General features: G+C 45.8%; 3 protein-coding genes across 6 annotated transcripts; 2 read left to right on the plus strand and 1 right to left on the minus strand.

Moving 5' to 3' along the window:
- Nucleotides 1–1,237: 1,237 nt before the first annotated feature.
- DYRK4 (dual specificity tyrosine phosphorylation regulated kinase 4) lies at nucleotides 1,238–47,553 on the plus strand. Of its 3 annotated transcripts, none has more exons than XM_084765583.1 (16): nucleotides 1,238–1,470; nucleotides 5,878–5,971; nucleotides 11,823–11,852; nucleotides 21,361–21,441; nucleotides 22,176–22,292; nucleotides 25,245–25,383; nucleotides 27,236–27,399; nucleotides 29,936–30,072; nucleotides 30,394–30,534; nucleotides 31,984–32,122; nucleotides 35,022–35,103; nucleotides 37,604–37,776; nucleotides 38,865–38,925; nucleotides 42,305–42,434; nucleotides 45,242–45,420; nucleotides 46,746–47,553. In XM_084765583.1, the coding sequence occupies exons 1-16, from the start codon at nucleotides 1,283–1,285 to the stop codon at nucleotides 46,973–46,975; spliced, it is 2,085 nt and encodes a 694-aa protein (XP_084621709.1). In that variant the 5' UTR covers nucleotides 1,238–1,282; the 3' UTR covers nucleotides 46,976–47,553. The 3 variants fall into 3 exon arrangements, with proteins under 3 accessions (XP_084621709.1, XP_084621710.1, XP_084621708.1); XM_084765584.1 differs by having other exon boundaries at nucleotides 42,305–42,425; nucleotides 46,743–47,553; XM_084765582.1 differs by having other exon boundaries at nucleotides 46,743–47,551.
- A 1,124-nt stretch (nucleotides 47,554–48,677) lies between these two features.
- AKAP3 (A-kinase anchoring protein 3) lies at nucleotides 48,678–71,833 on the minus strand. Of its 2 annotated transcripts, XM_084765580.1 has the most exons (6): nucleotides 71,696–71,833; nucleotides 68,986–69,091; nucleotides 68,128–68,239; nucleotides 66,401–66,496; nucleotides 59,836–62,148; nucleotides 48,678–49,049 (listed from the first exon to the last, which is right to left on the minus strand). In XM_084765580.1, exons 4-6 carry the CDS (start codon nucleotides 66,494–66,496, stop codon nucleotides 48,894–48,896), a joined length of 2,565 nt encoding a protein of 854 aa, XP_084621706.1. In that variant the 5' UTR covers nucleotides 68,128–68,239; nucleotides 68,986–69,091; nucleotides 71,696–71,833; the 3' UTR covers nucleotides 48,678–48,893. The 2 variants fall into 2 exon arrangements, with proteins under 2 accessions (XP_084621706.1, XP_084621707.1); XM_084765581.1 differs by lacking the exon at nucleotides 68,986–69,091.
- A 3,610-nt stretch (nucleotides 71,834–75,443) lies between these two features.
- On the plus strand, nucleotides 75,444–104,691 carry NDUFA9 (NADH:ubiquinone oxidoreductase subunit A9). The gene is made up of 11 exons (XM_084765591.1): nucleotides 75,444–75,576; nucleotides 78,452–78,622; nucleotides 78,967–79,064; nucleotides 81,741–81,832; nucleotides 83,233–83,374; nucleotides 89,893–89,995; nucleotides 91,675–91,742; nucleotides 93,623–93,699; nucleotides 98,474–98,569; nucleotides 101,215–101,281; nucleotides 104,441–104,691. Exons 1-11 carry the CDS (start codon nucleotides 75,528–75,530, stop codon nucleotides 104,609–104,611), a joined length of 1,134 nt encoding a protein of 377 aa, XP_084621717.1. The 5' UTR covers nucleotides 75,444–75,527; the 3' UTR covers nucleotides 104,612–104,691.
- The last annotated feature ends 13,858 nt before the right edge of the window (nucleotides 104,692–118,549 follow it).

The following is a 118,549-nucleotide window of genomic DNA, read 5'->3' on the forward strand; positions in this document are numbered from 1 at the left end:
GGAACCACTGCTCTGGCTCTGTCAGTCCCTGTGGCCAGCCTAACGCCTTTCCTTTTCTCCCATTAGTTTGTCTTTTACTTTTAAAATAAGCTTACAGAGTGATAGGTTTCCATCGGTGAGTTTTATTCATATTTTATTTCAGTTGATCTTCCCCCCTTTTTCTCTGTTCTCAGTATCCTCCCACCCCCTTCATATTTACTCTATTGTCTTTTTTTTTTCCCTCCAATCTCATGGGCCTCTTCCTTCCTGGTCTTCACCCATATTTTCTCTCCCTACTGGAGACATAGGATCCTCACAAGAAAACATGCTATTTGAGCTCCCTTATTTAAAATAGTTTTCCAGCTCCGTCCATTGTCCCGCAAATTTCACGATTTCCTTTTTCTTTAGTGCTGAATAAGCTTCCAGTGTGTCTGTATATTCACTCATCTGCTGATGGACACTGCTAGCTTTATTTCCTTGCTGCTGTGACAAGAGTAAGGAACACGGCTTTCTGTTAGTTACCTGCACCACCATTGGCACAGGTGCCCAGTACAAAACTAGGATTTATGGTACATTCTCTCACCTTCACATCCGGTCATCAACCATATTTCTCAAAGCTGCTCTTCTGTCTGCTCTCTTCCTCCGACACATCGTGTACTACTGTCTGGTGGCCCCGCCCCTACTCTTCACTCCCTTGTTTATCCATACTGTTACTGATACAGCAGCCCTAAAATAAAATCAGCCATGAAAAGGACGTGGGTGGCACACGCCTAATCCCAGCAGAGGAGGGCGGATCTCTACCCATTCAAGGTCAGCCTGGTCTACACAGTGGGTTCCAGACCAACCAGGGCTACAGATTGAAACTGTCTCAATGCGTAAATGATGCTTACAGGCCACACAAACACACTGCATACTGTCGCACTTCACAGACTAAGGTACTCGCTAAATGGCTAAGGACTTGAACACTCAAAACTCAACTCTGATTCTCAGTGACTCCCCTCCTTGCAACAGAGCCCTTCAGGACAAGCCACTATCACGTCTAATTCCATATGGTGCTTTCTGAAACTTGGTAGAGACTAAATACTCATGACGTGTACATCACATGAGGAAATTCTATCCAGAACTTTTAACTGCTTCCACATTACTGTGTTTGAAGGAGCTTAGAGAGTTTCCAGGCTGCCTGGTCCAACCAACTTTAACCTCAGGGTTCTGGAATTTCATCCGTACCTTGGCCGATCCATGAATTGGCGCAAGAGAAAACGTGGGCATTGGAGGAGATGTATTCTTTTGGTTTAGGTGAAAGATGGTTTGGGCCTTGCCTGGAGTAAGCCTATTCAGCTCAGAGTCACAAAAAGGGCCCGAGCCGTTTCTACAGCAACAGAAGGAGGGCGTGGCCCTCCCTGGGCTAAGGGCTCAACCTATAGCTGCAGCGGTTCCTGTCTGTGACAGCTTGATGCAGCTCCTCCCACTTCCTGCCCTCACCTGGACAGAGTAAGCTACAGGGAGAAGAGGCTTGTGATGGGCCCAAACCCTGAGCCAGCTAGGGCTGGGTCCTCATGGGGCAAGTGGAAAGGGAGAAGGGAAGTAAGAGCGATGGCTGGGCCGGGTGCGTGAATGAGAGGAGTTTTAGGCTTTACCAGCTGCAGGCTCATTGGCATTCTGGACTCCAGCTGAGTGCCGGAAGGGAGGGGGTGGGGTCCTGATTCCAGCAACTTGGGGCATGAAGCCATTTTTTCCCCACAGTCACTGTCACTGAACATGGGTGTCAGTGCAGTGTAGCATGTACACACACACACACACACACACACACACACACACACACACACACACACAGCAGGCATACAACAACACAGAAACATACTCAGCTCAGCCCTTTGACACAAGACTGTCCTGAGGAGTGTATGGCTCACAAACCCAGATCAACTTTCCTCACTGTTGTTGCTTGCTTGCTCTGCAGGAAAATCCCCAATACTGGCAATATTGTTTATTTGAAAGGCGGTGGTGGTTACACACCCTTTGAGCATTTACCGTTGGAAATACCCAGGCTACATGCAGCTTAGGAAACTTGGTTCTTTCAGACATATTTTGAAAACAAACACCCCACCAGTTTCCCAAGTCTTAACTCACAGTTTGGATGGAAGATTCAAAAGTGGAGACATCTCTTGTTTTCAGGCTCAAGTCCTTTGTCTTGATTAAAGGGTGACAAAGGGGGGGGGGTAGCTGAATTCTAAGGAATCTTCAAGCATGGCCCTTGCCTGTAATCTCAGAATCAAGAAGCCCAAAGGCAGGGGGATGGGTGTTAAATTTGAGGCCAGCCTGGCCAATGACAGCAACATAGCATGTGTCAGGACAGCCTGGACTATGGAGTGAGATTCTGGACCATGCCTTCCTGGCTCTGGGGTTTAAGCCTTCTCTGTTTCAGTCTTTACCCAGGAGAAGATGGGACCCTTGAAGGCATACATATGCCAACCACTGCCCTGATTTTGCCCTCTCCAACTCCATATTGTCTCCACCTGAGCTAAAATGCATGCTTCTCCCATGTGGAGGATCCTGGGGCAGGGAATAATAGTGTTAGCTGACCCTAGCCCCTGTGTAAGTCTGGTGAGACTAGTGTAGGCTGTATTCATCAACTCACCAGGAGCACCAAGGGATGCAGCAGGCACATTGCCTGACTTAGAGATGACAGCAGGAGCACAATACTCCTAGAGGCGGTAGCCATGTTAGGAGAGATCACTAGGAGAAAATAGAGTGGCTGGGTTGGAGTAGGCACAAGGGAGAAAATCAAGTTTTTCTGCGTTTTGAAAACTCAGAAATCCTTAAACAGAAAGGTGGATAGATTTGTTCTTTGTGCTTTTCTGAAGATGGCAAGGAGAAATGGGGAGAACATCTTATGCAGCCAATCACCCTCCCTATAAATATTTGCCAAAAGCCCATGTCAATTAACAGCTGAGTATCAAGTGGATGAGAGGGTTTCCCAAAACCTTTAGCCCTTATGATATAGTCACTGGATCGTGACGGAGTCAAGGAGGCATGCAGAGGAACGGCTGAGGAACTGAATTTGCTTTGTCAGGAGTGTCGCTGAAGACAATCATGTTCCGTTTTGAAGAAACGCAAGGAGAGTAGTCACTCCGACCCTAACTACTAACACCCTGTATCTGTCACCCTAACTCTAGTCTACTACCATATCTGCCCTGAAGACAACCCCAAGGTCGTAAAGATCAAGGCACTGTTGACTGCAGTAAAAATAGTGAAAGCACAACAGGTAACCCTAACAGACATAGTTTCCTTTAGGACAGTAGTGTCCTGTATACACAGATGCATATGTTTGCAATACCACCCAACAGGATTTTAGTAGCAGTAATGCTGACATCTCTGTGGCTTGCAGATTCCAAACTTGTTGAGAACAAGGCACGCATTTGGCTTACCTTTTCTCCTTCATGCTTAGCACAGCGCTTAGTACTTGGCTGGTGCTCTAAGCTCTTTGATGAATTCATCTAAACTCTCTTATCTTTCTCTTCAAGCAAATTTGTATGAGAGTTTTCAATAGAGATGCATCACCATGCACAACCTTATGAGGCATTTTTAAAAAGTAAAAACCAGCTCCCCACTCATATTTCCACGAGGCTCAGGGTCCAAGTGTCCCCTCTGTCCCTGTCTTGGCTGAATCCCTCTCTATCCATAAATAAGTTCACAGAATGGCTTTCTAACCAAGTCCCTCCAAGCTGTGCCCCATGGCGTTGCCATGAGATAGCTCTAAAACACAGAGCTATCATGCCAGCTGTGGAAAGACAACACAGGCCACAAGACTAACCTGGGCTATGTGATTCTTCACCTCTCTAGCCCTGCAGAATGTCTCAGGGCTACTTGCAATTCCTGGAAAAGCCAGCAAATGTTCCTTCATACTTTCTTCTCTGTGTGCCTTGCCCATCTGGCCCTGACTCTGTCTTCAATGCTCCTCCTTCAAGGACATTCTACTGGAAGGCTGCCTCATCTTTCCAGGCTGGACCTCTCACCAAGAGAGTGCTGTATGTGTTCTGCACACACTGCTGACATTATTTATCCCCTGTCTCCTCGGCTGCACCATGAGTATGCCTTACGGGCAGAGACTATGGCTAGAGAACTGCCTCAGCAAATGTTTCTACAAAATGTAGAAGAAAAAAGAAAACTCAAGATAACAAAGAAGAATTTTTTTTTGCTGACTTTCACATAGTTTATTATTGCTGTTCTTGTTGTCATTGGTGTGTGTGTGTGTGTGTGTGTGTGTGTGTGTGTGTGTCCTGCAGCTGAGTCTAGGATACCTGTGCTATGTGATGAGACTCCTAACATCTTTTTCTGAAAGAGAGTACCTCTATGTAGTCAAGGTTTGCTTCAGACTTACCAACTTTCTAGCCTACCACTCAAGTGCTGAGATAACAGACATGTATAGCATGATGCTCAGCAAAGATGACATACCTTTAAAAAAAACCTATTCTCAACTCTCCATCTCTATCCTTAGAAGGAGGTTTTTGCTTTTCTTTGTTTTGCTTTATTTTTTAACACTTCTCTCTTTCTAGATTGTTGTAGATGTCTGTATGGAAATTCTAGCACTGTGCATTTTATTAGATAAGCATGGTACCCTATTGCATATTGTTCTGCTGGCTTTACTCAGTTTGCCATGGGCATAATAAGACTAACTTCATTTTAAATTATATTTCACAAAGCACATATGTCATATTTTTAACTTCTCATTGGATAGGGAAAAGCAAGATTTTTGTTGTTGTTGTTGTTTGTTTGGTTTTTGTTTGGTTTTTCGAGACAGGATTTCTCTGTGTAGCTTTGGCTGTCCTGGATTCACATTGTAGACCAGGCTGGCCTCAAACCCACAGCAATCTGCCTGCCTCTGCCTCCCAAGTGCTGGGATTAAAGGCGTGCGCCACCACTACCTGGCTTAGATTTTGTTTTTAAATATTTAATTCCCCAATAAATGTGTGCCTGACTTGTCTTCAATTCTGTGAATAATTGAAAAACCATGGTGTGGCCATTGGCCATACCATTGGCAAAAGCTAAACACTAGAGAGAGTTTTCACTGAACCCCATTCTGGCCCCATTTCTTGAATATTTCAAATTCCATTTGTTCTTGTCAGAGCTGGGGCTTTAGAAGGGCTTCATGGGACAAACAGAACTTCAACAGTACTCCATAACTAACAAGAACTGAGAGTCCCCTAAGGCTGGTCTTCCACTTCTATAGCACAACTCCATAACCATATACAAGTTTTCTTTCTCATCTTGCATCAAGTTAATTATTCATTGAGTTTTACTCTGGATGAGGAAGACCCACAAAAATAAGTGGTGACAGGACATCCGCTCTCCTTCTTTCTTTTTGTATACATTAAACCAGTTAACTCATTGTATGTATGATGCATCCAACTGTGTGTGCTGAGAGAATGAGGTTGGCTTTGCAGGTAGCTAGAAAAATGGACCCCAAGCTAGCTGTTGTAACTGTGGCCACCTAACTTTGTTTTCTTGCTCCTTGGCTCCCGCCTCTCTCGCTATACTCCTGTCTTTCCTGAACCCATGAAGGGACGCAAGAGAAGCAGAGCTTGCCCTTGCTGTATGCAGGCATGTGCTTTTCTCTAAGTTCTTCTGTTTTCGTCCATCCCCAAGTATGTTGGCCTTTATTTGTATTTTATCCATATTTCTACCTTGCTTTTGTTGTATTATCACCACCATCATCACCATCATCACCACCACCACAACCTCCACCATCATGCTTGAGACAAGGTCTTCTTTCTATGTAGCTCAAGGATGGCTTGAACTTGAGATCCTCCCTCCTCAGATCTAGTGCTGGTATTATAGGCATACACTTCTGTGCCTAGAGCCTAGAGCCAACTTTATTTATTTGTTCTCTCTCTCCTGTAGGACTCCAATGGATATGAACAAGCAAAGGAAACGCAGTTTGACATCCTTCCCAATTTTGAAAGCAAGGAAGAAGCAAAGTTTCACCTCTGTGAAGGTAAGCATCATTGAGTCCCAGGAGAGGAACAGAGGTATCTCCAGGAAGATGTAGAGATCCCTAGACCCAGCAAGATTCTCCCACCAAAGCACCTTGAGGACAGGACTGGGGTGAAGGGGTGGGTGACCCAGATCATGGGTGGAGGTAGTGCTGACTTTCCTTGTCGCTGTGGCAAAATATTGGGGGAAAAAAGCAACTTGAGGGGAAGAGGCTTTGCTTTGGCTTACAGTTGGAAGGTGCAGTGCAGTGCATCATGATGAAGAAGACGTGATGACAGGAGCAGGAGGTGCCTGGTCACATTGCATCTGAAGTCAGAAAAGAGAGATGAATGTTGGCGTTCTCCTCGCTCCTTCTTCTCTACTCAGTCCAGGACTGCAACCCGTGGGGTGAGGCCGCCCACATTCAGAGGGGGTCTTGCCAGTGGAAGCTCTCCAGGGGCACCCTCCCAGGCACATACAGAGATGTGTCTGTGGTTCTGAATCCCATCAGGTTACAGTCAGGATCACCCACCATGGTGGACTCAAAGGGAAACACAGCCAGGCTTGTGAGGCCTCCATTAAACAGGTGGCTTGCATTAGAGGAGCTGCCACACCAAGGACTTATCCACAGTTGCTGCACCTCCCTTCTGTCTACCTGGGACTACCTCAGAACATTCCATCTTAGTTCACAATCAGTATTCAAGATCATTTCCAGAAAATATGTTCCTTTTCCTGACAAAGGCGTGATTTCTTTTTTTCCTCAGCCTCAAAATCCAATGAAAGGCACGGTATAGAAGTTAGGCCAGGGTGTAGTACCGTGTTTGCCATCTGTGAAGAAAGTGAAGCGGGGAACTTTCAATCCAGTACCACTTAGTGTGTTTAAATTATTATGTTGTCAAGCTGGGCGAGGTGGTGCACGCCTTTAATCCCAGCACTCAGGAGACAGAGGCAGGTGGACCACAGTGAGTTCAAGGTCAGCCTGGTCTACAAAGTGAGTCCAGGACAGGCAAGGCTAACACAGAGAGACCCTGTCTCAAAAAAAAATTAAAATTAAAATTATTACATTGTCAGCCTGGTCTACAAAGTGGAGGCCAGGACAGCCAGGCTACACAAAGAAACCCTGTCTCAAGAACATATGTATATAGCATTGTTTAAGATATTTTCTCAGAATATTTTGCAGAAAACGTAGACCCAAGTCATTCAGGTGAGCAGACCGGAAGTGCACCCCTGCAGCCATGGTAGGAGGCTCCAGGGATGGCAGCCTCTGTGATGACTCCAATGATACCTTGCCATCTCCACAAACCTAGGATTCCGTGTCACCTCCTCTGAGCAGTGTTCCTGATTGACCTCCCCAGAACCCCAGGATTTTAACTCACAAAATGGCTCCATCCCAGCTTGGCTGCACAAATCTGTATGTCCAGTGACTGGGAGGAAGCAACTTAGAGCTTTGATTTCTGAACAGTGTTGAGACTGTTAGGACTTGGGGAAGGTTCGTGGCAATGGACTGAGTGCATTTTGCATTATTAGACAAGAATGAGCAATTGAAGAGCAGGGGCAATTTGAGGAGACATGTGAGTATCAAATCAATGTGAGATAGGCTTATCCTAAGTAATATCATTGCCACTTAACTTGGTTTAAGAAAGTCACAGTAGTGTGAGCACATCTGTGAGGGATCCCAGTGAGAATTAACTAAGGTGGGAAACCACTTCCTGAACGTGTATGGCCCCATCCCGCAGACTAGGTGCCAGCCGCGATCAAAGGAAAGAGATGGAGAAAGCTTTCCTCTCTTCAGGCTCTCTGAGCCCCCTTCTTGGCAGCCATCGTGTGGCTTGCTCTGCTGTGTCCTCCATGCCGTGTGTACTAAAGCCTCTGAACCTGTGAGCTAAGCAAGCATATTTCCCTTTAAGTCATGCCAGGCTCGCTACGAGAAAAACAATGAGTCCAACGAGCTTGGCCGCTCGAGTTGTTTGAAATTTCTTGAGCTTTGCCTTTGCCCATGAGATGATGATTCTTACATGAACCCAAAATTCCAGTGTTCTCCTCCTAATTTACATATGGGAAAACCAGTAACAAGCAAGCTCGTAGGGGAAAGTCAGGGAGTGTGGCGCAGAAGTCAAGCGCATATTTCTAATCTCAGTGTTCTTTGTCCTTGAGCTAAGAGGCATCTGTTAAAAGATGCTTTTTTTTTTTTTTAAATAAATTCCCTTATGCAAGGAAAACAATGTAACGAGCAGGGCATGGTGGTGCTTGCTTAGAGGCAGAAGCAGGAGGATCGGAAGTTCAAGGCCATCTTGAGCTACACTGTGACTTCTAAGCCAACCTGCACTATATAAAATCTTGTCTCAGAGAAACAAACGATAAATAATTACATCTCAAGGGAAGTGAATTACGTAGCAGTTATTCCAAGAAGCTTTTGAGAAAAAAAAAAGCGGCAGTTTCTTCATGCTACACTCTGCAGTAACTTTTGGCGAGTGGAAGGATATTAAAGACACTTGACGTTGAACTCTTGACATGGTCTCCACATGTACACTCATGAGCATGCACATACACACACACACACAGATACACACACACACACACACACACACACACACACACATTAAAAATACAAAACCAAACCAAAGGGCTAGAGAGATGAGTCACTGGTCAAGAGCGAATAATACTGCCCTTCGTGGGGGACTTGAGTTCAGTTCCCAGAACCCTTGTCAAGTGGGTCACAACTGCCTATAATCACAGTTCCAAGAAGATTTGATGCCACCGACCTCTACAGGCATATGCATACATGTACTTACCCCACTCCCATATACATACAGTTAATGTAAAAATAAATCTCTAAAAACAACTTTAAATGTGATATTAAGAAATTGAGTCCAGGACAGCCAAGGCTACACAGAGAAACCCTGTTTCAAAAAAAACAAAACCAAAACCAAAACAAAAAAACAAAAAAACAAAAAAACAAAAAACCCAAAAAACAAAAACAAAAACAAAACAAAACAAAACAAAAAACCCCACAAAAAACAGGAAAGAAAAAAGAAAAGGAAAATTGCCCCGAGTGTGGGTAGAGATGGTGCAGCAATTAATCACACTGGCTTCTCTTCCAGGATACCCAGGTTTGATTCCTAGCACCTGTGTAGCAGCTCATATAGCCTGTACGTCTAGATCCAGGGCCCTCAGCCCCTCTGCTGGCTTCCATAGGTACTGCATGCACATAATGCGTAGACATAAACATGCAGGCAAAACGCCCATATAAATGAAAATAAAATAATAAAACAAAATTTTTAATACTGTGATTGGAGTGAGAGGGTGTTTTTAAAAAATTGACTGGGCTTCTTGGCACATGCTCGTGATCTCGGCGCTCATGGAGTGAAGGCAGAAGGACCAGCCTACGAGGAACAGCCTCGGCTACATCCTGAGGTTGGGGCCAGGGATCCTATCTCAGAAAAAAATATTGTTTTGATTTCACTTGTCTTGAGACAGCATTCTGGTTGGTTCTCAAGCAAGAAGGGATTCCACAGAATCTTCATTCTTTACTAAAATTATCACAAACCATTAGGGCCACCTATCTGCCACTGAGGAAGCTTTCTGTGTTTGATGGCAGTGGAGGTCCCAGGCTTCCTGCTGAGTTGGAGCCTCAAAGAACTCACAGAGTGACCATCCACGCGTTTCCAGAAAAACGTTCCGCGTGAGTTTATCTAGAATGCAGGCCAAGGGAATGCATGCTCGCTGATGTCATTCCTGTGGGCTGGAAGCTGGAGTTTGTCTGGCTTTTCTGAGTCTTTAGTGTAGCTGGTTTTTGAGACTTGCAGAGCTCCAAGGCCCCAAAGGGTCATGCTAGACCTTATCAGGAAGGAGAGCAGCCTGAGCAAGGATGATGTCAACTTACAACATGATTTTAGACCCTCCCTGGCGGCCCATATGTAGATGTGATGAAGTACAGCTAGAATTGTGCTAAACAAACAATTTCTGTTTGCAGCATCAGAAACACAGGTAGGTATTTGTTGGGTTGCTGCTTTTCTTACATCCCTCAAACCGTTCGGTTATTGGCTCTTCCTTAGGCCTTCCCTCCCCGTCCTTGTTTGTTTGTTTACTATCTGCCTCACTCTTTAAAATGGGACTGCCCAATATGGCACTACTGGCCACCTGAGAGGCCTTGGAGCTCTTGCCCTGGTTAACCTGTATGGAGATGTGAAATACATTGCCAGTCTCAAAGGCCTGGTCACCCTTAAAAAAGGAGCATAAAATATTATTTTTTTAAATTAGATAGATTTTATAGCATTTTAATGAAAGCATCAAGATAAGTCGTAAGAACAAAACAAAACAGAACAAAACCCGGGTATGGTGGCGCACACCTTTAATCCCAGCACTTGGGAGGCAGAGGCAGGTGGATCACTGTGAGTTCGAGTACAGCCTTGTCTCCAAAGCGAGTTCAGGAGAGCCAGGGCTACGCAGAAAGACCCTGTTTTGAAAAAAGAAAAGAAAAGTTGTAAGATCATTTTATGTTGGTTCATTTAAAATAATAGTGCTTCTCGCTACTTTAAAACATGTGGCTATTTAGAAAGTATTGTGCTTCCTTGTTCTATTTGTTTCACACAATGGACACTTGGCAGGCAACAGATTTCCTCTGTCAGAATGAACCAGTGTTGCATGAATGAATGAATGAATGAATGAATGAACGAACGAACGAACGAACAAATGAACCAGGACACTCGTTGTCACAGACTAGCACCTGGAGTATATTTGTTCACTCATGTCCTCTATAGCTACTCATATCTGACATCGGTCTAAGGGTTGGGTGGATTTTTAAAAGGCGCATGTTCTGCCTTGTGCCTATGATCCCAGCACTCTGGAGGCTGGGTCAGGAGGACAGCCTCAATTTTGAGGCCAGCTTGGACTACATAGTGAGTTCCAGGCCAGCATAGGCTACAGACTAAGACGCCCTCAAAAAACAACAGAAGCCACAGTCTACAGGACAATACAGACCAGCAAGCCCTTATTTTTTAAAACCATGACCCTTCAGATGAAGACAAAGGGCGTGGTAAAGCTAAACACTGAGAGTGGCAGAGAAGACCCAGAAGTGGACAGATGCATGTGCCACACAGCAAAGCTAGACTTAAATGCCGGGTACGGTGGCTCACACCTGTAATTCTAACACTTGGTAGGTGGGGACAAGAGGGTCAGGAGTTCAAGGTCATACTCAGCTACCAAGAGAGTTCAAAGCCAGCCTGGGCTGCATGACACCCTGTCTCAAAAACAACAAGCAAACAAACAGATCAATACATGTTACCCATGAGTCATTAACTGTTTCTTGTAATACTGACTCAGAGTATTAATGAGTGATCTTAATGAATTAACAAGGTATTGATGAGAACACGAACTCTCTGGCTGGCAGATCCTGAACACAAGCTCCTGATTTCTTCCCTCTCTGTTTAATAGAACACAGTTCTTCCTGAAAGACAGGGCCCGAGTTTCACACAGTGGAAGTAGCCAGGGCCATCTGTTTTTGTCTCACGTCTGTGGCTTGTCAGCATCCCACATCCAAAAAGCCCAAGGGGAAACCACCAAGCCAACCATTGGTTGCTGCAAAGAGTTAGAAATCCTAGTAAAACTGATGAAGCACAAAGCACAGGTCTCACTTGTCAGCTGACCCTCACTTCGTTGCTGAACACCTAGGGTGATCCACTCCTAGTTTAACTGCACAAAAGGGTTCATGGGAAAGAGCTTGTTGTGGTCACAGAACATTTAAAACAAAAGCATCTGCTAGAGTGGGCAGGGAGGGAAAGCCAGGCATAGTCAGCTACCCAGTGGTACCTCTGGAGGAGACTTTGCATCCTGAAGGAAAACATTTACATCTTTTTTTTCCCACTCTCCCCCAGGGCCCCACTCTTCCTCCTGAGATCTACATGGTGAGTACCAGTTCCTCTGCCTTCATCCCCTCAGCTGCCCTACTTTGGAGGGAGGAGAAGAAAGGTTTCAGATTACCATCAATTGCTGTGGGAAGGATGCTAGCTGGAGCTGGCACACGAGAGAGTGCCCCTCTGCCTGCTGGCATTCAGCAGAGTGAATCCATGCTTCAGAGACCTCATCTCTAGATTGTGAGACAGCATGTTCACCAGGAGGGTGATGGGACATTAGAGACACACCACTCGCTTTTCACGTTTTTCTCTTTACATTTACCTATTCCCCCATTTCACAGAGGAGGGGACTGAGACCTCCTCAAAAATTAAACAAGGTATCTAAGGCTGCAATCAGGACTCAGGATTTATTCTTTAATTCATGAATGCCTTTTTTTTTAAAGCCACACTCATAAGGCACATTGAAATCTATTCTAAAAATATGGGTAAACTATAAAGAACACTATACAGTGATCCTCCCATAGATCCAGCACAGTGTAAGACGTCCCTCCCTGTTTCATTTCGTCCCGTTCACTGTCCCCTTTGCAATCATCATTCTCTTGAGTTTTGCATCAATTATCCAACTGCTCTCCTGTGTGTGTTGCCATGAGCATGCTCACGTTTGTCTCCTGTCACAGATATGGTCGCGTTTCTAGACTTTTTTTTTAAAAGCCAAATGGGCATCTTGGGTGATGAGACTTGAGGACTCTGAACTGAAGCGGATACTGCAAAATTGCCTCCCAGCTCTGGTCTCACTACCTGGCACTGTACACAAGCATCATCCCCTCACCATGCTGGTCCGTTTCTACCCTGCAGGTGTTTCAACTGCATACTTGGTAGCTAAGGGACAATTTGATTGTTCTTGACTTGCACGTGGATGACTGCATTAATGAGGATGAACCTCCTCTCATCTGTTCACTGACCATTTGTGTCCTCTCCTGGAAAAAATGTTGTCTTGTGCCCTTATTCCTTAAAGGTTTTTCTGGAGTGTCACCTTTTCCTTGTCAAGGATAGACTTATTTTATATGTTCTGTCTACTAGGCCTTTGCCAGTTGTAAATGGCCTTTCCAAGTTTGTTGGCTTGAGTGTCTTCACAGTTTTAGATCCATTTAAAAAAATGGAGGAGAAAGGCTCCCCAGTACCTGTCAACGACTTCCTATTATTGGCATCTATGATAGAGTGTAGTTATTACAATCGATGAAGTAATATTAGTAAGTTATCATCAACCAAGAGCCATAGTTTATACGTGAGTTTGCCCTCTGCATTGTGCAAAACCTCTTGACAGTGCGTAATGCCATGTGTTTATAATCCAAATACAACACAGGGAAGATCCACTGGCTTAAAAAGCTCCCGTCACCACCTGTTCATCTGCATTGCCCCTCCCCATCACCCCCTGTTCATCTGCATTGCCCCTCCCCATCACCACCTGTTCATCTGCATTGCCCCTCCCCATCACCCCCTGTTCATCTGCATTGCCCCTCCCCATCACCACCTGTTCATCTGCATTGCCCCTCCCCATCACCACCTGTTCATCTGCATTGCCCCTCCCCGTCACCACCTGTTCATCTGCATTGCCCCTCCCCATCACCCCCTGTTCATCTGCATTGCCCCTCCCCATCACCACCTGTTCATCTGCATTGCCCCTCCCCATCACCACCTGTTCATCTGCATTGCCCCTCCCCATCACCACCTGTTCATCTGCATTGCCCCTCCCCATCACCACCTGTTCATCTGCATTGCCCCTCCCCATCACCCCCTGTTCATCTGCATTGCCCCTCCCCATCACCCCCTGTTCATCTGCATTGCCCCTCCCCGTCACCACCTGTTCATCTACATTGCCCCTCCCCGTCACCACCTGTTCACCTGCATTGCCCCTCCCCGTCACCACCTGTTCATCTGCATTGCCCCTCCCCGTCACCACCTGTTCATCTGCATTGCCCCTCCCCATCACCACCTGTTCATCTGCATTGCCCCTCCCCGTCACCACCTGTTCATCTGCATTGCCCCTCCCCATCACCCTCTGTTCATCTGCATTGCCCCTCCCCATCACCCCCTGTTCATCTGCATTGCCCCTCCCCATCACCACCTGTTCATCTGCATTGCCCCTCCCCGTCACCACCTGTTTATCTGCATTGCCCCTCCCCATCACCACCTGTTCATCTGCATTGCCCCTCCCCATCACCACCTGTTCATCTGCATTGCCCCTCCCCGTCACCCCCTGTTCATCTGCATTGCCCCTCCCCATCACCCCCTGTTCATCTGCATTGCCCCTCCCCATCACCACCTGTTCACCTGCTTTGCCCCTCCCCATCACCACCTGTTCACCTGCATTGCCCCTCCCCATCACCACCTGTTCACCTGCTTTGCCCCTCCCCATCACCACCTGTTCACCTGCATTGCCCCTCCCCGTCACCACCTGTTCATCTGCATTGCCCCTCCCCGTCACCACCTGTTCATCTGCATTGCCCCTCCCCATCACCCTCTGTTCATCTACATTGCCCCTCCCCATCACCACCTGTTCATCCTCATTGCCCCTCCTATGACATCCCTACCCGCCACTATTCTTATGCCAGTTGTTTTACCTTTTCTAGAATATCACTGAGTTAGGATCCTAACGTGCAGCCTCTTCAAATAGATTCTTCAGTTAGCAGTCAAAGTGCTTTCCACTGTTTGTCGCTTGGTATCAGTTCCTTTTATTATTAACTAATACAGCAGTATGTGGATATGACAGCTTGCTTATTCACCAAGTAAGGGCATTTTGGTTACATTTTATTTTCCAGCAGTTAGTAATAGTGTTGCTGTGGAACATTCTTATGCAATTTTTAGTGTGTACAGAAGTTTCAGTTCATTTGCGTAAATACTCAGAATATGGGTGCTGGATTGTAAGTTAAGGCTACCATTAGCTGTTTTCAAAAGCAGCCAGTCTTCTGGAGCAGCCATGTTGCCTTTCCAGAGGTAATGAATAAAAATTGCTGTAGTGTCACCTCCTTCTTGACATTTGATATTGTCAATGCTTGGGACTATAGTCACCCTAAAATGTGTATAGTACTAACACATTTACATTCATAACTGACTAATGAATTATGGTGCCAAGCATCTTTACCTATTTATTTGATATCTGTATATTTTTTATTTTGAGATGGACTTCAAAGTCTACGTATTATCCTTCTCTAGTCTTATTCCTTGAATTTTTATTTAATTGTATATGCATGTTACTGTGTGTGTGTGTGTGTGTGTGTGTGTGTGTGTGTGTGTGTGTGTGTGTGTTGGGGGATGAGTGAGTTTGTTCCAACACATGTGTGAAGGTAAGAGAACAGTTTGGAGGAGTCAGTTTTCTCCTCCATCCATGATGTGGGTACTAGGGTTCAAACTCAGGTCATCAGACTTGACTGAAAGGACCTTAACCACTGAGCCATCTTGCCAGGCATATGTTACAAATCCTTAAAGACCAGTCACTGACGGATATTTTTAGAAATCATCCTGCCAGAGCAAGAGCTGTTCTCAGTGCTGTGAGACAGAATGGAGCCCTTCTGGCCCAGACTGCACAGTAGAACTGGGTACAAAGATGCAAAGAGAAGGGAACAGCAAGGCACAAAGCTCTCACTGAAGTAAAAAGCAAGTTTCTCTGGCACCTCAGAGACCTCCTTCTTAAGCTACTGTCCAGGCATCCCACCATGTTGCTCTGATGTAGAAGCCAGCCATAACATCACCATACAGTGTAGAAGTTGGGCTTGTTCAGATTTGCTTCTGTGTGATAATGCCCCCTGGAGTTGCCCAGGGAGGCTGCGTGTAAGGTGGAGGGGAGCATTTCATGCAGAAGTAGCATAAGCAAAGTCCTGGCATAAGCTCACATCAACAGAGCACAATGGACTTCCATGGTACACATATTGTTATGTTGTAGAAACTGTTTCATGCAGTGATTCCCAGATAATTGCTTTCTACAAGCATGTCCAGATATCATCAGAATAAAACCATGAACTCATCTGTATTTATTCAGTTAAAGATTTATTTTTATTTTACGTGTACAAATGTTTGCTTGTATGTACATCTGTGTACCGTGTGTATATCTGACGCCCAAGGAGGCCAGAAAAGTGTGTCTGGAGCTGGAACTGGAGCTACAGATGGTTGTTAAGTGGTCATGTGGCTGAGAATCCAAAGCCGGGCTTTCTGAAAGTGGTTTGACCTGCTTCAGCCTCCTGAATTTCATTTTAATTTGAGAGTTTCAGAGAGGGGAGGTATTTTGTATTTCGTTGGCACTTGGTTTTCTAACGGACCATAAGGAGGTCAAAAGTAGCAGCATGGCTTTGTAAAGAGGTTTGTAAAGAGGTATTTGAGGGCTTAGGTTCCAGACTCAATTTGCTAGAGTCCTGTGTGTGTGTGTGTGTGTGTGTGTGTGTGTGTGTGTGTGTGTGTGTGTGTTAGGGGATTACCTTAGACACCTTATTTGGATAATCTCGGCTTCTCTTTCTCCATGTGTAAAACTAGAACATTCTGCAACATATTCCCTAAGACTAGCCCCCCCTCCCCCCCACACACACATCATGCAGATCTGAGCTCCATTAATGAAGTCAAAAGAAGTTGTGTCTCTCTCAATGCCAGGCACTAAAAGAAGTAGGAAATGACTTCAGGTGTCTGAGCTTCCAGGCCTGGGTTCCCGCTCTTTCAAGTATGTCCAGGAGCTAGTAGGCAAGTCCCCTGGGAGGACACTGCATCCACGGCATCCCCTGTGAATGGTCACGTTCATCCCACTAATGGGTCTCCAGAGTCCAGCCTTGCCAGTGGGAGGACCCCAGAGGCAGTTCCTTCCTGCCTAGGCTTCTTGGGCTTCCTCATGCACAGCTAAAGGCCTTTCAGCTTAGACTCTGAGGTAGAAGTGGTAGACAGACAGAAACCTTGATTAGGCAGCGTCTACAGCTACTAATGTAGCTCAGTCCCTCAACTAGGCTGCAGGGTCCAGGTACTCTCCCCTTTCCCAGCTCTTTGGATGGCTGGGGTGGGCCTAGCTATACATTTAAATTGTGTTCTGTATCAATTCCCTTATGATTTTTCTTCTCTCATCGTGTCACACTCTCTCCTTACATTAAGCATTTGTTGTGGACTCTTGGTTTTTCTGGCCTCTGGGAGAGAATCATGGAGCCTGCAGGGAGGAAGCTGTGAGCTGATGGCAGAGAACTTGAGCCTCACCCGCCTGCCAGGCCCATCCAATCTCTAGGGAGTTGGGGGTGGGGAGCGCGGGTGGGAGGAGGAGCCAATTAAGAAAACAGGGGACTTGCCTTTGAGAAATGACTAAGGCAGGGTTGTTTGATGGTGGCCTTCTGAACAAGCTAAGGTGGCTTAGGGGCAGGGGACCAGAGGACCTGATGCCTGCCTAGTGCTTTCTTCCCTGGACTTCACAGATGAGGACATCCAAAGCCCAGTCCAAGGTAATAAGACCAGGAGACCATCTTGGGACACTGTTTGGATTAGTTGTAAATGAAGAAGAGAGCCATTGTCCTTCAGATCTTAGAGCGAGGGCGTAGAACACAGGTTCCCCTGCAGCCCTTGTAAACTGCACAGAGCTTTTCATCTGAGGTGTTGGGGGAGGGGGGGGGAGCGTGTGCGTGCTCACTTGGGACCTAGTGTGATGAACATGTAAACCAGAAGGGAAAAGACAGAATGGGGCTGGTAGGGGACACTGAAGTAGAACTGAGACTCTCACTCTTCTGTGTGCCCTGTGTGGTTCTGGTGATTCCGTTCTTCTACACCCCTCCTTTGTTCTGACAAAGAGGTCACATGATTGGGCCAGTGTGACTCGCATGGGAATGGATAAAGCAGCGAGAGACCAATGGACAATGCTTATTTTTATGTATGTGAGTGCTCTATCTGTATATAGAGCCAGCATGCCAGAAGAGACTGTTAATCTCATTAAAGATGGTTGTGAGCCACCATGTGGGTGCTGGGAATTGAACTCAGGACCTCTGGAAGAGCAGCCAGTGAGTGCTCTTAACCACTGAGCCATTTTTCTAGTCCCTAGCAATGCTTATTTCTACTTGGATGTTATTTCTCTTAAGTTCTCTCAGGAATAGAGGAAGTGTGTGTGTGTGTGTGTGTGTGTGTGTGTGTGTGCGCACTAATCTAGGTACCTACACCTATACAGAAGTAATTGTGTAACCATCTGTATGTATGTTAAGTTAAACATGAGTTTAATTTCCATATCTAGTCCTAGTCAATTACAATGTGATGGTGATGGTAACGGACCCCAACAATAAGAAACCTTCCATCTTCCTCCTGTCACCACTTTCAGGGCCAGTGCAGGTGTTTGTCAGAATCTGGTTTGTTACCTCCCAGGAGTTTTGTTTTGTCTTATTCTTTTCTCTGGTTAAACATTATGGTCCTTTACGTTTCTGGCCACATATCTCGTCCATCATCCATCAAGTCTGCTTTCTTAGCTTTTCCAGTGTCAGGGGAAATGAATGCTGTCACCCTGGGCTCTCTCCAGCTAAGGGAAAGGAATTCCAGTCAGCAGTCTCACTGTGTGCAAGGCACCAGTGTTGGCATGTTACACATATTACTGCATTTCTCACCGCAGCCCTGTGAGGACTTTCCTGATCCTGTCCTCGCATTACACGAGGAATGACTAATAACTGTGCAAGTTCAGTGACTAGTGGAGTTGTTGAATTAAAAACTGTCACCAAGCATGTTCATGAATGCCTGTAATCCTAGCATAAAAATAAGAAAAAGGGAGGGGGACAGAGAGGTGATTTCCAAGACTTCAAGTCTGTAAGCATTATTTTATTCCATGCCTCTGCTAAAGAGGTCTCTCTGAGACTCTGCACATATTGTACAAAATGGGCAAATACCAAGTTTCTTAGCTTAGCTTTCAGTGCTCTCAATGATCAGGCCGGGCTACAGATTACCCCTATGGACAGTACAGACTCCTGGTGTGTGCCAGATATGACTGCTTTATCCCATAATGTATTCTCTCTCTCTCCTATTTCTCAACCCCCATGTCTTCCTACTCTTCCTACTCCCAGGCTTGTAGCCTTACACCGACATCTCCCTTGATGTCGGCACTCATTACCCACACTCCTTGTCTGATAGTCTGAGTTGCATATAGTTAATATAATTAACCATCAATCTGTCAGTCTCTTCATTGCGTTCTCAAGGCTAGCTTGTTGATATTGGTGGTCATTTGTGAGTGTTAATCCCCTGAAATATATACTTCATAGGATTCTTTGATATTTCAAATTAGTTTTCAGTGTTTCTCCAGATACCAGGGCCCATCCAACGGACAGGCAAATGCTGAATGTGGCACACATTAGCAAATTAATACATGTGATCTGAGACCAAAGCCATTCTGCATGTGCTCCCCCTTCCTTCAGTCCTCTTCCAAAGTCTAGGCGCTCACTGTTGACTATTGAAACAGTCTCCATCACCACAGCCCTGAGGAGGCCCTAACTAGAGGACACTGCATTCAGGTACCATAACCAATTGCCAAATTTTACAGAGGTGGCTCTGTCTCTACTATTTTATTTTTTCTTAGCTTTTAATCCTATTCCTTATAATAACAACTACAAAACTGAGGTTCACTGTAATAGTATGGGCTTTCTATGCCTGCCCTAGCTCCCTAACAATGACACAGAGATCTATTTTGATTAAAACTTCAATCACTGTAGCAAGGGAGATACTGAGCTGTTCTAACCCAACTATGCTGGCCTGGCCTACTTCTCAGCCACATGGCCTGTTACCCACCTCCTTGTTCATCGTGTCCCCATGGCAACTCCCCTAGTCCCCACCTAAGACACCCTCTATGGGTTCAGAAGTCCTACCGTATCCTCTCCTGCCTAGCTATTGGCTGTTCAGCTCTTTATTTAACCAATAAGAAGGTGATGAGGAACAATGTTTACAATGTACCAAGACTGGAGATGCTTCATAATAATGACAATGCTGAAGTCCAGACTGCAACCAAATCCCTGGGTACAGAAATCAGCATTTGAATATTCAGTGCACAGAAACATCCCCCAGCAGGTCACTGTTCTACTAATAGTTTCTCCAGTGGATCACGGCATAAACGTCCAGCCACCTGGCCACCTCTTATTTGTGTCTAGCATACACTGAGGCTGCCTACCTCCATGGTGGACTTTCTCGACCCACTGGTGCACTCTATTCCAGGATTTGATTGTCCTTTTCCTCCTCAACACTTTCTAGACGTGAACTCCTTCTAGTCAGATCACTAGCATTAAGACTTGTTACGTAGATTCTGGAAGGTTCCATTAAGGTTCCTTTCAACACGTTGATGGTAAAGACAGTTCTGGGCAAAGCTATAAGTGTTTTATTGCCTGGTGAGCAAGAACAGCTTGGATTTTATTCCAAGGATTCTAGATAATAGTTTGTTGATGAAAAAGTTATACTGACTGCTTGAAGAAGTGCCACACAAACTACCACTCAGACACCGGGCTCAGCTAGATGTTGCCTAGCATGCCTTTTTCAAGCTGATGGATCAGGGCCACAGCAAGGACTGAGGTGCCTAACTGTGACATGGACTTGTTCTCACACAGGGTTTTCATAAAAAGAACCAAACGCAAAAGACATAGGGAAGGCAGTAACACATGTTGGCTAGCTATACAAAGCAATATTACGTTTCTTGGTTACCTAGACAAAGTATTATAAGCTAACCTTTAAGCCAATTGGTTCTAGGTGAGACAAGTGAGGGTCTTTCAAAGGGCAACTCGAGTGCAACCAGGTGTGTAGATAACAAGAGTGCAAAACAGAGTGTAGCCAAGTGTATATATACCAAAGTATGAGTTATGACACTATTGAATCATCGTCAAATATAAGGTCAGTTTGCCCCTTTGGTAGGATCTGTTGGTACGGTGGTATAGGTTAACTTGGCTCTTTGGCAGGATTTGCTACTGTCAGGTATGAATAACTACTTGTAGGAGCAAGGTTAGAAGCTAGAAAAAATTTTGAACTTAAAAAATTTCACCTTAGAAACAAAATGGAAGCTGACGATGCTGAATACAAAAATGGCTGCAGCTATGTCTCTAGCAGACTTCAACATTCCAGGGTTCAACAGTGCTTTGTTTTTGAGAGAAGATCTTGCTTTATAGTCAGACTGTCCTGGGACTTACAACTCCCCTGTCTCAGTTATTCCAGTGTTGGAACTACAGGCAGGCATCCCCCCACTTTGCTCTACATTGTATTATTATTATTATTATTATTATTATTATTATTATTATTATTATTATTATTATTATTATTATTATAGTGTGGCAATCATAGGATAAGTCAGTTCTGGAGGAGCATGTGTTTGGGTAACATTTCACTCATGTGTTCATTGAGTACTTTTTTTTAGCTTCTCTTGACTTTTTGGAACTTTAAAGTTAGAAGAATTGGCTTCAAGGGCACTTTGTCATAATGAAAAAAGAAAAGAAAGAAAGAAAGAAAGAAAGAAAGAAAGAAAGAAAGAAAGAAAGAAATGCCCTGGTGGCTTGGGATAACACAGCCAAGTTCCATTGTGATTCTCTCCCGCCTGACCCAGGTTGAGAGTAAGCCTTTGGTTCAAGTTCAGAAGCCGTGCTCCAACATCAAGAAGCTAAGAATGACCCGATATTCACATAAGGTAGGGCTGATGACTAGTGCCCTTCCTCTAGGAGACAGTGCAGGCAAGTGGATGGTCGGGGTAGAGTTTAGCAAGACAGTTTGTTTAACAGTGGCCACACTCTAAATATGGCTGTGTATTGACAGACGGACTCTCTCCCAATCAGTCCATAAACCAACAGTGCAGGGTAATAGGGATCAGATTATCATGCAGCCATCGAGAAGATTGGGGTTGGTATTGCAAGTATAGCGGGAGGAACGTCTCCATATTTGAACACATTTTCAGAGCATTGTATCAAAGTCATGCAAATATTTCCTTTGGGAGACACATAGAAACATACTGTTTCTTAACTGAAAAAGATTCCTGCCTGGAGATGGATTTTATTTTTTGGAGGGGGGAGGTGGGGAGGTCTCCGACATTACAATAATACTGACCAGCACTTTTAGAGCACTCTACATATATTTCCTCATAAAAGTCTTATGAAGTGGGTCTCATCTTTGTCACTATGGTAGTCATTAAATAAACAAGGCTTAGAAAGTCAGTGCGACCTCCTGGAGGCTTATAGTACGCTAGTGGCAGAGGTAGGATTCAAATCCCCAGCCCACCTGATATGTTATTCTGCTCTCTGGAATCTACTTTTCCTCCTGGCGTTAGGTTAGGTGCCACATCCCTGTTGAGGTAAGGATAGAAAAGATAACCCAGAATTCACTTCCTTTTCTGGGATCTCATAACCTATTTGCATTCTCCTTCTGTAGAATCCAAACCCTGGCATCCCTGTGCTCCCTTCTGTGGACACAAAGGGGAAGAGGAACACAGTTAACTTCCCCCACATTGGCAACAAAGTTCTATCAAAGCCACTCGTGCTGTATCCGGTGAGTAAGACAATGGTCCTGCGCTTGGGCAAGCAGACTCATGGCCTTGAGTTCAGTGCAGTAGCGGGTCTAGGGAGGTCTGGGTTCTAGCCCTCTCCTCACTCCCTATAATGGGTGAAAACATGAACAAATGTGCCTTGACTTTCTTTTACATATAAAATGGGTTCTGTGTGGTATCATCATTCATCAAGGAAAGGAGAAATGAAATTCCTGCTGTGTAAATGCTAGAGCCATTCAAATATTTTCTTCCAATGTTCTCTACTGAAAAAAAAAAGTAACAGTGTGTAATGTGTGTGGATGTGTGCACATGAATATCGGTGTTTATAGAGTCTAGAAAAGCAGGTCCCAGGGCCCCTGGAGTTGGGGTCCTAGGCAGTTGTGGGTGCAGAGAATGAGACTTGGATCCTTTGCAAGAGTAGGAGCAATTGGCACTCCAAGCCCCTTCTCCAGCCTGTGCTTTCCTGTGCGTGGACCAAGTGAGATCCTATGAGTTGAACGGATGATAGTCTCGCCTAAGCTGAAGCTTCGGGGATCTAGTAAGTTACTTAGCTTACTTGGAAGTGGTCTGCTTTAGTTACTCTTCTCATTGTTGTGATCCCCTGAGAGGAAGCAGCTTGAGGGAGGAGGAACTTCTTCTAGGCTCACTGTTTAAGGCCATTACGTTCTTCATGGTAGGAAAGCCACTGCAGCTGGGGCATGAGGCAGCTGCTTACCTTATGTCTTTGGGCAAGAAACAGAGGGATGCACCAGAGTTCGTATGAAAGTCAGTCCCCACTCTCCACTTAACGGGTGGAGAATGTCCTGTCCATTGGCTAGATCTGGGTGGGGGTTTGATGTTTACTGCATATATTGTCCTTGGTTGGTGCCATAGTTTGAGCAGAAACCCTGGGCCCAGATCCGCCCGTCATAGTGTTCTTCTTGTAGGTTTCTAGGACCCTCTGGATCCTTCTATTTCCCCATTCTCCAATACTTCTCTCACCTAGAGTCCCAATAGGATGTCCTCACCTCTATCCCACTTTCCTGGTAGGTGAAGACTTTCATGGGACATGCCCCTTGGGCTAGTGTCCAGATATAAGTGAGCATATACCATTTGACTCTTTCTGCTTCTGGGTGAACTCACTCATTATGATCATTTCTAGTTCAATCCATTTGTCCACAAATTTTGGAAATTCCTTGTTTTTAATAGCTGAGTAGTGTTCCATAGTGTAAGTGTACCACAGTTTCTTTATCCATTCTTCTACTGAGGGACACGTAGGTTATTTCCATGTTCTGACTATTATGAATAAGGCTGCTGAACAAAGAGCATATGTCCCTGTTGTGTACTGGAGCATCTTCTGGATATATTCCAAGGAGTGGAATAGCTGGGTCTTGAGGAAGCCCTATTCCCTGTTTTCTGAGATAGCACCAGATAGATTTCCAAAGTGGTTATACTAGTTTGCATTCATTCCCACCAGCAATGAAAGAGTGTTCCTCTCTCTCCACATCCCCACCAGCATGTGGTGTCGCTTAAATTTTTTATCTTAGCCATTCTGATGGGTGTAAGATGGAATCTCAGAGTTGTTTTGATTTGCATTTCCCTGATGACTAAGGAGGTTGAGCATTTCTTTAAGTTTTCTCAGCCATTTGATATTCCTCTGTTGAGAATTCTCTGTTTAATTCTGAACCCTATTTCTCAATTGGGTTATTTGTTTTGGTGGTGTTTAATTTCTTGAGTTCTTTATATATTTTGGATGTTAGACCTTTGTCAGATGTAGAGTTGGTGAAGATCTTTTCCCAGTTGGTAGGCTGTTGCTTTGTTCTGTTGTGCCACATATTTGACCACATCCCCTTGATGGGGAGGCCCAGTGGCACTCAGAGGAAGGATAGCAGGCTATCAAGAAGAGACTTGATACCCTAGGATCATGTACAGGGGGAGGAGGTCCCCCTCAGTAACAGTCATAGAGGAGGGGAATAAGGTGAAAGCAGGAGGTAAGGATGAATGGGAGGGATGGGCTAACAATTGAGATGTAATATGAATTAATTAATAAAAAAAGAAAAGTGATGGATAATTTATTAAATCAAATTTGTATAAATTAAATATGAATTGCTGCACTTTGAACAATATTCAAAGCTATCATAGGTATCCAGCACTCATATTGGTTTGGTTCCAACTTTCACTAAAATTCAGTTGCATGGACAGGGAAATATAAGCTATTAATGTCATTTAAAAATAGAAATTACATAGTATGCTTTAGAAAGTCAATAAATAATTAATAGTGTAATCATGCAACTAACCTATACACATATTAAAATATTCAAAGAACAAAGACAGCAGAACATTTCAAAGTAGTATCTGTTTCCCCATGACACAGATACCCACTGTTAGTTTGTATTGCTCTTGTATTGTTGAAATGCTAAGTATACTCAACTATCAATTTCTACACTGTCATTATAAAAAAAGAAAGAAGAAACAGAGAGATGGATGCTGATGATCAGTGTAGTTTCTCTTTCTTTTCAGTCTGAGACAACCCCCAACCCTTCACTAATGATGGTTCCCACACACAATGTGGGTCTTCATTCATCAGTTCTGGAAACCTCTTAGAGACAATTCAAGAGATGTGTTTCCATGGTGACTGTAAAACCCAGCCAAGTTGACAATGAAAATTAACCCACCCTCATGGCCTCCTCAAGAGCAGCAGTGAAAACTGTTGCATCTTTCTCACCAGTGATATGCCACTGGGTCATCAACTGTATGATGTAACACAGTAGGCCTTCCAGGCCATCATCTGAGAGTCAGAAACTCTCTCTTAGGAGAAGGGTTGAGAGACCTACTATCTCTTAACTCATAATTCTTTTCTCCCAGGAGGGGTAGGAAAAGATCCTGGCTGGCGGTAGGTCTATTGGGTCAACTGGATGACCTATGACCCATCAAGAGACTACAGTTCTTTATTATAAACTTGTTTCCCTGGACAGGAAAGTCAAATTCACAACCAAGTGCTATCCTCTGAGCTCAAGACGTCAGAAGCACCTTTCAACTTTAACCCTAAACCCCAAGACACCAAGCCACATCCGGAACTTCCCAAGAGGCACAAGGTCCCTCTGACAGCAGCAGGTATGACTTGGGGACAGTAGCAAGGTAGAGGGGTAGGGGAAACACAGCTCTGGATGGCCAAAGTGTTGAGCATTGAGCTGAGCTATGGTGATCCAAGTTTCCATGTGCTGGAGTCACTGGTTAAGGCAAAGAACCAGAAAGAGCAAAGTTAACCCTGAGACCTCTCGCTATGGCTGGCTAAGCACTCACCTGAGCAGGAGTGAGCCGCAGCTCTCTGTGGTCAGTTCCCCGTGTGGAACTGCACTAGGTCAAGGTCAGCTGCCTCAGTGTAGACAGAGGGCACTGCCTCGCTGGTATATGGACTCAGCGTAAAAAGAACGAGAGTTAGAATTAAGGGTGAAAAGCACTGAACTGTCCCAGTCAGGTGTTTTGAAGCTTCCTCTATCTCAGTCAGGGCCAGGTAGAGGGCTCCAAAGGATTCAACCTGGAGGTGCATAAGAACACAGCCCGACAGGGGAGCTTGATCCTGTAGCTCTAGCGGGAGACAGCCAAGTGTGTGAAGTGCACTGAGTCATGAGGGAAGAGCCCCTGCGATGCCCGCCAAGCAAAGCTTAAGTCATTGTGCATAATGGAGCCAGAAAAACCAGAAGCCAGACTCTTCCCAAAGTTCAGACTTGTGCCTTCCTTCTTAAGACTCAAAGCAAGAGAACCAAGTCTGCTGAATGCTTCCATGTGTCTGCCTGTCCCCTTCTGCAGCTCTTTGGCCACCAGGCTCAGTTGAAACTGGTCATCATAGTCCTTCTTCACCCATCCCAGGAATGACCACCCCTCCCCCTTGAGGAGACAGTTTCTGTTGTGAGCTGGTTCTGCCTTTACTGGGAGTGATATCTGCTCCCTTGCTGCCTCAAGCCTTGCTTGGTTCCACCTCTGGGTGGAGAACATACTGATTCAGCCTCTAGCTTTGTTACATGTAAGAAGGGAAGTCAGAGACAGCCTTGTGCCTCAGTTTCCCCCTCCCAGTACTTCCTTCTATAACTCTTCAGCAAACAGTTTCCAAAACAACTAGGTGCCCCTCACCAACCCTCTCTTCTGAGAAACCCCCCATATATTAAAGTTGACATCACTGGGGGCTGAAGAGAATGCTCTGAGGTGAAATGCCTGGCACATCTTCCAGCCAACGCAGGTTTGACTCCCAGCACCCACTAACATGCCAGTTTATAAGCATCTTTTTACTCCAGTTCCAGGGGATCTGATGCCCTCATCTGACCTCTGCAGTCACACATGTGGTACACAGGCATATATGCAAGCAAAGTATACATAAAAATTTTTGATTATTAGAGTTGACCATCACTCACAATATCCCACCCCTGCTTTAATACACACACACACACACACACACACACACACACACACACACACGCACACACACATGCACACACACACACCTGCTGAGATCTGACCTATCTAGAAGAGGCTCGTTTTTCCCTGTGCCCTGAGGTGCTGCCTGGGCTGACTCAGCACAGATCCGAGTGGGAAGACCTGCCAGGGCAGATGCTAGATTAAAATTGTGCTTACACTACCAGTCTAGCTCCAGTAAACATCATCAGTTTCAAAGCCTCCCTCTGTGTAGCGTGATTCCACATAAACTTGGACAAACGGCACCTTAAGCTCATACTGTTGCTGATGTAGAGTTAGTTCCTCCGGCTTTCATCCACGCTGCGGCAGCCCATGGTCTCTGGCTGGCAAATTCTTCTTGGCACTTATCCCTGTTGCATTTCCATGGGATGAGAGATGCAGTCTGTGGTCCTTAGGAAGCTTGCTGAGAAAATGCCCCCCGAACTGGGAAGGATCTGTGCCTGGGGACAAGATGCCTATGTGACTCACCTGAGCTGATGATGTTTCTCACATACAGAGGCCCTGAAGTTTTTTAAGAATCAGCTGTCCCCCTATGAGCAAAGCGAAATCCTGGGCTACACAGAGCTGTGGTTCCTGGGGCTCGAAGCCAACAAGCTCAAGGTGGTTCCGGAGAAGTTCAGCAAGATAAGCTTTGATGACGAGCATGGCTCCTATATGAAGGTGCTGGGTTATGGGGACATCATGAGCACTTCGGGGGGAGGGGGCAGTGTATCAAGAGAAACCATGGGGACTTGGGGGTGGGGATTCTATCAAGAGGAAAACAGAGAAGGAATAGTTTGCAGTACTTTATACTGATGTACTATGGGGTAGGTTTCCCAAAGAATTCTAGTGGGTTCTAAAAGAAATGCCATATTTTTAAAAAGCAGGAAAACATGTGATTTTTTTTGTATAAACCACCTTGTTATTGGAATGCCAGTGTTCTCCACAAATGCTGGGGCAACAGATTTATATGCTGGGTGAACTACCACAGGTTCCTCTCAATAACCCTGGACCCATTAAGAAAGGAGTAAGACATCATTCTAGTGTTTTCCTTCTCATTCTGTTTCATACAAATCCCATCTGACTCTTTCTACTTCATAGTATGAGTCATTTTCACATCTGAAAAACAAAAACAAAAACAAAAAAACAAACACTTTTGTTGTTGTGGTCTCGGGTGTATAGTACTTAACTTCATTTTGTTTTCTGAATATTGATCTCATCAGTTCTTCTCCCATCTCTCTTAATGGTCCTCTGGCGTCCCAGGGGCAAAGCCTTCTCCCAGGTTGATGGTAGAATGAGGCCAGTGATCCTTACTTCCGCTACTGTGTGAGGTGATGCTTCATCAGCCGGGCTGCGGATGTGGAGAGTGTCTTCTTTGGGCCTCTCATTGTAACTTGGTCTTAGAAGATACTCTTGGATGCCTTCTTAGAAGCAATAGGTTTTCTTAATCACACACAAGTTCTGCTTCTCACACCACTGGGCACACGAATCAACTGAGGATCATGTTAAAGTACTGAGTCTTACCCAGTAAGATGCGATGGATAAGGAATTTCACATTTATAAGTGATACCCAAGCCACCAGGCCGACTGCATGTTGTCTCTGCTACAGACTCCATGAGAGGCCGGCTTCTCAGCAATTTTAAGTCAAGTATCCTTCTGGAAGTCTGATGGATGCTATGGGTCCTCATGCTCCAGCCCCCAAAGTAATCTGCAAGTCACAAAGTTACAGGGGACTAATGGGTCCTTGGTTATGAATCATCAGTATTAGTTCCCCTCCCCCCCCCCAGACTTCATCACCCACTTCTTCCCGGATCTTTCCATCTCCCTAAGTGGGCACTAGCCATGACTTTAAGTGAAACCACTGGACCTCAGCCAAATCTTAGAGATCCTATTTTAAAATGTGGCAGTAGGGAGGGAGTTATTAATGTGTGTCTCTATAAGCTGCAATCTGCATCTTCATTTCATCTTACACCCAAACCTATCATGCACATAATCAAATACCCAAATAAGCTGCACAATTACAGTCTTACACTCACTCTGCCAGCACATGTTGTTTGTTTGCCTACTTATTTATCCCCTGTTACAAGCCTGTACATCTTCTAGACTCCGCAAATAGATAGAGAAAAATCTACCATACACAAGCATACTGTGGTTATTCAGGTAACTACAACTAATGTCAAAATGGGACATGTAAGCAGGCGACAGACAACCCAACCCAAGGGTATGAAGAAGATAATACAAAGCAAAACACCAGGAAACCACCCAAGCACTTTTATATGAGCACAACTGTAGATTCTGCCCCATTCTATCACAGACCTTCCCTCAGGAGATGAGCCCTTTCCCATGTTGGTGAAATTGTGCATGCTCATACTTATGGTGCTGACTCATTCTGTATGAACAGTTTCACCAACACGTCCACGTCCACAAGCGTATCATGAAATCGTCTACATAAGCACTCGTCCTTTGTCCCGCCAGGCTCAAGAGTTCAATGCTAGGAATCAGAGATTCACCCGGCTAGAGAGCCTTAGATACCATCTCATTCTGAATCCCATGCCTGAGTTTATAGATCAGGGCAGTGTGGCTCACAGCGGACAACTGGCTGGCCTGAAGCCATTGAGCTCAAGTCCTCGACCAACACTTCACGTGGCTTTTACTGAATGCCTGGTCCCTGCTTTCCTACAGAGACTTGGATGATGCTTCTGTTTCTTCGAACGTACTTTTATTCTTAACCAAAAACAAAGCAAAACAAGCAAACAAACAAACAAAGGCCCCCGTTCTGTACTACTTTCTCGGGCTAGAATTAAATGTATGTACATAGAGGAGGAGGTGTCTGGCCAAGAAACGGCAAAGCAGACACCAAGCTTTCTCCTAAGGACTGAAAGCATAGCAAGGGGGTGGAGTGGAGTGAATCTTTTTGTGTTGTGGATCCTAATCATATAGAAATGTAAGTCTCCCCCCTCCCCCCCAAAGAGCATCCCATCTCCTTACATTATTAGACATGGAGTAAGCTTTGGAGGACATTTCCTGCTTCCACATATGTGGTCTGAGATCCAAACCACCCACTCATTTATGAGGTGATAACTTGAGAGCAGGAGTTGAGAACCACTCCCCTCCCAAGAGTGATTCAGGATCTGGGTCATGGGATCCAGTGGTCCTGGGGTAGTGTGAGTCCAAGAGCTCATGGTTCTGGCCCTCACTGCTGGCCTCACTTCTGCAGGTCCTCCATGATCACATTGCCTACAGATATGAGGTTCTGGACCTGATCGGGAAAGGGTCCTTTGGACAGGTGGTCAAATGCTTGGATCACAAAAACAATGAGTTGGTGGCCCTGAAGATCATCAGGAACAAAAAGAGGTGTGGCTCGATGGGTAACATAGGACACAGACACTGGACTGTGGGACTCTAGCTGCTTCAAAAGCCAACTGTCTCTGTTACTGCTCTTCTCCCTCCTCCCTGGCTTTTCTTGCTTCTCTCTCTACCTGCCTGATATCACAACGGGGCAAGAAGAAGCACAAATGGAGTTTTGGATGCAATCTGACATCCTAGATATTCCTAGGATGCTGATGGAGAGGGGTGGGGTGGGTGAGGGATTCTGGGCTGTCCCCCACATTGTGACATGATGCCTGTTTTCTGTCCTCATTGCCCACCACCTTGGTCACTCCCCAATCACCTCAGATTTCACCATCAGGCTCTGGTGGAGCTGAAGATCCTGGAAGCCCTCAGGAAGAAAGACAAAGACAACAGCCACAATGTGGTCCACATGAAGGAGTTCTTTTACTTCCGGAATCACCTCTGCATCACCTTTGAACTCCTGGGGTCAGATGCTTTTTCTTTGTTACATTATAAAGGGTTGTGTAAGTGACAGAAGAGAAACACTGAGGTCAGAATACTAGATTTTTCTGGATGTGGTACTTAATGACTAAAGTGGACATGGCAGCCCCTTGGAATAGAAAGGAGGCTGAGATAGAAAACTGACATCTCACCCCAGGCCTCAGTAAAGCCTGTCACCTGCTTGCATACATATGATGAGCTTCCTGAATGCTGAGTATTGGAGTAGGTGACATAGAATAGCCTCTGCCTTCAAAATCGAAGTGGAAACATCCTGAAAAGGACATCGCTTTGCTTTCATAACCCCATGTGTTGGTTTTCCAATCCTGTGGTGCAGGCATTAGAACATAGAGCCACGGGCAACTGGCTACTTAGAATAGGCAAAGGACTTTGATTTTGAGTGAAGGCAAGAACAGATTTTTTTTATAAGATAACAGGGCCCTGGTTTATGTAGATTGGCAGCCAATGGCTGAGTATGATAAAAGGGAGCATCCACTGGTCAGATGTTCCTGGGTCACTGACTTAGCAGCTTGATACTTTCATGACACTGTCATGGGACCTACTCCACTCAATGGGAGAGTGGACAGTCTCTTCACCTCTTCAGCATGCAAAATGCAGTCACTCTCCAATATGCACACATGACTTATCTTCCCTGTGGTAAAATAAGCAGGAGGGACTGACTCTATTAGCCATTTATTACAGAGCCCAGGGATGGCGTCACTATACTTAAAAGAGCTATGAGAGAAACCCAGCTATGTTGGGGAGTTGCTCAGGGTCAAAGGTCATGGTGTCCAGTGCCAGCTCTCCTATCTGCACTGCATCCCCAAGATCGAATGGTTTCCTAAATGCTGCCATGGACAGATATTCTCAGAAGTAAAAGACCGGAAGGAAGTGGCCATGTGTTAACACATGCCCTTTTCTTCCTGTCTCCACCTTGACGTCTGTACAGAAGACAAAAGCCGTTGCTCAGACCGTGTGTTTCTTTTAAAAGTGCTTAGCATGCTGACTTGTAAGTCAGCCGATTTCATGCAGTACAGCACGGCCTTGTGGAATGTTGCAGAATTCCGCTGCTATAGAGAACTGAGGGGGGGGGGGGACAGGGAGAACCAGCTTTCGTTCCTGCAAGACCACAGCCGAGTAGCCACACTTCACCTCTGGCAGAGTGGGGTCTCCCTGGTTTGCCTGAGCTTCCGTTGGCTCATTCTCATTCTCCACACATGAGTGATGTAGGCTGGGGCAGGAATGACTGAGAGGTTATGGGTTCCCTGGGTCATATGCAAGGGCTGGCGGAACCATGGCTGTCCAGCCTTGCCTCCTGGCATGAGATCTGTCTGACATAAGAGGGAAACCAGGGGACACAGGTTCTACACGTATGTCCAAGCTGAGTGTGATGTTTTGACAGCCACCTACATCGCCCTCCCTCTCTCTTTGTCCCAGAATCAACCTGTACGAGTTGATGAAGAACAATTGCTTTCAAGGCTTCAGTCTGTCCATAGTTCGGCGCTTCACACTTTCTGTTTTGAAGTGCTTACAGATGCTCTATGTGGAGAAAATTATCCACTGTGATCTCAAGCCGGTGAGTACAAACTGTGTCCAGATGGGGGCGCTCGCTGCCATCACTGTTTTCCAGGGTGGAAGCCAGGCAGTGTTCCTTTACAGGTGGAGATACAGTGAGGGCCGAGGTATATACATACTAGGGAGATAAAGAGGAAGGTAACATATTGAGGGCTCTAGGAACAGGAAGTCCTGAGCTTTCCTCCAGAAGTGGAGGTGTGGCTGCTGTCTTGAGCATGAAGGCACGCGGTAAGAAGCCCCGGAAGTCTGGATTTACTACTGCTATTTAGATTATCAGCTACTGCATCCCCTAAGAGAGTTCTTGTCGGTCAGGTATGGTGGTAAATCAGGAGTTCAAAATCATCCTCAGATACATAGAGTGTTCAAGACCAGCCTGAGATACATGGTACCCTGCCTTAGTCTCCCCACCTCCGTATTTATTACTGAATAAATTGGAAAGAATTGGAAATTACTCTATAACTGTGCCTCCACAAACAAAGGCAGTAAAGTCTTAAAGGAGAAAGTCATGCATAGTCGTATTGGAAAGACCCACCATGACACGGAGAGGTAAACACATCCCTATTGATACCATACTTGGCATATTCAAAACTGGTAGACACCTGGGCATGGCACACAGGCAGGCAATGGTCTCCACTCAATTCCCATCCTTACTGGCATTGTATACAAAGCTCTAAACTGTGCTGATTGTTTTATTCGGTAATTGGTTCTTTGGGAGGATGGTTTGGTTTGGTTTTTTCTTGAGACAGGGTTTCATATAACTCAAGCTGGCCTCGAGCAGCATATCTACCTGAGGTTGGGCTTGAACTCCTGATCTTCTTGCTTCTACCTCCTCATATGCTGGAACTGCGAGCATGCACCACCGTGCCTGGCTAGGAAGTCCTTCTTAGATCCGTGTCACTCACTGGACTAAAAGCTCCTCCCAAAAGCAGGGTCCACTTCTCACCATTATACTCTCGGGACCTAACACAGAACCTCGTACCAGAAATAAAAGGCAACCAAAGACTGTGGAATGAGTAGTGACTGTCAATTCAGAGCAGTGGAAGAAGTGTATAAAGAGATGGTTCAAAAACAAGGCTAACTCACAGATAGACAACCATCCTTAACGTGTCCTTACACTCTTCTTTTCGTCTATAATCATGGCTAATTTCTTTTTGAAACCTGTAAATCCTGGGGTTAAGGTTTTGTGAGTAAAGATTTTCAAGATAGGGAGATGCCGTCATGCCTGGAGCCTCATAAAGATGGAAATATATTCATTTTTTTCATCACACCCAGTTCCAAATCCTCAGCTTTCCAGCTTCAAAGGGTCCCATAGTACCATAATATGGTCTTTAGATTTAGAGGGCTGAACCCCACTAAGGAAACTGACCAAAATTTTACCAGCTAATCAGGTAACATGTTTCTTTGGGAAATATGGCAAGTGGGCTCAGTAAGTGTATTGCTTTGGGGAGTTAAACACAAACCAGGAAAGCATTTAGTGACTATGTGCTAAAAAAGCATGGACGTGTTTTTGTGCCTTCCTTGTTTATGGTGCACAAGTCCTGAAGTCCCATAGTGTTGCTCCCTTCTCAGAGAATTTTTTTCCCAGTAAGAATGAGAGGGGGAAGGTGTGTCTGTCAGTCTTCCGTTGCTGTGAAAAAACACTTATGGAAATCAGCTTCAAAGGAGGAGGAAAGGCTTTGGGGTTTTCTTTGTTTGGTGTTTGGGCTGATGGCTTCAACCCAAGGTTGCTTGGAACTGTGGCAAAGCAGAACATCATAATTGAATGCTTGAAGAGTGCTGCTATTCATTTCATGGTGGCCAGGAAGAAAGAGAGTTTTGTGTGTGTGTGTGTGTGTGTGTGTGTGTGTGTGTGTGTGTGTGTGTGCATGCACACTAGTTCTCAGTGCCCTTCCACTGCCAGGCCCCAGTGAGCTAACTTCCTCACATTAGACCCCATCTCCTATAGTCCCCACCACCTCCCCATAGTTGCAAGCCAGGAACTAAATTTGTAGCACACAAGCTGGTGGGATATATAAAACCCAACGTATAGCCTAGGGCCGGTCCCATCTAGTGATGGAGCCTCTCCTTTGGGCTAGAGACACACAAGACATTCTTGCTCTTTTAAGGCTTCGGTTGCCTACCCTCCCTGGCCTAACAGAGATTTGAGGAGTACTGATGGAGAGAAATATGCTTTGTTTGAGGTTCTAGAGGTTTCAGAGGGGGCTCTGCTGTGCCCTATCTACCTGCCAAGAGCTCCACAAGCAATCTTCTGACAGGGAGACCCTTGAGGTACATTAGAACATTATTCTTCCAGCCTTGGCCAGCACAGTGTCACACCGAGACAAGAAACCAAAACATTGCCTTAATCCATGACTTGAATAAACACGTACCCCACCCAGAATCAGCATGAGAGCCATACAGGCCCCATAAAAATCTGTCTGTCTGTCTGTCTGTCTGTCTATCTATCTACCTTTACATCTATCTGTTATCTTTTTATCTATCCATCCGTCAGTTCTTTACTATCATGGCAGAGTGTCAACAATCGCACTTCTTATAAGCATTACATATATTCAGCCAATGGCATTTGTAAGGCCTTATTCAGGCCAAGCAGAGAACTAGGTACTAAAGAACATGTAAACCAACCCGTGAGCATCAGGAGCTTTTGCACAACCCATGGGGGGAAAGACAAACAAAAAATGCACAGTAGTAAATACTGGGTCCAAGTCAGATAAAGACCACAAGTCAATGGGAAGTCCCAGGAGGAGGAGGACAACAGGATGCGGAGAAGATGTGAAAAGAGGATCTTTGAGGTGGGTTGTATTTGAACAGGACCATCCATGCACAGGAGTGACATATAGGTAAGGGGAGAGCCTAGGCAATAGTAATTTAAATAAATTTAACATACGTCTTCTTCTCTCCAGGAAAACATCGTGCTGTACCAGCGGGGCCAAGTCACTGTTAAAGTTATTGACTTTGGGTCAAGCTGTTATGAACACCAGAAAGGTAGGCCCTTTGCCTAACCCCTCTGTCAAAGTTGTGCTATTACATGGTTCTTTTTCTTTGAGTACCAGGCTATCTGGGTGCTAGCCTGGGCTCAGCCATCACAACTGCCAAGCACACATTTGAGCAGGTGCTTCACATCTCTGAGACCAAGTTTTTCATTTATAAAAGGGGAGGGTTGCATCCAAAGAGGGTACAAAGAAGTTCTCACAGTCTGTAGCTATGCACCTGACTAGATGCACTTAGAATCTCACTCCAGGGCTCTGGGACATTATAATTCCCAGGTGCTCACCTTAGATGAGTCAAATCCAAATTTCAGGCACTTAGAAGTTTACACTTTAGAAAAGAATCACTCTACAGTTTAGATTTCTCTGCCCTTGAGTCATCTTCTGGACCTTGTACTTTTTTCAAGCTAGAACCTAGCTTGCATACCAACCTGCACTGAAGTTAACTTTCACCATCTGCCTCTTTGCCTTTTCCAAGTCTGACTTAGAGAACATGTCCCAGCTATATGTCATTCATCTGTCTAGGCAAACAAACCAAACCAAAACAACAAACCAGAGAACCCAAATCCCCAATACTGTCTCAGAAAAGTGAGATAGCCAATGGATCAAATAACTGGAATGAGCTAATGGTGATGGAGCTATCACATATAAATGCAGCTGTATTGGAAGTAGCACGGGAGGGGGAGGGGAAGGGAGAGCACACTCTGGGGGTGAGGGGTAGAGAAGGAGAGAGGGCATGGAGGTGGGGAAAAGGGCAAGGGTGCTGTAGAACCAAAATGTCTAGTTTACATAGTGAAGGTCTCTGGGAGAGAGGAAGCCCCGCCCCCCACCCCCACCCCCGGTAGAGGGCAGGGCATGCCAGCCATTCCCTGAATCAGGGAATGTATCCTAGGCTGGCCTGGAACCAGAGCTCTTCCTGCCTCTACATCTCAGGTGCTAGAATCACAGACGTGTGCCGCCACACCCAGTTAAACTCCTGTTTTGAAATGCCTTGTGTAAGCCTGGGGAATATAGCTCAGTTGGTAGAGCTGCTAGGTACCTAGGAATAAGTGGGCCTAATTCCAGCATCACATAAACCAGGTGTGATGGTACACATATGAAATCCTGGCACTGGGGAGGTAGAGGCAGGAGGATGGGAAACTCTAGGTCAGTGGTTCTCAAGCTGTGCGTCATGACCCCTTTGGCAAACCTCTGTCTCCAAATATATTTACAGTACAATTCATAACAGTAGCAAAATTACGGTTATGAAGTAGCAACAAAAATAATTTTGTGGCTGGAGGGTCACTAAAATATGAGGAACTGTATTAAAGGGTCACAACAGTAGGAAGATTGAGAACCACTGATCTAGGTAATATTCAATGCTACATTGTGAGTTGAGGCCAGCTTGGGCTACATGAGACCCTGCTTATAAACAAACACAAACAAAACAAAATGAAATATAGATGTATATGTGTTTGTGAGAGAGGTACAAATCAATCTTACAAGCAAGTAGAGAAGAATAACCCACACAAAAGTACACAATTTTTAAATATTCAAATCTTTAAGTAGTGGAATTATTACATCTTCCTTTGGCCGACTTTAACAACAGAGAAGTGATTACAAGACCACTGCCTCTCTTGGTACCCACCAATAATCAGAAGTCATGGTTATGTGGAAATAACCATAAAGCTCCATCTCTCTGCCTCCAACCTTCTCCCCTGTAAAATCTAGGCTTCCTGCAGCACCACTGTCTGTCTCCTGAGCCCTCCTGAGACGTTGTCTTTATGCCTCGTTTTACACACTAGTCATATATAATACATCAATATTCAATTTAGGATTTTTGTTTTGAAACAAGATCTTAATATGTAGTCCAGGCTGGCCTGGAATTCACAACTCTTGACTCAGACTTGTGAGTATATAGGCTCCCTGGCCTGGCTCTAAATTTAAATCATGCATTTTGCAGGTTTCCCAACTTCCTTGTCAAATAGCAACACTCTCAGAAGGGCATCTATCCAAACTTTGAAAACGTAGTTTATATTAGCTTTATGGCTTGCTTTTCCTGTTATTGGTTTTTTTACAGTTTATTTTTGAGACAAGGTCTTTCTATGAAACCCAGTATAGTCTTGAATTAAACAAGTAGCCCAGGCTAGCCTTGAACTTTCATCCATCTGCCTTTATCTCCTAAATGCTAGGAATATATGTATCTAGAACCACACAGAGCTTGCAGGTTTGTGTGGGGGTGGATGGAGGTTGTTGTTTTCCTTCCTTCCTTCCTTCCTTCCTTCCTTCCTTCCTTCCTTCCTTCCCTTAGAATTGCTCCTTTGGAGTTGCTGGGAGGATTAGATTATTAATAGATAATGGGATGGGACCTACACTTCCTTCTTCCTGAGAATCCCATGTGGTGGGGTGGGGTGGGGTGCCTTGGTGGTGCTATGAGGGTGGGGCTCTGAACCAGTTACCGCAGGGGCATCTGGAGAAAGCTTTGTGGCCAGCTTTCTTTCCTTCCCCGCCCCCCATAGTGTACACGTACATCCAGAGTCGGTTCTACCGGTCCCCCGAGGTGATTCTGGGCCACCCCTACAACATGGCCATTGATATGTGGAGCCTGGGCTGCATCATGGCTGAGCTGTACACTGGATACCCACTGTTTCCTGGGGAGAACGAGGTGGAGCAGCTGGCTTGCATTATGGAGGTGAGGGGAGGGCAGGCCTACCAGCATGGTTGACATCCTGGGATAGTGTCCATCCTCAGACTCTGAGTTTCATCACACCCAGCAAGGACAGTGCCATGCACTTCTCCCTTTCTGAATGCAGTTTTGACATGATATGCCTCTTGTATCTTGCTGACCCAAAAGCTAACCTTTTTCATCGTGATTTAAATAGTTGCCAATGATGCCCTTTCTGTCACTGTAAATATTGACATTTTAAAATAAAATTGTGATGCTAGTCTTTCAAATACATAGCCATAATGATGATGATGATGATACCGAAGCCAGTGTGGTCTGGTACCCTCATCTCTCTAAAACTCAGGTGACTGTGTTCTTACACAAGAGCACCCTTCCTCTTCTTTGCTCTCCTCTGTCCTTCAGATAATCAGATAGATAAAAATAGCTGGAAATGATGGTTAATGTGGAATGAGCACCACTCTGGGAGTTAGCAAGCCTGAGGTTTGGCCTTGGATTTATGTTTATGGGATGTCCCATTGCTTTCCATGGACTGTCCAAAATAAGGGTCAGGGTGGACATTGCTAAGGTTGAAGTACCCCAAACCATCCCTGCTTCCAATACCTGAGAGACTGTGGGGTGTATGAGCTGTGGTCCCTGCTTCTTCAGCCCCCTGGAGGGCTGCAGAACCTGAGGATGGGGTTATGTTTAGGTCATGTCTGCCAATCAGGGCTGAGGGTGAGCTGGCTAAGTTCTCTTTGTCTTTTATACCTGTAAGTTTCAGAGGAACAAGTCAGTGCTAAATTGTCTCCCCCAAGAATGTTCTTTTGTCTTCTAAGGGGTCTCTGCTTATCTCCTTTCTCCCTTCTCAACCCAGTGCTCCATCCTAGGAGAGTTCACTGAGGTCTGAATGAACTGACAGTGTCTTACCAAGGCAGCCTGGAGTAGGCTCGCGAGACCTAGTCTCTGGGTCTGCTGGGCCATTGAGTGTTGTTACTTTAAATCTCTTAGTCCTTAAGGGTAAAAGACAAAACTTGGCCAAAGTCACACCTAGATCTTGACAGCCTTTGAACTTGTGACTCCACAATAGTGACACAGCCACACTGTACTTGTTGAAGGTGCTGGGCCTGCCACCTGCCCACCTCGTCCAGACGGCTTCCAGGAGACAGGTATTCTTTGGTAAGTCCCATGGTCTTACTCTCTTTGTCCCATTGTGTCCAATGAGGTGTCATTGAAGACACTATCATACCCTAGACAGATAGACAAAAAGATGGATGGATGGATGGATGCATAGGTAGATAGATGGATAGATGGATGATATATTTTTCCTTTCTCCCATCATATATCAAAGGGTGATGAGGAGCTGAAGAGATAGTGCCTAGTGCCTATTAGTAGGACAGATGGCGTCTCCCAGTAGGGAAGGGGTCTTAGCAATATAGTGCCCAGGAACATGGAAGACCCTGTTCCTCAGATCTGTCATCTAGTACTGCAACCATGGAAGATTAAAACCATACTTCCTCCTAGAGGTGCTCCCCAGACAACTTGGCCTATCTTGCTTTGCACTGTGCAGGGAAATCAGGGCAGAAATTTCTGGCATAGTGGAAAATTCTACTGTTACAGTTTATCATTAATGGATAATAATAATAATAATAATAATAATAATAATAATAATAATAATAATACAAACTATTATTATATTTTGTTTGCATATGTAGCACTGGTGTGTGTGTGTGTGTGTGTGTGTGTGTGTGTGTGTGTACATGTGTATACACAGGGATGACAGAATTCAGTATTATCAGGTACTGTTGTGTGACACTATCCCTGGAATGCTGTGAACAAACATCTACTCGCCCCAGATAGGGAACTGATGATGGACTATAATCAAAATAGCAACAATGTCCAATTGGTGAACCAATGCAATGCGCTTTACTGTGGTTACTTACAGGAGTCTGGGTGAGGGGTTACAGAGGCAATCATGACTTAAACAGAGATGCTTCACAAAGGCCCAGAATGGGTGACCGCTTGGGAAAGCTACGAATCTGAAGCTCACTGCACAACCTGCAGGCAGCTCAACATGTTGCACAATGTCTCTATTAGGCAGCCCAAGTGGTCTGGGCCTCTTTCAGGTAGCTCAGCTGATCTTTTCTTCTTCCAGGCAAGAGAGTTATCTCTAGATAGTTCTTACAACTTTTATAGGTTTAAGAGGGAAGGAAATCTGTTTCAGGAACTTCCTGAAGCTTTTGAGTTGCCTTCTGGGACTACCATATTTTTTAGACTATAAGACTCACCTGAGCATCATAAGACGTGTCCAGTTTTTAGAGCAGTAAAACAAGAAAAACAGTAAAAACAGCAATCAGACCATAAGGCACACCCTAATTCCCCTCCCCACTTTTGAGAGGGTGAGGGCATCTTATGGTCCAATAAATATGGTAATAAGCTTTGCTGTACACCCTGAGTCTTCAGGGGCTCTCTGTAAGATGGAGGTTATCTTAGAGGGAGTTGCTACACAGTGGGTATATTCTTCTGCCACTCTCTACCAATTTTTTGAGACACACCCCTCTCGCTGAAGCCATCACCTACATTTTGGGCTATACTAGTTGGTCAGCAAGCTCCTCGGGTCTTCGTGTCTCCATTCCCTAGTGTTGGAGTGACAGGTGCTGTCATATCTGTCTTCCCCATGGGAGCTGGAGAGCAGAACTCAGATTCTCATGCCTTGCACAGCGAGCACATTACAAACTCAGCTTCTGAAGGTTGCCCAAGTAGAGGGAAGTCAGACACGAAAGGGCAGAGGACAGACAGGGGCCATTGCTAACCAGCCAGTTGCCATGCTAGCTGCCAGGCTCACATCAGTTATGCAGTCTGGTTGTCTTAGCTCTGATTCTTGACTGGGAATAACTTCAGAAACAGTAGGCACATCACACATCACTCTGAGCCTTCCCTATCAGCAGGGGAGTTGAAAGTACTCCCAAAGGGAGCCAATAAGACAAAATGGTTTCAGTCCTGCTTAGCCAGCATGTATTGTATTGGTTTTCCCTCTGCTCCATTCAGTAACAAGTTTCAGACTTCTTGGCTCCTCCCTCAGGTTCCCTTGGACTTTCCATGATCTAGAAACTAGAAATTAAAGGCCCAGCAAGCATACAAGCTCCAATATGATTGGTCTGTCCCATGCTGTTCCAGTTGTCCAATCTCTCAAGTGTCACCTCATATTCCTGGCTGGAAATGTGAAGACCTTACCTTTGGACAGAGGCAGCATCCATGTTCCCTTAGCACACTAATCCCATGCTTACCTTTCCTTCTTTGGGCGTGGTGTCTATGCCTTTAATCCCAGCACTCAGGAAACAGAGGCAGGGGGATCTGTGTGAGTTCAAGGACGGTGTGGTTTTCATAGTGAGTTCCAGACAATCCTGGGCCACGGAGTGAAACCAGGGAAGACAAAGTAACAGAAGAACTTCATTATTTGACATTTACGATGCCTATCACACAAATGCCACTAAATTCTGAGAACACTGTGAAGTCCATAGACTGAGAAAATACACACATTTGCTCCCACACTTTACAAATTGTGAAGGGAAGTGGCCAACTCATCTGAGCATCATACAGGAACCTCAATGTGCAGTTGAATGGTTTCACCTTCAAAGGATTTCACAAAACATCCTCAGGCAATCTTTAGAAACTTCTGGACTTCACACTTAGGACAAGGGCCTTTTTCAGCAGAAAGAGGCAAAGAAACGCCATTCCAAGCCATGCCTTCCAGAGCCAGGCAAGCCCAAACACTCAGTTGGTGACGTTTTGGTGTGACCCTAAAGAATTAAGGGAGCCCATCACTGTCTGTGCTTTATAAATGAGCTCTGAGAACATTTAAAAATGTCTTACTTTGTTCTGCCACATGAATGGCATTTTTTTCTTTTTCTCTTTCTTTCTTTTTTATTTTTATTTATTTATTTTTTTTGGTTTTTTGAGACAGGGTTTCTCTGTGTAGCCTTGGCTGTCCTGGACTCAGTTTGCAGAGCAGGCTGACCTCAAACTCACAGCGATCCACCTGCCTCTGCCTCCTGAGTGCTGGGATTAAAGGCGTGCGCCACCACGCCTGGCTTTCATTTTTTACTTTACTGGCTAGTGAGGAAGGAGCAAGGGCATAGATAACCCAAGAAGATACGACTTCTTCCCAGAGGTGGCTACTTTAACCATTTGGAATTTGTTTTTATCATTAGCATCCCTCATATCATCTACCATGGGTCAGGGGCAAGTGACTTAAACCATTTTCTTGATATGGGAAGCATGCAATGGGGAAGAGACCCAGTACATACAGGATGGTCAGAAAAATTGTTTTTGGCCTCAGCTGTAGTTACTATATATGTGGACGACTTCAGTGTGGCTGATGCTGTGATGTGTTTGTATGGGTGGAGAAGGGTGGGGTGGAGTGGGGCTGGCACATCAGACCAGGGGCAAAAGAGGTGCAGAGAGGCCTTCAGGAAGCAGCGTGGTTGAGTGGACAGCTGTGAAGTGACTGGTGACTATTTTTGCCTGGAACTAAATACAGAATGTTGTTTCTCTGAAGATGCCAAAGGGGTTCCCAAAAATATAACCAACAACAGAGGGGAAAAAAGATACCCGGACTCCAAGGATCTCACGATGGTGCTGAAAACCTATGACTCCAGCTTCCTAGACTTTGTCAAGAGGTGTTTGGTGTGAGTTTGTTGGGGTGTCTTTGCTGGTGGGTTTCCTAACTTCTAAGTACTCTGCTTTTCCCACGTGTTTGCTGGGGAGAGTCTAAGGCTGGGAGGTAGGTATAAAAAAGTCAGGACAGTGCTCTCATGGTGAAGCTTTGAAGTATTCAAGTGTGTGTGTGTGTGTGTGTGTGTGGTCAGACAGCACTCTCTCTACAGCCTAAGCTCAGAGATTCAGCCATTTTCTCTGAACTGTTAGCGTGCGTGCGTGCGTGCGTGCATGTGCGTGTGTGTGTGTAGACTGTCACCTTCTTAGTCTCAAGCTGCCTGACAGAGAGATTGTAGGTCCTAATGTCTGGCACTTCATGGACTACAGCCAAGCTCTTCAGTGGGCCTGTTTTACTGTCTGCAAAGCTATGCAGTGTGTATGAGCTCCAGGGCACTGTGTATACCCCCTGGATTTAGGATCCAGACTTCCACATACTGGACAGTTATGGGTAATGGGAGCTGTAGATTATTAAGGTGTTTAGAAAGCTTAAGAGGACTTGCCTGCCTGTGTCTGTTGAGTCTAAGTAGACTGGCCATGGGCTTTTTATTTAGCAAGTCATTTCTCTTTGGGCCCATTTCCTCTTCTTTAAAATGAGGTATTACTAAGGTACCTTCCACCCCACCAGCCCCACACTGTTTAGTGTTTTCAGAATAGTGTGTCTATATCATGGCTCATTCTTCTGGAGGGATGCAGTGATGTTGGCAAGCGCTCTGGACACTCATGCATTCCAGAGCTCGAGCACTAGCCCAGAAGGTGATCCAGTATTGCTAGAAGAAGCCTCTCCTCTATGGGGTGGAATCATGCTATTTTCTACCTGAAACCAAAGAGAAGGCTCCTGTACCTCATCTTTAACCCCACCTCATATCACTCCAACCTCTGGCTGAGGCTATAGAGTGAATGTTTCTTAAAAAATGAAAGGAACCAGCACTGAGACTGGATTGGAGATAGAGATTACCCAGAACCCCATTCATCCAGAACACAGCTCAGGAGCAAAACATATAGATCTATCTATCTATCTATCTATCTATCTATCTATCTATCTAGTGCATAGGATCAACTCAGTTCATACAACGCAGTTATGTAGACAGTGCCTGTTCCTCAACCTGAAATCTCTAAGTAGCAAAGCTTTGGAATGACAGGCTAGAGGTTCTGAGCCAAAGCCCATGGGGTTAGATGGAGCACTTTCAACCCTGCATCTCAGACTTAGAGGCTATGCAGAAACTCAGGAGAGGGGAGATACAGCTCAAAGGTTCATTTGATAAATGTGCATGTGTAGTGGATGACTTTGGTGAGCACAGACTGTTCCTACTGCCTTCCTCTAGTTGGAAGCTCTGCCTAGCGTGACGGATAAGAGCTAGAAGGTGGGCAGATGACAGAACCACAGCATACAGCCAGTAAACAGTAGGGACTGCTAAGGCTTGGTGTTTTCAGAAGAGCATGTCTTTCTTGTTCTTTTGGAGAAACAGTGACTTTAGCGATCATTTTTGGGTAGTTGAAAGGTGTAGAAGCTAAAAGAAGGGTCAGTTTATCCCATATGAATGCCCACGGGTAGAAGTCAGATGTGGGTGAAAGTGGAAGGGCAATAAGCCAACCTTGGCTCAATAAAATTGAACATGAAAACCTTTTGAAGATCAGAGGTGTTCAGCTGAGAGATGGCAAATTATATAAGCCTAGCTCTTTGGGAGGCTGAAACAGGAAAATTTCAGCCTGGGCTAAATAAGATCCTTTTGCAAAGTAAAATTGGGAAGTACTAGAGTGTTGCTCGCTGGTAAAAAAAATAAATGCTTTCTGAGAGTGTGCGAGGCCCTGTCTTTGATCTCCAGCATGGGAAAACAAACAGAAATTTCAAGATTGAACTCTGTGCCAGTGCTAGCTCCTAAGGTTAGTTTAGAATGTAGAATGATTTATGTTGGAAGTTTCTGGAAAATGCATGCTGTTACTATAATAGAAGTTTCCTTGGCTTGCAACTCTTAGGAATCTTTAGTTTTAGTTTAGTTTGGTTTTGTTTTTGTTTTGTTACACAAGCTAAGCCTTGTGTGAGACCTTGAGCTCCTGACTCTCTTGCCTCCACTACCCGAGAGCTGGGGTTAGGTATTGTCCTTATGTCTCGTGCCCTTATGAATTGACTATTCTATAATTTTTTTCCCCTTACCCCTGGAGGTCCAGATCCCATAGTTTGAGAACTAAAAGTAAATATCTTGCTATTTCTATCTTCTTAACTTGCCAAATCCTAAATTTCATTTGCTAGCATTTCCCCCCCCTTCACCCCCCCCCAGACAAGGCTATGCAGAGAAACCCAGCATAGCCTTGGCTGTCCTGGACTCCCTTTGTAGACCAGGCTGGCCTCGAACTCACAGCGATCCACCTGCCTCTGCCTCCCGAGTGCTGGGATTAAGGCCTGCACCACCACAGCCCACAGCCGGCTTGCTAGCACTTTTTAAAGTAACATTTCATTCTTTGTTGTGGTCTGGGGACTGATGCTCAGGGACTCACAGCTACTAGGCAGGTACTCATCACTGTGATATATCCCAGCCCTAAACAATATTTCTTGTAAGAGAATTTCTAGGGATCCAAGACCTGGTTCATTATGAAACTTTCTTTAAAAACTACCAAGAGTTGTTTGCAGAAACTTTAAAATTATATCATCTCTGTTCTTTGGTACCTTTGAGATACAACACAGTTAAAATGAAAAAACATCTTGATTAGGTTTAAAAATATACTACAGTGAAAAGGGGGAGTCAGTAGTAACCAACTCGTGTTGGGCTGTTTCGCTGTCCAGATGGGAGCCTTCTCTGCGCATGACCCCTGACCAGGCCCTCAAGCATTCCTGGATTCACGAGCCACGGAAACTCAAAATGCGGCCCAGGCCACAGATCCTAAGGAAGTCCAGTGTCTGTATTCCCTCCGAGGTGAGCAAGGACAAGGCTGAAGAGCATCACAGCGGCAAAAGCAAGAAAGGTACAGTCTAAGGAGTCAGGGCGGATGACTAAGTCCTCATGTCTGCACCGGCCACGTAGCTCAGCTCTGTGGACACCGGCTTGGGCTTACCGTCTCCTGGCTTTCTAAGCCTCCTCTTTCATGAGACTTAGGGTTTTGTTTGTTTTTGCTTTTGTTTTGTTTTGTTTTTGAGACAGGGTTTCTCTGTGTAGCCTTGGCTGTCCTGGACTCGCTTTGTAGACCAGGCTGGCCTCGAACTCATAATGATCCACCTGCCTCTGCCTCCTGAGTGCTGGGTTTAAAGTTTTGCCAGATTCCTCCTTTTGGCCTCTTGTCATTAGGATTTTCCATTATTCTATATTCAATTTCCATCTCCTTCTTTTCTTTCCTTATGCTTACTCCTTGTTTGGTTTTGTTTTTTGTTGCTTTGTTTTGCTTTTTCGAGACAGGGTCTCTCTGTGTTAGCCTTGCCTGTCCTGTACTTCACTTTGTAGCCTGGGCTGGCCTCGAACTCACAGAGATCTGCCTGTCTCTGCCTCCTTGAGTACTGAGATTACAGGTGTGCATCACCATGTCCAGCTTACTCCTTATGTACTATTATTACCTTTTATGTTTTTAAAAACTATTTTATTTGTGAGTGTGTGTGCACATGTGTGCCAGTGTCCACAGAGGCCAGAAGAGGGTGGCAGATCCCTTGGAGCTGGAGGTACAGCAGTTGTAACCCTGCATGTGGGTGCTGGGAATTGAGCTCTGGTCCTCTGGCAGAGCAGCAAGTGCTCTTAACTGAGGAGCCATCACTCCAACCTCCTTTACATTATTGTAATGACTTATAATGGCATGAGGCAAATATTTTTTAAAAGACTTATTATGTATACAGTGCTCTAGCTGCACGTACACCTGCAGGCCAGAAGAGGGCATCAGGTCACATTGTAGTTGGTTGTGAGCCACCATGTGGTTGCTGGGAATTCAACTCAGGACCTCTGGAGGAGTAGCCAGTGCTCTTAACTTCTGAGCCATCTCTCCAGCCCGGGCAAAGATTCTTTATAGTGTAGTCTAACAGTGCAGGTCACTGAACTCGAGGTAAGCATGGCATTCTGCTTCCTCAGAACCAAGTGTGACTCTTAGGCTGTTCACCTCTCTGTGTATCAGCCTATATGTGTATGACAGTGGGAGTATTGCTTACTCTGTGGGCTTAGGAAAGGAGCAAGTGGATTAGTGCTTAGAATCATGCTGGTTATGGAATGTTCAATTTCCCCAAAACAATGGAGAGCCTAATGGCAGAGTGAGACCACACATAGCAGCTAGCACTTGAAGGCGTACTCTTTGTCTCTTCCTTCCTTTAGCAGATGAGACCACCAAAGAAACCACAGACAAATTAAAAGACGATGCTGAGACCCACCTTCAGAATTCCAGCAAACAGCAGAACTCTCTCCAGCAGGCAGGAGACACAGTCCAGCTGCCCCATCTAGCAGAAGCTTCTGGAAAGGCAGAGACTGTTGCTGGGTCAGAGGTGTCCACAGAACCTGCAGGCACCTCCTCCCCTAAGGGCATAAATGTCTTACCACCCATCATGTGACCCTTGTGGAGGGTGTGTCCTGCTCCCTTCCACCATCAATTTGTATCAGAGAAGGCGCTTCGATTGTACAATACGTCACATTGCTTTTTTAATGCATAAAAGTTTGTAAGAAAAATACTGTTCACATGGTGCATTGGCATGATTCCTCCAGAGAAGGCTGGAGGGGGGGCAGCTTTTACCTGAACTCACTTTTTTAGGGAGTGTATGTGTGCGTAGTGAGCAGTGCTGAATGCTACAGCCCCATTAATGGAACTCTAAATAAAATGAGATCTTTTCTTGTCTGTGACTTTTAATCTATGTCAATCAGGATTCTGTTGTTTTATAGTGTGTGTGTGTGTGTGTGTGTGTGTGTGTGTGTAAGTGCACACATGAGTAGATGCACATGGTGGCTAGAAGATAACCTCAGGGGCCATTCTTATTGTCCACCTGGTTTTCTGGGACACTCTGTCACTAGCCTGAAACTTTCCAAGTAGGTTGGGTTGGCTGGCCACTGAGCAGGGATCTGTCTCCACCTCCTCAGTGCTGGGATTACAAGTGTGCACCACCATGCCAGGCTTAAAAAACAAAACTTATTTTTATCACTGTGTGTGTGTGTGTGTGTGTGTGTGTGTGTGTGTGTGTGTGTGTTATGTGAGCAGGTGCTTAAGGAGTCCAGTAGAGGGCATCAGATTCCCTGGAGCTGGAGTTACAGGTGCTTGTGACCTGCCTGATGTGGGTGCTGGGAACCGCACTCTGGTCCTCTTGAAGAACAAGCTGGTACTCTTCATGACCGAGCCATCTCTGTAGCTCCATGTGTGTCTTTTCCATTGGTCCTGGGTATTGAACTCAGGCCCTCATGTTTGTGCCTCATGTGGCAAACTTTTTACCAGCCGAGCTATGTCCTTGGCCCAACATTCTTTTTTAAAAATGATGGCTGATGTCATCCCAGGTATTGGTAGACCAGATTCCCCATTCCTCTATTAGCTTTTCCTCTTGGCTCCCTCCACTTCGCGGGTTCTGTCTGATGACAGGCTCAGCCTGGAAGTTAAGGGATTACTCACATCATCCTTGAAAAAGCAGTCTTGGGGTGGCGGGGGATACATCTCGGTTGGCAAAGTGCTTGCTACATAAGCAGGAGGCCTTGAGTGTGGTCCCTTCCACCCCAGGGAGAAGCTGGGTGCAACAGTGTCTCAATTGGCTGGAACTCAGCCAGCTCTGGGAGAGCTCGGCTACTTTTGACCCCTCCTCACAACAAGAAACATTAGCTGCATCTTCTAAAATAAATCAACAAACATGTTTTTTTTTTTTTTAAATCTTGGGCTAGCAAGATGGCTGAGTGGGTAAAAATGATTGCTGCCAAACTTGATATGATTTTCATCCTTGCCAAGGAATAAGAAAATTGATTTCCCACAAGTTGACCAAGGATCAGCATTGCAGGTCTCAGCTTTGAGACTTAGTTTTTCTTTTTCTTTCTTTCTTTCTCTTCCTTCCTCTTTCCTTCCTTTCTCTCTTTCTTTTCTTCCTTCCTTCTCTCTTTCTTTATCCTCCTCCCTCTCTCTCTCTCTCTCTCCTTCCTTGTGCCACTGGGATATTACTGGCTATATCTGCCACATCCACAACCCCTGAGGCTGCTTCAACTCTACCTTGAACTGTAGGTATTTTTGGAGGTGGACAATGGTGCCTCACAACGTGAATGTTGAGGCTGCGTCCTTACCTTTAGAACAAAAGTAATCCAAACTCTTGTAGCCCTTTAATTGTAATCTTTTAATGTATGTCCTTGCTTGCATGGACAAGAAAAATCTGCAAAATCCAGTGAGTATCTTTAGATGGTGCATCTGGTATGGGTGGTCTGAAGGGAACTTTAGGGCTCTGTGCAGCAGGGAGGGGAGCTGAGGGAATGGGGACATGGCCCACTGCTGGAACACCGGGTGGACCCCAATCACAGGTTTGCCATCAGCCAGTCCAGCAGCTGCAGCCGCGTGACGTTTCCCACCGCCTCATCCAGCTGTCGCTCCTTCTCATACCTCAGCACCGACTGGAGAACCTCGCCCACGCTGCGGCCTTTCTCCACAGCAGCGGCTGAGAGCTGAAGCAGCTGTGGAGAGCAGAGAGAAAGGTGATGGAGGGGAGAGCATCCCAAGGCAGGCCAGGCTGGAACCAAGAGATCGCCCGACCTGGGGAACCTGACGGAGGAGGAACCGGGTTGAGGACAGATTTGTGTTCATGCGACTCAGGCTGGCCTCGAACTGTTGATCCTGCTCCTTCCTCCCAGGAACTGAGATTAGAGGCTTGCACCCCCTTCCGCCAAACACATGGATTTTAATTTTTATGGTACATGGACTAGAGCTAGGGCCTTGTGCACACTTAGCATGTAACCCCAGGCCAAGGAGACTAAGTACAGCTGCTGTTGAAAAGGAAGTTGGTCTCATCACCCACAACACAAACAAGTGTTAATACACCCCTGTTCGTGGTACTGAACGTGATCTTTCACTGAGCAAATCTTCCCATCTTCCCCTGGAAGATGGTGCTTCAAAGCGAGCATTTGCCAACACTGCTCTTGTGCCCCAGTAGTTCTAAGATGCTATGCTCACCCTAACATAAAAGTCTCCATGTGTGATGCTTTTGGTTGCTTGCCAACTAGACAAGATGTAGAGCCACTTTGAAATCAGCCCTCTGGGTGTGGCGAGGGGTTTTCTGGTCTAGGTTAACTGAGGGGTGAGGATCTGCCCTGAATGTGGGTGGCGCTACTCCATGGGCCAGAGTCGCAGACAGCACATGAAGAAGAAAGGTAGCTGAAGATAGCACAAGCATTCATCCCTCTGCCTCATCACTGTGGAGGCCTCATGACAGCCCACACGCTGCTGCTGCTGCTGTGACTTCCTCATCGTGGAGGGTTGCACTCCAGAACCAGAGGCCAAAATAAGCCCTCCCTTCCTAAATCACATTGTCAGGCCAGGAGGGCAAGTCAGTAGCACACTTCTGTTGTCTTAAGACCAATATGGGTGACAGCAGATGGGGACTGTACCCCATAAACCTCAGAACCCTACAACACTAGAGCTGGAGGTGCACCAGGATTGATCCTGTCCTCAGGAGATGTTACCCCGAAACACAACAGAGCAAAACTCACCTCCAGGTCTCAGGTCACAAGCTTAGTCCCCTTCCCAAGCAGACTACGAGGGAAATGGGTGGAAGCAGCCACTCAACCACGTACACAGAGCACTGCCGTTCACCCTCAGGGCACTAACTGCCTCAGGTGAGGTATAAGCTTTTTTTTTTTACACCCTGTTCTTACTCCAGCAAAGTATAGAATGTATAATGTGCATGGCCCCAATCCATGAACTTTTTCAAAAGAAAAATTTCCACAACAGAAATTGAAGCAAGTATTCTTTAAATGAAGAAGAGAAAGTTTTGTTGGCTGTGACAATGCTTGCTTGGAACCCCAAGCAAGATTGGGGATGTAGAGGCAGGAGAGTTTCTTAAGTTTGAGGCAGCCTGTTCTATAAAGTGAGATCCCACTTTAGTCAAGGCAACACACTTTCAAAAGACAAAGAACAAAACAGGCCAGCTGATGGCACAGGCCTGTCATCTCAGGACTTTTGCAAGGTCAAAACCAGCCTGGCTATGAGGGAGTGAGAAGCCAGCCTGGGTAACTCATGCTGGGCATGGGATGGGTACATGGCCCTGTTGATTTCCAGTTCAGATGCAAGGCAAAGTTTTGCAAAGAAATAAAAGGTATAAAGGAAAACCAAGAGGAAATTTTAGGGCTAAAAATTATACTAAACCCAAGTAGGCATCAGATGAAAGAAACCGCAGAAGGTAATGGAGTAAAATAATTATCCAAGCCATGTGATAAGCAGAAGTCAAGGCTATGAGCATAACTCAAAAGTTTAACATTCTCACCCTTAGGACCCCAGAAGAGAGGAGGAGAGGAGGGGAGGCGTGGAAGAGTGTCTGAAGGAATACGGCCAACGGCTTCCTCAGCTTACCCCAAGTCAGAAGCTCAGCACACTTAGAAAAGAATACACACACACACACACACACACACACACACACACACACACACCCCAAGACCTATTACAGAGTTTTCAAAACCAGCTTTGTTTTTATAAGACAGTGTTTTATCTGTTGCCCAGGCTGGCTTCGAACTTGTGGCAGTCCTCCCAAGAACTGGGATTATGGGCACACCCCCCACCCCTCAGCCTTTAAAAAGCAAGTTTGGGGTGTGTAGGCTGCTGCTCTTCCAGAGGACCTGCATTCAGTTCCCAGCACCACGCCAGGCAGCTCACAACTGCCTGTAACGCTGGTTCCAGGGTATCTGATGACCTATTCTAGCTTCCACAGGCATGCACACACATATATGCACACACATACATGCACACACATACATGCACACACATATATGCACACACATAGAAGCACATACATTTATGATACTTTTTTTTAAAATCACTTTTTACAAGGCATTTGAAAATACATTTTGAAATGGTGATTGGACTGGGGGCCTGGCACTAGGCAAACACCACCACTGATGATGAGCAACATTCCCAGATCAGAGAGCAGGCTGAAGGCAGCCAGAGGGACCCACAGTTCAGATGGCATTGCATCTGAGAGGTCAGAAGGGAAGGTCATAGACGAGAAATCCTGATAGGCATTGGGATTGGTGAGACAGCTCAAAGGCTAAAGCATTTACACTGTAAGCAAGAGGACTAGAGTTTGGGTCCCCCTCATAAATGCTCCATGGCTGTGATGGCCTGCCTGCAAGTCCAGCCTCAGAAGCCTGGGGCAGGGTGTTTGAACCAGCTAGCTCTGACAGTGTCTCAGCAAGCTCTGCGCTTGACTCAGAGACCCTACCTCCAAAAATAAAATGGAAGAGCAATCAAGAAAGGATTCCAACACTAACATCCACAGACATGTACACCCACATGTGTTAACTCATATACATACATATGGGGGAAAAAGAAAGACCATGCTGACAGGAGCGAAAGGCCAAACCAGAATTCTTGGTCCAGCAGAAATACACCTGATGACTGAAGATCAAATAAAAAACACTTCCATACAGTACCTGCTGAGTGTGTCCCATACCCTGGCCTTGATCTCAGGTTATGGAGACTAAGAGAATGTGTTCTCAGAGAACCACCAGAGGACCTGTTAGCCAAGGGCAACTGGAGCCAAGTAAGAGAAGCAGTGGCTCCTAGTGCAAATGGGTGACTGTCCTTTAACTCCTCAAGATAGGAGTTAACACATATCTGGGCCACATAGTAACACATCTTAAAGAAAGCAAGACAATCAAGAAATATCACAAATGAGAAATTAAAACGGAACATTGAAAAATGTCCAAATAAGCCAAAAGGAGGCAGAAAAAGAAAAACAAGGACAACCACGATTAGAACAAGCTTGATTCTAGCGCCATGGTCAGCTGACCTCTTAGTGAAGGGGCTGGAAAATTCATAGGGGTCCGATACCCACAGGTCTTTCAAGAGTAAGTCAGAAACACCCGCATATCCTGTGCAAAGGAATAATTTTAGTTCCCTTTGTGACAGATATGCAAAAGCTAACTCAAACCAGACCACTTACAAGGGAGCTGGAGCTCGGAGGTAGGGTACCTGCCTAGCATGTGTGGGCCTGTGCACTTAATCCTCACCAACAAGAAAACGAGCACACACAAAGAGTGAGAGTGTGCAAGCTAACATCAAGACACAAGATGCACACAGACATGTTCGAGCCAACACCAGCACACATAAGAACACAGACACAAGAGCTTCACGCCAACATCAGCACACATAAGAACACACACACAAGAGCTTCAAGCCAACATCAGCACACATAAGAACACACACACAAGAGCTTCAAGCCAACATCAGCACACATAAGAACACAGACACAGACACAAGAGCTTCAAGCCAACATCAGCACACATAAGAACACAGACACAAGAGCTTCAAGCCAACATCAGCACACATAAGAACACAGACACAAGAGCTTCACGCCAACATCAGCACACATAAGTACACACACAGACACAAGAGCTTCATGACAACATCAGCACACGTAAGAACACACACACACACACACAGACACAAGAGCTTCACGCCAACATCAGCACACGTAAGAACACACACACAGACACAAGAGCTTCGAGCCAACATCAGCACATGTAAGAACACACACACAGACACAAGAGCTTCGAGCCAACATCAGCACATGTAAGAACACACACACAGACACAAGAGCTTCACGCCAACATCAGCACATGTAAGAACACACACACACACACACACACACAGACACAAGAGCTTCAAGCCAACATCAGCACACGTAAGAACACACACACAGACACAAGAGCTTCAAGCCAACATCAGCACATGTAAGAACACACACACAGACACAAGAGCTTCAAGCCAACATCAGCACATGTAAGAATACAGACACAAGAGCGTGAGCGCAAACATTAACAGGCACAAGTGAACAAGGAGAAAAGCCCATGTTACCTTGGGATGGGCCAGTCAGTCATTGTGCTCCCTTCACAAGTTCGCAGTTCTTTGCCGTGAAGCTGCCTGAACTTCCCAGGTGCTAATTAGGTGCTTGGCCTTCTGCCCCGCTAGCAACTGGCTTCCCTATTCCAACAGTCAAATGTCTCCAGGCTGCAGTTAAGCTGCACAAAGCTGCAGTCAAGAACCACTGAAAAGGGTCAGGGTAGAATACCTTGCCTAGCATGTGAGGCCCTGGGTTCAATTCAAGTATGACAAAGACAAGAAACACTAGTTGGGCAGAAATTGTTCATATTGTTTGATAGGACACAAAAAGCCTGAGGTGGAGGCAGGATCAGAAGTCCAAAGTCATCCTTAGCTACATATGTAATGAAGCTAATATGGAGAAGAGGAGCACACAACAAAGGCAAAAAAAAAAAAAAATCAGGTAATTTATTAGAAAACAGTATTTGCTCTTGAAAAGATGCTTCAGCTGATAGAGTGTTTGCCTACCATGCACAAAGCTTGAGTTCAGTCCCTAGCACCACATAAACTGGGCATGGTGCCACATACCTGTAATCCAAACATTGGACCCTAACACATGCTAGGCAGGAAGATCCGATGTTCAAGGTCATCCTCATCTACAGAGGGAAAGGGCAGCCTGGGCTACATGAGACTGTCTTAAAACCAGGCAACCAAATCTCTTTCAATTCTAAGCAAGAAGAAAACAACTTAGTCTGAATGTGGGCAAGGTATCTGCACAGACATGCAGGCAATTGATGGTACCAAGGAATCTACACAAATGGATGAGGGAGTATGTAGAATCATGTTCAACATCTTTTGTCATTTTAGTTTATGTTTATCAAATCAATCCACAAGGATCCATCTTATGACTCCTATAATAAATGAAAGACATGTCGAGGAGAAGGGAGTGGTTTAGAGTCAGCCATTGGTATAAGAATAGACAGATGGACAATTCAGTGGTACAGAAGAGAAAGGTCAGAAAGAATCCCGCAGAAGCCAGTGTGGGGGCTGGGGAGAAGAGAAATGACAAAACCCTGCTTCCCTACCTTCCACATTACACATGAATGTATGTAAAATAAAAAAATCAAAGTCTTAAATGTTTTAAAATATCTAAAGTACCCAAAACAAAACCAAGAAAATCAGAAAAAGAAAACCTATCTTAGATTAAACATATCTTAAATTCTATATGGTGAAATCAAACAAAAACCCAAAAGACCAACACATAAACTAACGACACTGGGCATGGTGGGTGCACCAGCCTGTAATCATAGCACACAGGAGGCTGAGGCACGAGGCTCTCCAGTTTGAGACTGGTTTGGGCTACACAGTAAGTCTAAGCCCAGCTTAAGCTACATAGCAAGACCCTGTCTCAACAAACAAATTGGGAAACAAAACATAAACAAAATTATAAAACATCTATGTTGTAGAGTATGTACCTTCACATATATGCATCTTAGTTATACATATGTGTGCATGGATATTCTATCATATATATGTACATATATGTTCTATCATGTGTGTGAGTGCATGTATATATTACATGGATGTGTGTATCTAAATATCACATATGTGCTTCTCTTATATGTATGTGTGCATATAAATTATATCATATGTATGCATGCAAATTATACATGTATATATGCATGTAAATCATATAAATTATGTGTTGCATGTATATTTTGTTATTTATATGTGCATGTAACCAGTTGTGATTAAAAAAACATAAGTATACATTAGCTCTACATGTGCATGAGTATGTGTTTCTGGAAGAACGCACCAGGAATAGATGAGCTTGGCTTTTCTGCAGGGATGGCAAGAGAGAGGTGATTTGATGAGAAGACACCCTTTATTTTCAGTGTCCACCCTTTTCAAGTTTTGGGTTTTGATCTAGCACCAATACAACTTGTTAAAAACAAATTCTATAGTGTTGAAAGCACCTGGGTTCCTGGGTACACCAGTCTTAGGTTCAGGGAGCTGCATTAGCATGATGAAACTTGCATATGTCAGTCTCTTTCCAAAAAAAAAATTCACTTCAGATAGTTTCTTTGTTGTAAACATCATCAACTGTTCTAACATGGAGCAGGCAAACTGCTAACCATCCCTCCCATTCTCCCTTCAACAAAGTAATAGGATATATTTTTCTTCAGAATTAACAAAGCTGTATGAAGGGTCTACAAGTTATTTCCTGTTTAGATGAATACATTACAGAATTCTAGTTAGAAACCCATGAGCAGAATGTACCGTGCATGATGTGTGTGGTGGGTTTGACAGATGGCTACAGAACAGAAGCCTCTTCACACGATGCACATGGAGGCCTTGTATGCTTTTAGTGTGTTTATTCATCCAAAATCATCTCCCTTCCTCTTGCTAATCACTATGAACCAAAATAATTGTGCTGTACAGACTGAAAACAATGAAGGACAGAGGGATGGCCAGTGTCCCCGAGGAACAGATTAGCATCTGAGCACGAAGATGGCAGATGACTGACTGACTGACTGCATCTGCCTGGCTATTAGCCAGACCTTGTAACCCGGTTACAGCACATATCAACCTGGTATATTGCTAGAGATGAAGACTGTCCAGGTAGGCTAGAAAGGAGGCTTATGTATGTCTAGTGGACTCCCAGAGGCCACCAGTGAGGTGTGCATTGACACCCATTGACTACCCACTGTAGTCTTGATAAGACTGGAAGTAAAGTTCAGTCAAGCTCAAACAGTTCCTTGCTTAGGACAGGTGCAATCTCATGTGCATGCTATATAATTCTGTGTCTTCCTAGTCATTAGATAAACCCGTTTCAGGGATTATTAGTCCAATTTATTAAAAGAGAAAGCCTTTTCACTCCATGTGTTCTGGTTTCTAAGAGGATATTTTTTTGTTTGATATTGGATATTGAACCCCTCAACCTCCCCTCTGTCTCCCCTAGGCCACAACAACAACAACAACAACAACAACATCCAGGATGATCAGAACATCTACCCCTTGTCTCTGCAGGTTGCCACCAAAGTGTTAGAAGCTCTGGTTTGTGAGCCACTTGCTTGGATATAAAAATGCCACATGGTCCTTCCTGTGCCACTGATTCTCCACTCTAGAGAATCTAGTGCTTGTCATTCTCCTAGGACCATCACTGGAAGTTTGCCTTCAACTTTTGTGGACTCCTTGCAACACCGTAGCCTCAAGAGTTTAGGATAAGCTTGATCCTGAGATCTAAAGAAAACAAGGCTAATATGTTACTGTAATGTTGCTTGGCCTCTATCCATATATGTTGGAACACAGGGCCCAGAGCATGTACCTTCTCCTACTCCACGGGCTTCCACTCCACACCTACATTTCCCCAAGTCACCAGACAGAAGGAAGCCAGCCCTACAAAGCATAGTAAGAGGGAAGAGTTCTTTTAGCATCTTCCCTCATACATACACCTCTCCCCTTAAAGCAAGAGCCTGGCCCCATGGGGATAGATAATCCACATCTACATCCTGTTTTTAATTATGGACCTCCAACAATTCGAGGAGCAGCTTTGGAAGGACCCTCACAGATTTTGCAGTAACTTTCAGACTTTAACTTAAGTCCTGAATTTTGACTCCCTGTTATGCCCCTGGGGGGGGGGGGCGGAAACAAAGGCTCTGGGAAAAAGCTACAAATCAGGCAGACTTCCATTAGAGTTAACATGCTAATGCCCAACAGCCCCAGCATGCAGGCTGTTCTAGATCAAGAACTTCGCTGACTATAACAAGCTGGCAGAGAGCCAAAGGTATAGAATAATGATTTTTTAAAGCCCTATTACGTGTATAAAAATGCATTTAAAAACTATTGATTGTGACAGTATATCAGAGAGGCCACTAAGGAAATGAGAACACCCTGCCTTACTTCTCAATAGGCTAATGGAAGCTCTCAGGAAGTCCATAAAATGATCTCTCGTTTCCTAAAAGGCAAAGCATTTTGGTCAACATCTTATTAGCCTGACAGCTACTGGGATTTCTAGAAAGCTTCAGAAACTGCAGCTCAGTTCTTAGCACCTTAACAGAGACAGCCAACTGGAACAGTCCTTTAATCAGATATAAAGTGGGCTCTCACAGAAGCCCCTGAGTGCTGGACAAGCCCTATTTTCTAAATGTTCTTGTTATCTGTGGCAAACAGCAAGGCTTTGCTGTTGCAGTGTTTCTCAGTGCCTAGGGACAGAATGGGAGGTCTGTAGCCTTTCAAAGAAATCAGCTGTAGCATCAGGGTGCCCCTGTCTCACAGCTGAGACAGCCACAGGCTTCTGGTGCAAAAGTTTCTAGAATATTTGGGGGCAACCATAGAAGCCCTTAAGTATCATCAGGTAAAGGTCATACTAATTATAGGTAATGTGTTGTTAATTGGAAGTAGACAAATGAAACACCAGATAATCCTCTTAGACAGCCCAGAGGGAATGGTTAAGACATGTGGTACCTAAATCCTGCCTCACATCAGTGGAAATGTTCTCTGATCAGGAATACTGGATACTGAGACTTCTCCACCAGTGACCACGCCCTGGATCATGCAGAGGAGGGTTCAGTATGCTGAAGGGAGCAGTTATGTCCTAAATGGAGAACGTCAGACTCCAGCAGAGAGCAGTAACCTAACCTTCCTCATTACTCCCTTCTACCTTGGCCCCAAAGGCCAAACTAATAGCTCTAACAAGGGGACTCGCTTTAGAAAAGGATTAATATCTCCAATGATCTGAAGAATGCCTTTGTGGTCTATGTGCCCATGCAGCCATCTGGAAAGAGCAAAGACTACTGATGTACAACGACTTACCTGTAATCTATAACAGGTCTATGAGAAGCTCTCCAACTCTAAATGCCTCCCTGTACAATTTCACTGCAGCACGTGTGTGCATGTGTGTGTGTGTGTGCATGCGTGTGTGAGTGTTTACACCGGGAACTGAAAAGTGATAAGGATTCAGGTATAAATTCTGTAACCTAACTTTCCCTGTGTGCTAGAGCAAAAAGATGTCTGTCTAAATATACTCACAGTGAGCATTTTGCATCTGCCTTATTAGTCAATGGTACTAAGAATAAGCCTTTTGCAGTACTCTGTGAGAGTAATGGCTTTTTGCTAGCATCCAGTCACACAACAGGCTTCCATGCCATTTTCTGCAATTCAGTCTTCTCATCCTTGTCTCCAGCACGTGGCCTGCCAAGATCCCCATAGTAACTACTCCTCTCTGCCAGTATGTACAGAGGATAATTTCCTTGGTAATCATTGCTCTTCTGTTGGCCCTCAGGGAACACATGATCAAAACTTCAACATATCTACATCTTATAAATCTATTTGGATCCAAGCGTCAACTACTGCTGTAAGATTACAGGACAGTGAACACTTCTTATGCAGAACAAGAGGATTTCTAGCCTGCTCCATGATGCTGAGGTTGACTGACGGTTGCATCTACCTTCCCAGACCTAACAGCATTCCCCTCATAGAGCCCAACAACTTGAAGTCTTATCTCCAGACCTTTCTATCATATCCTCCTTATGAAAATGGTAGAGAAATGGCCCCGGGCTTACCAAATATTCTTGAGTTTGGTGATCCAGTATTAGACGCATTAGGAGTGGGTGGGGTACACCAAGAGGTTTATTCCCAGTTTCAGGAGCTTTAAACTTAGAAAAGTCAATCCAAAGCCTTGACATACATGGCAGGTCACTGCAGTTGCTACTGAGGACAATGAGAAAGCCTTGACTCTAATGTATGGTCACACAAGGGAATCTCGGGCTTAGAGAAACGATCTCTTTACCTGATAGCACTCAAGTGTCTGTTTCGCTGCAGAAGCATGAGAACCTGGGAGTTCCAGCTGTTGCTCTCCAGATGCAAATCCACCCCCACCATGGTACTATTTGTTGAATCCACCAAATCTCCAGTGCCGCTTAGACAACAAGCCGAGAGAGACTGGAGACAGGTTCAACTGCCCACCCGGCAGGCTTGTGAGATGACTCGGTGGTAGAGGTGTCTGGCTGCCAAATCAATGCTCTGAGCTTGACCCTCAGAACCCACATAACGTAAAGCCGATTCCCACTGACTGTCTTCTGGCCTCCACCACATCCTTCACATAGGCCTACAACCGCACTCATGAAACCCATGTGTGCGTGAATTTGCTGTATTTCTACACCAAGTCTCCTGGAACGTTTATGTTCCTGGCACCACTAAATACAGAAAATGAAAAAACACCATTTCTCCTTCTTGCCTCTTTTGGTGTGTTCCTGATTGTTCATGATCTAATCTCCGTTTGCCCTTACCTCTGCGGTGAGGCACAATCTTCAGATTCTTTTTGCCAGCTTCTTCCCCTTCCAGTAGCTGTACTCCCATTCCGAAAAACCCATAGACTGTCGCACCTGAGCTCACCCACAGGAAAACTTTCTGGTCTTCTTTTCTTACCTTCTCCTGAATCCCTTCGTCGTCACCGGCAAAGTACAATATAGGGACGTTGAGCTCGGAGGCAGCCACCCACTGCAGAACAGCTTGCAGCTGCTTGTTCTGAACGGTGTCAGCCAGGTTGTGGTTGCTGACAATCACCTTGGGGACCTCACAGCCCTCGGGCGGCTGTCCTGACAAACCTCTCAGCTCATTGTGGATGGCTTGATAGGCGGTCTGCAGGAGGGCCTCGGCCGCCCCCGTGCCCTTGAACGGTAAGCACTCATATAAGTTATCTGGGAAAGCAGAACTTGGCCGGCTGGCATCCCCACACTTTTCATCACCCAGCTCTGCCAAGGGAGAGTCACAGGACTTGGCGATGATGAGGCATAACTTCATCACGGAATCCATCAGGTGCTCTACCATCTGCCCATTCATACAGCCATCCAGCTGGTTGGCGACCATCTTGGTTAGGCCAGAGAAGGTACCACTGCTGGGGGGGGTGGCCTCCTCCTCCTCCTCCTCACAGAATGTCTGGACAGGAGGGGTCACAGGCCTTTCACACGGATTGATCTCTTCTTCCTTGATGTTCTGCTCATGCCCCTTGGACTCACAGTTACGGCTACTCTTGAATATGGTCTCGCTGAGTAAGTTCCGGATGAAATTGAAGATGACGCTCATCAGGTCCTTCTTCTCTGTTTGTTCTTGGTCGCAAATCTTATGGGGAGACTTAAGTCTGGATTCATCGTGAACGACGGGAGGCTTGGAGGCAGGGAAGTTGGTGCTGGCAGCAGCCTCCAGGAAGCTCTGCGCATCCATTCGTCCTCCCTGGGCCAGGTGGTACTGAATCAGCAGCAAGGCTGATACAATCAGGTCTTTGGCCCAGGAGTCTGATTCACACATAAAGTTTTGGAATTCGGGTTGCTGTGGAGGAGGGCTTGAGTCACAGGGATCCGGAGACTCAAAGGAAACCTCTGGCGGAATGCTCCCCGGTTTTGCGGTGTGGTCTAAGCCGGGAGATTTGCAGTCCTTCTGGTGGGTTTTGTGCCATATGGTCAATCCCTCCTTAATAATATGCTCGCCCAGAGTCTCAGCACATGACTTCTCCTTCTCTTGTTTGTATGCAGAGAACAAATTTTCTCTCATTTTTGATTCTGATTTCATCGCAAAGTTCATGTTCGGGTGCCGAGGGTCAGCACCCCGTGACTTCATGGAGATAAGGGAGTAAGTCTCAGACTTGTCCCTGGCCTTCCTGATGTTCTCTGGGAATTTCTTGGAAAACATCACATTATACAGCTTACCCAGCATGGCGTCCATGATGTCCGTGGCCTTTTGGCTTCCGTGAGAGAATAAACTTCGTTTCACGGCCGAAACGAAGTCTGTGTCAGTCATGAGGCACCCTGTGACGTTGTGGAGGTTCTTCATGAAGGAGTCGATGAGGTCGGAGACCACCTCCTTTGCGTGCTTCATCAGCACCTTCTTCAGCAGAATGGTGGCAATGGTTGTGTCTTTGACCTGGATCCTCAGGGTCTTCATGATGGAGACCATCATGTCCGACACTACGCTGTTGGCATAGGTCATGATCCCTTGACTGACAGAGTTTGTGAAGTCATCAGGCCTGTCCTGGCCTCTGAAGAGCTTTCTCTCTGCAGGCAAGCCTCTCCCGCCCTCCTTGGCATCCCCTGCGTTCCGAGATTCAAACACTTCCTTATAGAAGAAAGACTTCTTAGAACTCGGCTTGTCATCTGGGCACCTGCCGTCCTTGGTGCTCTCCTTGATCTTCAAAGTGCTCTTGTACCGTAGACCCGTGTTCTGTGCTGACCCCAAGGCTCGGTCCCCAGAGCCCGGAGCTTTGTCACCAGTGATGTTCTTGGAACACGCAGAGACTGTATCATTCACCAGCTCGGAGGCTACTGTACTCAAGCTTTTGTGGGGGGTGGGCTCGTCCCCCATATACAGTGACTGATGGATACATTTGTTTTCTGCGCCGTGGATCTTCTCGTTGATCTCCTTTCGGGCCATGGCTATCACTAGGTTTGTGAGGCGGTTGGCGTAGAAGGAAACTTCATCTATGGAACCCCCACTAACTTGGGCGATGGGGCCCTGGCAAGGGTTCTCCTTGTGAGTCACCTCAAAATGCAATCTCCCTGGACTGCCCTTGCTGGTGGTATTATAGTAGTCGACACAAAAGCCTTTGCGGTGGTCTCCCGGGAGAGGCCCTTCCTCCCCGAATGATGACTCTCCCGGCTTGAACCTTGAGTCCTGAAACCCTGCAGTACTTTTCTCCAGGTCTCTGCGGAGCCAGCTGAGCACTCGGACAGGATCCGTTGATGCATCCTGAAAAGCAGACATGGTTTCACCTAGTTGTAGCACAGCAAATATAACCGGGGCGTACGGGAGAAACACAAAAGTCAGCCTCTCAAGCTGGCCAGCATCACAGTAAAGGGAACTCACACTTATTGAGTACTCATTATATATCAGAGACAGGATTTTAAGGCTATTATCCCATTTAAATTATTTTCATTAAAAAAAAAAACCCTAAGTATTAGTTCTCTTGCTTTCTTCATTTTACAAGGGGGAGAATCAAAGAACTGAAAGAGTAAGTTAGCCATTTGAAATTGTGACACTGGTTAGCAATGAGGCTGGAATTCCAGCATTACCAATGCTGACAGTTAACGGCCATCTCCACCCAAGCTCAAGCTCTCAGCTACACTGTTCCTTGCTGCTTCCTCTGCTCTGATAGCGACACCCTGATGATCAGGCAGGTGTTCATCTCTGAAATGAGCTGCTATTTCCACTCATCATTGCCTTCTAGAGAGCTATCTGTTGGTGTTTTCTTTTTTTTTGAGGGGGAAAGGTGTTCTTGTTTTCTTTTTTTCCAAGGCAGGGTTTCTCTGTGTAGCCCTGGCTGCCCTCAAACTCACAAAGATCTGATCTGCTTGTCTCTGCCTCCTGAGTGCTGGGGTTAACAGCATGATGCTACCCTCACCCAAGATATCAGTTGTTCTTAAATTTTGTCTCTTATTATAAGTATAGTTTCAGAAAAAAAAGGGAAACTTGTACCTAATTATTTAATACATCAAAATCTTGACATACAAAGTGCCCCCCCATGACTAATGAACATTAAGGAATTGTTTTATAATTGGGGGTAAATAACTGTAGGCAATTAGTTCTGTGCAGACTCTCTGATAGCCATGAGTGCATATGTGCACACACGCGTGCGCGCGCGCGCGCGCGCACACACACACACACACACACACACACACACACACACGTGCATAAGGATGCCTACAGAAGCCTGAAGAGGTGTCAGATCTAACTGTGCTTAGGGCTGCTGCAGATGGTTTCTCAGTCTTCACTTCTTCCTCTCAGAATGGCAAATATACAGGCCTTTTTAAGTGTAATATGAGCTTCCTCATGAGAACTCCCAGCCAAGCTAATGTATGTAAGCAGGCAGCCACATACATTATCACATGACAAGATATGACCAGCCTCCTGCCCTCCTGCTACAATCAGAAAAATTCTTACTTTGAGGTTGCTATTATTATTTTTTATTAATTTATTCATATTACATCTCAGTTAGCCCATCCTTTGTATCCTCCCATTCTTCCCTCCCTCCCACTTCCCCCCTACTCCCCTCCCCTATGTCTGTGACTGAGGGGGACCTCCTCCCCCGTGTATGCTCATAGGGTATCGAGTCTCTTCTTGGTGACCTGTTATCCTTCCTCTGAGTGCCACCAGGCCTTCCCATCAAGGGGACATGGTCAGAAATGGGGCCCCAGAGCTATTATTATTTTTCATCCAAGTGGAATGAAAGAGACTTGTGAAAAAAATCTTGTCCCTTACTATGAAACTATAGATTGTCTATAATCTATGTCCAAATGCAAAGCATTCTCTATAGCCTTCCATGCTATCTGATTTTGATTCTTGGGATGCTTTTGTTGTTGTTTTGATTTTTCGACATAGGGTTTCTGTGTATAGCCCTGGCTGTCCTGACTTATTTTGTAGACCAGGTTGGCTTTGACCTCAGTGATCTGCCTGCCTCTGCCTCCCAAGTGCTGGGACCAAAGGTGTGTATCACCACGCCTAGCTGAGATGCTATTTTATAACTTTGTAGGCTACAAGAATTGAGGGAAATACACAACAATCTATGAGTGCTCTCATGTCTCTTCTGTCAGGGTCTGCTGCCCCCCTCCACCCACCTTCTTGGTAGTACTGGGCTGTGTGGCTGGAGAATGCCAAACCGATCTTTCCCCTTTCAAAGCCAATAAAGTTTCGGCTCAAGAGGGCGAGCACCAGAACATTAATGGCTTTAGTTTTCTCTGCCTGGAGAGCTCATGCATCCGCAGCTTAGTTTAACTAACTGTCAACTTTGCAGCTCTCTGTTTCTTCTCCATATCTAGTCCATTAAACAGATGTAACTCAGGTTTTTCCCCCATCTCCACCTCCCGAGTGTTGGAGTCACAAGGTATGTCACCATGCCCTGCTTGAAATGGCCCGTTATTTAAGCACATGCAACTATTATTGTTCAGAAAACCCGCGTGCCAAGTGATCCTGAACTGCTTTTGTATTAATGTCCAACTGTTACTTGCATAACTTCAAATGCCAGACTGATATCAAATTATGCACACATCTTAAATTCTATTTAGGGCTTACAGTGTGATTCTGTTTTCCCAAGGGCGGTAAGGTTTACCACAGCAGAATGCATTTTTGTTTCTGCATCTCCTAGGGTACTTCTTGCTTAGTGAAAGGTGATGGGGTTTTGGTTTGTTGGTTTAACCGAATCTGCTGTGCATTTTATTTCTCTACATGAGAGGGCAGAGGTGGAAAAAACATCCAGTGGAGGCAGTCTGAGGGTTTCACCTCAGCAATTTGATCTGACTGTCTGTATGTCTTGTGAAGATTCTCAGGGGTTTAGCTCCTATGGGTAAGAAAATAATAGATTTGGTGCAAACACAGGATGGGTCACTTAACCTTACATGTTAGTATTCAGAGTCAGGATATAGTAGTGAATGTATTGGATCATGCACTTTTAAATTTTGTGTTACAGTGTGCATGCATGCTTGTGTGTGTGCACATGCATGCGAGTGTGTGCACCTGTGTGCACAGATGGAGGGGGACAACCTGCAGGAGTCAGTTCTTTTCCCCTTTTAGCATGTGGTTCTGGGACATGGACTCAGGTCATCAGGCTTGGTGGCAAGCATCTATACCCTCTGAGCCATCTCACTGGGCCTGAGATCTTCAAAAAGAGAATTCTCCCCAATGCATGTGAATGCTTTCGTGCTATAGTCTACCGTCCATGCAGGTCAGTTTATGGCCATTCACTTGAAACTCATCTTGCTTTGTAATTCTGGGCCTGACTCTTTCCAGCATCTCTCTCTTTGGGCAGTGGCCTTCATTGGTAGAGGGCACTGCATGGCTACCAGAGGGAGAAGAGAGCTGTGCCATGGCCCATCTCTGTCCGTACAGCCTTGATTGAGGGCTTTGGTGAGGTTCAGCCTAATAGCTCCTGCCCACATTTACCTCTAGAATCCTCAAATCTTTCCCTTGTATCTTTCAATAGTGCGATACCTTCCCCCAGGGAACATTTTCAAATGTTAAACCATGGCTGTGGCTTCTATCTTCTTATTGGACACTGATGGATACAAACCCCCGACCTCATTTGTTAAGCATTTAATAAATGCTCACTTGATGCCCAATACACAGTGGCATCCTTACTGAGAGTGTAAACATCTCATGAGTTTAATCCATCCTGAATTTCAGGAATTATTTCTAATGTACCCTGGAGACATTTATTTATAGTTTTTGCCCTGACTGATTGATTGAGAGCCAGGTTTAATCCACATTTGTGTGGAGGTCAGGGAGCAATTTTCCCTCTGGAGTTCATTCTCTCCTCCCACCAGAGATCGAATTCAGACCACCCAGCTTGATGGTGAGCACTGTACCCACAGGGTCATCTCAGCAGCCCAGGTGGTGAACACTGTACCCACAGGGTCATCTCAGCAGCCCAGACGGTGAGCACTGGACCCACAGGGTCATCTCAGCAGCCCAGATGGTGAGCACTGGACCCACAGGGTCATCTCAGCAGTCCAGGTGGTGAGCACTGGACCCACAAAGTCATCTCAGCAGCCCAGAGACATGGACTTCTAATCTGGAGTTGTTTAAAACTTAAAATTGTCATTATAATATATGCTTTTTATTAATCATAGCATATTTCTCCCACTAAATATCAGACTCAGGCTCGGCAGTTAGGAGCACAGACTGCTCTTGCAGAGGACAACAGTTCCCCGCACTGACACAGAATCTCACAACCGCCTGTAGCTCCAGTTTCCAGGGAATCACACACCTGCTCTGGTCTCTGGGGTGCCTGCACTTACATGCATAAGTCATGCCCCCAGGAACACATAATTAAAAGCAAAATATCAAATATCATAAACTGCAGAGTTTTGTGTGTGTATGTGTGTGTGTGTAAATTGGGAAACTTTTGTTCTACAGGAGCTCATTTTAGCCACTTTCAAAATGAAGGGAAGAATAAGCTGAGGACAGTCCAAGTGTCCCTAACGAGTGTTGCTGGGGAAGGAGACCTTACCATTTTCCAGTCTTGAGGATGGTAGTCTCCAGGTGAATAGACATCAACTTTGCATACGCCATTTTGGCTTTGTAACCAGTCAACTCTATCTGCCATCTGGTAGCATTTAAAAAAAAAAAGAGAGAGAGAGAGAAAGAAAAGTGACCAAAATGTTACATGAACAGGAGGAAGAATAACAGAAAAGGAAGATGTAAGAAGCAGGAGCCATGCTTTCCAGAGACATGTCCAATGAGCTTAAGCCCCACTCCAGCTTTCGCCGGCAACATGATTTCCCAAACATGTTGATCTCTCTAGGGATAAGGCTGACGCCCAGTATGTGTTGTGCATGCTTACTGTATGAGCCTAGTCAGCCGTGTCTTGCTCTGTTCCCTAACGACCCTCCCCAACCTCTGATCCTCAGTAGACACCTAAAACTAAATGTGACCAAATGATTAATTTACTTTTTCCTTGATTTGGTCTACATGAGCTAATTTTTAAAAAATGGAAACTCTGTTTTCCATACATTTCTAGGGCACTAACTTATGCTAGCAGATCTTCCTTATGATCAGTCTCTCTCCAATAAGCCAAGGATGCTAGGGGATCTCAGTCTCCACAGTTCAGGAGCCAGAAGACAGTGGGGACTTGGCTACTATGTTCTTCCATGGCCCTCTTAACACTTTGCTCTGGTCTCTACTTTTAGTAGTGGTGCCACCAGCCACCTGATTCTCTGGGCTAGAAAGCTGAGACTCACTTTGGCTGGCATCCTCTTTACAAGGCCGCACCTGCCCTCACCACCTACTAATTCTTCTAGATGCTTCCTCTTGCACTTTAATTGCTCCCCCTCAGAACCCGAATCCAAGTCCTCTTTTGGCCTTTGTCTAGTCTAATCCATTCTTCAAAACCTTGCATTCTACTTTGTGGTCTTTAAAGATTTGGCCAAGTGGCATCATGACTCAAGTACGCGGCTGCCAACCTGAGGCAGCAAGAAGGCTCTGTTTACCCTCACTTCCTCGCCCTATTCTCAACTTCCCCTTCCAGGTGCCACTCTCAAAGTCCCCTAGCTCATTACACACTTCACTCCCAAACACGCCTCTCAATGGGGGAAAAAAGATGAAATAAGATGCACAACTTTCCCCAACGTTCTGACATCCTCATGAAACAGACATCCGTCTCTACAACTGGATTCCGGCAGAATACTTACTGGTTTGCAAATCTATCACATTAAAGCTCAACATCCTGAAATTGTGCTCATGAACTACAGATTGAAAGGCATGACGGAAGTTATTAGGGGCGAACATCTGATTAACTGGAAATACTTGTTTTATGGGACTTTGGCTAAAGTGGGAGCAGGTACCAACTTTTTTTTGTGTGTGTGGTGGTGGTAGTGGTAGTGTCATTGATGGAGTCCAGGGTTCCTGGCATGCTAGGCAAGTGCTGTACTCCTGAATCATACCTCTATATAAATATTCTTAAGCTTGTGCTGTGGTCAGGAAGCAAAAGAGTTAGAGTACTGCTATTGGCCAAAAAAGGCAAGATTTAGCAACAGCTTGACCTAGAATTTTGGCAGAATAAGATCCATGAATAGTGTCTTTTCATCTCCAGGTTATATTTCATCCAGGTGAGTTGCTTCTGGTAGAGAACAGCTAAATCAGGACAATCTGCTGCATGATCCAGGGTAACTACACACTATAATTAAAACCAATGCAAATTATGCATAAAGGAAGGAAGGAAATGATGTGGTCACTTACTCTTATTGAGGATGGGTTCTGAGATCCAAGGAAGACTCTGGATGAGCTTTGTTGGTGTCTTCACAATCCCTAAGTCTACCCACCCCCTCCTGCCATGTAATATATAAGGACTCTGCAGAGAAAGACAGAGAAAAAATGACTAAATTTACATATGGACTCTGCTGTTCTTATTACTGAATGGTAACTTTGATGTTTACATACAAGTGAAGGGCACAAGGCACCATGGGCACTTCTGGAGCGTTCTCAGGTAACAAATCATTCTACGTTTGGCCAATGATTTCTTAAGTGACCACTGTTAGTCACTGCTCTTAAATGAGTGGCTTAACAACGGAAACAATTAGCTAATCTCAAACACACTTCACTGGGAAGGTGGAAGATAAGCAGGTGGGATGGGGATTAAGTTCCTTGAATTTTCAGATCTCAAAACATTTTGTAACCTCTTTAGTTTAGGGTGTCTCCAGAGAAATGTGTATCTGCATAAAGGTGCTATGGCGCCAGTTCAACTACCTTTCTTGGCCCATCTCTTCTAGACTCCACTAGAGGCATTAGTGCACTTTACTCTGTTCTTGGACTATCTACCCAGCATTAACTGCACATATGCTTCTAAGACGTTTCACTAAACCCCATCCTTACTTGAGCCACAGCAACAGTTATCCTAGCCTTGACACATTTCTTAAGTTCCTACTTGAACGTCATTGGTCCATTTTCAAAGTCTCCAACATAGTTCATTTCACCTGTACATCCTACCTAATATGTCGCTCTGCACATGTATTCTCTCTATTGGATGGCTTCATGAAGACAAAGCAGTTTTGTTTTGTTTTGTTAACACATTTTGGTATCCCTCATAATAGCTAGTACCTTTAAGTGGGAGCTTAGTAATTTTCTGTTGAAAGAGTGAATATAAAAGTCCTGCCCATTTGTAATTCCAGGCAGCTCATTTTTCTCTTTCTTAAAATAGGAGAACCTGGAAACAAAAAAGAAATGGCTTGCTCAAGTGAGTTATGATGGTAAGCTATATATTTTGATCTTGTAAAATCCAATATTTTTGCAAGAAATTTATCACAGAAAGTTACTTCATGGTTATATCTTTCTCTTCCAGTAATGCAAAGAAAAGAAAAAAAAACCCCAAATGGTCAGAATTATTTTCACAGAAAATGTTTTCATGAGCTTAGCATATCTGGCAAACTTTTAGCTTACATATATTCTAATATTTTTAGCCCATTTTGTGTGTCTGCAAAGAGAAAGCTTGTTTTAGTCTGCTAGAACTCCCCACGTTGTCTGGAGGATAGCATTTATACACAGGCATGTACACGCTTTCTTGCTTTTTTGTTGTTGAGGGAGTGACTCATTATAGTTCATGGTGACCTCAGCTCACAGTAAAACCGAGGATGGCTCTCAACTCCAGATCGTGTTGCCTGCCTCCCAAGTGCTGCTGTAACAGGCACGATCCATAAGGCTGTCCAGATCATGGCATTAATGTACACATTTTCCACAGTAAAGAAGGGAAGATCTAAAAAGGTTAAGGGAGTCAAGTTATAAATGCACTTATAAGTTGAAGATTGGAGCTAGGTGTGCTGGCCCATGCCTTTAGTCCAAGCACTCAAGAGGCTGAAGCAGGAGGATGGCCCTGATCATGGAAGTCACATTAGCTAGTCTAGCCCACCCTGGTGATAGAGTGAAACCTTGTCACAAACAAACAAAATCAAAACATAAAGACATGCCGGAGTCAGAGCTCTGTTATCCATTAAATTGAGAGGCAAAAGTCAATACGTAAAAGTAACTGCTATTTACCTTTCAACTCATTCACGCTCTCACCTTACAGACTGGGAAACCAAAGCACAGAAGAATATCAGAAACAATGGGCTTCTTTAGAAATTCTAGCTCTTCAGCCTGGAAGATTTGACATTTTCTGTGACTGACTTAAAATGTTCCTTGAAAAATTCCAGTGTGAGGCTGGGGAAATGCCCTAGTAAGCATACGTGCTGACAGCAAGCATCAAGGTGTGAGTTTGAATCTCCTGCACCCAACTCAGAAAGCCTACTGTGGCTGTCAACCCCGGGGTGTGGGCGGAGACAGGATCCTGGGGCTGGATAGCTTGCTGGCTACCAGCCTAGGTGCAGGCTCAGTGAGCGACTACACCTCTGTGCAAGGAGGCATAGAGCGATTAAGCAGCAGATGTTCCTCTGGCCTCTGAGCATGTGAGCATGGGTGCCCAAGCCTGCACATACCACACACACACACACACACACACACACACACACACACACACACACACGCCAATGCTAGGAATCTAGGGAGATGGCTCAGTCACTAAAATGCCATACAACCTTACAACCACAACAACCTGAACTCCATCTCTAGCACCTACCTAACAAGATGTGTGGTGGTTCACATCTGTAACCCCACCACTGGGGGGCTGGGTACCTAGCCAAACTGGTAAGCTCCAGTGTCAGTGAGAGACTCTGATTCAAAAAACAAAGTGGAGCAATTGATGCACGTTTCCCTCCACCCAGCCCCCCTCTCTCAGACACACACACACGTACAAATGTATACACAAATGCCAATGAGGCAGCTGAATGTCATGGCTCACGCTTATAATCTCAGCACTTGGGACCCTGGGACGCGGTGGCTGCAAGTTTGACACTAGCTTGGACTACACAGTGAGTTCTAAAGAATCCCGAGACACAGTTATGAGGGGGGTAAGTATATTACATATAAGCAAAAACAAGACCAAAAGATGCCAGTGTGCCAAGATGGGAGAGGGATGCTGAGGTGATTATTACCTCAAACTGAAGAGGGGTGCAAACCATGAATGCTGGCAGGGAGCCGAGTGAAGCAGGCATGGCTGGGCCTGCTCTATCTACGCCAGGTGTACCCGAAGACATCCCCTGCCCTCATTTCCTAATTTCCCAAGATTATTAAACTCATAAAAAAGCTAAATTGTAGACAGTATAAGTGAGGCTTTTATGGGGTTTCTTTCACATCTGGTACTGTTTTGAAGCTCATTCAACCAAACTTTAGAATTCCTTTTAATATGGAGGAACGTGCTAGTTGCCGGTATCCTATCACCCCCCCAAACACCCCCCAGGCCCCTTATTTTGCTTCTGGAATACCGTAGAAACCCAACAAATCTTGTTGATATTTGACAGTTCAACTCCACTTGGCTACAGATAGCGTAGCCACTCTCAGTGCTCTGCTGCCGAACCAAAGCTTCAGCTTAAAAGCTATGAGGTGTCAAGTGGCCAAGAGTCAGACCCAGCTCACCCAGCATGATTTTACTCAGAGCACTGGGGAGAAAGGAACATGTAGAATTAGCCAGACAATACAGTTGGGAAAACCAGCAGGAAAAACCACCATCCCTCAGCCCCCAACAGGATGGGCTGGGCTGTCAGGTCCAACCTGTAAGTAACTCAGAACTTGAGGGGAAAGGATGGTGGATGGATGCTGCTGAGGAAGCCCACTTATTTCCACAGGATTCAAAGCGGAAACTAAAATTGGCTGGGCAGAAGCACGAGGCTGAGCTGAAAATTTTTAAAAGGCTGTTTTACCAACCATTGGGCTTTCCTACCTCTGTAGCTCTGGAACAGTGACCCACAGAAGACTCCAGAATATACTTTGAAAGTCAATGAAGATGCTGGGATGTTCTTGCTCAGCTGAAGATCTTGTTTCCTCCCCCAGCCTTCCATGCACCTCCTCCTTGTTGGGACTAGGGAGTGACGTCAGAATTGCAACTAGTGACATCACCATCTCTATAGCAACCATGTGAAGCTGCCTGAGATTGAGTACTCAAAAGGCTAAGAGGAGGGGTGGGAATAGAGTTTGTGGCCCTGACATTTAGTTAGAAGGACTGGCCTTGCTTTTCGCTATTAATCCTGAGAGTGTGTGAGTGAGGTGGGAGCGTATGGGAAGGGAAGACTCTCCTGGTGGATTTCATTTAAAACAGCGGAGGATTACCAACAAATTCAGATGGCAGCACAGGAGAGGATCCTGTTTCACACTGGCTCATCCTGAAATTCTGTGTGTGTGTGTGTGTGTGTGTGTGTGTGTGTGCGCGCGCGCACGTGCATGTGTGTGTGTGTGTGCGCGCGCGCGTGCGCAAGCTGTGACATGAAGGAACTATGGGGCTGTGTCTCTACCACTATTGCTGCCACCATGCTTGGCAGAAAAAAAATCTAACCGAGGGAAAAAAGTTCCAACGAAGGACAAACACACACACACACACACACACACACACACACACACACACACACACAGAGAGAGAGAGAGAGAGAGAGAGAGAGAGAGAGAGAGAAAGAGAGAACCCAAACCTAAACGACCAAAAATAAAAAAATAAAAAAGCCCAAGAAAACCCTAACAGATTCAAAAGCAGCTGGTTATTAGCATCCTTCAATAAAGCTGTTTGTCAACTATCACTTTATTTTAATTGTTGATATTTTTCATCTTAAATGTAGGCTTTGCCACAGACTTATGGAAGGGGAATAGGGTGAAAGCAGGAGGGAGGAATGGGTGAACACAGTGAGGGGAAAACAATTGAGATGTAATCTGAATAAATTAAAATTTTTTTTAAAAAAGTAGGCTTGTGAGCTTTTGCAGAGCTTTTTCAACTCAAGCACTCTGAATCTGGGTACTTCCCTGGAGTTGAACAGGCACACACACGCTGACAGCCCTTTGCAGGCGACAAAGGTCCTATATATCATTAAGTCACCTGAGCCTATGAGTAATCTGGGGCAAGAAGCACGCATCCATTTCCCAGGTAGGCACTGAACTGTGAAATGAATAAAATAATCTGGGTATTAAACTTACTCTTAGTGCTCTTTCAACTACCTGATGACACCTTGAAACCAAAAGTGCTTGACTCAGAGATGTTAAGTAGCACAGTTACTACCTGGATTAGGAGGCAGCTGCAAAACGGGGGTGGCGTCTGTCGATTCATCAGAACTAGGAAAGTCTGTTAATCAATCTCAGAATCAAGGGTTAGCAAATTGTGAGTCAAGGAAGAATGAGGCTAAGAAATGCAAGGTGATTGGGCATCACCGAGCTTCAGAGTAAAAGAGTTTCTTTTCCAATTCAATTTGGTAAATGACACTTTTCAGAAACAGGATGAGCTGGGTCAGGAGGTGTATGCCCCTAATCAGAGTCTCAGCTACTCTGGAGAACTGATGTTTAAGGTCAGCCTCGGCAACTTAGTGAGACACTGTCCCAAAATAAAAAGGGGACCGAGACACTTGCCTCACATGTCTCATGCCGAATTCAATGCCAGGTCTTACAGTTTTAGTCCTAAGCAGTCCCTGCTCACTACTACCCAGCTGCCTTCCTCAGCAACATACTTTCTTCCCAGAGATGAACAATGAACACTTCTGCCACAGAGCACTGAATGACCAAGTCTACAACGACCCCCCCAAACTAGGCCATTTATTGATAAGCCCAAGGTACTCTTTCACAGGGTTACGCCCCTCAAAGGGGAAAAGAGGTCGTTTATGATGGTGTCCAATATGAATGACCAAATCTAGGTTGCCCCAAATTCCACGGTCCAACAATGAAAGTTCTAGTAGTAACAGAACAAAGTTACAAATGAACAAATGAGATGGGCAGGTTATAGGAAAACAGGAACCCGCTGATATGTGGATGGCCCTCGGATGCTGTCTGATGACATTCCCAGCTTCCGGGTTAGTGGCAGCGAATGGACCTCTAATACATCCCAGAAGGTTTCAGGTGATGGTCACAAAGATGTTAGGGCACACAGGAAGGTGGGCAATAAATAGCCATTTAGAGAGCTAAGGATAGTGCAGGATAATCCGGCTTTGGGTCTGCAACATCCCATCCTCTGTACTCTCATTAGAATTCTAATCAATTAAGCAGCCTTTCTAGAATGTTCAGAACGTGCAGCTTCTTTCTGGCAACATTAATTCACAAGTGCTTGTCTTTTACTCAGGTATATCAAGAGGTTGACGGGAATAAAATTTTTAATTTAAAATCTGAGACAAGGTCCAGGCTGGCCTGGAACACCCTGTCCTCTAGTCTCTGCCTCAGGGGAGTTAGGATTACAGGTATGCATCACCACACCCTGAAAAAGATTTTAAAATGCAAGTGCTTTAATTTTTTTCAGAATGCCCTCAGGCTCCAGGTGTCTCTTTCTAGAACAATACAGATTTCCAAAGAGGACCACTTTTAAAAACAAACTGCACTCGGTAAAACCACCAGCAGTTTTTCCATAGGGGGAAAAATATGAATGTCAAGCATGACATGCAATTTTCTATCACATTTTTAGGAGACTCACGTTTCAAATCCACCTATGAATTCCAGGATCAGCCCAGGGTGGTGGCAACTCATGCCCGAAGCAGAGGCATTGAGTATCACAAGTTCAAAGCCAACCAGGGCTTCATAGGGATCCCCTGTCTCAAACTTCCAAAACAAAAACAAACCAAAACCAAAAACACCTCCAGTTTCATAGATAAATTGGTGATTACTGTGCTTCCTTAGGTAAAACTCAAAACCGAATGCAAAACCCCCAGCCAATCAAAATGCACAATACGGAGCCACATTACCACGTTGGAAAAGGTGGCCTGAAGTCCCTGCAGAGATAACCTATGCGCAGAATTGAATTGTTATAGACATGTAAGTAAGCATTCTATGAAAAGGGACAGTGAACACTAACATCCCCAAAGAAAGGATGTTCTTGCTGGGCGTGGTGGCGTACGCCTTTAATCCTAGCACTTGGGAGGCAGAAGCAGGCGGATCACTGTGAGTTCGAGGCCAGCTTGGTCTACAAAAGCAAGTCCGGGACAGCCAGGACTGTTACAGAGAAACTCTGTCTCGAAAAACCTAAAACAAACAAACAAACAAACAAACAAACAAACCAGAATGGGTGTTCTTGACTGTGTCCACGTGCACTCATTTTGACAGCGAGGGGGTACCTCTGAGTTTCTATTTTTCTCCCCGACTGGTAAACTGTGCGCAGACGCTTTTTTACAGTTTTGCCTCCCTACAGCTTCTTGAGTGCAGGGCCACGTCTCCTCCTTACCCCGCAGAGCTGTCTGACACTTTCTCTTAAAAGCCCAGAGTGGGGGGTGGAGGGTAAGCCTTGGAAGGCTGGCCATTTTAAATGCCTTTGAGTCAGTCCCTGGTTGACTCCGAACTGCAGGCTCCCCAACAGTAGCAGATGATCTTCACAGCCCATTCCAAGCTCAGGATTCTGTTTACCCCTTCCTTCTCCCCTCTTTTCTCTTTCTCGCCTCCTGCCGGCTTTTACTCCCAGACTCCTCTCAACACAACCTGCGATCCCTCCTCCCCACTTCCGTTCCCAGTTGGCGCCTGCGCAGAGACGGCCGTGAGAGATCATTTGTCCCCGCGTGGTTGCCGTAGTTGGCGGAAGCATCGGCCGTGAGGCATTGTGGGAGAAGATGGCGACCGCCGTCCGCTCTCGGGGTGTCAGAGCACTGCCAATGTCACGTAAGTGTCACCGGGCACCGCGGCTCGAGGCCGATTCTGCAACGGGAACATAACCTTTTTTCCTCATACTCTTGTGTGAAACTGGGTCCTCGAGAGAGGGACGGAGAGCTGGAGTCGCTGGGAGGGACGAGGAGAACCCGGGCACCTAAAGGCTCGAGATAGTGCGGAGATTGGTGGGAAGGTTGAGGTCAAGGGAAATACTTATTCAGGGAGGAAGAGCGGCTCGGACAGCAGCACATCGACTGACTTCATGGCAGTAATCGCAGTGGAAACTATGAGCCGTGCCACAGATAAAGACTGTGTCAGCTTGTGGCGTTACAGTCTGCAGCACAGAGAGATGCTTGTGGAGAAAGGATTGGGAGCTGGGTGGAAAGAAAAGCTTTCTATAGTTTTCTCACAGTGTAGTTTACTCATTACCGAATGTCATTCCTTCCCAAAATTGCTTCATGCCAGAATCACTTAGAAGAGCTCCCCCCCCCACCCCTTCCTTTTGCTCAGGGTAGTTGGAGCAGAAGGAAAAAAAATCCACTAGCTGCTAGCTAAGTAGGTCGGATGTCCTTGTGCCACTGCCCCTGTCATCACCACCTCTTTGTCATTTCTACTGCTTCTTTCTTTATATTACCAACTTAGCCCACACTACTGAAAGCAGACAAAAAAAAAAAAAAAGACTACTCCCAAGAAGCTTTTTATTAGGCCCCCTGCTACACTACTGGGAAAAACAGCACAGAAAAGTGTCACCCAGGAGACTCACCAGATGAGCCACTCTGGATAGGCAGAGAAGGGATGTTTGGAGCAAACAGAGCCTTATCCTCTTTAGTCCCAGTCACAGCAGTCTCTCTGTGCTTGTACTCTGGCCTCAGTGGAATTGATGGTTGTAGGGTCATCTAGAATTAGGCTGTGATAGCATGCAACTCTGGTACGAACTGTTTCAAGTAGTCTGGCTTTCAAGGAGTCAAGCTGGTCAGCTTTGGGCATGCCCTTTGCCCCAAGGCATCCATGAGATCTGCTGCCATGAGGGTAGGTCAGTTGGCTCTTTGGTTGATAGTCTTTTTGCTCAGGTAATAAAAGAGCAAGAGAAAGTCAAACAGCTGCTAATCAGGGAGTCAGATGTCCCTGTCCCTAGTCTTTTCTCATTTCCCATAAATGAACATCAAAGGAACACGTAGAGTAGGAATAGAAAACAAGGGCATGGCGGCCCACACCCTGGAATCTCAGGACTTGAGAAGCTGAGGCAGGAGGATCATTGTTGATTCAAAGGCAGCTATAGGGTAATTTGGGTTACAGGATGATACCCCATCTCAAAAACCTTAAGTTTTTTATTTAAAAAAGAAAAGTTGTTTTTTTTTTAAACAGTAGATAACAGCAGCGCAGTGTCAGAGGCCCTTGTGGGTACCCTGCTTTTGTCTTAGTTTCACTAGTCTACCTTCTCACCAACCAGGGGTTTTTACATCTGAACTGCACTCCTTTTGCTTATTTTCTTGTTTTCTGTATGTGTATTTATTTGGGGCAAGAGAGTATATATGTCCAGATTTGTGTGTAGGGACATGTGACTAGGTGTGCATGTGACTATGTGTGCATGCGACTAGGTGTGCATGTGACTAGGTGTGCATGTGACTAGGTGTGCATGCGACTAGGTGTGCATGCGACTAGGTGTGCATGCGACTAGGTGTGCATGCGACTAGGTGTGCATGCGACTAGGTGTGCATGCGACTAGGTGTGCATGCGACTAGGTGTGCATGCGACTATGTGTGCATGTGACTGTGTGCATGTGACTGTGTGCATGCGACTAGGTGTGCGTGCGACTAGGTGTGCGTGTGACTAGGTGTGCATGTGACTAGGTGTGCATGCGACTAGGTGTGCATATGAAGGACAGAGGTCAGTATCTGATGGTTTCCTTAATCAATCTCCACCTTATTATGCATGCATGTATGTATGTCTGTATGTTTGTATGTGCGTATCTGTCTGTCTGTCTGTCTGTCTATCTATCTACCGCTTATCTATTATTTATTTAATTGAGACAGAATCCCTCATTGAACTTGGAAGCCACTGACTTGGCCACGCTGCCTTGTAGGTCGGCTTGACCGCGAGCTCTATGGATCCACCCACCACTGGGATTATAAATGAGTGCCACGTGCTTGTCTGGATTATAAATGAGTGTCACGTGCTTGTCTGGTTTTCTTTTCTTTTTTTATGTGAGTGTCAGGAAATCAAACTCAATCTTCATGCCTTCATAGCAAACACCTTAACAGCCAAGCCAGCTACCTGACTTTCTTTCTTTTTCTTTCTTCCTTTCTTTTTCCTTTTGAGATGCCAATAGTCTTCTGCCTCCAGCCACAGCATTACCTTAGCTTTTCACTTGCCATCCAGTGTCAGTCAGGTCCGGACAGTCTTCTGCTGTCAGGGCACTGCAGTCCCACTCATTCCCACTTTGACTTGGTTGTGTATGCTGTGTGTTTCTCACGGGATGGGTTTTTTTTTTTTTGTAATTCATTTTATAACCTGCTTGTAACCTTCTTCCCCCCTCTCCTCCCAGGCCCACGCTCACACTGCTTCCCGTTCCCTGATCTCCTTCCCCTCAGAGAAAGGGATCTCTCCCCCACCTCCAGTATTTTAAGTCACAGCAGGATTAGGCCATCCTCTCCTACTGAGGCCAGACAAGGTAGCCCAGCTATGGAAATGGGATCCTCTCATGGAATTCTGTTCTTGGTTATTCCTCTTTAAAAGCTTTCTCAAAACGCTTTACCCAGATATCCTTTCTCTTGATAGTATGTTATATATCCCATAGGACATGATATTTGCTTTCTAATTTTATGTATTTTCTGTGGATTTTATGCTAATGTGTGCCATGTTTGCTGGCTCTGGTGTTTTCCTGAAGGTCTGGCCATTCCTGCAGCAGCGACCTCTGTGTTTCGTGACCCTTCCCATCGCCAGCTTCATCATGCTGTCATACCTCATGGGAAAGGTGGCCGCTCATCTGTCAGCGGAGTTGTGGCCACTGTGTTCGGAGCAACAGGATTCCTGGGTCGATACGTTGTCAACCATCTTGGTAAGACAAATTCTTTTAGTTCCATGTGCTCTGTGGCCCTGAACTAGGATTTAGGATTACCCACTTGAGACTGCTTGTTTTAATAGTATTACAAATTACTTCTTTCTTAGATTTATATAAGTTTTATCTGCCTTGGCAATGAGAGAACATCCATGCTTCCTCTATTGGACATTCTTAGAATAAAGGACCCTGAGAAGTTATGGCATTTTAGTATGCCAGAATATACTCTTTACTAAGCATTAAATCAATCCGTCCATCATTGGAATGTGCTATTTTCTAAGTCACGGCTGTGTGACATGTCCGTACTATGTTGATGTTGATCCTTGTTTTGCTCCATATTTTAGGACGAATGGGGTCACAAGTGATCATACCTTACCGGTGCGACACATACGACATAATGCATCTTCGTCCCATGGGTGACCTGGGCCAGCTTACCTTTCTGGTAAGACTTGGTGATGGGCATCGGGGTTGCTAATGTAGTTTCTGAGGTCGTTGTTGCGGGTCGGAGGCGGTGTAAAGCCGTAGTATTACCCCGGGTGGACCAGCTGCGTTGCCCATTCTGCTAGGATCCTGCGCCTCTTGTTTTAGCGTGTGAACTCTAGTCTGGTCGTCAGCAAACCTTTTTTGTGAGACACCAGATAGTGGTTATTTATACTTTGCAGATGATAGAATCTTTATCAGAGCTGCAGAAGATGGACACATTAGCAAGTTAGGGCTTACTTAGGCAAGGTAGCTCAGTAGGAATTATTAGAAGCGGATGGCATGGGATGGAGGCTGGGAGATATTGGAAGGTCGTTTAGGGGATTGATATCTGCCCTGCCCCAGGTGAATCAAGGCTGTTTTAAAATACAGTAGGTGTCTGTGTCTTTTATTAATAGTGGGTTAGAAAATGCCACTGTGATAACTATAGCGTAATATTGAACATTAATTATTAGGCCATGCTTTTAAATTAACTACAGCAGCTGCTGAGCTCTATGCTTATGGCCCTAAAGCGTTCACAGACACTGTGTGGATGAGTGGATGTGGCTGTGCCATATCCAGCATTACTTTATAGACTAGGCTGTAGGCCAGCTGTGGCCTGCTGTGGCCAGCTGTGGCCTGCTGTGGCCTGCTGTGGTCTGCTGTAGCCAGCTGTGGCCTGCTGGCTCTAGTTTGTTAACCCCTGCTCCAGACAGGTGCTTCTGTGTGGTAGGCATTAGCCGTATGTAGCTGTTGAACACTTGAATTGTGCCTCGTCTAAACTGAGATGTACTATAAGATAAAAAATATGGATTTCAAAGACTGAAAATTTATATTTCGTACATGCTAACATTTTTGTTTACAGTTATTACATATTGAAATAGTATTTTAGATATAAAATAGTAATATGAATTTTGTGTTTTGTGATTTTTGTATTTATTCTTTTTCTTTTCTTTTTTCTTTTTTTCTTTTTTAGTTTTTCGAGACAGGGTTTCTCTGTGTAGCCTTGGCTGTCCTGGACTCGCTTAGTGGACCAGGCTGGCCTCGAACTCACAGCGATCCACCTGCCTCTGCCTCCCAAGTGCTGGGATTACAGGCCTGCGCCACCATGCCTGGCTTGTATTTATTCTTAATTGTGGCTAGTAGAAGTTTCTGAAAGCAGTAAATTTAGGATTATATGTGTGCTTTATGGTATGATTTTAAGGTGATTTTGCAGACAGAATCTCAAGGAGGAAGTTTAAGAACTTGGTTCACTTGGTATGAGTTTAGCTCTGAGCAATCCTTTCTCAGCATTCTGTCTTATCTTCTTCAGTCTCTAGGCTCTCTAGCCCAGGGCCTGCCTGAGAGCCAGCGAGGGCCTGCGAGGCCTGTTACATCATGGGGGCTCTTTGCTTGTCTTGGGAATGATGGGCTGCTTATAAATTGGGTAGGATTTCAGCTGAACGCCTAAACTTCTCCGTGGTGACTGTGGATTATGTCATCTCAGGAAAAAAACAAACAAATGAATTTTCTATATGAAATGAAAACTGTGTCAGATGTGGTGGCTCATTCCTGCGATCCCAGCACTTAGGAGTCTCAGACAAAAAGATTATTGTGAATTTGAGATCAACCTGGACCACATAGTGAGTACTAGGCCATTCAGGACTAGAGTGTGGCTCTGCCTTAATGAACAAACAAAAGCCGGGCATAGTGGTGCACACCTGTAGTCCTAGCAGTGGAGAGGTGGAGTTAGGCTGACCTATGTAAGACCCCATTGTAAAGCAATATTAACAACAAAACCTTGACGTTTTAGGCACTGCATTTCTTCAGTTCTTGTTTTCATGTCTTTAAAATAGACCCGTCTTTAATCCCAGCACTCGAGAGGCAGAGGCAGGCGGATCGCTGTGAGTTCGAGGCCAGCCTAGTCTACAAAGCAAGTCTAGGACAGCCAAGGCTACACAGAGAAACCCTGTCTCAAAAAAACAAAATAAATAAATAAATAAATAAATAAATATAAATAAATAAAATAAAACAAAATAATAAATAAATAAGTAAATAAATAAAATAGACCTGATATTATAAAGAATCTTAGGGGCTGGAGACGTAACACAGTTATAGCTAGTAGAACAGTTGACTTACATGCATGAGGACCTGGGTTAGATTCCCAGCATTACAACAATAATAATGCTGATAATGATAATAAAATAAGGAAAGAATTGAAGAGAAATAAGGAAATGGTCCTGAGTTCCCTAGTCCAGTGCTGCTTTTTTTTTTAACCACTTTCCCTGGTGGCCACCCAGAAGGTTTGCTCACCTCTCAATTCACTCTTGCTTCTTTATACACTGGGGGACAAATTTACTTTTCCTTTATCACTGGCTACGTAGTGAGCTGGATGTCAGCTTGGGCCTCATAAGGCTGAAGATGCTCCACTAAATATACACCATAAATAGGAACTGCGTCTTTTCTAGTGTTTGACTTTGGGAGTGACATGCCTTTTACTTCATTGTCTCTGCAGAATGGGGGAATGAGCAGGGCGTTTGAGACATCAGCTTCATTTGTTAAAACGAGCATACTTTGTATGAAACGGTGCCATGTTTAGACTACCACAGATGACCACTCTGAATGTTGCTGTACTAAGATGCCTCAGATGTTTTAATCAGGTTGGTTTCTATTGTTGTAGGAATGGGACGCACGAGACAAAGATTCTATCTGGAAGGCAGTACAGCACAGCAATGTGGTCATCAATCTTATTGGGCGGGACTGGGAAACCAAGTAAGTTGAAGTCTCTTCTGTCTTTTCTTGCTGAGTGTTAGGGTTCAATGACATTTGCCAGGTACCTTCTGTGTGTGAGGGGTTATAGGTCATTTTCAATCAGCCCATCAGCAATGGTGACCAGCTTCATTGGCAGCATGTCCAGTGGATGTTAGCACTGTGATGCATCATATCAGTGCGGTTGGTGCTGTGAATTTGACCATGACCAATGTTGACTCTGCTTGGACCTGTCAATCTGGGGTGGAGTTAGGATGTAGAATTTGCTTGCCCAGTGTTCACTAATGTTTTGGATTGCCCCTCTGTGTTGTAAATCAGAGATGGTGTAAGTGCTGATTTGAATGTTCAGTTGTTATAGGGATTAGCAGTAAATAATGATTTGTCATTATTATTTTAAAAATATTTTTACTATTATCTTTTGAGACAGGGTCTTACGTATCCCAGGGTGACCCTGTTAGGCTTACAGTTCTCCTGCTACTGCCTTGCAAGTGTTGGGATTATAGCTGTGCTACCACACTGGCCCATGTAACTAATGCATAATCTTATACTTTCACAGCCCTTTGTTTATACTTTTTTTTCCCTTTAGTGTTTAATGTACATCTGACTTTGATTTATTTTAGCATTTATTTAAATTCTTTGATGACTTACAGGGTCCTTTATGTCTCCTGTAGGGACTAACACAGTGACTTGTGCAGAGGCATCAGTCAGCTAATGTTAGGGACTGAATTGTGGCTTAGCTCTCTCTCTCTCTCCCTTCCTTCTTCTTTCCCAACACTAAGGACTGAGCTTAGGGCCTCACTCATGTCAGGCACGTGTTCCACCACTGAGCTGTATCCCTTGTCTTATCTTTCTTAATTTGAGATTAGGTCTCACTAAGTTGCCCATTTGCCCAGCTGGTCTTGAGCTCACTCTGTAGCCCAGGCTAGCTTTGAGTTTGTGCGACCTCTCCCTCAGCTTCCCAAGTAGCCAACATTTTAGGTCTATGCTACCAGGCCCTGCCATGGCTAATTCTTTTTTTTTTTTCTTTTTTCACTCTTTAAGGAAACAAACCTCCATTAGTAAGAAGTGAGTCCCTTCCAGCCCCTAAGACTTCCTCGTGTCCCTCTAGCCAGAATAAACAGGCTTTCTTGAAGTGCCTTGGTCTCAAGATTCCTTGAGAACATGAAGAACTTTCTATGCTGGCTTTATAACTCTGAGTAAGCCTTTAGCTAAGTGTACTGACAACGAGCAGGCCTGGAACCCTTGGGAAAAATTACTTTTGGCTTAGAGTAAAGGTATTACTGTTTAAAAGGTTAACAGTTACAAATTCTAGTACTGTCATGAAAACCAGAGTAGTGTAGGACACTTTGAAATCCTAAATCTTCCTGAATTCTTAACTTCTCATCCCCTCCTTTTTCTTTCAGAAACTTTGATTTTGAGGATGTTTTTGTGAAGATTCCTCAAACAATAGCCCAGCTGTCCAAGGAAGCCGGCGTTGAGAGATTCATTCATGTTTCACACCTGAATGCCAACATCAGGAGTTCTTCTAGGTACCTGAGAAGCAAGGTCAGTGCCAGGGACTCAGCAGGTGCTCCACGGGGCTGGGGAAGCAAGGTCAGTGCCAGGGGCTCAGCAGGTGCTCCATGAGGCTAGGGAAGCAAGGTCAGTGCCAGGGGCTCAGCAGGTGCTCCACAGGGCTGCGGAAGCAAGGTTAGTGCCAGGGGCTCAGCAGGTGCTCCACGGGGCTAGGGAAGCAAGGTTAGTGCCAGGGGCTCAGCAGGTGCTCCACGGGCTGAGGAAGCAAGGTTAGTGCCAGGGGCTCAGCAGGTGCTCCACGGGGCTAGGGAAGCAAGGTTAGTGCCAGGGGCTCAGCAGGTGCTCCACGGGCTGGGGAAGCAAGGTCAGTGCCAGGGGCTCAGCAGGTGCTCCACGGGCTGGAGAAGCAAGGTCAGTGCCAGGGGCTCAGCAGGTGCTCCACAGGGCTGGAGAAGCAAGGTCAGTGCCAGGGGCTCAGCAGGTGCTCCACAGGGATAGGGAAGCAAGGTCAGTGCCAGGGTCTCAGCAGGTGCTCCACAGGGATAGGGAAGCAAGGTCAGTGCCAGGGGCTCAGCAGGTGCTCCACGGGGCTGGGGAAGCAAGGTCAGTGCCAGGGGCTCAGCAGGTGCTCCACAGGGATAGGGAAGCAAGGTTAGTGCCAGGGGCTCAGCAGGTGCTCCACAGGGATAGGGAAGCAAGGTCAGTGCCAGGGGCTCAGCAGGTGCTCCACAGGGATAGGGAAGCAAGGTTAGTGCCAGGGTCTCAGCAGGTGCTCCACGGGGCTAGGGAAGCAAGGTTAGTGCCAGGGGCTCAGCAGGTGCTCCATGGGCTGGGGAAGCAAGGTCAGTGCCAGGAGCTCAGCAGGTGCTCCACGGGGCTGGGGAAGCAAGGTCAGTGCCAGGGGCTCAGCAGGTGCTCCATGGGCTGGGGAAGCAAGGTCAGTGCCAGGGGCTCAGCAGGTGCTCCACAGGGCTAGGGAAGCAAGGTCAGTGCCAGGGGCTCAGCAGGTGCTCCACAGGGCTAGGGAAGCAAGGTCAGTGCCAGGGTCTCAGCAGGTGCTCCACAGGGATAGGGAAGCAAGGTCAGTGCCAGGGTCTCAGCAGGTGCTCCACAGGGATAGGGAAGCAAGGTTAGTGCCAGAGGCTCAGCAGGTCCTCCACAGGGATAGGGAAGCAAGGTCAGTGCCAGGGGCTCAGCAGGTGCTCCACAGGGCTGGGGAAGCAAGGTCAGTGCCAGGGGCTCAGCAGGTGCTCCATGGGCTGGGGAAGCAAGGTCAGTGCCAGGGGCTCAGCAGGTGCTCCACAGGGCTAGGGAAGCAAGGTCAGTGCCAGGGGCTCAGCAGGTGCTCCACAGGGATAGGGAAGCAAGGTCAGTGCCAGGGTCTCAGCAGGTGCTCCACAGGGATAGGGAAGCAAGGTCAGTGCCAGGGTCTCAGCAGGTGCTCCACAGGGATAGGGAAGCAAGGTCAGTGCCAGGGTCTCAGCAGGTGCTCCACGGGGCTGGGGAAGCAAGGTCAGTGCCAGGGTCTCAGCAGGTGCTCCACAGGGATAGGGAAGCAAGGTCAGTGCCAGGGGCTCAGCAGGTGCTCCACGGGGCTAGGGAAGCAAGGTCAGTGCCAGGGTCTCAGCAGGTGCTCCACGGGGCTGGGGAAGCAAGGTTAGTGCCAGGGTCTCAGCAGGTGCTCCACGGGGCTGGGGAAGCAAGGTCAGTGCCAGGGGCTCAGCAGGTGCTCCACGGGGCTAGGGAAGCAAGATCAGTGCCAGGGTCTCAGCAGGTGCTCCACAGGGATAGGGAAGCAAGGTTAGTGCCAGGGTCTCAGCAGGTGCTCCACAGGGATAGGGAAGCAAGGTTAGTGCCAGGGTCTCAGCAGGTGCTCCACGGGGCTAGGGAAGCAAGGTTAGTGCCAGGGTCTCAGCAGGTGCTCCACAGGGATAGGGAAGCAAGGTTAGTGCCAGGGTCTCAGCAGGTGCTCCACAGGGCTAGGGAAGCAAGGTCAGTGCCAGGGGCTCAGCAGGTGCTCCACAGGGCTAGGGAAGCAAGGTCAGTGCCAGGGTCTCAGCAGGTGCTCCACAGGGATAGGGAAGCAAGGTCAGTGCCAGGGTCTCAGCAGGTGCTCCACAGGGATAGGGAAGCAAGGTCAGTGCCAGGGTCTCAGCAGGTGCTCCACGGGGCTGGGGAAGCAAGGTCAGTGCCAGGGTCTCAGCAGGTGCTCCACAGGGATAGGGAAGCAAGGTCAGTGCCAGGGGCTCAGCAGGTGCTCCACGGGGCTAGGGAAGCAAGGTCAGTGCCAGGGTCTCAGCAGGTGCTCCACGGGGCTGGGGAAGCAAGGTTAGTGCCAGGGTCTCAGCAGGTGCTCCACGGGGCTGGGGAAGCAAGGTCAGTGCCAGGGGCTCAGCAGGTGCTCCACGGGGCTAGGGAAGCAAGATCAGTGCCAGGGTCTCAGCAGGTGCTCCACAGGGATAGGGAAGCAAGGTTAGTGCCAGGGTCTCAGCAGGTGCTCCACAGGGATAGGGAAGCAAGGTTAGTGCCAGTGACTCAGCAGGTGCTCCACGGGGCTGGGGAAGCAAGGTCAGTGCCAGGGGCTCAGCAGGTGCTCCACGGGGCTAGGGAAGCAAGGTTAGTGCCAGGGGCTCAGCAGGTGCTCCACGGGGCTAGGGAAGCAAGGTCAGTGCCAGGGGCTCAGCAGGTGCTCCACGGGGCTAGGGAAGCAAGGTTAGTGCCAGGGGCTCAGCAGGTGCTCCACGGGGCTAGGGAAGCAAGGTCAGTGCCAGGGGCTCAGCAGGTGCTCCACGGGGCTAGGGAAGCAAGGTTAGTGCCAGGGGCTCAGCAGGTGCTCCACGGGGCTAGGGAAGCAAGGTTAGTGCCAGGGACTCAGCAGGTGCTCCACGGGACTGGGGATGCAAGGTCAGTGCCAAGGGCTCAGCAGGTGCTCCAAGGGGCTAGGGAAGCAAGGTTAGTACCAGGGGCTCAGCAGGTGCTCCACGGGGCTGAGGAAACCCTTTGGAACTTGGTAGGGTGAGAAGTGTTTCTCTACCATGTGTTAAGAAGTCAGGTTTTTCATTGCCCTTCCAAAACAGGTGCACTGATGGTGTGGTTCTGAATTGTTGGGTTTTGATGTTGGCACCTGATCCCAGGGCCTTGGCCTTGATAAGCAAGAGCTTTATGCCTGAACCATGGCTCCAGCCTCTGCACATGTGTTGGGACATTTTAGTTGAGTGGTTTGTTGAAGGGTTTCAAGTATGGGTAGATCATATTACCTGCCTCCAAATGCTTACGGTTGTAGGGAAACATGATAAGAAACACAGAGCAAACATCAGGAAATGTAGAGCATGATTCTTGTCGAAGGAGACATGCCTATGTCCCCTGGCGGGACTACAGGCCCCTCTTTCATTCTCAAACCTTCTGCAGTCCCGTGTTCTGCCATCCCACAGTGAAGGCTGGGAATGGTAGGAATAGAAGGTGCTGGGAAAGCTCTTGGCGTAGTTCATCTTTTCCTCCTGCAAACTCTGCTGGAGTCTGGGATTGGCCACTGTGGCTCGAGTCTATCTGGGACATAAGGTGTCTTCTCTGTCGGGACTCATTAGTGTCTGGGTCCAACCATCAGCCTTTGTCTTTGGCCACAATGAGCTTGCTTTGAGTCATCCTGACAAGGACAGCAGAGTCCTTGATAATGATTCCAGGTTTTTCATCCATTGCATGTATTTATTGAGAAAACTGTTAAGCACTAGTTGTATGCTGTAAATTGTTAGATACTAAACATACAGTTGTTTGTCAACTGGACCTGATCCCAGCCCACATCAAGTTTCTAGTCCATCAGGGAAAATGACCCCAGCTCCATGAAGCATTTCAGAGCAGGGTCTAGTGGGGCGGTGGAAGTGAACTGTATCTGTGGCTAGTAGCATTTAATTACCAGCATCAGAAAAGTGAGTGTAAGGGGCTGGAGACTGCCTGCTGGTTAAAAGCATGTGCTGCACTTGCAGAGGACCTGATCCCACTAGGTGGCTTACTGCTGCTTGTAACTCCAGTTCCAAAGGGGTCTGATACCCTCTTCTGACCTCCCTGGGCACTGCATTCATGTGCGTAAACCCTGACTCACACACACGTTTACATGTAATTTTAAAAATATTGGGGAAAAAAGGAAAATTGGATGTAAACATAAAGGGAATTTATAGGCCCACATATCTAAAGCCAGCACTAGGGAATCTTGGCATGATTGGGGCCAACACTTGTCGAGCCTGTAGCTTGTTTCTCTGACTTCCTCTTTATGTAAGCTCTGTCTCCCATAGTCACAGGACTGCCTTCCAGTGTATCCAGACCACACATCCAGACAGCACACTGGAGAAAAAGACAGTAGGGGTGAAAGCATGGCTGCTTTTGCACTGAATCACAGTTGTTGGAAGCGGGTGGGCATGTAGTGTTGAGAAAGAGACATCAAAGCTGGCTAGCCCTTCTCTTTAAGCCCCTGTGCCTGGTAGTACTGTTGGATGGGACGGGAGTACTTGAATGGGCTAGGACTGAGGCCAGTGATTCTTATGCACGTTAGAGTCACTGAAATTCACAAACTCCAGTGCCCAGCCTACCCTACTGCTACCAAAGTGGAATCTTTGAGGGTGGAATTTGGGTGTCAATATTTTATCAGCTATATTTCACATGACCTAGAGAATGACCTGTGAAAGCTGGGCTTTCTGTTTGAATGGTATGTTTATTAGGCATCCAGCAAACAAGAATACACGAGTAACTACCAGTTAGCTGATAGAGGGAAGCAGCAGGTAGAGGCCGGAATGTCATCACGTCAGGCACTCACAGAGTCCAGCTGGGACGAGTGGAGCAGCCCAAAGGAGAAAGCAAGCAACAGTAGCATCAACAAAACCAGGGCCACCAGCCAGCAGAACAGCCCAGGAGCCCCGTGAGCCAGTGAGCTACAATTCCTGATCACACCTGAGTCCTGGGAGGAGCAGAACATCCCCCTCCTCACCCCCAAGGAAGCTTTTAAGTAAAAGGAGGAAGGGTACAGCACTCATCATCAGGTTAGTCTTTCCTGGTCTCCAGCAGAAATGGCTGGGGACGCCTTGCTGGGTCCCGCTGCAGTTCCAGCCAGAGCAGAGCATGCTCCACGGACGAGCTTCCAGCTGCTCTCCCACTGCAGAACGTTTATACCATGAGGGAAGCAGTAGTACTCTCTGTGGGAAATGCCTTATTCTTCACTGTTCTTAAGGACACATGCTTAAACACCTTCAGCATCTCTCATTACAGAACAAAGCGTCCAGCCTGGCACAGAAAGGGGTTTTTGAGAGAAACTTGCCATCACCATGCTTGTGTCTCTGGTGGGGGTGGAGGTCGGCCTTGCTTCAGAGCCAGCGTTCTGGCAGGCTCAGAAACAAATGACAGTTTGCCAGTGTTCAGTGCATTCTGCTCTCTCTAGGCTATTCCGAACTCAGCACAGATTAAGAGGCACTGTTTTACTCGAGAGGATGCAATTTTGGACTTGGGTTTCAATACTTTCCCAGTTGCTCAGGGTTTATGACCCTGGAGCTCAGAAGATAGATCTGGGCTGGAGACAGAAGTTGAGAGTCACTACAATGTGTTAATTGGAGGAACAGGAAGGTACGGAAGGCCTAGGGGTAAACAGGCTGACAGGAGAGGGCTCTGAATGGGGCAGAGGCATGCAGATGCTTACAGTATGGCGGAAGAGGGACACTTGCCAAGGCTGAGCAGTGGTGGCTGTGTGTGGTAGACGGGGAGCCAGAAGAGATGAATAATCCAGAAGGCAACACCACAGGACGGGAGAGGTGTTGTGTCATCGGTCAGCCAAGAGAAGAAACTGCAGTGTCAGATCTGTTGACATCAGGGATCTGATCAAAGCAGTTTCAGATCAGATGTTGGAGTTGTTGAGACAGAGTCCCGAGTCAGAGTGAGTGAACCGTGAGCTGGAGCTGGCGGTGGAGCAGCAGGGTGGGCCTAGTTTTATCTTGCTTGGCAAGAGGGGAAAGGGCTGCAGAAAGGGAAGGAAGGGGGATGGAGGCTCTACCTGTTTCCATTGACAGAAGGAGTTGGTAGAGGAGGGGCAGATATGGGTAGGCACTAAACTGGGTAGCTTCTGTGGACAGTGAAGGAGCCACTGCCATTGCCACCACACTGACTCCTCTTGGCAGGCTGCTAGCTTACTGACATAAAGCAGAGAATCTGTAAATAGAAGAAACTGAAGGCTGAAAAACTATACTCCAATTTTTCCCTTCATTATGAGGTTCCCTAGCATAAGAATAGGAAGAACCTCGACACAAGTTCTGGGTGTAGGATGTCTGTTTTGTCTTGTGTGTGCATGTGTGTGTGTGTGTGTGTGTGTGTGTCTGTGTGTGTGTGTCTGTGCGCGTGCACGCATGTAACATTCTGTTAATTGAGTTTTATAAATAATATAATTATCTTCTGAAATTATGATTATGTAATGAAAATAGGCCCTTGGCAATGCATGCATTCTCTGAGAGTGGGGGAGGGAAAGCTCTGTGCATTTGCTATAGGACTCAGAGCCGTTTTTTATTTTTGTTGTTTAGGCGGTGGGAGAGCGGGAAGTGAGAAATGCGTTCCCTGAAGCCACCATCATACGGCCAGCCGACATCTTCGGAATAGAGGACAGGTTCCTCAATCACTTTGCAAGTATGCATCTTTCTTCCCAGATAGAGGAGTGCTGGTGGCCTCACCCAGTTTGAGCTGAGCACCAGCAGGCAGTGCTCTCCGAGCTCGCAGACAGAGCTCTCTTTCCTTTCCCAGCTGCCTTTCCCCTTTAGAGTTCTGTTTTCATCGGCGGCAGCATGGTCTTTCTGCTTCTGAGAAGTGAGGCCCAGGTAAAAGTGTGGCGTGGCTTAGGGAGGTGCACTTTCACTTCCCTCAGCTGCCGAAGGCAGTGTGGTCAAGTCTGGCCCAGAGCGTGGGCATCAGGACCAAGACTTCATGTTTAACCCTCAGTAACTTTGTGACCTTGGCAAGACGTTAGCAAAGCCCTTGAGTTCTACAAATTCTCCCTTGTCCCCATCCTGGACACCTGCCAACCACTGGGGTTTTTTTTTGCTGGCTTGGTAATTGTGTCATTTTCAAAATACTGTATCACTGTAGTCACACACCATGAAGCCCTTTCAGATTAACTTCTTTACCTCCTGTGCAACTCTTGGGAACTTGTGATTTTGTGTAGCTGCATAGTATTCCTTTGTATGCAGTTTTGGTGTTTTCCCTGTATCTAAAATGGATTGTGCCATCTAGAATTCTGCATTAATTTCCACTTTGTTTTTAAAACCATGGTATAAAATATAAAAACTTATCATCCGCTAGTTCTTTATGTTGAAGCTTTCACTCCTGATGTAACTGTGTGGACAGCGGGATCTGGAGGTCATGAGGCCACATGATGTTGTAAGGATTAGGAGCTAATTGATGAGGTTGGTGGCCTTTCAAGGAGAGAAAATCACCATGAACACACACTGAGGTAGACTATATGAGGACACAGTAAGAAGATGGCCATCTACAAGCCAGAAAGAGAGCTTCACCAGAGGCCTGCTGACACTTGGTTTTGGACTTTCCAGCCTCTAGAGCTGGGAGAAAATTCAGTTTGAGTGTTTGGGCCATTGAGGCTTTGGTGTTTTGTTGTGACAGACCTGCGTGTGGAGAGGTGAAATTCTGACACGATGCCTGAGGGTGTAGAGGCAGCGATGGAGCAGTGAGGTAGGGAGAAGAGCTTTGAGGGCACAGAGGGCTGTGGACAGGAAGAAGCTGGACCTGCCACTGTTCTCGTGGTTGTGACTGAAAACCTGGCAGGAAGCACCTTAGGGAAGAGGGCTTTACTTAGACTGACATTTTGTCCCCTGTGGTGGGGGACATGGCATGGCAGCAGGAAGGTGAGGCAGCTGTCACATCGCATCCCTACTCAGGAAGCGGAGAGATGAATGCTGCTGCACAGCAGCCTCAGCCCTTCTGCTCAAACAGCTGGTGTAACACTGTGTAGACCAGGCTGGCCCAGAACGCAGATTCTGCCTCTGCTTCCTGAGTGCTGAGATAAAGGGTGTGAGCCATCACAACCCAGCCCTCCTTTTACTTGTTTGTTTGCTTGTGTGTTGTCAATTTATTTATTTATGAGCCATCACAACCCAGTCCCTTTTGTCTATCGACCGGTCTGTCTGTCTGTCTGTCTGTCTATTTATTTTTTTATGAGCCATTACAATGCAGCCCCCTTTTTTCTTATTTATTTATTCTGTCCAGAATGCTCAGAGTCTGCTGTATGTGTTACAATATTTTTATGATGTGAACGGCTTAGACATTCTCAGGGCAGGTTCTCCTTTTTCTTCCAGATATTCGCTGGTTTATTGGTGTGCCTCTTGTTTCTTTGGGCTTTAAGACAGTGAAACAACCAGTATTTGTAAGTATCCTGCGTGAAGACTAAGGAAGGGATGTTAGCTGGATTCAGGTTTGGTTCAATTTTCTGCTTTCAGTCTCACCTATGGACTTCACTTTTTCCTTTGTCAACTTGCTTCAACTGGCTGCCTCATTTTCCCTAAGAGGTACATGTTTTCTCAGTGTCTTCAGCTGTCCACTCACTTGAGAAAGCTTAATTGAGACTGGTTTACCGAGTTGCCCAAGCTAGCCTTGAACTCAGTGGGTAGCCCAACCAGGCCTTCGACCTGGTACTTCTGGCCTCATCTTCCCAGGTAACCCAGGTCAGCAGTTGCTTAACCATGTCTTATGATGTGTATAGTGTACTGGCACACTGTGTTACTGGGAATATAGAGTAGACCCAGTCAGACTTACAGCTTTGTTTTCAGGTAAATTACAGTTATTATTCAGTGTGATAAGCTCTAGGAAAGGGAGAGAATTTTACATCATTGTATCAGAAGCCATGAAATCCAGCTTTCGGCAGTTCAGAGTCAGTTGATAGGCATGGGGCACTGTTCCACTTAACAAGAACAGTACATACTACAGCCCAGAGGTGAAGGAGAAGGTTGGGGTCCATACTGGGTAGGCTTATGATGGACCAATGTTTCTGTCTTAGTCAGGGTTTCTATTGTTGTGACAAAACACCATACTAAAAGAAAGTTGGGGGAAAAAAAAGAGTTTGTCTCACCTTATAGCTTAAAAGTTCATCACTTGGGGAAACCAGGGCAGAAACTCAAACAGGGCCAGAGCCTGTAGTAAGGAGCTGATGCAGAGGTCATGGAGGGGTGCTGCTTGCTGGCTTGTTCTCCATGGCTTGCCTTAGCTTGCTTTTATATACACCCCAGGATCACCTGACCATGAGTGGCACTTCCCTGAGTAGGCTGGACCCTCTCACATCAATCTTCAATCAAAAAAATGTCCTATGCATTTTCCTACAGACCAGTCTTTACGGAGACATTTTCTCAATTATGATTTCTTCTTTCCAGATAAACCTACCTTGTGTCAAGTTGACATAAAAACTAGCTAGCAGTTTCCCAGTAGTGTTACTACTGATATTTGGGGCTAGATAATTCTTCATTGTGGGATGTTGGGCAGCCACCCTGTCCTTTAGTCAGTAGAAACAGCCATACTCTGCCCCCATCTGTGACAACTAAAAATTTTCTATACAGTTGTCAGATGCTTCCTAGAATCATAAATAAACTCTGGTTGTGGATTCTGGTTCTCTAGGTCGAACCCTGTATACAGTTCCTATTTTGAAAGAATGGTGGAACATCAGCTGCTCCGTGTGGTTCAGCCTCTGGGTTGTGGCGACTTAGAACAGAGTAGGGAAGAGTGGTAAGAGGTCACATGAGTGAGATGGTGGCCTGGCCAAGTCAAGAAGGCTTAGGGCTCACTTGAGACTCCTGACTAGGACAGAGGCCAGATGACCTTGAATATGATCATCTGAACACCTGGTTCCCCCAGGTTCTGAGAGAGGTGCTGCTTCTGTTTCAGTTCTGTAACTTTCTCTTGTGACAGGCACCTGCTCTCCTTCCTCCCCTTCTTTTCTACTTTTCCATCTCTTTTTACACACATGTTTGTTTGTGTTTATGATCCTGAGGTTGAACCCAGGACAACATGAATGTCAGACAGACACTCTACCACTGGGCCACTTCCCACCCCAGTACCAACACCCTGCTTTAAAGAAACTGAGACAGGTTGTACTAATGACCTCAAGCTGGCCTTGAATACAGCGTGTAGCATGGCCAGGCCTTTAGCTTGATACTCTCAGCCTCATCTTTCTGGGTAACTGAGGTTGTGGGCCTGTTCTCCAGGACTGATGTGTTAGGTCAACAATTGTCTAAACATGTCTTATAATTTGTATAGGTTGCAGATGTTTCCAAAGGGATAGTTAATGCGGCTAAAGATCCAGACACCAGAGGAAAAACCTTTGCCTTAACTGGGTAAGTGCCTAGAGTTGGCTTTCACGGAAAGATGAGGGTGGCTTATCAGACCAGTACTTCCTGAGCAGGCCACTCACAAGTTCAGAGCATCTGGTGCCTACATCCAGCAGTTAAGAACCTGCGACCTGCCTGAATATGCACGATCCTTTTAGCAGTCTGAGAACTACTGCCCCAGACTACTGCAAAAGCAGTGAGCACTTGGTCCTATCTGCAGATTCAGTTTTTTGATAAACTATTCAAGGAATCCAGGCATAGTAACTGTCACTTGTAATCCTAGTGCTTGGAAGGCTGAGATAGAAGGATCACCACAAGTTTAAGGACACCCTGAGTTACATAGTAAGTTTAAGGCTACTCTTAGCCTGTTTATAAGATCCTGCCTTACAAAACAAAAATCACGGTAAGAAAATGTGTCTGTGCTGAAGGTATGCCTTTTCCCCTTAATGCCCAAGCTCACTGATTGAGCTAGACTATCTGGGCAGCAAGCCCGAGGGGACTGCCTGTGTTTACCTTCCCGGGATCGCAGGCATGCTCTGTTGTGCCCAGCCTCTTTCTTATGTGGCTGCGGGGGGTCTAATCCCAGGTCCTTATGTCTGTGCAGCAAACACTTTACCAATTGAGCCGTCCTGCCAGCTCCTCCCAGGATTCTGGTGGTACTAATTGTATTGCTTTATTCTATCATCCATTAATTAAGGGCCTATTAAATACAGGAACACACACACACACACACACACACACACACACACATTCACTAACTCATTCACATGCAAACACTCACATGCAAACACTCACATGCAAACACACACAAATACACACAATTGAGAATTAATAAACAAGGTCAATAAAAACACAAAGTAGGTCAATATCAAAATTGGTTTTTATATACCATTGGATAAACAATATACAAATAATTTAAGCAAGTCTTATACTGGAGAAATGGCTCAGTCCATTAAGTGCTTTCCAGCAAGCACTAGGACCTGATTTTGATCTCCAGGCACACAAATGAAAAAGTAAAATAGCCAAGCAGGCCTAGGACCCCAGTTCTGGGGAGATGGAGTCAGCAGGATTCCTGGGGTTCACTCACCAGCCAGCCTAGCTCAGTCAGTGAGTTCCTGGCTCAGTGACAGACTCTGCCTCAAAATGCAAGGTGAAGAGTGATAGAGGATGGAGCCTGGCCTTCATACGTGTGCTATGGGAGCACTCACACACGTGTATCCACCTACACATGTATACACGCGCCAAAGAAAATCATGTTCACAATAGCATAAGAAATAGAATACTAGGTAAATTTAATAAGACACGTATCCTAAAAATACTGTGAAAGGAAAGTAAGGAGTAAATGATAAGACCTTCTAAATTCATGAATTAGAAGTGTGAATATTGTTAAAATGACAGTTGTCCTTAAATTGGTCGGTAGATTGAATCTTATCAAAATTCCAGCAGCCTCTTGCAGAAAGTGACCAACTCTAAATTTAAATGGTAATACAAAGTCAACATAAAGTGGGAATAGCCTAAGCCCCTGACCTTCCCAAATGTAAAACTTACTCTAAAGCTATAATTATCAAGACAGTTTGTACTGAATTAATAGACAGGTATTACCCACAACCAGCTGTCTAGAAACAAACTTTTGTTTGTTTGTTTGTGACAGGGTCTTGCCACCTAGGTGGCCCAGGCTCTCTAGGACTCACTGTGTAATCAAGGATGGTATTACACTCCTTTGCTGAGATTTGAATTCTCCATCACAATCCCCAGCTTCCAGATCCAGTTTATGGACACTTGACTGATTACTGACAGACGGGCCATGGCACTTGAGTGGAGAGATGGTAGTCTTTTCAATAAACAATGCTCTGAAAAGTAGGAACTTGAACTTTTGCTTTATCCTCTATATGACAAAAGAAAATAAATGTACACTTTAAAGTGTAAGTACTTGGAATAAAACAGTGCTATATCATCAGAAGCATAATCCATAAAAGGAAAAAATTAAATTCGACTTATCAGAGTTTGAAACTTTTGTATTTCAAATGATACCATGTAAAAAACGAAAAGACTCGGCCTGGAGAGATGCTCAGTGATTAAGAGCACTTTCGTCCAGAGAAGATTCCCAGCATTTACACCGTGGCTCACAACATCTGTTAACTCCAGGCCCAGAGGACCCATGCCCTCTTCTGGCCTCCATGGGCACCAGACATGCATGTGGTGTGCAGATATACATGCCCACAAAACACTCCTACACATTACATTACAAACTTAGCCAGGTGCAGTGGTATGCATCTGTAACCCTAGCACTCGGGAGGCAGAGGCAAGCAGATCTCTGTGAGTTCGAGGCCAGCCTGGTCTGCAAAGTGAGTCCAGGACAGTCAAGGCTACACAGAGAAACCCTGTCTTGAAAAACAGAACAAAGGCAGAAAGTTCTGTGAAGAAAGTAGTATGAATGCTGAAAAAGCACATACTAAGATGTTTGATGTCCTTTGTAGGTTGTAGGGAAAATGTAAACTACATAGAGGAAGTGTATCACAGAGAGAGAATAGCAAATGACAGTGACAATGTAGAAGAAATAGAAGAGCTTATATATTGCTTCTGGAGGGAAGGTGAAATTGTACAACTAGCCACATAAGGTGGGCACGGTGTATCTATAATGCTAGCACTCTAGAGACTAAGGTAGGAGAATCAAAAGACCAAGGGCAGGCAGGTTGAGCTACGCAGACCCTGTCTCAAAAAAAAGCTAACATCGGTAAATAAAAATACTTAAGGCTACATTATGGTGATTGATGCACAACTTTATAAATTGAAAAATTCATTAACTTATAACTTAAGATACGTGAATTGTATAGTATATATAATGAATGATACAGACAAGGTTTCTGCTTTTATGGAGCTGAGCTGATAGATTAGTTATGATGCCCATACGTAATAAGCAAAGTCATATAGATTAAATTCCCCAAAAGGAAAGCCCAGGGAAATAGCGAGCCTGGAGGAGAGGGAGTAACAGTGATACGGAATGCTACGGAGGAGAGCAGCAGCATGGTGACTTGTGGTTTCCCTCTGGACCTTAGGAACCTTTGAGACAAGGGCCAGTTTTGGACATTAGGGGGATCTCATTGGAAGGGTGGAAGGTGGAGGGAGAAGCATTGAAAAAGTGATTAAGAGATGGAGGTAGGGCTGGCCATATAGCTTACAGGGTAAGGGCACCTGACACCGAGTTTCACACGGTAGAAGGAGACAACTTGAGTCCTGCAAGTTGTCCTGACCCCCACATGCTCACTGACGCACATTGTGACTGAACACAAGATACACATATTAGGGGATGTGGTTCTGGCAGATGTCTGTGCAGTCAGGGGAGGTTCTACCAGGGAACATCTTTAGATTGGTAAGATGTCTTGTATGCTGTTAAGGATGATCAGCTGAAGAGATGACCGCTGATGCTTCCAGGGATACAGTAGTCAAAGAGTGAAGTCTTTGGGAGTGGAGAAGAGCTGGTGTCAGTGCAGACGAAGGGCTTAGCCATCCTTTAACACAACATGTCTTCACCTTAGCTGAGACAAGTTGAGGATATGTCCAGATGCAAACAGATATGAGAAACCGAGGTGTCTTTTCACTGGAACATGAGAAGAATAAGAAAATCAAGTGGAAACTGAGGTCAGAGAAGACAGATCAGGTCCCTGGGAGAACTCAAAGAGCGTAGAAGGATGGGCAAGCAGACCTGGGAGTATCATTTGAAACCACTCAACAGAGATGGGAGGTGAGGCCAGTTAGCGCAGGTGTTTCCTCTCTTGCTGGTGTTTTTCTCTAGTGAAGGCAGGTATTTACCTTCACCAGGGTGGAGATCTGGCTGACAAGCATAGCAGAGAGTGTCTCAGAGACAGGCTTTGCTGAGGATTCTGTTGACAATGATTTTTAGTGTCCAGCCATGCAATGCTCGTGGGAGGGATGTAGGCCTCGGTGGCCCTTTCTCTGTACACAAGCCTCTTTGCTTGGTCCGTCCACACTGGAGTGTGCTCCTTCCTGTGTGACCTCTTGAGGAGGCACCTTGCACACAGGTAGTTTGGCTGTGGTCTAGTGTTTCCTGTGTTGGGCAAACCAGACATCCTTGAAAATCCCTTGAGGATTTAAGGGCTATTTAAGGGGGTTTTCTCTAGCTGATACCAGCGTTTCCATTTGAATGGTGAGTTTTATTGTTTGTTCATTTGTAAAATGCTGAAACAATAAGAATTATCTTGATTATTTTCTCAGCTATAGATCTTCCTGAGATAAATGGCATTAGAAAAATGTGTGGGTAGATGTTGAAATGTTAGTGGTCGTGAATTATTAAAGCCTGGTCCCAGATACATAGAGGCTGCCAAAGTGGAAAGGGTGAAAGTTCAGGCGATGGAGTTATTTTTTGTCATCGTAAGGGACAGAAACTACCAGAGGAAAGATGTGTAAATGACCAAAAACACACAAAGAAAATTTAATCTTGTATACTAAAGAAATGCTGATTAAGCCAGGTGTGGTGGTGACAAGCTGAGGCAAAGATTACTATGAGTTTGAGGCTAACAAGGGCTACATAGTGAGAGCCCTTCTCAAAGGAACAAAAAGATAAAGGAATCAAAGGGTATATTATAGACATATCTGAGAGATGAGAAGTGTAGGTTGTCTTTGGCAATAAGGTTAGCAGGTGGTTTTTCTTTGCTTATCTGTGTTTGTTACAGTGTGTTTCCTTTTTCAAAAGAAAAGTGTTAATTGTTTTTGAAAGACTGTAGGGGACAAATAATGTGAAAAACTCTGTTTTGGTTTCCAGGCCACATCGGTACCTGCTCTTTCACCTGGTGCAGTATGTCTTTGGTATGGCCCACAGGACCTTCCTCCCCTACCCCTTGCCACTGTTTGTCTATCGGTAAGTACAGTGGTGTTTGCGGCTGACTTGAGATGCTATTCCTAATTCCTTCCCAGGGTAGCAGGAAATACTTCCTTTACAGAAGGCCAGTCTCCACACTTCTAATGAGGCTACTCATGACGCTATAATGCTGGCCAAGAAAGAACTGTAGCTGGCCTTAACAAGCTAGGATGACCTTAGCAGTGTCAGTTGGGCGATTCTTCAGATGCTCCAATTGAAAACCCTCGGCCTGGGCTGTGATCTGTCTTAGAGACAGAACATTTGTGCAGTGTGAGGTCCTGGGTTTGGTTCCCAGCATCTTGAACAAATAAGCAACAGTAAAAAACCCTCAGATTTAATTTGGAAAAATGACTTGCTTGAGAGCTGGTGTGAGGGAACAAGCAGCTCTCCTTTCGTTTCTTTCCAGCTGCCTACCAGAGGCCAAGGGTCCGGCTCTGCTGAAGGTGATCTTTGGTGTAGTTGGGGAGGAGGAAGCTGACCTAGACCTGGCCCTGTGTCATGTCTGCCCCTCCCCAGTCCCCTCTCTCTCTTTCTTTCTTTCTTACAAGACAAAAGAACCTTAACCAACAAAAACCACAGCACAACGTGCTGGAAGTTGTGGCTTTTCTTTCATTTCACTGTGACTTTGCATAGTAAACAGGGATAGAGTGGACAGATGGAGCAGAGGAGAGGGCGTCTGAGGCCAGAAGACTGCCTGGCTAAAGGGCGCGTGGGAGATGAGAAACTGCTGAGTGGAGGGTTTTCAGGAGAAATTGAGTGGAAAGGAGTCTTGTTGTTTTATTCTGAATAGCCCCTACTAGCTGGAAGTGGCTCCAAGCTTGCCGGATACACTAGACTAGCTTTGAATGTGGAACAATCCTCCTGCCTCTGTGTCTGCCTGAGTTTTGAAATCATAGGTGTGTATCTCTGCACCTGGCCTTTTTACAGATTTTGTTTGTTTGTTTGTGGTGCTGGATCAGACGCTGAGCCTCTTACATGCCAGGCAAGCATTCTGTCACTAAGATACAGTCCTTACTTAGGAAGGGGAGATATAAAACATTCGTATCTGAAGAGGAGAATGGTACCCTTTTGTTCACACCCCTGTATCCAGTATCGAACTGTTACAGAGGAATCAGGCTAGGTACTTCTTCTCCTCTTAGCCGAAGAGTTGAAAATAAGGACTCACTTTGCAAAAGTAGCAGCAAAACTATTCTAAGCAAAGCAGTAGTACAGAGTAGAGAGGGCTGTGCTGATAGGACAGCCAGCTAGCCACATCAGGAAAGGAACTTGGGGATAGCAGTTATTGTTTGGGGATTCCTTTTATGAGGCTCAAGAGAAGGAGGAATTTGGTTGCTAAGGGGAGTAGCTAGGGAAGGTCTTTATTATGATTCATAGATTAGATCAGTTAATCATTTATCTATATATCTATGTCCACAATGCAACTGGTTTTAGTTATATGCAAGCCCAGTTTCACATGTAAGATGTGAAGATGGTAATACATTCTCCTTAAAAGTTTACTTGAGGACACAATTTTGCCTTACAGTGAGTGTGTGTACCTAAAACCAGTTCAGGCTGGATCAGAGTTTCCCTTCTTTGTACCCAAGTACATTGGAAATATATTTGAAAAGAAACCATCCCAAGTTGATGGTCATTAGGGGAAGGGAAACTTATTCCATTCAGAGAGGAGTATATAGGTAGCCAGATGCACGTGGGGGTGTAAAATTGCTATGCCCAGTGTTTGGAGATGCATGGGCATGCATAGTACATGCAGGTAAAGGAGCGAGGCTGCCACGTGCATATGAGAAGAGGCAGGGGTGCATGACCCAAATCCACTTAGAGTCTTAGGTTACAGAGCTGTTCCCCGTGCTCCTCTGCCTCAGAGCTATGCCTGGTGTACAGGGGGCCCCTCCATTAATATCTGTGGCCTGGCATGCTAATGAAAAAGTCAGCTCATGTAAGAACCAAAGGAACCATGGAGTCAGGTGGGAAACCAGCTTTCGTACGGTGGAGGGCTATTAATGAGGTGGCAGGGAGGCACTTTCCTGTTGCACATGCGGTACAGATGGCTTGGCCCACTGAGGATGTGGCATTGTCCAGACAGAGTGTTAGTGTGGACCCAGAGCAGGGGGCAGCAGGTGGGAGGGCCTGGTTGTCATCAAGATTTTATACGCTCGCTGCTAAAGAAATTCTGAGCACAATTAAAGCTTCCTTTGTCATGGGTTTATTTCAGCAATAAGAATGTTCTTTTCACACTTTTAAAAAGCTGTCACTAGAGGGTTGAGACATTGCCGCTCAGTGTGGAGCACTTGGCTAGCACCTTGTGAGGCCCAGATCTTGACAGGTGTGGTGACACACGCTAGCTCTTGGAAGACAGAAGGACGAGGACTTCAAGGTCATCATCAGCCACATAGTGCCTTGGAGGCCAGCCTGGGGTCCCTGGAGTCCCTGGTTTAAAAGTCGAGGAAAGGGAGGGAGGGAAGGAGAAAGAGGATTAGATATATCTTCACAACAGGTAGTAGAGCCAGGAATTGGTTATTTTCTCAGAAAACAATGACCAAAACTTAGTGAGTTCTTGTGTGCAGCAACCCCTCTTTTCCTGGGGCTCCGCAGGCTGAGAGCCAGCACAGAGATGCTTTTCACATGTGCCGTACATGTCTCCATTCCAGGTGGATCGCCAGGATCTTTGAGCTGAGTCCATTTGAGCCCTGGACATCGAGGGACAAAGTGGAGCGGGTGAGTTTGTGCGTAGCAAAGCTCTCACCAGGCAGAGCGCTGCAAAGGTGGGCAGGTTGGTCAGTTTAGCTTGCAGGGCTCCTGTGTGGGGGCTATTCCTCCTGGCCAAGACCAGCCCTTCTGCTTTTGCCTGACATGCATTTGTTCTCATGCTGTTTCGCCACCTTCTCTCTGATAGTGTAAGATCATCTAGTCAGCATCAAACATGCAAGGTAGTCACCCCATCCCTTACTGAAGGCCAAACTCTTATCCCCAGGTCCCTCTGGCCATCTTGCTATTTGTTGTGTTCCCTTACAACCTTTTTGGGTTTTGCTGTTATTTTAATGGGGTATCTAGGCCTGGCTGGCGACAAAACTCACTGTATAGTGAAGGTGATCTTGAATTCCCAATCCATCTGCCTCTGCTTCTAAGTGCTGGGAGTACATGTGTGTATGGCCATGTGTTGTTTTTCACAAAATCTCAAATGTTCGATTTTGCCAACAAAAACAATGGAGTCAGATGCTGGGATGAAAGCCTGCTAGCTCGGAGGCAGAGAGGGCACCGAGCTGGCCTTCCCCCACAGCTGACATCCTAGAAGGAAAGCTGAATGTTCCTTCTGCGTCCTGTGCATCTCCCTGACCGTCCTCCTGACTTCCTCTTACTCGCTCTTTTTTTTCCCTGTTTACTTCCTGTCAACTGGTTGCTTGTTCCTCTCTTGACTTTATTTAATCCTGCTTACAATATTCAAGCAGAAAGCCCTTGGATTAAAGGTGTGTGCTACTGCTGAGCCACATCCCAACTAGAAACAGGTTTTTCCAGTGAACAACACAATCTCGGGGCTCAATGTGATCAAATATCCTGCAACAACCATGCTTGGTTTCCCCCTCATGCTTTAACCTCTGAAGCGCTGTCTGCCTGTTCCCAACAGATTCTTGCTTCATTCTTTCTTTAATTCATTTCAATCCAATTTTATCCTCTTCTGCCCTAAAACTGTTCCTTCCGGGGCTCCCCATGACGTCATGCTGCCACCTCTCCACCCGTTTTCTGACCTCATCTCACTCCTGCAGTGAGCAGCATTTGTTGAAGGGCCCATTTCTCCCTTTTGAGATGATGTCTTTGTACCCGTGTCCGGCCCAGGCTGCGTTCTTGGGCTGTGCTGGAGGCCCTGTTTCTGCTGCCCTCGCCTCCTGATTGCTGGCTGTTCTGATGGGGTCACAGCCTCAGCTATTCCCATTTCTATTTGTAACTTTGCTCATCCCACTTGCCAGCTGCTGAGGCCAGAGGCCATGCTACAGTTTCTCTTCCATCTTGCACTGGAGTTTCATGTTGAACTCTGCAGACATAGTAACACATTGTAAATAGAATTGTGGGCTGTTTCTTTGTTTTTGGTTTTTGGTTAAATCTTAGCAGGTGTTCGTTGTTTTGAGATGGGGTCTTGTTGTATGTCTCCAGATGGCCAGGCGCTCACTGTACAGCCTGGGCTGACTTTGAACTTGTGCTGATCTTCTTTTCTCAGCCTCCCGAGCTTGGTATCACAGGCCTGTGCCACCACCGTGCTCGATTGTTGCAAACGTGTGTTCTGTCCTTAGGCTCTCATCTCAGTGACGCCCCTTGCTGTGTTGTTCATGTAAAGTATCTAGTGATCCCCTAAGATTTTAATTCCTATGCCAGCATTGCCCCATGGGATGTCCTGCGGGGCTCACAGGGAGCTGTGTCTCTGTATCACATTGCCAGTACCAATATGTGATGTGGAATGCTTAATATCTGGCTGCATGACTAGAGACATCAGATATGAACTCTACTTAATTTTGGTTCACTGAAATAGAATGCTGAATTACCCTTGACCAGTGGCTTCTGTGTTGGATGGTAAAGGGCTAGATCCTCAGCAACCCTCAGTAGATGCCAGGCCACTCCTAATTCCTGCCTGTCCATCAGTAGGAGCACACTTCTAGTAATACTGGAAGTTGGCCATGTATTGAGGACAGAGCACATAACTGTCTCTTCTCTGCTGGTGTAACCCAGGCCAACTGTCCTTTTTCCTCTCTCAGCAAGCCTCTTGCTGCCATCTTTGTCTGCCTGCAGTATGCTGAGCTCCAAAGCCTGCCATGCTTGTCTGCCTCGTTATTTGCTTCCTGCATGCCCCACGTCTTGCTGGGACGATGCCAAATAAAATAAAAAATGACAGCATCTCAGCCTGAGTACTGTCTTTGTATTGATGGGATGGAGCTAAACTGTCCCCTAGGAGCCAAAGCAAAGCAAGGGATTGATAACAGACCCAGGGAATAGATACTTGACAGCTGTCATTCTCCCTCTGACAGACTGCCTAAAAAGCAGAGACATTTCCATGGTGTCCTTCCTGTGCCCATGAACCCCTTTGTCTGACACTTGCTCTTACCTTGGTAACTGAAAAGTATGAATATAATAGGCGGGGGGCTCTGGGTTTGGTTTGCCGAGCACCCTAGAGCACTCAGTAAGCACACTGGCTTCCCTGTGTTGTTCAGTGGGGGTCACATGAGGGGGCCTGGTTCAGGTCCATGTCCAGAGGGGTCTGCTCTGGTGCGTCTCCATGAGTTAGCATCTTCTTCGTTCTTCCCTAAACAAAGTGGGGTTGGCTTCTGGCTTTGTAGTGAGCACTCCTCAACCCAGGCTGAGTACAATAGGAACGAAACAGACTAATGGGTCCAGGCATAACCTGCAGTCCCAGCACTTGGGAGACTGAAGCGGAAGCATTACTACAAGCTTGAGGTTAGCCTGGGCTACATGATGGGTTCCTGGGGATTTCGGTGTGAGACACTGTGCCAAAAAAATTTCCCAGAACAAAAAGTTAAAACTCAAGTAGAGAGCTAGAGTCCAGGGACCCAACATAAGAGAGTGGTGGTGCGAAGGTGGACTCTTCCCTGAGTCTCTGCCTCCCTACACTAGGTCGGCTCTGTGTGAATGAACCCAAGAAGCTGCTCCTCCAGGGTCCCTGTCCTGTGCTCAAGGGCACCTTGGGAGACCTGCCTGGGGTCTTTAATGACCGTCACTGATTGTTCTGCTTTTATGAGTTCCAGAATGAAAGGTTGCAGTGAGCTCTCTGAAGGAATTTGCCTCGTGATGAGCCTCAGGCCAGCTTGGGGGTGTGGATGTTTTCGGGGTAGCACTCTGTTTTCAGCATTCTCTGTGGTCCTTTGTTCACAGATGCACATCTCAGATGTGATGGCATCCGACCTGCCTGGCCTGGAAGATCTGGGTGTTCAGCCCACACCGCTGGAGCTCAAGTCCATTGAGGTGCTGCGGCGGCATCGCACATACCGCTGGCTCTCTTCTGAGATCGAGGAGACAAAGCCCGCCAAGACGGTCAACTATTAGTGTCACCCAGTCACCTGTGTTTTGTAGAGAGTCTTGTATGTAGTGTATGAGGTCGCTCTAGTAAATATCTAGGAGAAAGTCTGCTGCATGCTTCTTGACTGATCACTGGAGAGCCCACAGCCATTCAGAACTGAGCCTGGTTTTCTTTAACTATGTACAACATTGACACATACAACTGTTCTCTGAAATGTTGGAAGGTTTGGAGTTCTTAGACCAAGGCTTTATCTTTTTAGGGTCTCAGAGGATGCATGGTCTGTGTGAGCACATACATACCTACACCTGCGTTGAGTGCATTCACAGTTAAAGTGGTTTAGGTTTTATTTTACAGATTGGGCTGTTCTCATATGCTGGAATGAACATTGTGTCATCTAGTGATAGGAAGAGGCAAAGGGTAGAAGGGCAGCGGGGAGCTCAGCCTTTTAGTTTTCTTTTCTGCAGTACTGGGTGTGGAACCCAGATCCTTGTGATGCAAGCTTTCTACCACTGAGCCACACCTTCCCCTCAGCTTGTTTTTCCACAACAGTGGTCTTTCATGACAGCTTTTCCCTCATTAATTAATTTATTTAATCACTTTACAGCCTGCTTGCAGCCCCCTCGATTGTCTCCTTCCAGTCACCTCACATTCCCCTTCCCAGTTTCCTCCTTCCCTTCTCCTCAGAGAACGGAAAGTCCCCATGGTACCAACCCACCCTGGCACATCAGGTCACAGCAGGACTAAGCGCATTCTCTCCCACTAGGCCAGACAGGGCAGCTCAGCTATGGGAAAGGGATCGAACGGCAGGCAACAGAGTCAGAGAAGGCCCCTGCTCCAGGTGTGACAGCAGAGCTCTTAAGGTCTAGTCACCTAAACCAAGTCCTGGGTTCTACCTTGTTGGAGTAAGCGTCTGTATGAACTTTGGAGGGATATACTAGTTCAAAGCAGTATCAATTAAGGAGACAGTTCACTCTCCCCAAATCCTTAGGATTCCCTGAGAGTGCAGATTGCACATACACGGGCTGTGAATGGCTTACGGTCTAGAATACATGCTTGGGGGAGATTCTGTTCATAAGGAAGAAGGCTGAATGGAGTCTCCACAGATAGAGATTATTCCTGTGAGGACTGGAGTGTGCTCTCGTGGAGAAGAATTTACAGCGTAGAGTCTCTGGCTTCAGGTTACTCATTTCCTAATCCTCACAGCTGACGTGAGCCTGCAAGCCTCTCAGCTTCCACTATCAGTTCAATTTCATTCTCATTTATATTATCATCCAACCTGCATAATTCGACCAATCTACCCTCGGCTGTTGCTCTGAATTCCTTCCATGTTCATCCAGAGCCCTTTTCACATGTCCTTCAATCTTGTTAGGACCTAAGGCCATCCCCCACAGTGTATCCTCATACAGCATGAGGCGGGTGGCGTAGCTTTGCATGTCAGTCACTCATCCGTTCTCTGTGAAGAGAACAGTATGCACAGATGCCTGGGGCATGCCCATGAAGGTAATTCTCAGGGGGAGACTGTGTTAGGACAGGGCAGGTATGAGGAGTTTAGTCTTTGTCTGCTAGGTGATCTCTATACAGATTTGTCTTCAGATATGAATTCTAAGAGAAACTATTGGTGCAAATATTAGCCAATGCAGCCACTATGGAAATGGAGGCCTGAAGGATCTTTAAAAAGCTAAAAGCAGAATTCCTATATGCCCCAGCCATGCCACTCTAGAGTACAGAACAGAAGGACCCTAAGTTAGCACACCATAGGGATACCTGCGCATCCATGTGTATAGCAGCACTGTTCACAATAGTCCAGTTATGCAACCTTCTAGGTGTCTGTCAACACATGCATGGCTGAAGGAAATAGGATAGATATGCAGAATTCACCCTTTCCCCCTTTTGGCCATAAAATTATGCCATTTGAAGGGAGAGAAATAGAACTAGAGATCATTACGTTATGTGCCTCAGGAAGACAGTGTCATATTTTCTCTCATGTGGACTCTAGATTTAAATATAAATATAGATAGGACATTGTTGTTTTAGTGAAAAAAAATCTCAATTTTTGGATTTTACCAATAAAGACTCAAGAGCCAGATATTGAAGTGAAAACCTACTAGCTCAGAGAGGCAGACAAAGCACCCAGCTTATCATCCTACTCAGCTGATGTCCCCGAAGGAAAAAGCCTTTCTACTCAGCTCACATCTCAGAAGGAAAAGCCAAAAGCCCTTCCTCCTCTACACTGTCTTAAATACCCTTCACTCACTGCCCTTCCTTTCTGTTTGCTCCCTGGTAGCTGGTTTCTTGCCACTTGACCTAAGGTTAACTTTCTTTAATCCAGTGTACAAAAAGTTCTTGGATTAAAGATGTGTGCTAGGACTGAGTCACACACATACAAGAACCACTCATTTACATCTCACAATCGCAGGGTTCACAATGGGATCAAATATTCTGCAACAGGTCATGACAGGAGGATGAGACTACTGAGAGGAAGGGAGGGAAGAGGAAGAGATACGTGGGGATGAAGACACAACATTGCATATTTTATCTGATGTCAAATCTAGATTTCAGTGTGTGCATGCTTGCATATGTGTGCATATGCACATATGTAATGTATGTGCATCACAGAATGCATGTAGAGATCAGAGGACAGCTTGGAGAAATTGGTGTTTTTCTTGCACCACATGGGTCTTAGGGGTCAAACTCAGGTCAGATATCAGGCTTAACAACAAGTTCCTTTACTTGCTGCATGCACCGTATCACCAGGCCCTTTTTTTGTTGTTGTTCAGAGTCTTACTTTATAGCTCAGCATGGCCTGGCATTCACTATGTAGACCAGACTAGCTTTAAACTTGCAGCAAATTTCCTGCCACCGCCTCCTAAGTGCTAAGATTACAAGTATGAGCCACTATTACTGGGGATTCAGGTTAGATAGAAGATCAGTTAGAAAGGAAGGGATGGGGGACAAAGGGACTATGAACAGCATACAAGGATGTATAAGAAAATTTCACAATGAAGTCCATTATTTCATATATACTAAATTTCAGTGTTGAAAAGTATGGATTTTGCTGCAGATGTTGGCCAAATCCACCATTCTTTCTTTCTCAGCTTTGATTTCCTTGTCCATAAATGGACAAGTACAATAACTACATGCTGGGTTGTGATGAGGAACTAAATGAGATGATGCATTTGAAATGTCAAGTTGGCTTGATTGCTTACAATTTGGTTGCAGGATTAGAGAAGTCAATCTTTAACTGACAGGGAAACTTCCTATGGGCTAGCATTCATAGTGCTAGAAGGTGGTATGCAGGCGTCAAGGGAAGCAAAGACAGCAGTGGTCTCACCCAGGACTGGACCCTGCATGCTATAATACCAGCATGCTGGAAAAGAAATCCACTGGGACAATAGTGGCACAACTGCTATGGCGGTAACCAACTAGTTTCTAATTAGACTTGAGGCCTAATCTGCAGAACACGATCCATCCCAAGTATTGTAAGCCTGGTCAAAAGTCCATGGATGGATCAGAGGCCCTGGGGGTGTGGGGAGGAACCTACCACTGTTGTTTTGCTAAGAGCCTGTTGTCAAACTGCTTTCTAAATATTATTTTTTGCCCATAAATTAGTGCACTATCAGTCTTGGTCAGAGAAGCACATGGTATGCCCTAAGTCGGTGTAAATTCTTGTTCTTTCAGTAGAGAGTATTGTCTTTACAGTTGTTCCTGACTTGACAAAACAGCCAGTCTCCTGGGTGTGGTGTTGCAGGCCTGAAGCAGGATGATTTCAAGCTCAGTGCCAGCTTGGGCCACTGATTGAGACCCTGTTTTAAGCTAAAATTAAAAAAAAAAAAAAGCTGGGTGGCTAGAGAGATTGGCTTAATGGTTACAATCTCCAGCACCCACATGGTGACTTACACTTATATAAAAATAAAGGGCTTGGGGTGATAGAGTTCTTACCTAGTTGTGCAAAGCTTTGGGTTCCATCCCCAGAAGCACAAGAAGAAACTGACAGCTGTGTAGAGGAATTTTAATTCAGAACATGGCTGCTCTGGCAAATGATCATATGCAAAGACCTTCTAGGTCTGCATGGTCCAGCTGGAATACAGACAACACCTTTAATCCCAGGAGACAGAAGCAAGCAAGCCTCTGCGTTCAAGGCCAGCCTGGTACAGAGCAACTTTCAAGTAAAGAAAAGCTTAGGTCCAGGCATGGTGGTCCATGCCTTTACTTCCAGCACTCAGGAGACAGAGGCAGGCAGATCGCTGAGTTCTAGTCAGTTTGATTGAGTCAGTGAGTTGTGAGGCAGCACAGTGGAGTTGAGTTCATGCCAGTTCAGTTCATGGAGTTCAGAGGAGAGTTTTACAGAGGCAAGTTGAAGAGAGAACAAGCTAGACACAGGTGAGGACCAAACAAGCCAGAGAACGAGAAGGAGCTAGATTAGAACAGATTGCTAGAGTTAGTTTGAGGCCAAGCAGAGCAATTCAGTTAGAGGCCAAGAGAAGCCAGCTTGAATCAGTCAGCTTGGAGAGGAGTTTGAGCCAGAACAGCTAAGTTAAACCAGCCAGCAAGAGCTCAGAAAGAACAAGAAAGGATGAGTTTATTCAGTAAGTCTCAGGGGCTGAAAACATTCTAGGCCTAGATTAGATCGTATGGAAGCTAAAAAGCTTCCAGGATTGGGCCTGGAGAGATGGCTTAGAGATTAAGAGCACTGCTGCTCTTCTAAAGGTCTTGAGTTCAATTCCCAGTCCTTCTCTGGCTGTAGGTGTACATGCAGGCAAAACATTGTATACTTAATAAAATAGATTAAAAAAAAAAAAAAGCTTCCAGGACTAGGCCTAGGTTAGGAGAAGGAGGCAGTAACCCGTCCAGATGATAATTACATCAGGGGAATAAAAGTTACTTTACATTGTTGCTGTTTCAAAGAGGGAAAGACCCCAGTTTTCTGAGTAACTACAGGAACTAAGATAAAGCGAATGGCCCTATCTATAAGTGGCAGGGTTGGGTTTCTGAATCTCACTGTGAAACTGGTGGCTTGTTCCAGGGAAAAGTGAAGGCTGCATGGCCAAAGGCTGTCAGATTTGCATCCTGGATGGTCATGGAGCACACAGGAGGTGCAGTGGAGCACAAAGTGTATTAGGTCCAAGAGAATGGTAAAGTTCTCAGTCAGGAAAGTCGAGGGTTTCAAGAAAAACAAATCCAGACATAGTAAGCCAAGGCTTTTGCCTGGAAAGATGCAGCAAGGGAGGAAATGGGGCCGTTTGGTAAAAGAGAGAGGGCACAGAGAAATCTGCACCCCACATCCCTGAAGTGGAAGTGGAGAGGGTGAGCTGGGAGGAAAGCTTTCGGGTACTCAGGCCACCTGGGTTGTATTCAGGAGCTCTGGGGCAAACTGTGCTTACTTCTTCTAAGGACAAATAGATTTGTTCATGTGGTGGGGAGGTTTTGTTAATTTGCTTGTTTGCATCTGGGAGTGTCTTCCACACCATCAGAAGCCAGGGGCAGTGGTGCTGTCTGCTTGAGGATGACACTGAAAAGATGGCTCCCAGGGCCTACTGCCTTGTAAAACTGAGGAATTCTGTCTTCTCATAGGGGCAAAAAGAGAGTTTAATGGCCGATTTTCTAAAGGCAACCTGGGAGAACCTTGTCAGGGTTGCCTTAGGCTGAGGGGAATGTGAAGGCTTACCAAAGTCCATCAATGTGAGCTGGCGCCACAGTGGCAGAGACAAGGGGCTGCCAGTTATCTGGTCCTGGAGAGAACAAGAGGGACAGAATCCAGTGCCCACATGGAAGAAAGGCACATTAAACAAAATCCCTCAAGGATGTAAAGTGTGACTTCATTCATTCATGGACAGGGTCACATACATCCCATGCTGGCCTTGGACTCACTAATGACTTAACTGAGAATGACCTTGAACTTGTGATTCCCTGAGCCTTCTACCTCCTGAGTACTGGGGTTGTAAGACTGAGACCTCTAGAGAGATCTCTACTCTATTCTCAGAGTCTCTATTGAGAGACAGAGTTCATTGTCGATGTAAGCGAATAGGAATTTATTGAGCTGACGTGACAGCTCTTTCAAGTTGGAGACCCTGAGAAGCAGAGGCATGGGCCTTTTATAGGTTTTAGACAAAGAAATGAGTTTTACAGTATGTGATTGGTTGAAACAGTTACAGGGGCATTATGAACTTTTTTTGTTGGTAAGGGTAAGTACATTCCTCGGAAAGTGGAAAATTTAAACATAAGCTGTAACACAAACTGGCTGTCCTTGAGTCAAGCTGGATTCTTTAAGGTTTTTTCTGTCCCTGCCACACATCTCATATCAATGTCTGTCCTTGAGTCAAGCTGGACCCTCTAAAAATTTACATGCTTTGGCCTTAATGGGGGGTCCTTAAGGGAGGACTGGGTAGGCCGACTTTTTTCAGACTTTGGCCTTAATGCAGGTCTTTAAGGAGTGGGGCGTGGTTCCTTCAGGATTATAGGTGTGTGCCACCACATGCAGTTTATGTGGTTCTGTTTTTCAATCCCAGAGTTTCCTTCATGCCAGGCAAGCACTTTATTCACTGAGCCACATCCCCAGCTTGTGTTTTTCTTTTTTATCTCTCTACCTTCCTTTAAAATCTATACAGAATGTTAGACACATGGGAGCAGGATCTGCAGTCTGTTGTTGAGAATCAATGCCTGGCATCTGTTGAACAAATGTGTAAGAGCCAGCGAGATTCTTCCCTTGCATTTCAATGGATCAAGGAAGCAAATAAAAATGGAGTAGCATGGGTTTGGGCCATGTCAAGTGGAGCCAAAAGACCACAGTTACATTGATTTCTGACAAGTCCCTAGGTAAGCTGGACTTTGTCCTGGACTGCAGACGGCCACACCCCCCAAGTGTGCTTACCCGTGGACTGAGGACAAAGGAAGTTTCCTGAAGTTTTGGTCTGTTAACTTGCATTCTGCCAACTACTCAGAGACCCAGACTATACCCAAACCCTTGTTTGCATGACAGCTCATTGCTTTTTTTGGTTGGTTGGTTGGTTGGTTGGTTTGGGTAGTCTCAGTATGTTGCTTAAGGTGGCCTGTCACTCAGTGATCTTCCTGCCTTAGGCTATCTACTAATAAATGTAATTTCCCTTGTTCTCAACTAAGTTAAATTTTATTCTCAGTTAACAGATGAGAATTCCATCTAAACCCTAATTTTTCTGGTCTTCAATTAGTAAGAATTTAAATTGTAATCACTTCTCACACTTTCAGCTAAAGATTGAGTGGTGTGACGATTTAAAAATCTACCATAAACCTGAAGTTTATGAGTTCAGTTTGATAATTAGGATGTCCAGCTCCTGTAATCATTCAAGCCTACTGTGGTAGCCTTGAATCTTTTCTCCGAACTCCAGCTGGAGTATATGAAGGCAGCATGATTGGCTGACTTCCTGCATTTTCATTTATCTTCGTTCTAGCTTGCAACCCTAAAGCATCCTCTCTCTGGGACTGGTGGAAGGTTAGAAGAGTTGAGGGTGCAAGGTCTTTGTGGCACATGTCTTGTCTCCTTAAACAACAGCTATTTAAAGGTGGTATGGGGGCCACTTTTGGTAAATAGTCATTTGAGATGGTAACTGACGCTATAGAAATAGAATGAAGGATAGAGTACTGCATTAACAACATCCTCTATGAACACCTTAGCACAAATTAGAGGAGGTACACATCTCCCTGTAAGGATCTGAATGGCTGCCTAAGGATGACTGCTTTATGCATGAGGCTGGAGTGGGGACCTGGATGAAGCAGAGGTAAGAAATGTGAAGGACATGTAACTGGAGTTTTAGGGCAAAAGGTGGGACTCCAACAGGCTGGGCTCACAACACATCCTCAACAGCCAGTTAAAGGTGAGAAGCAGAGATTTCATCCACATGGGCACATAAAGAACAGATAAAGAGGTCTAGTCCCCCTGTGTCATCTTTTAGGTACTAATACGAACTTCAAGTTTAAATAGAAGAATGAAGGCAAAGGTGTGCATATTGAAGCAAGCCTGGTCGAAGAGTCATTCAATTGATCAGTCTTAGTGTGCAGGCAGGTGTAGGGAAAACTTAGCAACCTTGGCTTGGGCTTTGCACACACCCATCTGACAGTGCACCTAGCAGCCCAGGGCCCTGCATTGAGCTACATACGCACACCCTGTTTCAAACACTGCTCCCTAATACTCCCTTGGTAACTCCTTTTATGGGCCACTTTCCATTTAGACTTGGTCAGAATATATCTAGAAACTGGGGACAGGAGGCTGCTCTGACTGGAACCAGTTTGGGTGAAAGCTCAGTAAGTCGAATTGTGTCTGCTGGGTGAACTCTTAAGTTGAAAGCCCTACTTACCAACTTACACCTATGTATAATTGGATGTGCACATGATTATAATCTGAGACATGATGAGAAAGGAGCTGATGCTTTCATCATCCAAGCCTGTCAGTTACCCACAGGATATCCCTTAGCAACAAACTCCTCCTCCTGCACTAGCTACAAATAATAACTACTGCCTGTGAGTGTTCTAGCTCAAGGGGCTGACTGCTAGCTTGCAGCATGTCTGCTCCACGCGGCCTTTGTTACCAGTACTGTCTTCTGAACGAACCCCCTTGCTACTCTGCAGTCGGTGAACTTCTTCAGCTCTTTGACCCACAAACACTAGGAGCCAGGAGCCCCCAAGTAACAGCTATGATTCTGCAAGGTGCTCCAAAAGTCCTTATGGACTTCATCACTTTGAGGCAGATAGACGGAAGCTTAGGGTGAATGGCTTTTCCAGCGACATAATAAGTTAAATAAACTTAGCTGAATTTATAGTAAAATGGCAGGTTCATTGAGGAGCATCTCTCCAGTGGGTTTACTGACCTCACAGGAGAGGGTCAGTGAAGTCCCATGGCTTGGCTAGAGGCTTCTCAAGGCGAGAAGGGGAATCTGTGATGTGATGGAGAGGCACTGGGGCTATAGCCTCACTTAGTCCTGTAGGTGGGTCTTAGGTCCACTTTGGAAGCCAGAACTAAGAGCTGGCTTTGTCCAATGTTTGCATGGACTTTTGGTCAGAAGAGAAGTGCAGAGATCTTTTGGTTCAGGCCATCTTGCCTTTGTCCCACAACCTCTGCTCTAACAAAGGGGACATGGGAATGGACAAAAGCCCCTCCTTCTAGAGTCTGTTAGAAGCTTTTCACCAGTTAAGAATAAAAAAATGCTAGCACAGTGTACATGTACTATGAGGGTTACCAACAGACAGTTCTTTTATAGAGAAACGTTTTCAAGTAAGAATGTTAACAATAACCACAAACCAGGCTTTAGGCCTGAATATATGTGTATGACCTCGCACTTGGAATCCTCCTGCCTCAGCCTCCCAATTAGCTGGATTACCAGCATTTACCACCTCAGCCACACATGGAGGTTTTAGCTCTGTACTTTATACTGCTGATGTCTTGTTGGGAGAAAATGGGCTGGGACCTTGGCAGGGCAGAGAAGCCAGCTACTCCTGATTCTAAAGAGATGCATGTGCTCCTGCTGCTTGCTATTGGCCTATTGGCTTTTCTCTCTTAGGAAATTCGCATTTTGAGCATGGGAACAGGAATTGGAGCTTGAAGCTGGCCTCCAAGGAAAAATTTCGTTAGGTGTCTGCCCTACGCTCACTTACCAAAGGAATGGATTGGTAGACAGCTCTGCCGGGCATGCAAAGAAACGGATTGGGCCTTCATCTCATGACTATAAGATCCTTTGATTCTTTTCTCCTTTGAAAATTTGAGGGTTGGAGTAGGGGCCTCTTTATGATGGGCTTAAATAAAAATCTCTTTGATACATAATTTATAAAATACAACAGACTCTCCAGGCTGAGAACAGACATACTGGAGATCAAATTGCAAATATACCCATTTCTTTCCCTAGTTTTTGTTTCCTATTTTTTTCTGGAATACAGGAAATCTGAGGTCATGGACCTGTGTCCTGTAACTGCTACATTACCAGGTTCTTCATTAATAGAGTTAAATAAAAAAAAAAAAAGAAATGTTGGGGCTGCAACATGGCTCAGCCAGTCAAAGCACTTGGCATGGTAGAGGGGTCAACTCCCTAAAGTCCTCTGACCTCCACATAAGCATGAGAGTTTCTCTCTCTCTCTCTCTCTCTCTCTCTCTCTCTCTCTCTCTCTCTCTCTCTCTCTCATAAACAAACAAATAAACAAACAAATGGAAGTCCCCTAATGCTATGTAGCCAGTCAGCAGCAAGCTTTAAAGTCATTTGGGATGGATTTCTTTCTTATCATCAGCAGTTTGTAAACCAGGAAACAAAATAGAAGGACCTCAATTACTGGTCAAAATAGGGGACCCACTTATAACCCTAGCTCCAGGGTATCCACTGTTCTCTTTCATCCTCCACAGACAGACAGACAGACACACACACACAAACACACAAACACACACACACACACACCCCAAGTCAATCTAAAAAGAAGATAGAGACCCTGAGAACATGGACATGAATACCTTGGAAGTGTAGACATGGAGAAAGGAATTTACCCTAACACTACTCTATAGAAACTTCAAAGAAATCTTCTTAGAGGTAGGGACAGCCATTTCATAACGAGTCCACACTCCAGGAAGACACAACAGACTGAGCATGTGTGCACCTAATGCCACAGCGTTGAATACACGAGACAAAAGCACTAGAAGAACCAGACTAACCAGACACCATCACCAGGGCTCTAAGGCCTCTAGTGTTGCCAGTATCTCTTAACGTTGTAGTGGTTGCTCTAAGCTAAACCTGTGTAGTTTCTCCCAGGGTGCACTCAGCCTGTCACTTATCCAGGAATCTGGAAGGATAGTGGGCAGACTTCTGGGCACCTTCCTTTTATGCAGCTTTTAAAACTTTGGTACCCTCTGCTGCAAGTTATATCTTAGCAGCTCTCAAACTTTACTCCTTCACTCTTCCGTCAGTGGGACCCTCTTGGAGCTTGCCATCTTCAGTCATGACTGTGCCATTGTCCCCTGGAGTAATGGCAGAGCACTCCTTTTGTGTCCTGCCTCAGAGATCACATGCTTTTGCTTGCCTGACATGAAAACAGTTATCTCATCTATTTTGTGTAGTTTTGCAGATGCTTTTGACAGGAGGATCAATCTAGTCTCAGATGTTCCATTATAGCTGGAAGCAGAAGATGACTTCAGATCATTAAAAACCCAAAAAGTACTACTGTGTTTAATCCTCTTTACCTGCTGATTCAATCTGATGCTCTGATGCGGTATAAGGATAGCCATCAACCCATCAAATTAGCCTGTACCTGCCTGAAAATGCAGTGCCTTGTCCTAAGTGTATTGTTCGATTTGCGTACAAACTGATAGTTTCTCTTTAAATTATTCAAAGTCTCACTGGAATGCCTGAGTGGCATGGAACCTAAGCTGTCCACTGACAGGTGGTAGGTAAGGCAGTCTTTCAAATGATCACCTGTCCAATCACACCTGAGAACTGAGTTTAAAGGCTTTACAAAAGTGAGCCATATGATCATGCACAGCCGCGTGAGCTGGAGCGGCTCAGATGGTAGTGGCCAAGGTTTCCCCAAGTGTATGGTCAAAGCTCCCAACCAGCATACTCAACAGGAGCAAAACAGACAAATGTGTGAAAAATCCAATCTTTTAGCTCTGGTCTCTTTTGTCGTCTTATTCTGTAGTCTATGTTGACTGTCTTCCAGGTGAATGTTTTCCTTTGGGCCCATTTCTTCTCTTCCAGTCGCTCAGTGCAGGTACATTAATTGTAGAGCTTTCCAAAGCTAAGTATACATCCACCATATTGACCGTACCATTGCCTTTCCTAGATTGCACAATGTCTACAAACACATCTGGTCAGGATACAGTCCAGTTATGTCAAAAGAGTCTTTCTCTTTTGCTTCCATGGTGGAGAAGTGTGGATGAGCCCCTTGACTTTTGTGGGAGAGAGCATCCTTAAGCTGAGTTTGATAGGATTTAAAAATGTCATGCAACATCCATGTGGAGAGATATATTTGGGAAGGCAAAGGGAGAAGAGTTAGGACCTGATTGGGCCATGAGGGTAGAGAGACAGAGAGAGGGGTAGAGAAGGAGAAGGAGCCCCTTAGAGAAAGTGCAAGAGTAAGAGGCAAAGTATGAGAGAGACAAGGTGGCAGGCCAACCCCTTGATGGTCTGGCACACCTGGCAGCTGCAGGTGATGACATCATAGGTTGCTAAACAACCTAGGTGCAGCCCCTTATATGCCAACAGGGTTGAAGCTGAAAACACTCTTACTGGCCTTCATACTCTCCTTAGGATCTCTTCTTGGGTTGTGCTGTCTGCTGTTGCCTCTCCTGGCTGAAGCTACCATCAAAATACTGTGGCTGTGTCATACACAGAATTCAATGCTATGATACTTCCTGAAATAGACAACTAATCCAGGCGAGCAGGGAAGATAGCTGCCTGAAACAGGAAAGCTGTCTGCGGGCTATCTGCACTAACCCCCAAAACCGCAGCACGGTGAAGCATGGTTAGAATGCAAAGACCCCAGGACTTTCCGGACTAAGGCAAGAGGACTGTGAGAAGGTTGAGGCCAGCCTGAGCTACGAGGTGAGTGCCAAGCCCGCTGTGAATCCAGATTAAATGAGAAAAAAAAACCCACCAAACAAAACTAAAAAATACAAAACTTCAGAGCTGGGAATGGTATCTTACACTTATAATTCAAACACTAAGAAAGTAGATACAGGAAGTTCTGTAGATGAAAACCACCCCAAATCCACAGACATTTTCCCTGAGTTGTTTTTATTAACTTAAGGGAAATTTTTTTACTTTTAACTCGTAAAAATCCTTGTTTAGTCCTGCTGGGATTACGGGTGTGCACTACTGCACCAGACTTTTCCCATTTCTTTTCTATGTAATATGCAGGGTTTGTTAGTTTTGTTCCAGGTACTAGGGGTTAATCCTAAGATGTCATGCCTGCTGGCAAGTACATTAGCACTGAATTAGTTCCCCAGGCCAGCCTGTCTGTCTGTCTGTCTGCCTGCCTGCCTCCCCTCCCCCCTACATTCTTAGGCAAGGCTGTCCATGCTGCTCTTAACCTCACTCTGTAGCCTGAATTGGTCTCAAACTTGCAATCCCCCTGTCTTAGCCTGCATGTAAGTGGCTGGTATTGTAGGCTTACGTCCCCAGGCCTGGATGTACACGCTATTTTGTTACCCTTAGGGAATAGGAAGAAATATCAACATGCCTACCTCACTCATTCAAGGAAATGGGAGAGATTGTGCTTTTTTCTTTGTATTGACTGGAACTTGCAAGGGGGAAGTGGACAGCGGAGTGTGTAGGGATCCAACACCAGACTGAGGATTTCATACTTTTGACCTGATGGACAGTTTTAGGTGTTGAATTTGCAATGATATTTGGATGAGTTGTCTAAAATATGAGAGGTGTAGGGGGAAAGGAGTTAAGGAAACTGAAGTAGAGTCCGGAGTTGGGCAGAGGACATGCACAGTGAAGCAGGACCATTCCCCAAGGCTCACCCCAGGGCCACTGTTTTTGTTGTTGTTTTAACAAAGTCTGAAACATTGCTTGAATACTCGGGACCCAGCTCAGAGATACAGAAAAAGCAGTCAGCTGACCTCCCTCCTCAGCTGACATCCCAGAAGGAAAAGGAATCCTCCTTCCTCGGCCCAAAAAACCCCTCAAACTGAGTGTCCCTCCCTTCCACTCCATGCACCCCTTTTTCGGTCCTCCTGACGTCCTCATACTCTGTATGGTTTTTCCTATGTTCACTTCCTGTCACCTGGTTGCTTGCAGCGCCCCTTGACCTATGGCTGATGTTATTTAATTCAAACAGAAAGCTCTTGGATTAAAGGTGTGTGCTAGGGTTGAGCAACACCACAACTAAAAACAGGTTTTTCCAGTAAACAGCACAACTCGGAGGTCACAGTGTGATCAAATATCCTGCAACAGTCCACCTCCAGCTCACTGTATCTGCTTCCAGGAGCAACCTGCTGTTTTCAATGCCCGGAA

Source organism: Acomys minous (assembly GCF_964271855.1).
Source record: "Acomys minous genome assembly, chromosome: 17".
NCBI lineage: Eukaryota > Metazoa > Chordata > Mammalia > Rodentia > Muridae > Acomys > Acomys minous.

What these genes read in the sequence shown, in the direction of transcription:
- AKAP3 (XM_084765581.1), bottom strand. Translation starts at nt 66,496, where the DNA reads ATGGCAGATAGAGTTGACTGGTTACAAAGCCAAAATGGCGTATGCAAA. An exon ending in ATCCTCAAGACTGGAAAATG is followed by an intron (nt 62,149 to 66,400) that starts GTAAGGTCTCCT and finishes TCTGCTTTTCAG; the next exon opens with GATGCATCAACGGATCCTGT. An exon ending in ACGAAGGGATTCAGGAGAAG is followed by an intron (nt 49,050 to 59,835) that starts GTAAGAAAAGAA and finishes TGCTCTCCACAG; the next exon opens with CTGCTTCAGCTCTCAGCCGC.
- DYRK4 (XM_084765582.1), top strand. Translation starts at nt 1,283, where the DNA reads ATGGTTTGGGCCTTGCCTGGAGTAAGCCTATTCAGCTCAGAGTCACAA. An exon ending in AAAGTTTCACCTCTGTGAAG is followed by an intron (nt 5,972 to 11,822) that starts GTAAGCATCATT and finishes ACTCTCCCCCAG; the next exon opens with GGCCCCACTCTTCCTCCTGA. An exon ending in GGTCCCTCTGACAGCAGCAG is followed by an intron (nt 25,384 to 27,235) that starts GTATGACTTGGG and finishes TCTCACATACAG; the next exon opens with AGGCCCTGAAGTTTTTTAAG.
- NDUFA9 (XM_084765591.1), top strand. Translation starts at nt 75,528, where the DNA reads ATGGCGACCGCCGTCCGCTCTCGGGGTGTCAGAGCACTGCCAATGTCA. An exon ending in CAGTGAAACAACCAGTATTT is followed by an intron (nt 91,743 to 93,622) that starts GTAAGTATCCTG and finishes TAATTTGTATAG; the next exon opens with GTTGCAGATGTTTCCAAAGG. An exon ending in AAAACCTTTGCCTTAACTGG is followed by an intron (nt 93,700 to 98,473) that starts GTAAGTGCCTAG and finishes TTTGGTTTCCAG; the next exon opens with GCCACATCGGTACCTGCTCT.